Genomic DNA, 139,265 nt, shown 5'->3' with positions numbered 1-139,265 from the left:
TTGTGGCACGGCTTTTTGACCTTCCCCCTACGCACTGTCCGCAGGCTCTCCCTCCCCAGGTGCCGCTTGGCTTTCTTTTCCGTCCCGCTCAGGACCTCCTTCGTGTCCTGAAAATGTTGATGGAAAAAATCTCTTAGATCCTAAAACAAGGAAATCAGTTGCCTGTTAAAAGCAGATTATTATTATTATTATTTATTTGTTCACCGTCGTTCCCTGAATGTCGAACTGAATGTGTTTGTCACAGGCGGTGGAGTCGTCCTGCGGGGGCGACAAGCAGCCGTCGCTGCTCTGGGTTTGCAGCTGGTGCAGCAGAATGTGGTGCAGCTCCTCGGTCTCCGGCAGCGACACCTGCAGCAGGAGGCCCTCCACCATGAGCTCCTCCAGCTCCCCACTCAGACCTGACACGCACGTGAAGAAGAAACTCAAAGTCACTTAACGTCGACACACCAAGCAGGTGTGTGGTTTGGAAGGAATTGGCACTGACCCTCCAGGGGGATGCATCTCTGCTCGGTGTAGAAGAAGGTCTGAGCGTGGCTTGTTCTGTTCCACTCAGGAGTCAAGTACGGAGCCTAAAATCGATACACGACTTTTGTTATCCACGTCACCCATTTTATTTTTAAATTTTATATTTATAATTCTGTCGTTTTGTTTCTAGAGACGTCACCATTATTGCATAATCGCCAGAAGGCAAATAATTAAACTGATGGTGAGCATTTAATAAAACTGTTGGATTGCAAAATCATTCGCTTCCATTACGATTTCAGGGGAATTATGAGCAAATGTTAGAAAATTCCTCAACAAATAAAATGTGAATTGGATGCGCTTCAGTTGGCTTAGTATGTAAATTGATTTTCTAGCTGAATGAATGTTTCGATATCCAAATACAATAAATGGCAGTTTTGTGCAAGGTGGATCTGTATCATTACACTATTATAGGCTTGTACTAGGATAGCAGCATGAAATAAACAAAAAAAGACAATCAAATTTGTTCACTGCCATTATTCCTATGACAAGGAATCACCAAATATTGGTGATTCCTGATAAATGCAACGATTATGGCAGCCCACATAATTTATCAATTTTGGTACAAAAACTGACACAATTGATGTGATGAGCGACCTGTGTGTTATTGTCGGCCGTGGTTCCCCCCGACACCCAGCGGGTTAGAGTGGGTGGGGTTCCGGGTCTTTCCTGCTCCTCTGGAAGGCGGCACGAGTCTGAGATGTGCCGCGCGCGCTGCTGCCATGTGACCGCCCGCTCCACCAGGAAGCACAGCGCGTCGCCCTCGGGGAGGCGGACCTGCGTGCGCTGCAGCGACGCCAGCAGAGACAGGACTTTGTTGAGGGGCGGCTTCTCGGATCGCCGGCAGAGCGGGCAGAGCCAGGGCTGGGCTGTCTGGGCGTCGGACAGGTTCCGGACGCACACGCTGTGGAAGGCTTCCCTGCACAGCTCGCACTGCAGCATCGCGCCCATCGGCGCCTCATGGCAGGTGCACACCTTCAGGTCCACGCAGTCGGCGGTGGGGAGGAGCTTGGACTCATTCACTGCCCTTTGAGTGGAGAGTGCCTCCATCTCCCGAAGACGCAGCTCCTCCAGAAGGGCCATCTGGTGAAGAAGTCGTTGCCGTTTAGCTGATTTTAAATCGGAAGCATTTTCCATTATTGATAAGGACAGAGTGTACTGCGGGAACCGCTTAGGCAGGGGCTAAACTACAGGCCCGGGGGCCACATCTGGCCCACAAGACAATTTAATGCAATTTACTACATATTGACAATAATACATAGTTCTTAAATTTGGCCCGCAAATTCATTTTTAAATCACATTACTTAATCATTGCATGTAAATTTACTGCATGTTTTCAGGATATAAAATGGAATAAGATAAAAAAAAAACACGTTTATACATATAACGTGTTATTGTACTTTGAACAGACGTATTATTATTATTATCATTATTAGGCAATTCACTAATGAGCCACACAAAACAAAGAAGACAACCTGGCCAGTGGCCACCAAGTCATTTTGGTTTGAGAGCCCTGCTCTTAGGTCTGTATGTGCGCTGTGGATGGCAAAGTGAGCAGACTTACAGCAGAGATGGAATCCTCGGCCTCGGAGAGAGCTTTCTCAACGTCACCCAGTGTGTCGAGCTTCACGGCTTTCTTCTTGCTACACTGTGGTGAGTCCTTCACCTTCTTGGACTTCCTCTTCGGAGAACCTACATTTCCAATCTCACATCTGGGACAAAGGACCTGCAGAGAGAAATAAAGCAGATACAGAAGTCCATTAAAGACATCACACGTCAGACATCAGTCAAGTCCTGGGGATGATGTTTTTTTCCATTTACCTCCAGCAGGGTGAAGCTGGAATCTTTCATGAGAAAGGTTCCAGCTGCAGACTCCTTCCATTCCTGCACCTCCGCCAACAGGGTCTCCAGCCGCTCCAAAGGCTCCAGGTGGATCTGGATGGCCTGTCCTCGCAGTACCGTGTCCGACAGGACGTCCACGCCGGGTGTATCACCTCCGCCCTGAAGACCGTTGGGTTAAGAGTTAGAACGCTTTGGCCGCAAATATCCCACGCACAGTGTCTGAGGCCGAAGGTGTGTCCTAACCTGAAGATCCTTGGCTTCCTGGAGCCACTCTCTGGCTTTCCTGATGGAGTCTTTCAGCAGCTGACAGTTGGGGAGGTGGGCAGGGATGGCCGACGCCGTCTCAGCAGCAGCACTCAGAGTCTCTATGGTGTGGGGAGGTCTGTGGGAAAGTAGAATAAGAGTTGAGGACAAAGAAGCATTCCCATCGACACCTAGTCGAGCTTGAACTCAAGAAGCAGACTATGGAGAGAAAAAAAAACGAAAACTATTGTTCTATCACATAAAAACAGTGATTAGGTTTCCTTTGGACCTGTGCAAGAATTCCCGTTTACAAGTGACCATTGCTGCACAAAACCGTTCTCCTCTTTGACAAAATATGGTATGTCTGTTTGACCATGCATGCTTATTTGTCGTTTTAAAAGCCGAACCAGAACCATATTGGGTCGTCACAGCGGAGAGTCATCTGCGGGGCAATCACTAGCGTCAGATATTAAGCTGGTCAAACACACTCAGGTTATTAAATCTATTCAATTATCCTAAAGCTGTTTTTTTCATTCTTTTTTTGTTTTAAATTAGATCTCAATCCAGCTTTTCTGCTGTGAACCAAGCATGGCAAAGAAGGAAGAATGATTTCCGCCATCTAGGAAGAGCCGCGAGATACAGATCTGGCTCAAAATATTAGTTATTATCTGTGACATATGGAGGGCACAAATGCATCAGTCAAGAGAGCCATGCCATTCAGCAGCCTGCGGGAAAGCGCTTGTGACGGTGGTTAATTGGAAGTACTGCGCACCGATGAAATGAGGGCAAAACTAGATATGCATGCTCACTTTTTGTTGATCTTGTCGAATATTCTAGCGGCAGCTTTTTGCATTAGCTGTAATTAAAATGAAGCAAAATCAGGGGCAATGACGTAACACTAGACAAAGCAGTTCAACTCAGAGCAAATATTTGGACAAAAGATATGATACAAACGAATCTCCCACTAAACAACACCGTCTGCATTTGGCTGTTGACACACTGAGACCTGTTAAGCACTTTCACCGAATGTCTGGCGACGCCATGTGTGCTTCCTCACCTGGCCTTGAGGAGGCCGCCGGCCTTGTCCTCCCAGTGCTCGGATATGGTGAGCAGCTCCTGCAGGTGGGCCATGGCCTTCTCCACGGAGGGGTGCGGGGCCAAGCCCACGCCCTGGTCGATGAGCCTCCTCATGGCCTCCAGGGTGAGTGAGGCGGGCTGGCCGCTGGCCTCCCGCACTGCCTCCAGCCAGCGCGCCTGCTCCAGCCGCACGCGCAGCTGAGGCAGCTCCGGCAGCTCCACGTCGAAGTCCGAGCTGACGTCCAGCAGGCTCTGGATCTCCATGACACTGGACACCACCTCACACAGGACCTTCTCGCTGTGCTGCTGGAAGTCCTCAATGCGATTCAGGAGATCCTGACAGGGGACGTTAAAAAGCATTCAACTGACACGAAGGCATACAGAACACCAGATACAGATATTATCTTTCAGTTGACTCTTGGGCAGGGCTATTCAACTACATTATGTTGTAGCCAGATTTTCAACTTTAAACTTGATTTTCAACAGCTCAGGGTTCAGGATTTTTTAAATGAACTGTAACAGTTTAGCTACACTTGCCAATACAATGACAAGAAAATGGAACTAACACCCAACACCTTTGGGTTTAACTCTGTCATATTGTTTTAGGCATGTGTGCCTTTTTACTTTATTACTTTCAGCCATGAGGTATTTCTCACGTTAACCTAAATATGACCAAGTAACATTTTGTAACTTTGCAAATTTATCAATATATGATTTCCAACTTGGTGGTGGGTTTTTTTTTTTTCTAAAATCCATCTTATTCAAATGGCGAGTCTACATTGATGTGCAGGCCACATTTGGCCCAAGGGCCACAAGTTGAATAGCCCCGTTATAAGCCATGTGCCTCAGCCGCAGACTACCTTCAACAGGGGAGCTTGAGTCAGACTGCAGGGAAGGTTATAAAGCTGCCTCACGAATGACCTCAGCTCCTCTACGGTCAGCTGGCACTGCGACTTCCCACCGCCACACATCCTGAACCTGCGAGAGCGAGAAGCGACAGCTTGGTGAAACAAATTGACAAACCGCCCGACAAGGTCTATTATTCTACTATCTTTTTTTTTTTCCCTTTGATACAATGGACACCCGCAGACACATCAAAGGAGACAGCTTGCGTAACACAGTACCTGGTCTGTCGCTTGCCGTTCAATAGCTGCTGTGCCACCGATGAGCACTTCTCTGCGTCCTGGGTGACCAGACGAAGCTGTCGCAGGAGGTCGTTGTCAGGGAAACTTTGGGAGTCCGACTCGTTGATAAGGGAGCGGAAGACTGCCAGGCCTGAGGGGACGACACAGAGCCCGTCACAAGGGGACGTCTGGACCCACTATATCGAACACTCAAATAAGAGAAATCATATCGGTACTGAGCATACAGCGGCACGCTTTGTTTTCTTACATTTCTTCTTCTCCAGTTTAGCTTCGAGTGTTAGTGCCACGCGAGAGGCCCATTGGTCGTACGGCTCAGCACGCTGCTGCACAGCATTGATCATGGGAAAGAGGTCGTCCAGTGTAAATCTGTAACTACACAAGCGGGAGAGAGGCATTTATAAGCACATCTCGGTGATGTCATCACACCAGGAAGACTAACATGGGACACGCTAGCGGTATGTTTTACAACACCAGACACTAGCTACTTTCGGTTTCACCTACTTCAGTGTGTAGTTGGAGATGGGGCAGGAGCAGAGGTCCTTGATGTGGTGCAGACAGACCAGCACCCCGGGGCTGCAGGGACATGTGATGGCCGACAGGTAACAGGTGGTCCTGCACTTGGCACACTGCCGCTCGTCGTCCTGGAGGTGATCGTATTTTGCCTCCTTGCAATCCAACACTCCCTGAGGGAGCAAGACGGCGACAGCAGGATTACCAACACAGGCATTCACCGTAATTTCTCAAAATTAGGGATGGGCCGGTTGTTTCATAATCAAGCGATTGCCAGTCATCGACATACATGCAAAAAAAAAAGACAATTGCCAGTTGTTAATGTTTTTTCTAAAATGTCTACCTTCCATATATATATACACACACACACACACACACACACACACACACACACACACACACACACACACACACACACACACACACACACACACACACACACACACACACACACACACACACACACACACACACACACACACACAATCCCTCTCAAACAAAGCCGAAAATACTTCTCCCTGAAACAATCTGTCTCTGAAATTGACCGTGCTCCTCCCAGATCTGGGAGGGGATTGGGCAACATTGCAAAGCAACCATTGTTTTTAATTTCCCTTTTGCAGTAGACTATGTTATAATAATAATAATAATAATAAAAATAATAATAACAATAATAATTCAAACAACAACTAGGCTACTTCTACTACTACTACTAGTATTAGTAATAATAATGCATTCAAACGGGTTTTTAGCACCACTGGAAACATAGTTACATCCCCCTGCTCGTGCCTCAAACGTAGAAGGTGAACATGCTTGTCTTCTTGGCACGGAAACCTTGACAAAGTCAACTGAAAATCGAACAGGTCACACATTTTCCTTTGTTGATTCCTTGTTTGTTCATTTAACAGGGACAAGTAGAATAAATGGCGACTGTCCCAGAAAAGCGCAAAAATCCCTTCGATTTGATTTCCTTTTATTATTTAACACTACTGTACTTAAATGTTATATTGTTTCACATTCAATATCTGAGAATGTTAAGAAAGGCCATCTAATTTTATTTGACTTAACTCAACCGTCGCAGTCTAAAAGACCTGGACAGGTAATGCAAGTCTGTTTTATTTTGTTTTAACATAGCCCACTTTGTTTAGCACTGTAAAAATATTTTTTTGGATTTATTCCAAAACATGTTAAATCTTTGTTCTGTTTAAAGAACTAAGTGTTGGTAATTATATTAAACTTATAAACGAAAAAGGAAGCATAACCCCACCAAGACGAGATGAAAATGCCAATCGATTTGATTATTGGGTGACGATCGATTTGCAGCAAAAATCTCATGACCAGCCCAACACTACTCAAAATGTATTATTTATTATTATGTATTGTGGAGACACATTACAATTTCACTTTGGCCCAAATAATTTCCAAATCTAAGATCACATTTAATCTACAGGTTAACTCCAGCTTTAGAAGTGTAGTGACAGAAAACATAAGCCCTCCCTTCATTGGTGTAGATGACATTGAGCAGCCTCAAGACTTTTTAAATAATCTAAAATGTTTACCCATTCTAATTTGTCTGATCCCTCTCTAAATACTGTATCTTTTGTGCTTGCATGGCATCAGAAAACACTAACCAGACACAGCCAGACAAAGAAACAAAGCGCCTCCATGTTCCAGGATGACGTCTGGAACATAATTGCCCGTAACCTTTTGTTTTTGTTTGTTTTTCGTTGAAACACTGCGGTTCTTTGAGATTAACACACACACACACACACACACACACACACACACACACACACACACACACACACACACACACACACACACACACACACACACACACACACACACACACACACACACACACACACACACACACACACACACACGATCAGCAATTACGTGGTCGAAAAACTGTTTTAGATACTGGGTTTGATAACGTCAGAAACGTACTAACTAACTCTAATGCAGAATCACTTGTCTGATAATATTTATATCCAACCATTTTTTTGTTCAAAATTAGTCAACATTTTTGGGTTGATATTAAGACTTGTCTTTTTAGGCTTAAAATATATATATATAATATATATCCCTACATCTGGTCTCTACACTGCTGAAATGTGTAGAGACCAGATGTAGGGATGGACTGACACCACAGTTATACAGGTCCAGAATCCAGCATTGGCAAGAGACCACAAGTACCAATCCCATTAATTACTTTTACGTAACAGTCTTAACAGGCTAACTGCCCACCACGTGCCAGAGTCCAAAGGTAAATTTAGAATTGTCAATTTGGAGTTTGCCGAGTTGCATTCAACTTCTGAGCATTTCTGGTGGTCATCCATATCATCCATCAATCTCATGAAACCACCATAAAACATGTCTGAAATGAATTGATACACATATTCAGAGAATTTGAAATTATTCATTTAAATATGAAAGTACATAACACCTACTATATGGCTCACTTAGTTGTTTTTAAGTATTATATTATTTAAATATTTTTTTCTGTGCTTCTCTTCTCAAAAAGTTAATTATTGTAACAATTAAAGATGGCGGTTACAGTATTGAATGCACTTTAGCTTAGCTTAGCGTAAAATGGCGGAACACACTACAGTGCAAAAATGGATACTCCATCACTACATTCCTTCATTACTCTTTCTATTGTCATATTTAAAATTAATTAAAAAAAAATATATATATATATTTTAAAAATATAAGATAGTGCGCTATTACTGCTGTAGGGGTCCATTACTGTAACAATTTGTACTGTAACAATACTGTAATTGGTTCTTTGATTATTTAGTAGGTGTTGCGTATTTTAATATTTTGATGAATTATTTCACATTCTCCGAGAATATGTGTATCAATTCATTTTGGACATGTTATATGGTGGTTCATGAGAATGACCTATTCAGTATCTCTAGTTTATGTGCGGCGGCGAAATGTGACTTGGCTGCTTTAACCACACTCAAAGGACAGAACTGTGTCACGGTATTGCATGAAAACCACTCTCACCATCTTCTTGACTTTCTCCCTCAGCAGCTTCTCCTCCCGGATCATGAGGCCCATGTCTTTGTAGACGGCGGACGCCAGGACCACGTCCAGTGTGGCCGCTTTGGAGGCCATGTTGCAGACCATCTCGTCGTGGGAGAAGACGTTGTATCGATGCAGCAGACGATAGTGGTCCACGCACTGCCTGCCGAGAGGCATCTGGGAAGGTGGAGTGCGGAACATCGGTTTGAAAGTCAAACGCAGATTCAAACTAACACCTACTCAAAAATAAAACAAGGAGGAGGAACGATAACCCACCCAGTCCACAGTGCAGAAGTTGACGGCCTCAGCGAAGTTGAAGCCCTGGTTGAAGCCGCTGTGGTAAGCTCTGGGGAAGGTGACTACAAACTCCCCGGCGCACTGGTTTGTCCTATAAATCTAGGAAGGGTGAGGTGAAAAAACGTTATTTGTCAAGTCACCTTGTGTCAAGAGAGGCGAGAAGAGATGAAGAGTGCAGTTGTGTTGTGTTGTAGCGGCGTACCGGCACTCCGTATGACATGAGTGTGTTGGGGTTCATGATGGTGACCAGCTGGTGGAGGAGGTCGGGCTGGGACTCAAACAGTTCCGGGGCCAGTTTCCTCATCACCTCCTCCAGCTGCTCGGCGGCAAAACCGGGAGCCCCGTACCAGGTTTTGGGCTCTCCCCTTGTAATGACAGAAAAGAGCTTCCGTTTAAACTTAACGCTTCCAACCTGAGGTGACAGGATCATGGGGAAAGTACTTTCTTTCGGCGAGCTTACCAGTGCAGGTAGTTGATGGAGTAGCTCCAGTGGTCCTCGATGTGCCAGCAGAAGGAGGAGAAGCACATGCCCACGTAGAGCCACGGCAGCGTCATCCCACAGATGTCGGCAGTAATGTGAGTGAGCACAGAAGGGTCCATCATAGCCATGTTGTTGAGGTTCCAGCCGCATTTGAGGTATTTCTATCCAACAGATGGAAACTCTTTGTTATAGACAGATTTTTTTTATCAATCCCCAAGGGAGAAAGGCTTGGGGGGGGGGGGGGGGGGGACACAATTAATAAAGTGGTTGAATCTTTCATCAGAATGAAGACTCTGCGTGTATAAATGACCTCGTCCGCCGGGGAGACCTTAAATCTCCCGTTCCGGATGGGGAAGCCGCTCCCGAACTCCTTGGAGGCGATGTCGGCTCCATATTCCACGGTGACGTCCTCCTCGATGGCTCCCACCAGGCGCCAGAACTCCTTCTCCACCAGCTCTGTGGGAACCATCTGTGAGGAATAAAACCAAAAGCATTCAGCAACATAATTCTTGCATTAACAAGAGGCTGAAAAACCTTTGAAGGCTTTCGAACCTTTCCTACTTACATGAACTGGCATGTTGAAGTAATCTGACTTGAATGCGTCAGCCATTTGCCCAAACGCACGCAGAGAGTAGTCTCTGAATGCTTGTTCGAAGCCGAACGCCTCCTGAGGTTTGCTGCATTCCTGCTCGGAATAATAAGCAAAACAAATCAGGATCATTGGTGGGCCAACGGCTGCATCGATCATCACCGCTTCCCCCCTTCGCAACGTCTGTACGTCAACATAATGTTCAAATAGCTTATCATCTATTGCGCTGAGAAAGAGTGAGTGCAGGACAAGTAAACAAGACTTAGCATCAGATTCTAACCTGAGCCAGACATTTGGGACATCTCCAGTCTCCCTTGGGGACGTCTTGGAGTGGGGGGATGAGGCAGAAGGTGTGGTAACTGTCATCGCAACCGTCACACAGCAAGAGGCGCTCTTCGTCCGCCCCGCTGGCGCACACCAGACACACCACCAGGTCCACCTGTGGAGAGGAGAGCATGAGTCAGGAGAGCATGAGTCAGCCGGTCCCTTGGATCCAAATAGAGAAAAAAATCAAAAATAAAAAAAAAATCGCTGTGCATGTTTGAATGTGCTTTACAAAAGGCCAACAGTCAAATGCTATCCAGTCATGCACTGGAGACTTCTCCCAAAGTGTCTCTAAGATGCTTCTACTCACCGGGCTCGGAGGAACTGGAGGAATGGGAGGTTTCTTGTATCGCGACTTGTTTTTCTCAGCTTCAACCACGGGTTCTTTCAGCTCCACTGGTTCTTGTTTGATGGCAATTGGAATCTCTTTCTCTGCAAGGAGCAGCAGGGATTACGAATGGGAAAATGGATATTTCCATTGACACATAGTGAGTGAGAAAATGCAGTCTAAGCATTAGCTTCCTGATACAGGAAGAGATAAAAAACAAACAGAAAAAAAACCTTTTCTTTTAATGATAGGTGGGACTTGCTCACATGGGACTCAAAGTTGTGTAACATGTCTTACCAGGTTCCGCCTTGGCAACAAAAGAACCCATCCTCCTCCTCAGGTTAGGCCTGTTCTCGCACGATTCGCCTGGTTCAAGCTTCACATAGACAGCCTAAAGAGGAGACACACAATCAATGGTGGTGTGGGTTAGACACGAAGTATGAAACCAAAGCATGTGGTAAAAAATAAGCAACTGAATAAAACGACTGTGTACCAAGTTGTCATTTTAAGAAAAGAGTTTGGAAATCGGATCGGTTTCTTTTTGCGTCTGACAGGAGATTTGAACATGGACATGTTTAAAACTAAGGGAAATCATTCGGTGGTTTATGTTCTATCAACCATGTGACAGTTAAAATGAACAAAATATTAAAAACTTAAACTGACTGCATTAAAAGTCACTGTTAGTCTTTATAAAGTCAAGTTCACTTGGAAATGAGATGTCAATAACAGAATAAGGTTATGGAAGGAGTTTATTTGCATTGAAGCATTTTTCTTGCTCTTATTCTTCACTTTTCTTTTTACAATCTCTTGTACCGTTACTGACATGGCAACTTCTACAACATTTTTAAAAATTGCATTTCAAACCTTTGATTAAATAACGTTATTTTTTCAGCATTCTAGATTGGCAGAAAAAGGCTTAAGTTGGGCCGGTAGATGTATTCATGGGGCCAAACACTAACTTACTGGCCCAATCGGGATGGTACAAAAAAATCCTTAGAGGTTGAAGGCAGTACTTACTTATCTCCCTTTTAATCAAAATATTGGTTCGTTTTCTTTTTCAAAGGGTTTCTTTCAATGAATGTGTTGGTTGTCTGCACACCAAATATATGTGTGTTTGTGGTTATCCCTTTGCACTACACTAACCTCGGATTTCATGCGCTTGGCTCTGCGGGCGTTGGGGCAGGCTTCACACTGCTGGGGTGGTCTGTGGACGGGGTCGTGTGGCTCGTGGGGCTTGTGCTCTGTACTGTCAATGCTGTCCACTGGGGGTGGGGTTGGTTTCTGGATCTTCTGTAAGGAGTAGGTTGATTTAAGATGACAAATGACGCAATTATTATTATTATTATATTAGTATTACATTTCACTGCATATATGTATGGAAGTATGTATATGTATGTGACAAATAAAAATCTTGAATCTTGAATCTTGAATTAGACTTTTCTAAAATGCAGAGACCACATTTCACCGGTCACCATCCAAAGCATGTGCATGTGTGTATGCATGTGTTGTAGTGAGGATTGAAGATTCTTCTTCTTCTGTAATGTCTTGACTTAAAATGCTTATGTCCGTCACTCCAGAGGACGGTTCGGAAGTGGAATGTTTTGTTTTTTTTAAAGACTTAAGTATTGGCAGAATCCTAATTTCAGAGTCTCACAAAAGCAACTTCAGTGGGTTTACATGTGCAGTGGAAATGGCTTACATGACCAAAGAAATTATTATGTCTATAAACCAGAAGTAATCACACTCTTACTGGTGATCAATAGCTAAATAAATAAGATGTAACAATTTGTTATTTTACTTGCTGAGGACTGGTGGACATATAGAGCTATGCTATACAGAATTTGCAATAATAAGGTTGGTCAACTAAAGAAGAGGTTTAGTCATGTCATCCCAGAGGAAAGGCAACAAAAACATGCTACATGGGAAAGCATAGACAGCGTGGCATCAGTGTAATACAATGCATTAAATATCTGTTAGAGGGGAAAAAGGGTCTTGCAGTTATTTTAATAGCTACATTTCCTGATATGACTTTAAATGCTTGACAATATATAAAAAGAACAAGTTTGCAATAGATTAATTGTTTAATTCATGTATTGATATTCTCACAGAGATCACTGTATATGCATTTCTGTTTTTTCATATTTAAATGTTGGTTGAATTCTGATTAAACAAGAAACATGATAGATAAGATGCCATTGTTGTTTTGCCAAACAACAATAGGCAAGATAGCCATAGGTGAACCGCAGAATCCTTTGTTGCAAATTAAACCTGAAAGGCCTTGGAAAATACCTTTTCATACCCCAAAAAGACACACTATGGTGGATGAATTGAACAAAAACTGCAATAACAACTGCATGATAGTAAAATGTCTTGCACTCATCCCAAAAGCAAGAAATCTGTCAGACATCAGACTTCGAGGCTTCTTAATCATGACACCAGCATACCTTTTCACGTTCAGGATCTGCCTCCAAGCGCATCGGTTGGGAAACTGCATCCGGTACCTGTGGCAGGAGAGCTGGGGTAGTTAAACGATTTAGAGTGACCTGCTCCCGAGGCCACACGGAACCAATCCATCTCCTTAATCAGATCTCTTCAAAGCTTTTTGTAATGAAGGTGCAAATTTGAATTTCAACTTGACCCGACACCAGATAATAAACTGGCAATCAGTGTTATAGTCAATGAATGACTTATGTGATATGAGAAAACAAAGTAAATAATTACTTCTGGCCATTGCTGTTTATCCACATTCAGGACACTTGGCCATCTAATGTTGACCGGCAGTTGAACCCACGCAGCACTAAATTGCAGGTTGTATATTAAATGCAATGTAAAAAAATGCTTCTGTAAGTAGCTATATGGCCAAGCAGTCTTCAAGCAGCAGTTACAGGTAAGACAATTCCTTGAGGGATGTTTTATCAGCACAAGCCCCAGTGACATGTGGACACACTCACCAGGAGGTTTGTTCCATTCTGAAAGAGATTGTAGGGATAGAGGACTTTCTCGTAATGCGCCCGCAGGTGAGAGCCAATGGCCTTGCCTGGGGCAAAGCCCATATGAATCGCAATCTTGGTCCATCGCCTGTCCCGACACACAATATCAAATCCGCCCTCGTCCGCGACCAGCTGGAAGTAAATGATGGCTCAAGGTCAAGCAAGATTCAAGAGGTTACATTAGTGATGTGTGTTCAATAGTGTGTGTTTTTCAGTGTGTGTTCAGTGATGTTAGTAATAATAATGTTTGTTTGTGTTGAAATTCAATAAACATCCACCTTATATAGCTTGTACAAATCCAAAATCTTCCTCTCCACATGAGGAATTTTCAAAGCACATCCCTGCAAATCCCAAAATTTGGCAATTTGGTCCAAGAAGTTAAGTTTGACTCTGGTCTGTGCCTAGAAAAAGAGACAGACATAGACACATACAGTTAAAATCCACACACACACACACACACACACACACACACACACACACACACACACACACACACACACACACACACACACACACACACACACACACACACACTATTCGAGCAAATCACAAAGGTTACAAGCTAACGTGATTTAAAGAGTTTTTGGAGAAAATCCCCAAAAATGTTTTAATTATGATAAAATTATAAAGATGATACACGTTGGATGTTAACATTCCAGGATATGCATTGGTGTGAATGTGGATATATATATATATATATATATATATATATATAGGATATAAACCTATGGAATCTTGAATCTATTTTAATCTTAAATAATTGTTATTCATTGAAGCCAATAAAGGATAAAACGCATATTTTAAACTGAGGATTGTTTGATGTGGGATAATATTATTTCAGGAAAATACAACCGTAATACTCTTTGTACAAAGATTTTGTCTACTATAACAAATAGAGCCTTTTTGGCAATAATATTAAATGAGATTGAACCTTCACTCCAAAATAGGCTCTAGATCTCGGTCAACATACAATAAAATACAGGCACAACTACAGTGCTTACCTCCAGTTCGTTGAGCCTCTGGATCCGAGGAACAAAGTGAAGTTTGTCGACGTCACATGCAAATGGAGGCTGCCACCCCTTAAAAGCCAAAGAAATAACATTTAAGATGTGGCACCGTGAGGTCAGAATGTCCTGAAACCGCACTGATTTGTAATGGATATTATTATGAGCTCCATATTTGCTGTTATAACAAACACGCGGGGCTGTTTAAGTTTTAATTTTCAGCATAACAACATTGAATGCAACCACACCACAAAGCACAGGGACAGTAAATAGTAACACAGTAAATTATTTTCAGCTCAAATCCAATGTCAAATGATGATTGTGTGCCATTATTACACACGGTCCCCTTTTCATAATGGCAATTCTCAATCATGGAATGAGAATTTCCAAGTTCTTGTTATAAGTCAGGAGGCAACATCCCCCACTGACACACAAAATGGCCAGATGGAAGACTCTCCAGTCCTGCTAGCACAAAGCCAACATGGAGGACAACACCCCGACAGGAATCAGACATCAGGAACATTTCACATGGACCATGCTGAAATTACACATTGTGCCATTTCATAAAAATCCACTTGGATAATAAAAGATTCAACACGACTTCGGGTTTCAACTTGGAAAACAACAGTTGACCCAGACGATGATGGATCACACACACTTCGGAGTGGACTGATCCTTGCAGATCAGTATCTACTTATTGGGTCAAATACATTTATTACGTAAAGGGAAATGTCTCGTGTTAAATGTTGGTGCATTGTTGTTGAGATAATTAGCATTAAAAAGAACGCTTAACAGTGGGGGGTAGGGGGGGGGGGGGGCATGATCAGGTTCAACTAAATTCCGAACGGCAGTTTTTGTTTTGTTCAGAAGAATTATTGATTGTGAGTATTGCCATCGCATTTATTAAGTGTTTACATAACAATCCTCCTCGATCGGGCATCCGAACGCCTTCCGCGGAGACAGCTGTGCGTGGACGCCGCGTGCTCGGTGATGACAGGGACATTTTAGACGTAGACACTTCACATTTTTCAAATCACAACTGCAACTGTGCATTGAAAGCAACGGGGGGGTGGTTTCAAACGCTTGATACCGAGAACTGGCATCGTCGATGTCAAGAATTGGCAATGTTGATATCAACAATGCGATTTCTTCATATCAAGAATGTCCGTTTTTGATATCAACAATGTGTTTTATATATATATATAAAATAGCAGATTTACAACTAGTTCGGTCAGAATTGCAACTGGTTCGAAAAAGTGAATAACTGCTCAGACGGCGTGCCATAATAACAGGGTGGAGAGCTACCTGCTAACGCTACATGCTAACGCTAGCTAGCCGGAGTGGCCAGCATCATCACCCTAACCCGGGCTTTGTTGACACCTTGCGAGCCACAACAACGCCACCGCGGTTCCAACACGCCGCCGTCCCCGTGCCGCCTCCGCCGGGTCACATCTCGGCAAAGCAGCCCTCGGCGCGTTATAACGGGGAGCTAGCAGCACAAAGAAGCAGCAGCGCCTCGGATCCGCCATGTTGAATAGTCCCTTTAAATCCCCCATCGCTGCCCGTGCTTGGTCCATCTTCTGCCGCGGTCTACACAGACGCGCCTCGCTATTCGACACCCGTGCGGCGGCGCTTTCGTCGGTGCGCTCGTACTCACCGGAGGCGGGCGGACTTTGCAGATACCCGTTTTCTCGGCGATCGGACGAATCTTGTTGATGAAAGCGAAGGGATCTCCGAATTCTTCCCAGCCGGGCTCGAACACCGGGCACTCCGGAGGCGGCTGGAACTCGTCCGGCCGAGGCTGGGACATCGTTAACGAACCGAGTCGAGAGCTGCGACGATCAGAGCGGTCGCAAAAAGTGTCCGTTCCGCTGTAATGTGCCCTATTCCTGTTCCTTTTTCCCCAACGTCAATGTCGCTCAGCCAACGTCAATACGAGCAGCTTACACACACATACAGACACACATACACACACACACGCGCGCATACACACACGCGCGCGCGCACACACACACACACACACACACATCCACGGATAGTGGAGCGACTGTTCCAAGGCAGTGAGCACGTCCGCTCGAGAAAATAGTCACCAGGATAGTTTCTTGGGGGGGGGATTCATCGGTTGATTAATATTTGCTATTGAAACCGATTCGTCGAAAATAAGCACAGCGGGAGTTTTTGGTCGAAGATTAAGCACGGCGAATATTTTTTCGCGACGTATAATTCACTCCTGCCAGCACCGGGTAGTTTCTTTTGGGGGTAAGATATTCTTATTCCTATGAACCTATTATTGACAAGTCGGTGCTACTTAAAACACATTAGTTCTGTAAAAATATAACAAGCATAGTGTCAAAGTTAATTAACTCCATGAAACGGTGATACATTATAATCACATTTACCCAACATAACACATTATGTATGATGCAGGTTTTTTTTCATGGGATTTTAAATATTTTTTTATATCGATATTTTGGCTCATCCAACACATCATCATCCAAACAGCCCCCTACATCGGCTGATATGTTTAATTGAAATACAGTTATAGTAAAAACGTTTTTTCGTATGAACTTCAGTAATTCTGAGTAAAGTAGTCTAAATAACCGAATATTTCCCTATTTGCAACCTCCCCATTGTGACATATCTAATGTTTACAATTACGCGGAGGGATCTTTTCAGGTGACCCCGTCACGGCTACCGGGACTACTTTTTTAAATAGTCTGTGGGACCGACATGACTGGTTCGTCCTTAAAGAAGGTTCGTAATAGTTGCTGCTTCGCGGAGTTTTCCACTGCGTCGGACGAAGTAAACGTTCATATTCATATTCATATTAGCTGAGGTCTATAGTGAGATCTTATGGTAACCACAGTCCACAGGGAGTGGACTTTTTCCTCATCGCTTTTACATGATAAGATGAGGTGCTCGCCATACTGTATTTTTATTTACCATTATATATATATATATATATATATATATATAAACTATAATAGTTTCTAGTTTCTTATATAGTGTAAGTCGCTTTGGACAAAAGCCTCTACTAAATGAATGAAAAATGAATTGAACTAGATGAATCCTTAATTAACTCAACCACTATTGACCCCATGTCTAGAGCAAGATTTTATTTTTATTTTAAACGTAATATTTTCCAACAAAACAAATCTATGTGGTTGTTTATCCACACCACGAAAGTTCTCTCAAAAGTTTCACCGAGAAAGAATCAAGTTTTATTTTGAGGCAAGAAAAAATACATTGTAAAAGCATTGTAAAAGCATTGTAAAAGCGTTAACATTGTGATACATTTTGGGGTTTAACAGGTGCCAAAGATAACCGCCACCATAGCATTAATACTCTTGCCCCACTTCATCATCTTCATCATCTGGGGTGAATAGACCCAGCTCCTCATAATCCTTTTCCAGACAGGCCAGGTCTTCTCTGGCCTCGCTGAACTCTCCCTCCTCCATGCCCTCGCCGACATACCAGTGGACAAAAGCACGCTTGGCGTACATGAGGTCAAATTTGTGGTCCAAGCGCGCCCAGGCCTCAGCGATAGCGGTGGTGTTGCTCAGCATGCACACCGCCCTCTGCACCTTGGCCAGGTCTCCACCAGGCACCGCGGTCGGAGGCTGGTAATTAATGCCAACCTGTTGAGAGAATGTTTGAGAGGAAAAATAACAAAACATCAGGAGAGGTCTTTATTGATGGCGATCGAAAGATACAAGATTCAGAGTGTGGCTCACCTTGAAACCAGTAGGGCACCAGTCCACAAACTGGATGGAGCGTCTGGTCTTTATGTTTGCGATGGCAACGTTTACATCCTTGGGAACAACGTCCCCACGGTACAACATGCAGCAGGCCATATACTTGCCGTGACGAGGGTCGCACTTGACCATCTGATTGGTCGGCTCAAAGCAAGCGCTTGTGATCTCAGCGACTGTCAGTTGCTCGTGGTAAGCTTTCTCGGCGGATATGATGGGGGCGTAGGTCACCAGCGGGAAGTGAATCCGGGGAAAGGGGACCAAATTGGTCTGGAACTCCATCAGATCCACGTTGAGGGCGCCGTCGAAGCGAAGCGAGGCCGTGATTGAGGAGACGATTTGGCCGATCAGTCTGTTGAGGTTGTTGTAGCTAGGATAGTCGATAGACATGTTGCGGCGACATATGTCATAGATGGCCTCGTTGTCCACCATGAAGGCACAGTCGGAGTGCTCCAGGGTGGTGTGGGTGGTCAGGATGGAGTTGTAGGGCTCCACCACAGCGGTGGACACATGCGGAGCTGGGTAGATCGCAAACTCCAACTTTGATTTCTTTCCATAGTCGACGGAGAGACGCTCCATCAGCAGAGAGGTGAAGCCCGAGCCTGTCCCTCCTCCAAAGCTGTGGAAGACGAGGAAACCTTGCAGCCCCGTGCACTGATCGGTCTGCAGAAAGAGATTCTCATTTTAGTAGCATTCTACATCAAGCATAAAATCAACGTGTCTTTTGGAGGATAACATGACTAACATGGATAATTACAAGTGCTCCAAGCTGAACATCAACTCTGAATATTTGCTATGGCAACATAATGCACAAACCCTTTTATAAACAAATGTGCAAAATTTATCACATGGAGCCTGATAATGTGTTCTGTGTCCTAGACATGTGTCATATGCTGTATATAGCACATTGGTCTGATTTGCAATAACAAGAGAAAGGAAATGTGTATGAATTGTAATAGTATTATGGTTTGCCAGAACAGTCAATGTCAGGGAATCAGTGTTAATAGAGAACAAATCTCAAATTTTCATTAAGCTTATGGTGACAAGATAAGGCGAGAGCGTAGAAGTATATCATTATTTTAAACCTCATGTGATTATAATGTGAACATTTACAAATCTGAGTCTGGACAACAAGAAAATCCTCACTTAAAGCCCACCTTCAAGCAATTTCACATCCCGCTTTTCACTTAACTGAAAATGGGTTGGTGGTAAGTAATTGAATGTCATGAAACAGAAACACCATGGCAACCAGTGATAAACAAGAAGAATTTTCACCAACTTTGATCTGTACAAAATGGCGTATAAAGATATTATTTAGACTGTGAATGTTGTATTCAAGTTCAAGTTCAAGAGATTATCTATTGTGTCCAAAACCACAATATGCATCAAGTAGTATGTGAAAAATACCGGGATGACACGCTACCTCCGGTGAAATACTGTAGTATGTGAAAGGTTTCCGTCAACGTGCTGAAAGGAAGTGGTGCTGCTCTCTGATGTTGTAGTATGGCCTGAAAACTCACTGTTCTTTACTCAAGTTGAGTAAAAAGAAGCTGGACGATAGTATGCATATGTGGCTGGCATCACCATACAACACAAAAGCATACTTGGTGACTTGTAGTGAAAAAGCCGTAGTCGCTTAGTTGCGAAGAGGCAGAAGGAGTGTGAAGAAATACTTTGATTTCATGGTGAGTGCTCAAAACAGTAGAAGGATCATTGCACTGAATAGGGCGGTAGCGTGGACCAGAGGGACAAAGACAATTCATTAATCAGGTACAATTTTTGTTTAACCTTACTGACCATTTTACGGACACGCTCCAAGACTCTGTCAATGATTTCCTTCCCCACGGTGTAATGTCCGCGAGCATAGTTGTTGGCCGCATCCTCCTTTCCAGAGATGAGCTGTTCAGAGTGGAAGAGCTCCCTGTACTTTCCAACCCTTACCTCATCTGAACAGAGAAATAACTTCAATAAGCGTGTTCAAACTACTACTACTACTTAACACATTGGATACATCCTGGCCACACATACTGTATTTTGTCATCAAAATTATACAGTCATAAGTCACAAGTTCAAACCTGCACATCAGTCGAACATTTACAGCTGGTATCAATATACAAACTGTCAAAGTGACTCAGTCTACTCACTTTCTTTGGAAGAAAGAAGTATTTACTGCTTCCACAGGATGTGTTGCTTAGATACTAATGTACCATTCATTAAATCTTCCACCAAGATTTGTCAATGAAAAATCTTTTGTCGAAACAAAGCATTCACACTAGACAGTCACCCTGTGGACCGCAGGTAATGATCGAAAGTTAAATACACAGAATAAGTAAAAGTCACTCACCGACCACTGTGGGCTCCAGGTCCACGTATATAGCTCTTGGAACGTGACGACCCGAGCTTCCAGTGTTGAAAAAAGTATTGAAGGGATCCTCACGGGAGTTTTGCTCAGTGGGCAGATCCAGGAGAACACCGTCGGGCCCGACGCCGTGCTCCAGGCAGAAGAGCTCCCAGCAGGAGTTCCCTGTCTGGACGCCCGCCTGGCCCACATGGATGGAGATGCACTCTCTCTGAACACACACAAAGTAAGTTTTTTTATTCAAATATAGTATGAAAGCCATCAGACAATGGGAGGCTACAGCATACTTAATCTACTGTGAATGTGAATGTGATGAACTTATGTCGATTTCCGTATTACTACTGTAAGCATAAACCTGCATAATGATAATCTTTGGTGCCAGAAGAGACTCACTATTTTCTATTGGAAATCACTGATCACTGGAAAAGCATAAGTAAAGTTCTACAAGAAAAGTATACTACTACTATGACCGTCTAGTTCTTCAACCAGCTCACAGCATCTGAATGTTCTGTTTTGTGACAAATTTACCTTGCTTTTTTGGATGAGGAATGTTTTTCAATGACCGTGGCGTCATTAACGAACCAATAGGGGTGCTGCTTATGGGGGAAATAACCCATTGTTATATTTCACATAGGCTCCACCCTCTAGCTTCCTGCCTGCGTGCATGAATGCCTTATTTAAAATTTGAATGTAACCATCAGCCTTTCAGCTGTGGTCTGCAACAGAAAAAGGGCCGTCCGTCACTAATCTACTCCCCATTTTCTTCAGCAATCATTCACTGAAGAGTGAAGATATGAAGTACCTAGAGTTCCAAAGATCTGAAGATGAGCAACATTAGTGTCCGACCACAAAGGCCCTTTTCAGGGCCAGGCTCCCTTGGACAGTGGTGTGAGAGATAGCCTGCATATTTGTTGCCAGCTGACCAGTACGTATGCTGCTTCGGATGCCTACCCTCCCCTCCACGCCAAACAGGGAGCCGAAGACCCAGCGCGTCGAAGACCCGTGTGCAGCATGCACAGCCCTGCCGAAGGGTGAGCGAGACCACGGTCTCATTCATTTTTCATTTTAACGGCGGCGTCCCATTGCAGCAAAGCCCTCGACCTGTTTGGAGCAGGGAAGGAGGAACCGGAGCAGGATCTGTTCCCTCTGTCCCCCCCGCACCAGGCGGATCCCCCACCGGGAACATCCATTGTCTCCCTGGTGCCAAAGGTTAGCATGCCCATGGTCCATGTGATGGCCGCAGTCAAACATGGTATTATTTTCCAATTCACACTCTCGCACCTCATTAGTTTGCGACCCACACAGGTTTATTTAATTTTCAGTCAACCTCACCAAACAATTAACTTCACAGTTTGTTTGATTTGGAATCTTTGAATCTAATCTTGCTTTTAACCTTACATTGTTTTATATGAAGTACACACATTTAACACTGTAGGGTTACATCGGAATTCTTCTGTTATATTAATCATTTGTTTCTCTGTCTTTGAGTTGTCTTGCTTAGCTTGCTTTGTATTTTGTTATAGATGGTATCCATTGTGTTTACCCCGTGTTTGTTATTTTGTTTGGCCCAGCCACTATATACAAAATCTTCCCCATTTGTCATTGTGGCAGGTCAGTTTGTTCATTGCACATCTTGTTTAGATGTTATGTTGAGTTGAGTTATATTTTGTTGACCTCTTTATAGGTCTAGTATTTTAATTCTTAGTTTACAGTGGTTTTTCCATTTTGTGTCTCAGTCTTTGGTCCCTGACAGTCATCTGATCCGCGCCAAATTCCCGAGGCTCATTTGCTCAGCGAGGCATCCCCCTCCCCCATCGACGAGGTTCCTGACAAAATGGTGGCGGAGGTCTACAAAACCACATCTGTTACCAGAAGGATATCCTCTGCCCGCAGTTTTCTGCCATCAACCGCTACATTGACTGTGCCGGGCCTGCACCTGGCTCACTCCAGGCACCAGTTTCCACCTACTCCCCCTTTACGGTTGTTGAGGGAAGAGTCAACACCCAGGCGATGGGCATCCCTCGTCTGGAGGCCAGACTGGCAGCGCTTCTCCATGCTGCATGGCAGATGGAAAGGAAACCCACCCTGCCATATAAGTGCTACAAGCTCCTCTCTGGGTTTGCTGAGAAGAACTTTAAATGTGTGGCACAATCAGTGGCAGCGGCCAACAACATTGTCCTTCTCAATGCTTCTCTGGGCACCTTGACAACAGGCAGAGAGACACTGCCTGAGGTCGATGAGGTGGTAAGGACCTCCAGCACCATTGTTTACCTGACCCAAGCCCTAGGGGTATTGGCAGGTAGAGCCACAACTTTGGCCAGACAGACCCAGCATGCGCCGTGGCTGGACCTGCCCTCTCCTGAAGCCAGAAAAGAGGTTGATTAACAGGCAGCTTGCAGTGGACTGGTATTTATATTGAGTGACTAACAAAGGAACGAGCTGAAGGCAGGGGAAACCAAGTAATGGGAAGGGAGGGACAGCAAGGAAAAAGGGAGTGAGCAGATCTGAAATGATATGGAGGTTAGTGACATGGCATGAGGAAATGACCAGATGAAAATAAAACATCAAAACAAATATAAATACTGCGAGATCAGGGAGGATTCATGACCGAACTGCCCCCCCCCCCTCTAGAGACATTCCCTGAGGGTCCACCAGGCTGGTCTGGATGGTCTCAGTGGAAATCCTGGATGAGGAATGGGTCGAGGATGGCACATGTAGGGACCCACGACCTCTCCTCATGGCTGTACCCCTCCCAATCTACCAGATACTGAAGACCCCTTTCTCTGTGACAAGACCTCGGTACGCAACTGACCATGTAAGTGGGAGACCCATCGATAATCTGGGTGGGCAGTCTGGAGGAGGGCTGAAGCAGACTCTCCTTAAGCGGCTTGACTCGAGACGTGGAATGGATACGAAGAGACTGGGGAAGATACAGGCGAACAGCTGCTGGGTTGATGACCTTGGCTATGGGTAATGGCCCTACAAAGCGTGGGGCCAGCTTTCTGGACTCAACCCAGAGAGGAATGTCCCACATAGAGAGCCAGACCTTCTGTCCCAGATTGTAGGCGTGAGCTGGGGTGCGGCTACATTTGGCTGATGTCCGATAGTGGTCAGAGGTGCGTAGTTGTGTAGCACTAGCCAGCTGCCAGGTCAGTGACACTGCCGGATAAAGGCTTGGACAGATGAGACACTGGCCCTGTGTTCCTGCTCGGAAAACAAAGGAGGCTGATAGTCCCGGGAACACTGGAATAAAGAGGTCGGTAGCAGAGTTGGTTAAGATGTTATGGGCATATTCTACCCATAACAGTTGTCTGGACCATGAGGTAGGATTCCGTGAAACCATGCAGTGCGGCGCGGTTTCCATCTCCTGGTTCATCCTCTCCCTCTGGCCATTGGACTGGGGATGGAAACCCGAAGAGAGACTGACTGTGGCCCCCAGCAGACTGCAAAACTCGGTCTAGAAATGAAAAGTGATTTGAGGCCCCCTATCAGAGTCTGTGTCTCTATGGAGGCTGTACACTCTAAACACTCTATCGCATACTCTGCAGCTGAATATTGCGCCCCTGTCTGGTCCAGGTCACCCCACACACACCATGTGGACACCCAGCTAAACACAACCATGAGAACCATAACCGGGACTATCCGCTCAACAACACTCCCCTGGCTCCCTGTCCTATCAAACATTCCCCCTCCGCATATGCGGCAAGTAGAAGCCACTCAAAGGATGCTCCAAAAGGTCAAAGATTCTCCCCAACTACCAATCCATGCAGACATCTACAACCCACCCACTGCTCGACTTCCATCTAGACGACCAATTTGGAAGAACATCTCATCAGCTGACTTCGCCACCCAACTGGCTTGGAAAGCAGAATGGGAGTCCAAGGAGGTCCCAAACAAACATCTGGTGTCAGACCCCAATCAACAGGTCCCTGGCACCAACCTCCCAACGAGACAATGGTCTACGCTCAATCGCTTCAGGACTGGACATGGCCCCTGCTTGGCCAGCCTTCACAAATGGGGCAGTAGCCCCACTCTACTGTATGCTTGTGGAGAGGAGCAAACCATGGAACACATCATAGAAGTTTGCCCTCTTCAAAAACTGAAAGGAGGATTAGTCACCCTCCATACTGCAGACCAGGAGGCAACTGCTTGGCTTAGGGACTTTGCATTCTCTAAATAAAACTCTAAACACTTGCAATTTAGGCAGTGGAATAAAGTGAGCAGCCTTAGAGGACCTGTCTACCACAGTGAGGATAGTGGTGTTACCTTCCTATGTGGGGAGCCCAGTGACAATTCCAGAGAGACATGGGACCATGTACGATGGGAAATGGGCAGAGGCTTGAGGAGACCAGCTGGGGCTTGACCAGAGTTCTTGTTCTGTGACCATACAGGACATGCCTCCACAAACTCCTGAGTGTCCCAATCCATCGATTCCCACTGGAAACGTTTTCGGAGAAGGGAAAGTCCTAGCTACCCCTGGATGGTGAGCTAACTGCCAACTTGAGTGTCACTGCAGAACCTGAGAGCGTAGATCGGCTGGCACAAAAAGGCAGGTATCAGGGCAAGTGCTGGGAGATGGGTGGTTAGAAAGAGAGTCCTTTACCTCCTGCTCCGCCTCCCAGCTAACCACACCTACTATGCAGGATCAGGGCAGAATCTCCCCTGGCTGTGAAGGATAACCCTCAGCTTGGTAAACACGAGAAAGGGTGTCAGGTTTGGTGTTTTTTGTTCCAGGCGGTATGAAAGAGAAAAGTCAAATAGATTAAAAAACAGTACCCACCTGGCCTGTCAAGGACTCTCCGCTTGGCTGACTGGATGTATTTAAGGTTCTTGTGGTCAGTCCAGACAATGAACAGTTGCTCTGCTCCCTCCAACCAGTGTCTCCACTCCTCCAACCTGATCTTGACTGCCAACAGCTCCTGGTTCCCAATTTCATAATTGTGCTCTGAAGGGGATAACTTGGCACAGGGGTGAAGTTTTGGTGGACAGCAGCTTTCTGGGGGAGTAGGGCCAAATCTCAGGCATCCACTTCCACCACAAACTGACGGGAGGGGCAGGCAGGTTGAGAATGGGTGAGCCTCTTTAACTCACCGAAGGCCTTGTCCGCCGCAAGTGACCAGAGGAAAGGAGAAATTGGTGAGGTCAGTGGAGTGAGTGGTGCCGCCACCAGGCTATAGTTCCAGATTAACTTTCTGTAGAAGTTGGCGAACCCCAAGAACTTCTGCAACTTCTTCCTGGAGGCCAGTACTGGCCAGTTGATGCCCACCTGAACCTTGGCTCGGTCCATCTGCACATTCCCTTCAGCAACCAAAAAGCTCAAGAAGGAGACCGTGGGCACATGGAATTTGTACTTCTCTGCCTTTACGAACAACTTGTTCTCCAAAAGCCTCTGGAGAACGAACACACACTTGACATGGCGGACGTGCTCCAGGAAGAAGCTCAATACTGCAGTCGTAGGACGAAGAGGTGGAAGAACGGTGGCCTGAGCTTCAAACACCTCCTTCAGCTCCATAGTACTAAGAGGTAACCCAGAAAGGTCAGGAAATTCTACAGGAGGAGGAGATTAAGGGGCAGGAGACAGAGCGGATCTGAGGAATACTGAGTTGCAATGTGAAGTCCATTTTAGAATGAAATCCGTTCCCCAATTAATCTGTGGATTGTGTGTCAAGAGCCAAGGGAAACCCAAGATCACTGGTAGTTGAGAGGAATCTCAGGTGGAATGTAAGAGTTTCATGATGATTAGCTGATATGCCAGGATGTACAGGAACAGTACAATGGGTGACATAGCAGAGGAGGTGACCATCGAGAGCTCTGGTGTCGATTGGAGTCCAAAAACCTAGCATTAGCTCCAGAGTCAATGAGAACCGACATAGTGTGAGACAGCTCAGCCAATCCCAGCTGAGCTAGGAACAGGAGACGAGAAGGTCTTTCGGAGTGGTTCCACCACTCACCAGCACCCTCTGGTTGACTGATGGGCCCCTCTTTTTACCCGACAGTTGGACACGTAATTGCCCCATTTGCATAGTACAGACAGCAGTTCTCCCTTCGGCAATGCTGTCGTTCCGCTGTCGTTCCACTGACGACAGCCTGGTCCTGATGAGCTGCATGGGCTCCGCTGAGTCACTAGGGCTGCTCGAGGTAGGATCTGGCAATGAAATAGGTGGCGATGCTGGTGGTCGCGGTAGACCTCCGGAATTACTGGTCAGCAGCTTCTCATGCTTCCACTCCAGGAGATGTCCGTTGATGCGGATGGCCGTGGCGATGAGAGTGTTCAGATCTGTCGGTTTCAGAACCGCCAGCTCGTCCTTGATTACACCAGTAAGCCTGTGATAAAAGGCATCGGCCAGCGATGTGGAATTCCAATTGCTCTCGGAGGTGGAAACCAGTTGCAGGTAGAGGAGTGACGGCAATGCAAAATGGAGTAGGCGGATCTGATATGACATGGAGGTTAATGACATGGCATGAGGAAATGACCAGATGAAAATTATACACGAAAAAAAATATAAATACTGGGAGGTCAGGGAGGATTCATGACAGGCCTCTGCGCCAGAGCCAAGCGAGGAGATCGCTTCTGAAAAAATTATCGCCCGCCTTCTCACGAAATTCCCTGGGCCCGGACCGGTCCCCGGCCTAGTGGTTGGGAACCTCTGCTCTACGGAGCCGGCACGGGACACGGGACGCACAGGCCTTCAGTGGAGCCGTTAGGGTTGGGGGTTTTCGGAGCAACGGGCCTTCAGACCAATTGCTGTTTGTTTTTGGAATGGAGGGCTGTCGGACAAATGGGCTTTCAGTCCCATGGGACATTTTTCGGACAATTGCAGTTTCGGAATAATGAGCTGTCGGAACAATGGCATGGGACCTGAGATCCTTGAAAGAAGAAGAAGAAGAAAGAAGAAACAGTCTTTATTCATCACGCAACACACCACACTATAACACATGCTTGCACACACACACACACACACACATGCTTTGATGGTGGCCGGTGAAATGGATTCTCTGCTTTTGACCCATCCTGGGTTGTCCTTCCTCCGGGGGCACAGACAGGAGCAGTGGGCAGCATACGTGGACGCGCCTGGGGACCAGGTGATAAATGTCCATCGCTGGTCAGACGATGATGGGTGCATGTTTTTGGTGGGGGTCCTTACTGACGTGAGGTGGAGGAAACCCCATGTGAGCACGGGGAGAACATGCAAACTCCACACAGAAAGGCTCCTATTTTGGAGATAATCCGCCGGAGCACGGTGCCAACAGCGCCCCAGGCGGGAATCGAACCCAGGACCTTCTTGCTGTGAGGCAGCAGTGCAATGCACTGTGCCACCGTATCCCAATCTGCTCCTTGGGGAGCAGATTGGAGGCCGTGTGGCCCTTTGGTAGTGGCAGGCCACAGCCGTGGGCTGATACTGTAGGTACATTCAAATTTTCAGTAGGGTACCTACGTGCAAAACAACATTCTGTCACCAAAACCTTTGTGACAGGATGAAATAGTGGTCTAAAGTCTTAACTGTGCTGGCAGCCAAATTCCTATCCACCAACAGCTGGAGGAATAAAAGCAAATGAGGCAGGGGACATGTCGTGGGGTCCAGGTTTTTTCCCACACACACCAGTGTTGAAAAGCTTCCCATTTGGCAGAATATGACTGTGGTGTGGGGATGATCTGGTTTGAGCAGCCACACCTGACCTGGATGTAGGTGATTGGGATCAGAGTGCCTGCATACCTGTTGATCCCTACACATACTCAGGAGGAGCCTGCGTCATGACATGTGTCTATCTGCTCCTGGGCTAATTCCAGCTGGCCCACTCTCTACAATAGACTGGTGTTTACAACCACCCGTCTTCTGTGTCTCTGTGCCGGAGGGCCCTGAAAATGCCACTTGGGGGCATGTGGTAGGCGAAACTGCCACAATGTTGTGCGCACTAGATAGTGCGTACAACATTTTGAGAGAGACCCAGCCTCTCTAGGCATTCCCGTTCAGCAGCCAAGCCCATGGGTGCTGGACCATCACCGGGTAATTCCTGATTGCTCCCTCCGCTTGGGAGAGAGCGTCTCCTTGCTACGGGAGTTTCCACGGCCAGCCTGCTAACAGCCGCTGCAGGTGTGGGAACCATGACTGGTGGGAAGGCGTAAAGGAGCATTCTGGGCCACGGCCTATGCGCGAACGCGTCCACTCCCAGTGGAAGATAGTCTCGCGGGGTCATTGAGAACCAGAGAGTGCACCATGCGTTTCCGCTTGCGGCAAACAGATCCACTTCTGCTTTGCCGAACCTGTTCCAAATCCGGGCGACCAATTCTGGATGAAGGGTCCAATCAGCACATGCTGATTCTGCAGCAATGAAGCAACATTCTAGATCACTTTTTCACACTGTGAGAAGTTTCAGTGCGTTTATGTGGAGAGACATGTGGGCTGGGCACTGGCCCCCCACCACCTGTGACAGATGCGTCTGTGAAAACTGAGATGTGTGACGCGGCTCTGCCCAGGGGCACTCCTTCTGACAGGACGTGCAGGTTTTTCCAGTGTTCCAAATCGGGGGGCACTAAAGGCGCAATAGAAATCATGTGTCTCCACTGGTGCACAGAATCGATGCGCAGGTGGATGAACCACCTCCGTAGCTGTCTCATGTGGAGCAGACCCAGGGGGATCACCACGAGAGCTGTCACCACCCTGTGGGGTGTGACACGGCGGAGAAGGGCTGTCAGTCCCTCCACACTCTGTTGTGAGAGCCACGCTCTCATTTGGGCCGAGTTTAATTCCACTCCCAGGTACACAACGAGTTGGTAGTGGAATTAAACTCGGCTGAGGGGAGCTCTTTTTACAGTTTATGGAGAAACCCAGACTCAAAAGGTGCGGCAGTGTCCTAATCTGTAGCGCTGCTTCCTCCCTGGAGCGAGCCAGCAAAAGCAGGTCATCCAAGTAAAAAAGCACTCTTATCCCCATCCTGAGTAACGGCTGCAGAATGGTTTCTACACATCTGGAAAAGGTGCGTGGAGCCAGGGAATAACCGAACTGTAGACCGTTGTACTGGTATTGGATCTCCTGGAGTGAGAAGCGCAGGAATTTCCTGTGCTTCAGGATAATGGAAGTGACGTGAAAATATGCGTCTTTCAGGTCTCTGGAAGTGAACCAGTCTCCCTGTTGAACACATTCCAGTGCCTGTCTTATCGTCAGCATGTGGAATGGCCTTTCCATTACCACTTTGTTAAACAGTGATAAATCGAGGATGGGCAGCATTCCTCCTGTCCTTTTGGGAACCAGGAAATAACAGGAATAAAGCCCTTGATTTCCCTCTCCTTGGGGAAACCTGGAAATCGCATTTTTCAACAGGAGTTCCCGTAACTCTGTTTGAAGAGCAAGACGCTGTTCCTGGGATGACAGTACTGTTTCCAAAATCCCTTCGAACTGGGGAGGGCGGAAGGCACAGTTCGCCTTGTGTGTAACCTCTGCTGATCAGTCTGTCCATCCAGTTGGAGTTATGCTCTGATAAAGGGCGTGCATTTATTTGATGCGCTGCTGTTGTCTGGGAGACGAGCCAAGCCAGCCCCTGCTGCCATTGCCGTGTCGGAGTGTTCTCCAGGGCGACCCATGGGGGGCTTGGACCGAAAGGGCTGAGCAAAGTCTCTGGTGAGCGCATTACGGACAGACCCTCAGCCGGACCCTGCTGGGGAGGGGTTGTGTGATGGGCGGGGACACAGACATCATTAAGTTGCCGTTTAGGAAGGGGGTGCTCATAAACATGATGCTGGGGGGCGCTCATACTCTTACACACAGAAGGGTGAAGAGAGGAGATGCTGGGTGCAGGTAGGAGTGCCTTTTGTGCGCTGTCCATACAAGGCTCAATGGCTCTTGCAGGTTCAGCACTACACATCTCTTTTGCAGTGAAATCGGTGTGTGGGAGATTTGACTGAATGGTGGGAAATGGTGCTGTGAATCCTCGCTGACTATTAGCCGAAGGGTTAATGGCCGCCAGCTCACGCAGTGTGGGGGATGAACATAAAACATCTGCCGCTGAGGAGGCACACTGGTGAGACCAGTCAGAAAATCTGGTTGTCACCTGGTCTCTGCTGGAGGGAGGGGTTGGTCGCTGCCCGCTGAACATGCCAGTTCTCATTACATTACATTACATTTAGCAGACGCTTTTATCCAAAGCGACTTACAATTATTCAAACACCGACAGACGCAGCCATCAGAAGCAATGAGGGGTTAAGTGTCTTGCTCAAGGACACAACAGCATGCTAGCAGGAGGAGCCTGGGATCGAACCAGCAACCTTTAGATTACTAGACCACCAGCTCTACCTCCTGAGCTACCATCCCCACAGTTCTCACCCTGAATACCGACGTCAGGCATGGATCCAATGGAGGGATGGCAGGGAAACTGTGCTCCATAAAGTCGTCCACCTTGGTGATGCAAGCCCAGGTGGAGACTGGAGCTCTCAGCTTCCCGGGCTCAGCCACTGCCCCCGACTGGTAGGCCTTGATGGCAAGGAAACGGGGCCAGACAAGGTCACGTCCGGCCGTCCCGGCTGAGGTAAAGCCGCCTGCCATGTCATCTGGTGGAATTGGGGCTTGCACCAGAGGAACGGTGAGGTTTTCCTACTCAGCTGCTCTCTCTATTATTCCGGGGAGCTCCGGGAGGAGGGCGCCAAAAGCCAGCAGCGATATTGGCGTCGAGATGAGGACCTCAGCGAAAGCTGAGTGTGCATCCAGCAGGTTGTCATCCGGCTCTAGCCCCGCTGATAGGAGGTGATTCGCTTGGAGGTTCCATAGAGGGGGTGGAGTGGCCCAACTCTGGCCTTGCATAGAAGAAGTCGAGCGCTTCATTCAAGGAGTAGTGGTCCTGGGCAGGAACATCTTCCTCCGATTTGGCCACAGCCGCAAAAGCGTCCACCCTGCGCTGCTTCTCCACAAAAGGAAGGAGCTTGCAAAAGGGACACATCGCTTGAGGGGTGAGCGCTCGCATGTTCCGGTCTGAGGCAGGACTCACAACGGAGGGGCAGATCGTACCTCTGGATGTATCCTGTCTCGCACACTGGACACACATGCATCCCGCTCAATGAAGTAATTTCTTCTTCTGTTGAGTGTTGCTTCATATAGCGTGGCAGTGGTGAAGAAAAAAATGGGAGCCGATTGACGGTCGCAACCCATTATTTATACGCGAGATGCGTACATTAGTGGGGCCCACAATAGGTGGGTGTGGACTTATAGAGTACAGTGCTTGAAAGATGCATGAAAGATAAACCCACTAGTGATAGCCTTAAAGGGCGGAGCTTATACAAAATAGAACATAGAACTTGAGTTAGAGTAAGTTAACTATCGTTCCCTCTGACCTAGCTTTTAGGCATTATGAAGAACACACATAACCCTGTTAATTAACTTCAAGTTAATATGACCTTGTATCACATACGAAGCAATATCTATGCACTGTATACTGTGCGCTTATAAGGTCAGAAACAAGTCATCTTTTTGCAGCATGCATGTATGGAAGCAACAGTTTTGCTGCACTAACTGGATCGCACTCTGAAGTTTCTGCCGACTTCTGATTTGACGATGATGATGATGATGAAGTGTGGATTCCTGAACAGGACAATTCTTCCGTCATGACTTAGCTCCCCAATATATTGAACCTTAGGCCACACAGTCTTTAGCTTGTGTTACTGTGATCTTTCGTCTGACTCTTCTAATGCCAAATAACATTCAAAAATATCAATATAAAAACATGAATGTGAATGGTACAGCCTCATGACATGGCCCCACAGGTCCATTGACTAAAAGAACACGGTCATGGTCTCTGTCAGTGCTTGCGTATTAGTGTTAGGGTCAACAAAAGTAATACTTTGAAAGCGCTTCAGTTATATTTCTCAACATGTTTCATCATGTCAAGAATTCAGGCTTGGGCAGGCCAACCCAGACAGAGCTTCTCTCAAGATGATTTTCTGCCGTTGAGTGACATGACTGAGATGTCAACAAAGAAATGTTTAGTTGGGCTACAGGAACAGAATCTTACTCAAACAAAGAAACACAAAAAAGGCAGGATATTAAGAAGCAACTGCTGGATTATCCAACAGTTAAAATCACTTTTGTATGCTTTTGGCCATCTGATATTGAAGATGACACCATGAAACAATAAAAATAATTACAGTGCTGAACAACAATAATAACAGCAGCATCACTTGTTTCTAAAAATGTGTCTGGTGTACAGCTCAATCATCATCATTACATTAGCCATTATAATTATATTAAACACATGACACATTGGGTTCAAAGAGTTTTTCTTCGAAGATGAACAAATTAACATTTTCTTTCTTCCAGAAACCATGCAGAAACAAAATGTATATGCATAAAAACTTACCATTGTAATTTTCATTTTCTTAAAAAGAAAACCACAACTACATGATGATTATCAAATATGAAATCCATTAATTTCAGTAAGTTTTCATTCAGAAACAAAACATCAAAAATATAAAGTGTCTTACCATTTCCCTTCGGGTGGCTATTAAGCAGTAAGTTGTCAAAAAAAATTACAAAGCTTCACCAGGTTCTTCCTCTCCGCAGGGTGTCGGAACGCCTCTCCTCTGCAGCAGAAAGGTGAAACACTGAACAGGCTCGGCGTGGATCTCCCTCCCTGTGCAACAAAACTGGATATTCTACACGTCAGCTCTGCCCACCCACTGTGGCAGAGCATTGCTGCTACTGGTAATATCACCGCTGTTACTCATGGTGTTTTCAGCAAAAGCGCCAGAAGTCCAACATTCACACAGAAGAAGTTACAGGTCTATTACTGAACTAGTTTATTTTTTTATTGTCTTATCTGATCACCATGAGGGTGGGGAACCCAGGCAAAGCATGATTAATGACTACATTGCAGATGAATAGTTTATGAGGTATCGTAAATATATCCAATTTAAAAAAAACAAAACAATCAATAAATTCAACTGTCAGTCCAAACATGGTGCATGGAAATATTTTGCACTTGGTGAGCTTTGTGTTCATGATTTAAAAATTGTAACTGAGTTTTTTTTAAGAATATCCAAGAAGAAATGCATTATATCCCAGCTGTTGAGTTGGGGCCGCTGTGTTTCTTATGCTGCAAGAACTCGAGAGACTCACTCCGTGTAAAATGTAGTCATTTTCATGTTTATTTACTTCCCGAGCAACAGCGAATTCCTGACAATGTGACCTGTACGTACACATTCAGATGAAGTTTAGGACAAACACATGCGCTTCATCCTCAATGGTTTGCCTTTTTGTCTCTCAAGAATATGACAAACACATTAAAAGTTCTATTCAGTCATGTCATAAAACAGTATAAATTTCAAAATATATGTTCTGTCTCGGAACAAATGACGAGTAGCAAATTTTATGTATTAAAGTGATTTGACTGTGAAAGCTCTTCATACAGAAAGGATAAAAAAAAAAAAAAAAAGAAACAAGTCGTAAAATGACTGACCCACTAAAGTCTTTGAAAATGCTCAATTGTACTTGACAAACATGATGTAACAATCACAGTCATACTGGGAGGCAACATGGATCTTTACGGTTAGATGTAGGCCAAGGGCATAAGGCGTGTAGCAGCAGATGGAGTCTCAATCGTCTCCGTCTTTTCACCCCCCCCCCCCCAACATGTAAAAATATATTGCACTTTGAAGACAAATTCAATGAAATAATAATCTCACGGGTCACGACAGCAACAAGTGCACGAAGAGTCATGCAGGTGGTGACGAGTTCCTCGTGACGCGCTCTTCTGAGAGCGAATCCACCAGGATGCGGCAGAATCTCTGTGGCACATTCCACGGCGAGAAGGGTTCACACTTATGAAAAGAATGCCGCTCAGACAGTTGGTTATTTTGTTTGACTGTAACCATTTTCATACTGGCCACCCAGTGACTCCCTTTGTGGCCCTGTCAGTGGCAAATTAACCGAGTCTAGCTGCCTGTCCTCTTCACATACTTTTATTTTTGTAAAAGTTTAATTTAAGTTAATTTCCTTGGCAAAGTTCACTTTTCTCGTAGAACACACACTCCCGCATCGCAGCGTTGCGTGGCCATGGAGGTGACAACTTCCCAGTTGTCAATCACTGGGTCATAACACTCAATGCTACTAAGTAATGAGTTTCCATCATATCTAGAGAGAAAGACAGACACACACACACACACACACACACACACACACACACACACACACACACACACACACACACACACACACACACACACACACACACACACACACACACACACACACACACACACACACACACACACGATTAAGATCATCACAAACAGCAATGCTACATTTCAACATTCCATCCTAAGCACTATAACAATGGACATGATAAAGTGTCCATTAATGGATCCCTCAGTGTTATCGGGTGTGTATTACAGTACTTTTTCTTACCCAGCTATAGCGTAAAGGCGTCCACGAAGTACCGTTGCTCCAACATAACATCGTGGAGTCGTCATACTGGCAACTGTCGTCCAATAGTCTGTTCTGATGTTGTACACCTCCACTGAGTCAAGGTGCGAGGTTCCGTCAAAGCCTCCCACCACGTATATGTGGTCGTTGAGCAAGGCTACACCAGCTCCTGAAACGGCATCGAGGCTATTAGCCAAACTAGGTCTGTTTGACAATCCCACAAGATGAGTGACCTTTGAATATTTCATCATTTATCTTACCCCAGGAAACATACCTGACCGCTTGGTGGCCATAGGGGTAACGCTGGTCCAGTGCCCTGTGTGCGGATCGTACCGTTCCACTGAATTCAGGATATTCAAACCGTCATAACCTCCTGAGAAGAAATAACAGAAAATTTGTAAGAACACGGTAGCTAGATTTGAACCGAGTGGCGAACCGAGAACAGACATACATTTCCATGTCAGGAAAGCGTCCGCACCTAAACAGTAAATGAGTCCACTGGCGACCACCAGCCCTGCTCCCTCTCTCGCTGTTTGCATGTCTCCCAGCATGCTCCACTGGTCGATGTTTGGATCGTAGCGCTCCATGCTTGTGTGTCGACGGCTGCCGTCAAAGCCTCCCGCAACATATATCATGTCTGTCAATGTTCCACATAAAGGAGAAATGTCAAAGGAATTAGCTGGTTGGGTGGGATTTTCAACACGTTTTCATCGAGAAAAGCCAAATATTTGTTGAGTTTTACACACTAAAAGTGGTACAATTTTATTCGGACTGTGTATAGGAGGTGGTCTACCTCCGAGCGTTGTGGCCCCAGCTAGGCCACGGCGGACATTCATGGTGGCCACCGTGTACCAGACGCCGTCCTCATCTGCTGTGTAATCCAGGCACTCCACAGAGCTGAGCCTCGAGCGACCATCATAGCCTCCGATGACGTACACTCTGTCATGGAGGGACACCGTGGCCACGTAGCGTCTCTTTCGTGCTATGTTCTGCAAACGACATGTCTTGGGTCAGACAACTGGGTAAATAATTTTTTTTTTTTAAAACACAACTCTTACAATGTTTCACCATTCAATATTTTGATACTTGCCGGAAGGAAGCTCCATTCTTGGGTTTTGGGATCATATTTTTCAACAATGTCAATCGGAGATTGTTGACTGCCAAAACCACCTATTACCAACAGGACTTCTTTGGCACCTGAAACAGGCAGCGGATTGAGTTTACACTCTTTGCATCTGGACCTAACCGCCCACAAATGAGGCAGGCTACAGGGCGTGAACGTGTACGACAAAGTATACTGCTCTGAAGGACAGGAGCCGTGCCTAGTCTGGCTTGTGTGCGTGGGCCTTGCATTTCACTCCTCAGCTCGGGTCTTAAGTGGAATTTCTTGGCTTCATCCACAAGGTCCCGACACGGAAGACTGCACCGAATAAGTGGCTGAAACAGGTTGAAATGCACTTGATTAATTGTGATAGTCACTGAGGGTAATATCCCCAATGTCATTCCTTGGCTGCAAGCCTGGGGCATTATAATACAGTGGAGAGAATATCCTTTGAACGAGCCATTCGCCTAACCTCAGAGTCTATGACGTCTGTGATGTAGCGGGGGGTCAGCAGTGGCAGTCGGACATATTCAAGCATATCAGGCAAATACGGTTCCCTCTCTTTCCGGTTGTGTTTGACCCAATTTAACACCGCCTCAAATACAGGCTCTTCAGAGTCCACCTGTATCCGAGGAGAAGAATCACAGCATACAAGAAACTTCAATCACAATAATGATGATACTACATAATCAGCTGACAGTGTCATTTGGTAGCCCTGGCAAAAGGGCTTGTAACAGTTAACTTGTCAGCAAAAAAAAGGAAATTGAGCAGTAAAAGAGCATAGTACAGTGTAAGTACTAACACCTGGTGGCATTTATATGAAGTCTAAGGTAAAACTGTACATACTAAATGGTTAACCAAGCATTCAATTCTAGAGTGGGAAAGAGATTTTTCTTGGAGGCGAATGCAATCAACATGTATAGTCTGGCTTCATTTTAAAATACCTAAAATGACAGGAAGAATCTTTTTGAGCGGATTGGTGATCTATAAATCATCATGTGATAATAACCATGTTTTGACAAAACATGACATGCGCTTCGAGACAGGAATTTCCTGTACACAAAGGCAAACTTAAATCAAGTTCTCTTCTCTGCAATTTCATTGTCAGCCAAATCCACCAAATGCAGGTATTGGGGCCCCCTCACTAACTGAGATTACAGCAGGTCAGTACATGCCATATTCTTTTCCCACTCCAGTTTTTCACAATTGAAAGCAGTGAACAGTCTACAATTGTATACCTCGACTATGTTGTTTCATGTATTTCTACAATATTTTTTGTCAATGTCAGTTGCTGCAACTATAGAGATCTGGGAGCAAATGACATGAAGTGCCAATTCCCAATATTCTTGGTATCCCCCCCACCCCACCCCACCCCACCTACCTGGATTTCATCACATTTTACGAGCTTTTCAACTTCTGTCTGGCTGAGCAGCATGAACTCCTCATGTTGAACCACCTCAGGGAAGTGTTTCTGGGAGAAAAGCTCAGCCGCCTGCATCAAGTCGATGCAATTGTGCGTCTCTGCAAAATCCCGAATGCCGAGACAGTTGGAGGGATCGAGTTGACTATCCAGAAAGTCACAACATGCTCTCTTCACCCCTGGGGAACAAAAAAAGGTACATTTCTTCATCGAGAAGCTTTAAGCCGTATTTAGAAATGACTGAGGCGACATATTGAAAAACGCAGACATGGCCGCTATACAGCGACTAAACAGCTATAGAGTGATTAAAAGGAAGTTGGAGCGCAGGTTATTGAGCTCAGGTCTCGGGTCAGACACATATGGTTACCTTTCAGCTGCAACAAGCACGCTGCGGGTAGCAGTTCTTGTACGTTCTCCACAGTGACGAGCACAGTCTCTGTGTAGACAAAGTCTAGAAGGATCTCCATGGTAGATGCCGTGAGCCCCTGAATGTCAACAAAGGACTTCCCCTTCTCTGCAAGCTGAATAACCAAAACGACATAGACACGGCAGGTGAAATGACAAGGCAGAATTATCATGATTTAAAAGAATGGAAATTCTCCACCTGTCCGTCTTTTAAGCATAGCTCATTTACTGTCAACTCTATTTATTGTCAACTCTATTGTCTTTCAATTCTCTGATCTGACAAAATGATGGTGGTAATTCCAACTGATTATTGTGTTCAAATAAACAAGATTTATTTTGGCACTTTAAAGCCTCGATTTCTTAAAAGGCACCTATTATGCTTTTCCTTATAATCTGTCATATACAGTATATAATGTAACAATGTGGGATGTTCATATTTGACGTGGCAAAAGTGTCAAATAACAAGGTAAATGAATGACAAAGTTAATCGCTGTGAACAAAATCCTGAGGCTTCCTACTGCTCTGAACGCTCAGTCTTCAAGGGGTTTTTCTACTAGCCGATCCGCTGTGCATTTCTCCAAACAAAACCAATTTAAAAAAAAATGTGTTTTAATTGTAGATGTATGTATTGACTTTATTTTACGATGTCGAAACAAAAAAATCCCTGCGTGCCAGAGTGCGTCGCTGTGCGGCGTTCGTGTCTCCCACAAGCCTGGAGCACGGCAACCAAAGTCGGAACTAACTTTTAAATTAGGCCTTGTAGATATTAAGAGTGAAGATTCAGCAACTGGATATCTTATTTCTCACCTAAAATGTGTTCAAAAACATATTTTAGTGTACGGATAAGTTGAAATCAGTGATGATTTACAGAGTAAATAAAACTCAGCCCTGCGTAAAGTTCAGACCCAATTGGCTCACAGACCACGGAACTTGTGCTAATACCCCAATGGCTCAGAACTAGGGGCTTGGCTGCTCATTTACAATTAAAGCTCACACACACTGAAACAGCCAGTTTTGAAAAACTGTGTTTTAGAGGCAGGTCACAAAGGCTCAAATGCATAATCGGAGCGGTATTTTCGGCAAAAAATACACCTCAAAAACATGTTTTTAGTACATTGATGACCTATATTAACATGTGTAAAAGGGAGCATAATAGGTTCCCTTTAAGAATCAGAATCATTTTTCTGGCAAGACATTTGGAAGGGTCGTAGAAATCAATAATTATCTTATGGTCTGTATGGCCTTGATCTGTAATACTTTCAATTGTGTGACACTTTCATGAAGGATGTGGTGAAACATCCTTTAGCGGACACTTTCTGATGAGTATGGTATTTTATTATGTTTTTGGATTGTGATTCGATTAAATTAAATGTGGCATTCTATTCACGCGGCAATAATACATCTCAGTATAATCTCCCGTTTAAACAGCCGAAATAAAGTCAAATTTGAATGAGCACTACACTTGGAGCAGCAGCAGAATTTTGAAAGCTACCTCACTGGTGAACATGGCACAAAAGTAGTCACTGCAGGCAGCCAAGACAATGCGGTGGGCTGGAAAGTCTGTGTTCTCCACCCGCAGCGTGATGTCACAGAGTGTGTTGCTCTTGCGAAGTGCATTCATTGCATTAAGGATGGATTTGGCATGGGAGTTTGTCATGATGTCCTTGGGAGCCATGGTGGTTTGAGGATAATCTCATGAAGATCCTGAAACGCAGACAAACCATGTAAACATACACCCACTGAGCACTTTATTAGGAACACCTGTACACCTACATATAAATGCAATTATCTGATCAGTCAATCGTGTGGCAGCAGTGCAATGCATTAAATCATGCAGATACGGGTCAGCAGCTTCAGTGAATGTTTGCATCAACCATCAGAATGGAGGGGGGACCCCAGTGTTTTCAACCGTGGCATGATTGTTGGTGCCAGACGGGTTGATAAGAAAAATGATTTGGTTTGAGTATTTCTGTAACTGCTGATCTCCTGGGACTTTCATGCAAAAGTCTCTGGAGTTTATTCAGAATGGTGCGAGAAACAAAAAAACCTCCAGAGCGGCAATTCTGCAGACAGAAACACCTGGTTGATGAGAGAGGTGAACGGAGAATGGGCAGACTTGTTGGAGCTGAAAGAAAGGCGACTGAACTCAGATAACCGCTCTGTACAAGTGTGGTGAGCAGAAAAACATCTCAGAATGCACAGCACATCGAACCCTGGGACGGATGGGCTACAACAGCCAACAGAAACCGAAAGCTGAGGCTGCAGTGGGCACAGGCTCACCAAAACTGGACCATTGAAGACTGGAATCTGGATTCCTGCTGAGGAACACAGATGGTAGTCTCAGAATTTTGCGCCAACAGCATAAATCCCTGGACCCAACCTGCCTTGTGTCAACAGTCCAGGCTGGTGGTGGTGGTGGTGTAATGGTACGGGGAATTTTTTCTGGGCACAATTTGGGCCCGTTAATACCTGTCAATCATCGCTTGAATGCCACGGCCTATTTGAGTATTGATGGTGACCATGTGCATCCCTTCATGGCCACAATTTACCCATCTTCTAACCACTACTTCCAGCCGGATAATGCACCATGTCACAAAGAAAAAGTTGTCCCAAACTGGTTTCATGAACATAAAAATTAGTTCAATGTTCTTCAGTGGCCTTCCGTCACCGGATCTGATTCCAGTAGAACACCTTTGGGATGTGGTAGAACGGGAGAGTCGTAGCATGAATGCAATCCCATCACATGGACCAGAATCTCAAAGGAATGTTTCCAACCTCTTGTGGAATTCATGCCAAGAGGAATTGAGACTGTTGCTAGCAAAGGGAGGCCCTACCCAGTAGTAGTATTAGTAGTAGTTGTATAGTGTTCTTAATAAAGAGCTCAGTGAGTGTATAGTATAATGAGCAGATAGATACAAGGAGGTACAGTCAAAATGGATCCACACACAAGTGAATCTAATTGTCTCTGAGAAAGCTTCTTACTCCTGTTAACCTGGAAGAAGTACTTGAGACCTTTTACTGAAGTAAAAATACAAATACCCTGACACAAAATTACTCCAAAAGTGCCACATTCCTACTGAAGTGAACGTATACACGTACCTATTCTTAAACGTACATAATGTATTAAAAGTGAAAGTACCCGTCAGATTCCAGATTCAGTGTCAGTGTCCTGGTATAACAAAAAAAGTGTGTGCCCCCCCCCTTCTTTTTTCAGCATGGAAGGATTGTCAAGTGGGGAATCAGTGCAGACTTGTAACTTAAGCGTTCGTTTATTGTCATAAACAATAAAGGCAGGAAATGACAACCCCAGTATAAACCATTCGCGCTGTCATGAACCCCTTTCTTACAACAACAACAACAACAACAAGCTCGCTTATGCTCCCTGTATCAGAGCCGTGGGGGTGGAATGAACTTGACGTCTGCAAGTCAAAACGAAGGCTGCGTTTAACTTCCGAGCAAACCAGAAGGGAGCCTAACGGCGGCCGTCGACGCCGCGGAGAACCGACGAGAGGAACGCGGACGAACTCGCGGCGGGGTCCGTCCTACCTGTCCACGTGTCACTGGTCCTTTCGAACGTTAAGAGCGGCGCGGGTGTCCGACCGTTAGCAACAAATCCAGCCGCACACGTCCCCACGGCTGCGGCTGGCGAACGTCGGGTGGTGGTGGTGGTGGTGGTGGTGGTGGGGGGGGGCACTCGGCTAAAGGTAACCCATGCTCACATCTACCCGGAAGCCAGCTTCCTCAAACGGTACATACGTGACGCGGTGCTATTCCCACAAGATCAGTTCTACAACGAGGTCGTTTTCACATCGTAGGGCTATAGCTAGTTAGCCTAGCGTCAGCAGGTCACCGCGGCTCTCCGGCTCCTACACAAACAGCCAGCGATGGGAATTCCGGACCTTTTCGGGGGGAGCCAGATCGTTTGGCTCAGCTCGGCAATAAGAGCCGGCTCTTTCGGCTCCCACGCGGCTCTAGATTCGGTTCCCCCTTCTGGCGCTTCAGCCAAATTCAGCAATGTTTTTTTTGACTTATGGTCGGGCATGTGTGCACAAACCCTTCCCTCCAACTAATCAGTGCAATTATATTAAACCTTGTAATTTCCAGAATGGCCTCGTTTGACGTTATGATTGGTATAAAACAAAGAAATAACGCAAAATAACATTTTCCCATCACATTGATGGTTAAAGAATAGCGACGACAGTTATTGTTTTGCGCTCCGCGGGGAGGGCGACATCCCGAAGTCTCGCCGTGCGTTCACGTTACCGCCGAAGCGAAACGTTTCCGAATCATATTTGACAGATCCGTTATGGGATCATCCCAGCATTCAAAAAAAACAACAAAAACAAAAAACAAGAAGGGAACATAAATCGTCTCTCGGGCGGGATCCGTCGTTCGTTCTTTTTTTTTTTAAAGGAGTCGGACGGAGCCAGAACCGACTCGTTCGCGACCGACACGTCGCTCCGAGCAGCCCGCTCCCGCCGCGCGGCCCGTGGGTGCGTTTCAATCCGGAGGAGAGCCGCTCTCCACTCGCCCCGTCGTCATGACAATACTTCATATTTAAAGCGTAAAGCGGTAACGTTTTGCATTGCGCAATGGAGCACGCACACACACACACACACATTTATTATTGCGTCTCCTTCTCCTTCTTCTGCCCTCCTCCTCTGTTCCCACTGCGTGTGTGTGTGTGTCTGTCCTGAGACAGGGAACAAAATAAGGAGAAAAAAACCAAACCAAAAAACGTCCCCAAATATCATATCCTTCTATCTATTCCATTTTATTTCGATTTATTTTTTATTGTATTTTATTCTATATATTTTTATCTTACTCTATAAGTATTCCACTTACTGTATTACGTTTTAGGAGTCAGTTAGTCGGTCTATTAGAAAGGAATTTTCTACTTTTTATTTTATTTTATTTTTAATTTTTTCCTAGGACATATTGTGCGCTATCACCGGGTGCGTTGCATTACATTCCACTGCGTATATGTATGGAAGTATGTATATGTATGTGACGAATAAAAATCTTGAATCTTTTACCCTTTCAACTCTTCCCTCTTTTTGTTGAACACAACTATAAAAAAAAACAGCGTCAGTAGGACACCGGCGGCGAACGCAACAGACTCCGGTTCGACCTACAACCCGCTTGTTTGTCCACGTCAAACCGCATCCACGGCTCCCGGGAGCTTGCGCTGCGTTCGCGTCGCGACTTCGCGGGTCGGCGCGGTCGGTCCGTCGGTGGGTGTTCCCGTGGGGTGGGGGGTGGGGGGAACGCGGACGCCCGCGGCCAACGCGCGTTGGAAAGCGTGCGTCCCCGCACAGAAATAAGAATATTAAAAAAATAAAAAAAATAAAAATGACAGAGTAGTTTAGATGTCTGAAGTTAGAAGAAAGACGTGTCCTAAAAACAACAACAACAACAACAACAACAACAACAACAACAACAACAACATGTTCGCCGTTAACGGTGTGCTGTCCGCACTTTCCCCAGACGGGAGGGCCGGTTTTCCCGAGTTCGGACTTCAAGGGAACGCATCATCGTCAAGGACAGTCGTGACGCGGTCGCCTGTGGGAGGGGCCTATTGTGTGTTTCCGGTAAGACCAGACCCAAAGACAACAGTGTAATCTGGAGTGTATCGCGCTAGCAAACATCGCTCCTTTCCAACGGTCGTCGACATCTCGACGCCTGTCGCGATATTCTAACTCCACTTTAAAAAAAAAAAAACAACAAAAAACAAACAAACAGGAAAAAAAAACAACAACAACCGAGTAGCGAGTAACGGGGGCGGCGGCAGTTTGAACTGCGATGGAAGCCGAGTTCCGCGAAATCGATGAACTCGGGAGTTGGAACGCCATTTACCAGGTAGGTGTTTTCGGTGAACCAAGGTGGGCTTTGCCCCCGGGGCGGCGGGCGGGGGGAGGGGGCGACGGGCCGGGGCGTGTTTCGCCGGGAGCGTCACCCGAAGCGGCGAGCTACCGCTGGTGCCTTCCCCCCCCCCCGTTTTTCTTCTGACGTTGTTGTTGGGTGATTGATGTGTCTGCCTGTGTGCGGTGCGGGGTGTGGGTGTACACGCCCGTCCTGGTCCGGCTTGGAACTCTGCAACACGTGTTTTTAAATGCATACAGGTAGAAAATGAGCCCGTACAGCCTGCAGGAACCGACGTGCACGCTTGGGCGGTTTCAGGCAAACGTATGCAAATGTGTCTGTATATTCTGCTGAGTGAAATGTAATATACAAGGAATTTGCCTTTGTAAGGGTTGGTGCATTGTTGTCCAGACAGCACAAAAAAAGCTCGACAGTTTAAAAAAAAAAAAAAGCGAAACAGAATATACAAAATTTGTTATATGCAATGGTTTTACTATAACTAGAATTATTATAACAATGACTATAAAGTAATAACATTTGTGACATTGGTGTTATTGCGAGTTCCCACACGTTAAACCCTCCAAACAAAAATCCTCTTTATTTGTTCCCTCAAAAATCCCCTCCCGCAAAGTGGCCCCATGAGGGACCTTCTGTTGATGAACCTGTCTAAATGTATTATTCTCATTATTTATAAACGATTTATTTCCCCACAAATTCTTTAGAGATAAAAAAAAAAAAAAAGTGCACAGTGTGCATGCAGATGTTTGATTGATATACATATATTTTTGTAACCTGTAACAATAGAGGAACATGCTATACCTTTGATACTGTATGAAATGTAATTGTAATGTTTTCTGTTTTCCTCACAGGAAATCCGACAGCAGTCGAGTGAACTCCCGTGCAAACTTGCCAAATTACTGGAAAACAAAACTCGTAATCGTTACAGAGATGTTAGTCCATGTAAGTAACACTTCCCCGTCAACTGCAATCGACAAAATGAGGAACCGAAATATTCACGTAATATGACATTTAGTCCAAATTCAGCTCTGCACGCTCAACTATTGGATTAGTATGTCTTAAAATATTATTAAGGTATAATGCCATCACACAAAATGCCGGCATTATCTCCATTGCAGATGGAATTGCTTCATGTAGAGATTTGTCTTACAATTTATATTTTTTTCAATCAAGGTTGACCTACAATGTAATGCACATTCTAGAGATTTACTGATTTGTCTGTAGAAGTTGGAATAACCATCCCTAATACCTGATAAATCAGTATTATTTACAAATAGATGAATGCAATGTTTTGGCTCTTCTTTTTTGTCAGCGTCGCAAGCCAGCTGTCTATGAAGCAGTCGTTTCAGATAGGATATGCAAATAGGCACTTTTAAAAGCAGGGTTATTCAAGAAGCCATTAAAGAGGTCAATGGATATGGAGATGGTTGTTGTTTAAATACGTTTTAACCTTTAGAGGAGGAGGAAGGATGCAACTTGACAGTCTGTCATGTGTAGTCACGAAGTCATTCCAACCGGTGCTTTGTAATGATAGATATGTTGTGTGTGCTGTGCAGTCGTGTGATCTTTGGCCCATGAGATGATATAGTTTGTGTACTACCGCATATCAGTTTATTTTAACCGAGTGTGTCGTCCTCTCCCCAGTCGACCACAGCAGAATCCGCCTGCAGCTCGGTACTAATGACTACATCAATGCCAGCTTAATATCTGTGGAGGAGGCACAGAGGAACTACATTCTTACTCAGGTAAGTACTAAATCTGAGATTCCTCGTGAAACAATGCACTATTTATGGGATTCAAGGCTCTCCCCTTGGTTTCAGCATGACACATGAATTCCTGCCCCTCTGTCATATCCCGAAAGATGCAAGCTATATTTAATAGGTTAATCCACCAAAACCGGAATTCACAGGCATTATCCAGCAATCCCTCTCAGCTCGGGAGCTGCTGTTGGTTGCCCTTTAGGCGTTGTCCTTGACAAATGAACACTAGGAAATAGGAAATAAGGAAGGAACTAGGAAATAAGGGATTTCCCTCAGTACCACACTGCAATAGTAGTTCACGTAGTATTTGAAATCACAAACAAAGCGGTGTCAAAATCACATGAGATTAGATTCTACGGTGGCAGGGTTAGGGGAGTGCAGGTGGAGCTGAAGAGGATGCGCGATCCGCAAATGATTTCACTGTGCAGTTCAGTTCTCTTCCCCTCTATTTGGTTGGTGAAGGGAATTGGGTGGTTTGATGGTAGATGGAGCAAAGTGTGGTTTAATGTACTTTGTCCTTCACTTTTAGTGTTAGAGTGGTTCGGGGGGCGGCGGGGATTGACGTAGCTGGAAGCGGAATTCTTAGATAAATGTTCTTATCCTCTGCTCACAAAGTTGGGGTTAGGGTTCAAGGCCTTTCTGACCGGTCTGTGGGTATTCCCGGCCAGGTTCTTATATCCATTTGAGATCCAGCTGAACAACAATGTCATCCATTTTAATTATAAAAAATTAAATACATTTTCATAAAAAAAAAAAACAATAAAAAAAAAATGCTGTGTTGTTCTGTTGACTTCTTGGTTGATTTTCTTCATATTTGTCAAAGTCACAGAGTAGACGAAACCGTCAACCTTCAGTTTGATGCAGACAGTTTTCAGTTTGTTCCGTTCACCTCTGATGGGAATATTAAGTGATGGTTGTAACACTATCGGCCTCTCTGTTCAGGGACCGCTTCCCAACACATGTGGCCACTTCTGGGAGATGGTGTGGGAGCAGAGGAGCCGTGCTGTAGTGATGCTGAACCGAGTCATCGAGAAGGGATCTGTAAGCCGCCTTCTCCTCGCCTCCGGTTTTAACATTTTCAGCGATGCCTTTTACCTCTCATGGCTAATTTTTGTTTCTGCATCTAAACCGTGGTACTGGTATATATATTTTTTGTTTTGTTTTCAGATAAAATGCGCTCAATATTGGCCACACAGAGAGGAGAGAGATGCCATATTTGAGGACACCGATTTCAGGCTCACCTTTATTTCAGAGGACGTTAAGTCCTACTACACAGTCCGTCAATTGGAGCTGGAAAATCTGTCTGTAAGTTTCAACCGTCTTGTTATTTCTCCTACTTGATGCCTATTTTCCGTCCTGGGCTAATTGCCCAAATCTGTCAAAAATAATGATAAAAAGGCCTCCCGTTGTTCGTACACAGCCTGTTGGCAGAATTGTAAAGCCTTACTTGTTTGGTGAACTGCACAGCCATCAATGATTTTTGTGTAAATGCAGAAGCCCACATCACTTCTGCATTTAAACATACCTTGTATTGCAGACACCCCGGCTTTGCTTGCTATGCAAGTTCAAGAGATTATTTGTCACATACATATATAGAATATCTATTCCTGATTTTTTTTTTTAAGTAGTTTTATGAAAGTCAACTTAGATATGTTATAAATAAAGACTGTGTTTGACAAATTTGACTTAGATATATTCAATGGCAGACGGTAACCGTAGCAGTGCATGCTGCCATTTATGAAACATGGATATACAGTATGTACTAAAACAATGTGTGGATTTAAGTGTGAGGCAAAGTACATGGAGTGCTGCGGTGAGTTTTACTTGCTATGCAAGGTTTCCTGTACCACATTGTAAAGTTGGAAATGCATGTACTGTATATTAAAATTAAAAAAAAAAAAAAAAAAAAAAAAAAAAAACCATCCCACAAAAAAAAACCCCAAATTACTTTATACAAGCATGGACCAACAAATATCACTTAAATGGAAAGTGACCACTAAAGAATGGTATTGAAAGCATTTACCATCTGATTCTACATTATCACCAAATCTGTAGTAGTGAAGTAAGTAATTTTGCCTGGGAAGTTTCATTTACACATATCTCGTGTCCTCCCAAATTTTCGAACTAAAGCCATGGCTGAGTTTTTGTTTTTTATTCCTCAGACACAGGAGACTCGGGAAATCTTACATTTTCACTACACTACCTGGCCTGACTTCGGGGTGCCAGAGTCTCCAGCCTCCTTCCTCAACTTCCTGTTTAAGGTCAGAGAGTCCGGGTGTCTGGGCTCCGACCACGGCCCGGTGGTGGTGCACTGCAGCGCGGGCATCGGACGCTCCGGCACTTTCTGTCTCGTAGACACCTGCCTCGTACTGGTCTGTACACCGCTCTGGCACTAATACCTTAAATAAGCGACTCTCCTTTCAATTCTGTCCATCGTATTTGATATTTGGCTTCCAGGAATTCCACAGCTATGCGCCTCATGTGTTTTCCGTGCTATTTAGATGTCCATTCGCAAGGATCCGTTGTCCGTGCGGATTCGTGACGTGCTGCTCGAGATGCGACGCTATCGTATGGGGCTGATTCAGACAGCCGATCAGCTGCGCTTTTCCTACCTGGCCGTTATTGAAGGCGCCAAGTGCATCATGGGGGACCCAACTCTGCAGGCAGGTCTATTCTTGTACATCGTTTTGAGGCATTCGGTGTCTGAGACGTGTTTTCACACGATACATTACACAAAAAGAATGTTTCTAATGTTTCTAATTCTAATGCATGTATTTTAGAAGTACTTGGAGGGATTTCTCATGCTCAAGTTTCATATTTAGGAGTCATGGAAAGAGCTGTCAAATGAGGAAGATATTCCCCCGGAATTTACACCCCCTCCGGCTCCTCCGCGGCCCGAAATAGATCCTCACAACGGCAATGTCGCGCTACCCTTCTTTCCTGAAAACAATGAGATCATTAGACAGAAAATACACACTCTTGGGTAAATACCATTGACCTGACACCAACGTCAGCTTTTTTCAGTCAAATCTACTTCCTATTTTTACGTTTTATGTTCTGTGTCTTTTCTCAGTGGATCCTGATCCTCTCTCTCTTTCTCTCTCCCCTCGTTTCCTCGTGCAGGACCCTGCCGGACCCCGAGCTGAGGAGGAGGAATATCGACGACCCGCAGGCTCCCACGGTGTCGGGCGATCAGGCCGCGGGTCATTCAGAACCCCAGGAAGATGTCTCCAAAACGGCGGCCAACTCCCAGGAGCCACACGAGACAGGACAGAGCGAGCTTATCCTGGCGGCCAAGCAGCAAGAGAAGAACTCTCCTGTGCCGGGGTCCTGGCCCCCGCCCCTCGTCAATGTGTGCCTTTGCACAGCATTTGCATTCGGTGCTTACGTCTGCTTTCGAGCCTGCTACCACTGATACCTCCGGCTTCTCCCGCTCACTTTCCCCCTCAACTGTTTCCTTGCAGAGTGGACATGGCCGGCTTGCTGGTCGTCTTTGCTTCTGGGTTTCACTCTGTGAGCAAATGGATTGCTTAGACCTCGGTGGATTGAGGTTCATTTGTTTTTAATTTACTAATGCCGTGCAAAGGGGGGGCGCGTGATGTCAGAGGGTCGGTCCTTCCCCTGTGTCGACCAAATCCTCCCCACCCTTAAAATTGTCAGTTTAGAAGCTCAGGGCCTCAATTTTCAGGTGTCACATCCCAAATGCGCGTGTTGACTTAAACATAATAATGGAGTCCACATATTCTTACCCCCTTTAAAGCAGTGAGTAGAGAACGTTTTTGGTTTTTTTTGTTTGTTTTTTAGCTGTTATGCTTCGTGAGCCATGGGGTCGTTCAGGCCACCTTACACAGACATACACCCTCTCTCCATTTACCAAAAGGCGCTCAAAGTGTTCTTCTACTTGAGCCGTCGCTCATGTGTCTATTAGGCTATTACTTTCCTCCACACGTCTGCTGTCTTTCGAGAGAGAGAGAGAGAGAGAGAGAGAGAGAGAGACATTTTGGAGCGGCTGTTCTACAGACCATACAAAGACGGAAGATACTAAAACGTGTTCTTTGTTCCTCTAGACTGGGTCGGTATTAAAACCCCCAAAGGAAAGTGAAGTTTAACATGTGGAGCGTACAGAAAGCCACCCCGCGCCCTCTAGATGAGGACGGGGCGACGGACATTGTGACTTGTCTTTAGCTGTGGCCCTCGTAGGGCCGCGCAGGGCATGCTGTGTCGAGTGCATGTGTGGATGTAGACTTGTGCGAGTGGTAGTTAATTGTTGGAGCTTCCTACTGATGTTGGGTTACATCTACTCAGTGAGAAATATTCTAGGCGAATATTAATATTTAAGTCAAATGAGATGTGATCCCAGGGCGCCTCCCGGTATGGCGTGTCCCTGTGCTAATATGTTCATGTTGCGGGGGCATTCCGGCAGAGGGAGAGAACCTTCTAAAGCGGAGTAGTGCGCTCCCCTTCACAAGCCCTGCACATCTTGAGCCGTTCTGTCCGACTTCGTTTGTTATTTCTTGTTCTCTTTTTGCCTGGCTTTTTCGACACTCAGCGTTAGGGGGGGGGGGGGGGTTGGGGGGGCGGGGTACACGACTACATTCTTATACGATGAAGTTGTCAAGGCAGCGCTTGATAACCATTACCTTTGCTGAGAGAACAGGATATGTAGCATACGTGAGTGTACATCAATGTACAGTGTAAAATGAGGTATTATGTTTCAATCGTGAGGTTTTTTTTTGGGTTTTTTTCCCCCTTCTCCAAACACAAGAAGCCGCATTTACGCACATGACTGCCGGAGTAAAGAAAAATGGAAAAGTAAAAGTATCTCATTGTTGTCTTCATCTTACCAGGGATTTAAATGTCAAGCTTTAAAGCCCCTACGAGGAGTCGATCACTATTAACCTCCCGGTCTCAATTTCAACTTTGATGAATCTACTTCACACAAGTGAATGAGAACATCTGTATGAAGATGCTGATTTCTATATCAGGATTCCAAATGCTAGATACCGGGTCGGAGTCCCCCGGTAAATTGAGGGTACAATTCCCGGCATGTCTGGATAAGCCACATTTACATATTATTTGAAATTGCGACACATCTTGCAGCTGTTTTTTCCAAACCATTGTTGATTTTTCTTTTTAAAAAAATGCGTACCATCCGAGAGTCGACATCAACTCTTTGTCACAAGAGGCTCATGGGAAATGCAGGCTTTATTCTGGGGTGAAAAAAGCATTTCCAAAACTCCACGTATGTGCTTTAAACGACCAACTTTAAAATGCACATGCCGCCTTCTTGTTAGTTCTTGTTAGAACAGGGAACCAGGGATTTTAACTAAACCAAAAAAGAAACACCAGCACAGAGTCAATAACAAAACACTGTAGTTATGACCTATTTTGTCGCGGCACAGCCCTGAGCTGGCAATATTGTTTTGTATAGTTACTTTGGACTTTTACGCATCCAGCATTTGCTATTCAACAGGTTCGTCCTGAGAAGAGATTAGTTCAGCTCTGCGGTCAGTTAACCTGAGGGACGCAGACAAATGACAGTACATTTACTGAGACCAGTAGCTGTACCTCTCACTCGAATGTATCAATGTCCAATTCATGGACAAACACACATGCGTATATATTTCAAATCAGGTTTGACTGTGCTAAGATATATTGTTTTGCTTTAGAGAGGAATTAAATCAAAGCCCTTGGGCAGGCATGCATTGCTCCAGGTTTTTTTTTTTATATACTCATCTTCTGCTGCAAAGCATTTTTTATTTACATCCATTGTTTTACTTTTTTTTTTTTTTTTTTTAATAAATAAGTCTACTGCTGATCTTTTTTGTTTGTTTTTCTTTTCACAACTGATTCATTTTCAGTTTTTGTTCTGAACAACAGCCATAACAATAAATTGTTCCAGATCAACGTGTGTATTTGTATGATTGTTGGGATTGGGGTCTGATAATATTAAGTATGGTTGGACTATTATTCGAAGATTCAAGTGACTTTCTTCACATCAAACAGATGTGTTGCGCTGGCTATTGAGTAGATATCAAAAAAATGTAGGATCCAAGCGGCTTTAAAAATCTGTGATTACAGCTCAAACTTGAATTTGTTACCTGTTATCATCCATTTAAGATGAGTAAAACAGAATCCATTATTTTTATTGACGTGGTTTTTGAGAGGATCCTCCACTTCTTCAGGGCATTCAGTTTCTTCCATACTAGGCGAGGGCCTAATCTTGTAAACTATCACTTATGACAAATGACATCACTAAGCCATCTTGATAGGAAAAGCAAGGCAATATACCAGTGTTTTTTATAACACTGCTATGTTAGTACGAATAAATGAAACACCAGCATAATACTGCCAATATGAATCATTTATTGAATTGGTAAAATATTACATGACTAGATTATGGCCTTATTAGACTATCCTTTCTTATGACTATTAGTCGTTAGTTGCATAATTGTGTACTTGCTGTGGGTAAGATGACTTTCTGTCCAGTACCACAAGGTGGCTCTGCTACTCTTCATAAAACTGACTAGGTTGGTGACTGTAGTACTTGGCCTTTTTTGCAGCCCACACCTTCCTGTTTTCTGCACTGTACATGGCCTTTTTCATTAATCAATCTATTCAATGTTGACTTTGAAAGGAAAACATCTGATGGGAAACAGCTTTTAAGAACTTCAAGTGTTTCCCTCTCTTTTCCAGCGGAATTGTACCTAATGGCAAAGATAGTGTTTGGTCTTTTCCCATTGGTTACAATCACAACGTTTTGAACCAGATGTAATGACTCCTATAAATGACAAAGGGATATTTCTCATCAATATCTCTCGTCACTTTGAAGAGCTGCACACCAATACACTTCTGGTAAAGGAGATTATTATTTCCCTAACAGAACTGCTAGGAACAAACCTTGCATAAAACCAGTGCAGTTATACTTAATGAGTACACACTGACAAATTAATTTGAGAATAATTGTCCAGAGAATCAGACAAGTGTCCATTTCCAATGCCTGTAAAGGGCCCTCACAATATTAAGTGATTTATTTGGAAATGGTCTGAGCACGAACTTCCTGTTTGGGAAATATGAGGGAGGCACTGGTACACGCTGCACAGGAATGCAACCTAAACAGTGACTAATAGCACTCCCAACCACGAAAATCTGCTGACGTCAAACAGCCGGCAAGCTGGAACAAGCTGCTCTGAATCTTCATGGATCTTTCAGGGAAAACTACTATCAAGGTGTGGTACCGGAAGGCATCTTAGAGGCCTCATCATGCTGAAACTCAACATGATCGGACATTCTTTTCTCTGTTCATCTATGATGAATAATGTGGTTAAATAAAGTGAAACAGATTTAGTTTATAATGGATTGTTAAAGTAATTACACGTTCTATTTGTGACTATATTTCCTTTATGAGCAATTTTCAACATGAAATAAAATGATGACTTTGAATGAAACAGAAAGATTGATTTTCTTCTATTGGTTTGTTTGCAGTGTTCCAGAGACTTTCTTGGCCTCTGGTTGAGGTCCTGACTCCACAATAGGAATGAATCCAAAGGGTCATCGGCTCTGCTCTGCTGACTCCTGCATGTGTGTCCTCAGTTTAGCTATTAACCTGGAACTTCCCAATAGTGAGACTGACGGTTGGGAGGGTCTTGGGGAGGGCCAGAAGTCTTAGTGGTGCAAATTACAGACACAGGGAAACAAATGGGGATCAGGAAATTCCTGAATGTGAAACCTTATGAGTGAGCAATGTTTCCAAAGGTATGACTGTACAGTACTATCTGTACTGTTTCAGGCCTGACTCACCACTCACTCAAGACCTGAAGTGGAAAAACTAAAGTGCATTGTCATTCATGACCTGAACATAAAGGACAATGCATGACCCTCTTCATGGGTTGGTGACAGACAGACAGACAGACCGACAGATAGATAGATAGATAGATAGATAGATAGATAGATAGATAGATAGATAGAGAGGCGTAACAGCAGTATACATCGGAACAAATGGGCAATAATAATAAAAGTAGAAAATGGCAAAATGGACAATATACAAAAAAACGTCAGTATTAACAATTAAAAAGTAAAAATTTTAAAAGAGAATCATGTACAATTTCTATAATAGAATAATGTTATAATACGTGCACATAATAGAGAATTACCTTTATTACCTTTTTTTTTTTTACTTGACCTTACCTTATCAGCTTTATCTATCTTCATACACACACACCCACACACACACACCCTGTACAGTTGTACATATAGTACAACAGACGTAAATAAATATATATTGTATATATTTTTTAAGTTTCTATTTTGAATTTCATTGAGAATAACTCCACTGTATATTTGTTGAACTCTGCGTGTGTATTATGTTATGATGATGTAAACAGCTCTCGTTGACCTGGGCCAGATCCCCTTATTCTTCATTGGCATGGAGAGGCCATGTTGTTGTTGCTGCTCTCCTACGTGTGAAAAGCCACCGTCACTTTGAAGAGCTGTTGTCGGGTGACGGTTGCCATAACACCGCACACCCATGACCATGATACCGTTGCATCCACCATAGGCCCACCGCAGCGCGACGTGCGAGGCGCTCGCACGGCGCAAGTAGGTCACGACGCCGCCGCCACTGACGCGGGCGCACGCCGCTCCCGCATCCTTCCGCTCGTCGGACGGCGGGAGGACGGATGACGCGCACATGTAAACAAACAGCCCCCTGCCGCGCGGCCCGTCACGGGTGGTGGCGCCGCCGCCGTTGCGTGTGTGCGGGAGCAAACGTAAAGGGCGCTCGAAATGTGTTCCGCAGCGGGTATTCTGAAGCACACTCTCGCATCTAACTACAGGTACTATCGACTTGCTCCACGGTAACTGGCGGCCACCTTAGGAGGACGGAACACCGAACGTGCGATATGTCATTAATAGGGATATGGAAACGCTCATCATCAGCGAAAACCCTACTTTCGCTGATGGGCGCGATGAGCGTTTCCACGTTCGCCGATCTGCTGAACCGAGGCGAACACGCCCTGCTTCCGCTTGCGTAATGTTCTACGTGCCTCGCCCCACGAGGCGCTTCCAACCTCCATTCAAGACTCCAGGCTGGTGTTTGAAATTTTTGTTTTTGTATTTCGGGTTATTATCTCCCTGGGCATAATTAGCACACACGCAGCTGGATCAATGGCAGTTGCGAGCTGAGTTCTGTAACGCTATTAGAGTCAATGATGTTCAGGAAATGAAAGGTTTTTTATTTTATTTTATTTAATATGCACACATAGACCTCCAACCACGGTTTTACAACAAGTAATCTGCCCCACATAATACAATTATTTATTTATATATAAGCAGGTTTCTCTAATTTATCCGGCTGGCCCATCAACTCAGCTCATATGCTTTGGAATGTCACCTCTCAAATAGCCTTCATTTCCATTATCATCACAATTTATGGAGAAAAACAAAGCGAAAAGAAAGGAAAAACAGGATAGGCAACTTTGCTCTAATTAGGTACAGTATGTATATTACAAAAATAAATAAATGAATAAATAGGGCGTCAGTGTGATGAACCAAAGGGAAGAAAGTGATAATGTTTAAGGTCAAGAGTTACGCTTGTACACTGTTGGCTGTCCAGGTCAATGGCTATGGACATCCACGAATTGATGGGTCATATTGAGTGAAGACTATCGAACCGCATCCTTTTACCTATCTAAACCACCTGACTTCTATCTAAGAATACATCGCTCTCGACGTATACAACACTACAAACGCATTGTTGTAGCACCAAAAGACTTCCCCGGGAGTTGTAAAATTCTTAGTACAATCTAGGCAATCTTCCGCACGGAACTAAAAAAGTCAGATTTATGATAACTTTCTACATGAATCTGTTGAGTGTTTATTTACGATACAATGGCAAAGGCTCTGGTCGTGGTGGCAATATTAAAAGGAGAACTTAGAACATTGCATGGCCGACCATGAAGGCCGATTTGCACCGAACGGCAACATACATGCGTAAGACCTTGGGTGGCCTAATGTTACACAAGAGCTGGGCAGTGATACTCGCAATGCAGTGACCGCAAGTCACTTCAGCACGTCAACCAAGCTTTTTTCACAGTCATCCACAGAAAAATAGGAGAAGTGCACAGACATGTCGAAATCTGGGTTCCGTCCCAGTCATGCCCTCTCCCCTTTACCGTAGCTCAGGCGGTCTATGTTCCCGTTCTGGAAATCTGTTCCTTTAATGGTGTGCCTTTCACTGTCAAGTAACTTTGGTTGTGGGTTATGATCGCACGCTGGTTGAGAACAAAATGGGGTTCGGTCAGATTGCTACCATTAGGGTGACGCCTGCCATAACTGCTATATTTTGCATTAAAAAAAAAATACACATAGTGTTCGTTTTGATGACAGCGTTGTTGTTTGCCAAAGGAATATAAGTGCTTGTAGTTGTTAAAAAAAATAAAATACATATATTCAAAACCTTTGCCTAATGGAATAGTCAGTTCTATTTGATAAGAGTGGTTCTACAGGTTGTTCCTGTAGTAGCTGTTTTTACTAACTATTGCTCCAACCCATCAAAAGACATGAAGTAGACAGGGAAACAAAATGAAAGTTTCATGAACAAAATCTAAAAACTGATTCCACTGTTAAAAAACGCCTTTCTAGGATAAAGGGTGGACAAAAAAATAGTCTGTGAGTGTGTGTTTGTGTGTGTGTGTGTGTGTGTGTGTTTATGTTTGTGTGTGTGTGTGTGTGTGTCCCTGCGGGCGTGTGTGAGTGTGGGGGGTGGGGGGAGGTGGGGTGTAGAAAGACAGAGAGAGAACATGGAGCTCTGTTTGTATTGCTTTATCGCAAGGAGATTTTTAGAAAGGCAACTGACCTATGCGAGGGGGCCATGGGGGGGCGGGGGTGGGGTGGGGGGTGGGTGTGATGCAACGTGTAAGGTTTACGGACAGACACTGCCCATTGACGGTAAAATCTCTACAAGGGGCTGGGCTAAACTTTCCAGAAAAATAGGTCATATTGTGTGGGAAATTCCCTCTGTCCTGTAGCCGCATTAGCCAGGAGAAAAAGGGAAAATGGGGCTCCAACAGGGATTGCAGGGTCATCTAAAGAATGTGTAGAATGTTAGAATTTGTGTATGCCAAATGACAGCTACAGAAAGTAGTAGGAAACTTCTGTGTGCGTGGCTATGATATTGACATAACAATAATAAGAAATCAACATGTGGGTTTTCTGCAAGATCAGGTACGGTAGGCCTACGGGCAAATACGATGTGGTTTCTTTTTACAAACTGTTTTTGTCTGAAAAACTGTCAGTTTTTTGTTTGTTTTTTTATTATTAGTATCATCTAACTCCCAATCTATTGTCAAATACAAAGAGCACAATAATGTGTTATTTCGTAGTCGGTGCAGAGATGTGTTGGAACAGGAGGATGTTGCTCAATATCTCAAGCTAAGCAGTTCATCATGGGAAGTGTTGAGAAATCCACTGTATTCAAAATGTCAACTGTCTCTACACGGTACAGGAATAAAAGTGTTGACACTTTGCTCTGTTAGGGGTCCTACAAACCGCTTCAACCCAAGTAAACCAAGTGAATGTGCCCCCTATGAAAAAATAGGTAGAATGCCTATGTTTTGCCTTTCCTCTCTTTTGGCATGTCTTTTGTGACAGCGGCGAAGGCTTCTGCCTGCAGGGTTCATGTGGATCACCTCCAGGTCTTGCAGTTCGTTCCTGACAAGTGCATGTTTCTCTTGTGATTTTCATAGAGCTCCTCTTGACTTTTGACATTTCACTGCATATATGTATGAAAGTATGTATATGTATGTGACGAATAAACCTCTTGAATCTTGATGAGGTGCCAGCTAAGTGCCCAGCACTGAACATAAGGGCTGCGCGGTGATCTTATTTGACGCTATAAAGGGTTGTCAGCTATGCGAGCTACTCTGTTTGGTGCTTTTTCGAAGTCCATCTATTCTCTCATTTGACTAGATTGGGCTGTGCTTCAAAGTTTTTGTGAACAAAGCCCCTTCAGTTTGTAGTTTTGTGCAATTTCTGGGGAAAGCGTTGAGAAATGCCTTTGGATGAAATCGGCGACATACTGTAGATGTCTAGGTTCCAGTCGAAAGACAATATCCTGCAGGTTGTAGGTTGAAGCTGGTTATTGATTAATTTCTGCAGAACCTTGAACCCCTTTCTGGGCCAGTGGACCCATCAGACTGTTGACAGAGCTGTGTGCTAAAGATAAAGCTTACAATTCTGTGCCACATGCAGCTCGACACGAGTCTTCTGTCTTCGGTAAATCATTCTTCATTATAAATGTGTACTAGTGTCCCTGTAGGAAACAAAACTGAAGTTTACTGCTTAGGCTCAGCTTAATGCAACGTAAGCATTTAAGAACTTCCTCAGTGATGGTAGATCTCATAAAGGAGTGTGCTGCTTGATTTCTTCTTCATATTTTGGTCTATCAGTCTGATAATGTGGATAATGAGGCTAGTGCAAACCATCATGAACAGCCTGTTTTTAAATGATTGTCTGGACCATTGACCGCATTATAAGGCAATAATAAACCATTTAGCTGATCTCAAACCATATCATTCCAGTTTTATTTGAGGTCTTGCTGAGTAAATATAAGGGGAACGGTCACCATTTTGCTGAACCTGTTTGGTATTCTACTCTAAATGCAGGTTCATCTTTTGTTAACATCTGAGCTAAAATGACACCTCCATAAGACACAGAACTTACATTGCCCAAGTGAATCCATTCCTGACTGAAAAGAATGCTGAGGTTGTGAGAGGATTTTTCCTCCGAGGCAAGTGGGATTGTGTATATATATATAATTCTTGGCCTGCACCACAATGAAAATGACAGAAAATGAGAAAATGCAACACAAATGGATAAAAACACAATACAAATCTGTTTTAATTCATAAAATATCATGTACAATTAAAGCGTTTCACCTTTAATATTAAATAATTAGACTTATTTCATTCATTGCCAATACTGTTACAAAGAGTTGCATCATTTCACTGCAGTGCAACTCTTCCCTTGACAACCATTGCTCCAGATAACGAAAATGTATAAATCCACTGTTATGCATGTAAACCCTTCACATAAACATTGCTTACACAAAATACCGTATGTCCAAGAATGATTCCTAAGTGACATATCAAGAATTGTGATTGCGCAACCCATGCACAGCCGGTTCTCCACTATCAGTCAGTGTCCTTGTAAACTGGTGGAATGGATTTTCACCTGCACGCGTACCATTTTGGACGTATTCTTCCCAGTGTCTCACCCTCGGTAACAATCAAGTCCATCAGTGATTAGACAGCCATCCGAGGCACCCATGCCGGGCTCCAGCAGAGAGGTATACAGACCACCGGCGGTCACTACTGCTGTCCCGTGGCAGAGAGCAGGTTTCGGAGGGTGGACAGCTCTCTGGTCAGCTGCTCCACGCGTTTCTGCAGACGGTCGTTCTCCGCGGCCAGTTCCAGCACCTTGTGCTGCGTCTCCATGTTGCGCATTTTGGCTTTGTCCCTGCTTTTCCTCACGGCGAGGTTGTTCCTCTCCCGCCGTTGCTTGTACTCCTCGCTGTCCTTGTCAAGCCGTTTCTTGGATTTGCTGCCGGGCATCTTGCCGACGTGGGACGGGGATCGGTTCCTCCCTGACGGGGCAGGTGTGCCCGGGGGGCTGGAGCAGGTCGAGGACGCGGTGGAGATGTTCCCGAGGCTGCCGCTCGGCGTGGACTGGTAATGGAGGTAGGACCTCACGTCGAACCCGCTGTCCATATTGGCGTCCTCTTTACTCTCCAGCCTCTCGACGCCGACTTTAAAGCGGCTGGCCAGAAGTTCCGAGGCGTAGCCGGCGTGGACGCGCGCTTCGTGCGCCTCGGAGTAGCCCGGCGCGTACGGCTCCCTGGGGTGCCTGATGTTGCCGCACTGGCTGGACTCCGGCTCCTTCACGAACGGGTACTCCTTGTAGTTGTGGAACGCCGCCCTCTGTAGTTTGGTGTCCGCGAGGAAATCGGAAAAGGCTTCCCCCTGGTGCTGGGCTTCGCAGGCGGACAGCTGCGAGCAGTGCAGCGGGTCCAGGTACACGCAGAAGTCTACCGCTTTCTCGTTCCCGTCGATGGCGTGCAGCTCCGTCATCGAAGAGTCGTCGAGCCTCCGGTACGAGCTGTTGCTGATGGGACTCACGACGTTGTTCCTGGCATGGAAAGCAAAGCTGTCCTCGTCGTACAAGCCGGCCACTTCCATGGATGTTAACACCGGCCGGATTGCGGGTACCCGGAGTAGCTGGGTCCAGGTGGCTCCCGAAGCGAGGGCGAGGGCTGGGGCGGGCGAGGTGGCTGTTCACCTGTCACCTTTCGCGGTGAGTATGCACGGACGCAGAGTTTTGACAAAGTTGCTCTCGCAGCGTGGTGGTGTGTATTGACAGCTCTTCCTGTCTGAGTGAGTTTTTATAGCCGGAGATTGGGTGGGGTGGGGGGGGTCTCACTGTGGGAAGGTGACGCGCACAGTGATCCGGGACAACTCTCACACTGGAATACTTCCATAGAGTGATGGCTCGCTGAATGCTGAGTGTGTGTATCGCACAGAAAATAGCATGGCATGAATAACGTCAAATAATTAGATTTGTGTGTAGGGTGTGTGTGTGTGTGTGCGTGTGTGTGTGTGTGTGTGCGCGCGCGCGCCAAATAATCCAGAATGTTTTGTCGCGCTATTCCGCATCGATCGATAGCAAATCATCTGCAAATAAGAAAATCAGTGCAACGCTTGAACAGTCGTTTGTAACAGCTACGTGTTTGGTGTACACGGGATCACGTTATTCTGAATGCGGGCGTCGGTACAAGCTGCGCGTTTTAGATCAGGGGTTCCCAAACTGGGGTCCGCGGCCCCTCTAGTGGTCCGTGGAGTAATGGCAATGGGCGGGGGGCTCAGCAAAATGATTTCTTCGTATTTTATTCTATATTATTTTGCATAAATATGTATATATATTTAAAATAGATATTTTATGCACTCACAAATGCGAATGTTTTTGTTGCTGTGAGATTTGCAATTTTATCAGCAATATTTAAGATGAATGAATGAATGAAAGACTAAGTAAACCACACGTTACTTTATCATAAACACATAACAATTGTACTTGTTCTTTTTCGTGGAGGGTGTGCCAAGCGGGCCTTGCCATAGAAAAGTTTGGGAACCCCTAGAGAATGAATTCATTTAATGGTGTTACTGCCATCTGGTGGCTGTTAAATATTAAAGCTCAACAAAGCTCTACTTTTCTCCACATTGAAAGACAATCGGTTTATTGTAAGTCAACGAAGTTCTATGATAGACTATTAACCTAAAGCTAGATGTTTCTAGTGTGTGATGTGAATATATTTTATTTTAAACTTTTGTACACCATAAAACTCAAAACTCTAAATGAATGCACTGTATTTTTAAAGGCTTGAGCCCCATTTATTTGTTTTGCTGTTTTTGCTCAAATATAAATAGTCCTTTTAGTGTGTGTGTGTGTGTGTGTGTGTGTGTGTGTGTGTGTGTCTGTGTGTGTGTGTGTGTGTGTGTGTGAGAAGAGGGAGGAAAGAGAGCATTGTGTTCTATCTATGTGTGTCTCTGTTTTTTGTGTGTTGTGTGGGTGTATGGGTGGAGGGGTGAGTTATGGCCTAGAATGTTGTTTTCAGACTGCTGTGCTGCACCGCTTGAAAAAATGCAGGTGATGTTTACTTCTAAGTGCTTGAGACTGCTCTCTGCCTCTCTACTCACATTAATGTGAATGAAGGAGTGTTCTCGGCCTAGCTTTTCCTCGGGGGCCATCTTGCCATCAGCTGTGATCAGACCCAGTGGTGCCCTATAGGGGGGGAAAGGTTAGAACGATTATAAGGGCCTGTGACTGAGTTTGGCCCTAAAAAGATAGAACATTAGGGAAATCAGCATTAGGTTTTAGGTATGAGGCATTAGGTAAAATCTCGGGGCCCAATGTGATATATTTTCAAAATCCCAAATCCCCGGCGACGCCCCTGATGAGACCAGGCGCTGTGGCATTGGTTGTTGTCTGCAAACTTACTGATGGAGTTCGAGCTGTGCATGACCGTGCTGTTACAGGTACACAGGGAGAGCAACGGAGGGCAGCAGACATGGCCCTGATGGGTTACGGTGCCAAGAGTCCGTGCGGAGGATGCGTCGGTCTCTCTACGTTTGGGGCCTTCTCGTCAGGAGGTTGGGGATTGAGTTGCGTGGCGTAACGTCAAGCGCCCGTATCTCTACGTTTGGTGACGAGCCAGCAAGGCACCATGGAGCTGAATGCTGTTGTCGGTAAACAGCATCATCATGTACAGGTCTTCTTGCGCAAGTGTGACAGGGCTGTGGGAAGGGAGATAGCGATGACAGTGTCTGTTGAACTGTTTGGCTTGGAAGAAGGAACTACAGGGGGTCTAATCTGTCAGGAAGTGATGAGGGTGATTTGACCTTTTTTTTTTTTTTTTTTTTTGATGGTCCACTCAAAGGTGTGCCACTTTCCTTGAGTCTTCTGGACGTGTTTAGATTCTTCGCACGTAGCCTGAAAAGGAGAAATCGATTTTGAACATTTTTCTTGGTAGACTTGTTGCTGATGGACAGCTAAGCATACCGAGGCAGAGTGAGTCTCAGCTAGGCTGCGCGTACTACATTCACCCCGAGAATGGCCAACAGCACCACCACCTGCCACCAGCGGTGAAGAAAGGTTACAAAAGCAATGATGAGCTGTTTTAATCAGGAAGCACTTAAAACTTTTGCAAAGTGCTGGATAAATAATACGATACATAATAATAATAATAACAATAATAATAATAATAATAATAATAATAATAATAATAATAATTATTATTATTATTATTATTATTATTATTATTATTGTGGTTGTTATTATTATTATTATTATTATTATTATTATTATTATTATTATTATTATTATTGCCAGTCAACTTCTGAAGAACTACGTTTCTCCAACACGGGTGGGGTCAGGAGGTGTGCCTGTCAAAAATGAACGAACGAATCGTTTTGAACGAATCCGTCTCGGAAGGCGAAAAGTACAATGACGCGTTCTGCTTCAATCCAGCCCACTCCGAGGCCCGACCACCTTCCCGCCCAGCCGCGTCCCCGTCCCGCCACTCCATCACAAGCCAAGCAAAACGTGACCAATTCGGAATCAATGCAATTCGACAGAAACAAACAAACAAAAGACAAAACGTGAAACGGGTGACTGTAGATGAATTGACTCGCAATGAACGACACACCCAAACGAGTCGGTCTGCCCGGGACTAGTCGCTAGGAAACAGGAAGCAGCCTTTTCTCCAACAACCTCATTGGTCAAACGAATGATGACGGGCTTCTTTGAAGCTCAGCGATTGGCTGCTGCTCTGCGCGAGCTAATTGTGATTGGCCCCAACGGCTGCGCTCTCGTGTGGCTGAGGACTCCGTGAATCCGCTGCGCCCTCCCCTTACTATGTGCAGATGGAAGTGGCTGGGCCCGACGGTAGAACATGGCGAGAACGGGAAACCAAGATGGGCGTGGACAGGAACCACGGAGCCCACAGCCCGCACCGGGACCGGCACCGGGCCGGCCCGAGGCTAGATGGGGTCCCCAGCACGCAGGCGCCCGGGAGCTGGCCACTCTATACTCGCCAGGTGAGTGGGTTTCTCCACTACGTCGCCATCGTGTCGCGGTCCGGCTCCACCGGCAGAGCCGACATGGCGGTGTTGATGTGATCCAGTAGCACGGTTTACTGCGTGGGCGACGGGTTTAAAACCCGGTTTGGTTAAAAGACAAACCTTACCCGGAAGTGGTCACGGCCCGTGTTGTTGTCACGCAACTAAACAATGGGCTGTCCAGGCGGCATTGTCCGCTTGTGGCTGGACGTTGCACAATGTGGATCATGTGAGAACGGCCGTTTGCCCAAATCTTGACCTTTTTATTCCGCAAAGGCCTCCCCGCCGGGGTTCGGACTCTCTGCTGCCCGCTTGTGTGCACGAAGTCCCGGGTTGGCAAGAGTGCGTGGCCTTTAAGAACAATGTTGCTGTGTTTGGTGGGTCCGGTGTCAGTGTTTGATTTGAGTCACTCCTCGGGTGACTCAAATCACCACAGTAGGAACCACAGTAGGAACAGATTTCTATTTGGTTTCTGTATCAGTTACCCATCTATTACCATGTACACACTCAGTGCATGAGTGAACTTCACCCACTGAATCCCGCCTTCCGGTTGTGGATGTCAAGCTGTCTAAAGAGCAGTTCTGACATTATGGGGTTTCCTTCAAACAATGTACTTATCTATCCTTATACAAACCCCAAAATGTGTGGCGCAATTATGAAGCGCAAAATACGACAACGGAGTGATGACTGTTGAGCAACTGAAGTCGCACATCAAGCAAGAATGGGAAAGAATTCCACCTACAAAGCTTCAGCAATTGGTGTCCTCAGTTGCCAAACGCTTATTGAGTGTTGTTAAAAGGAAAGGTGCTGTAACACAGTGGGAAACATGCCCCTGTCCCAGCTATTTTGGAAGGTGTTGCAGGCATCAAGAGTGAATATTTACAAAAAGACAAAGTTTATCAGTTTGAACATTAAATATCTTGTCTTTGGCGTGTATTCAATTGGATATAGGTTGAAAAGGATTTGCAAGTCATTGTATTCTGTTTTCATTTACGTTTTACACAACGTCCCAACTTAACTGGAATTGGGGTTTGTATATAACAATATCCAATATCCTTCGTTAAAAACAACATCCTTATATATCCTTATATATAACAATATCCTTCTTTGTAACTATATCCTTATATGTAACAATATCCAATATCCAATGTTCAATATATATTGAACTGTTACTGCATGGACATGTTTGAACTCCACTGCTGATTCCAGCACAGCTGCTCCTACCACTCATTGCAAAAATGCATTGCAGGCGCATTGCACATTCCAAGCATTACTCAGAAGAATGCGGCATCGCAGTGTTTAGTATAGTGTGTCTGTTGTAGTGAGACACTGTTGTATTACGGGATTCAAGTTGTTGAATGTGGGATGTTTTCCATCTAGTCTAACCAACAATATATAACTATAAAGGAGGGAATCCCTGTCTTGATGTCCTTCGCTTATCTCGACAACCTCTCATCCGATCTTCTTCCCACTTGGTGGGTGTGTCGTTGGGGACCCAAGGACGTGCAGTGTCGAATTTAGTGCAATTTGGACACGCGACACGTGTAATATTAATAAACAACATGCGCCCGCTTAGCTCTGTGCAGCAGGGGGTGGGCGGGTCTTCAGGGCTCTGCAACTGAATCATAAAGAATGTCTTTCCACCTTCTATGGTCTAGAATTTCCACTGAAAGCATTTGATTGGACGGGTTCTCTGTATGAGCTCATTACAATTTTAGACTCTTAGAATTGGTAATAGTAATGAAAAGGTGGTATTCATCCAACATACATTTTGATCACTAAATCAAATTTGCAAATCAGCCAATAGGGAAAATGGTGCCTCTGACTATCCGATTGCTAATATTTCTGCTTCTGTATTTTGTGTCTCCCAGGCAAAAGATGTCAAGAATGGATAAGTGTCATTTTATGTTTCTCTCTAATGGCCTTCAACTTTATTCACCTCCTTGCCAATTTCCACCTGGGCCATGTGTGGTACATCCTGTTGGCCATTGGTATGTACTGAAGGAACGGCTATTTTTCGGTAATTTTCCATGTGCAGATTGCAAGAAAGTTGTCTAATCACTTTTCTCTGTTTCATTCTCTCCTTCTCCATAATCCCGACTTCAGTGGGAGGGATACTTACTGCAGACTTTGCATCCGGCTTTGTCCATTGGGCGGCAGATACATGGGGATCAGTGGAACTTCCCATCTTCGGAAAGGTAGATGTATATCGATTGCTTTTTCTCTTTTGTTTGAACGAGCACAGTCTGCATCCATCGGGTTAGTTGAGTGCAAGGCGGCAGAAGGAAACAAGCTCCTGTGGACTTCCAGTGTAGCCAAGCTCCTGTGGAATTGGGGACATACTGCTGTTACTATAAATTCAGCCCTCACAACACAAATGTGGACACACCCATTTATCTGTCCTCTGTGTGTGCATTAATTATTGTTTGCGAAGTGGCACTTATTTTCCAGGTACGAGCTGCAATGCCTCATGTCAGAACATTATCATCGACAAAACTCAACTGACTGAACTGGCAACTCTAGCACAGATGAAAATCACTGCTACCAGCGGATGGATAAATGGTTCTGGGTCAAAAACGTTCAAAATGCAGCATTATTTAAAACTGCTATGGAATCTTTTTGTTTTTATCTTGACATAAAGATCAAAAATAACTCAATGACAAGTAAAGATGACCACCTTAATAAGTCGCCTTTTGAGATGCTGGAAGGTGTATATATATCACTAATTTCACAGGAGCTTGCTTTCCTCTGGAGTCTTGAATTGCACTAACACAGTTAGCATGCAGCACGTCACTATCTCTGTGCTGGACACACAGGGATGAAATTGCTATTGACTTTCATGTCTGAAAGATAGAAAGAAAGGTAAGATAGACACATTTTCCAAAAAACCTTGAGTATCCTTTTTACATCGGGACTATATGAAAAGGAGAACTGCCCACTTTTTTGGATATTTCTGAATTGCCTTTACTGTTGTAATCTCTCTCTCAGGCTTTTATAAGACCATTTAGGGAGCATCATATTGATCCCACAGCCATCACTCGACATGACTTCATTGAGACCAATGGTGATAATTGTATGCTGACCATTGTCCCTCTAGCCAGCATGGCCTTCAACTTCCTCACGCTCTCTCCTGGTGAGCTACTTATAGTAAATGAGTATGTTAGAGTCATGCATGATATTGTTGTAGTCTGAATTTTGTGACAGAATTCAGTGCAAAAATGTAGCCAAACACATGTGATTAATTCATCATTGTGTTGTGTGTTTTTTTGTTTTTTTTCCTCCTCAATTGCAGCGGAGATTTACCGTAACTACCCCTGGTACTGCTACCTGTTTGCACTCGGCATCTTTGTGACTCTCACCAACCAGATTCACAAGTGGTCGCACACGTACTTTGGCCTGCCTTGTTGGGTTGTATTCCTACAGGACTGCCACATCATCCTTCCTCGGAAGCACCACCGCATCCATCACGTTTCTCCGCATGAGACCTACTTCTGCATCACAACAGGTTTGTCATTAATCCGACTCAGAAAGGGGCTGAGAGGAACTGACGTGCATTTCCCAAGACGTGCGTGTACCTGCAGTCCCAGTTCATCAAACACACACTGAGCGGTTGCGCAGGGAAGGATATGCGATCGCATTTTTGGTTGGTTGACGTGTCAAAAAAGCACATGGAGCAATTTGTGATGATGTTAGAAAAAGAACTAGAGTTCTTCTACTTTTCCTGTATTTCTGGTTTGGTATATGTCTTAATTACCCAGACTACGCCACCATGTAAGTGTATTCGAAAAGCTAACAGGCAGTGCACTTAATCCACACCTTATGCGTTATTACCCTAATACCGCCTCCGAGCACTTGGCAGACCTACAGTAAATGTATCTCTCAAGTCCATGACGTAAGTGTTGCCGAAAATGGTGAGGGGAGAGTTGTCAAGATATCGGTAAATTCTTAAAGCTATGCAAATCCTTTCATGTCGTTGCCCAGGTTACAATGATAAAATCAAATATGGCTGAAGTATCTTATCTAGGATACATTAACACGCCCTTTGTCCTCACCCTTTTTGAACAAAATTTGATTATGGACTTGACCACTTAACTGAACGTGCCAACTGGTTATATACTGTACATATGATGTTCCCACAAGGAAGACTGAAGAGGCTTTCAACTTGATAAAACTTTGGGCTCAAGGACAGGATTTGGAAGCACAGTCCTAGTGCACCTATTAACATGTGTATGTTTATATACACAATATAAATCTCCCAAATGGAAAACAACAAAAAGGAATCATATGTTTGGGTGGCGCAGACACACCTGTGTGAAAACTGGCACGATGCCTGCGCATGTATATAGACTTGCATACACACAAGCGTGTTTCAGTCTTAAAAAACAACTTTCACACTGTGGTTCTCTAATCCTAAATGTACACAAAGCTAACAATTTGAAGGATAAGCAAATAGGCCATTTTGAGTTGAAACTGAGCTTTGAGTTTTTTTTTTTGTTTTTTTTTTTCAGGCTGGCTGAACTATCCTCTAGAGAAGCTGGGCTTTTGGAGTAGCCTTGAGGATCTTATCCAGGGTGTGACGGGTGAGAAGCCCCGGGCGGACGACCTGAAATGGGCTCACAAAGTCAAGTAACGCCGCAGGCCAACTGCATTCTACCTCAGAAGATCTGACCCATCTTCTCATCCTTCTTTGCCTAACTTTAACAGCAATCTATAGAAGGAAAGCTTCACCACAGTTTCTGATGCCATAGCTTTAAGTCTTGCACATTTTGTCCATTTTTTTTTTTTTTTTATTAAGAGAAGTGCTTTGTTTATGAAATTTCTCCATACGAAGAGTGAAGATCACGGGAAGAAAATTTGTGCATCTCCTCAGCAACTCAGAAAACTCAATCTTCTATGTCTAACTGACTCGCTGCCTTTTCCAGTGATCAAAGTAGACCATTCATCTTTGCCATATAATTTTAATGCATTTACTTAGGAGAATGTGAGATTTTTTTTATTTTATTATTTCTTTTTTTTTTCAAAATTAAATACTTGAGTTGGGGAAATGAAGTTGGTGTATGGGGCATGTGTATGCTACACATTCGGGGAAAAAAGGTAAAATCTCACTCGCACGCCTACTGCTTTTTCATTAATGTTTTTCTTGCTAGTAAGGGCTTGCTTAATTATTGGGTCTCATCTTGGGTTGGCTTGAAGGGCACTGAAAGAGTTTCTGAACAACAAGTTGGACTGGGCAGTAAAATTTTGGGATGAAATCCAAATATTCATCGTAAAAGCAAACTATTTTAAAGTCACTCATGTTGATGCAGAGCTTCATGTGATAGAATGCCATTTTTTATACTTAGATTTGATTTAGAGAGAAAGAAATTACATTTGATAACTATTTCTTCACAATCAAACTATACGGTAAATGCCTTTGTTTTAACTTGAATATTATGGTTGTATCCTAGATTGATTTAGGTATATTTATATATATCTGTCTGGCCATACTAAATAGCTTATAGAGGACTATGTGTCGTGCGTTAAAAGCAATTTCTGAAATCGATTATATTCCTGGTGATGCTTTGGAGAGGGAGACACATGTCGTTTTCTTATGCAGCCTTAAGCATCAAAGATGCAGTAAATGTGTGTCGTTTCCATGGAGATTCGATAACAACAATCTCCTCTCCTCCAAAAACCTTAGATATCAATCTTGGCTTAGGATATTAGATGCTTTGGTTGATATGACTCCAATATTTAACTCATATTTGCAAATGCACAAATAATGGAGCTGACAAACATATACTGTATATTGTGGTTAAAACTGCATTTCTAATCTCAGTTGCAATTTAATATGAAAACAGCACTTAACAGATGCTTGACAATACATGCACGCTTATGACATGTTTATTCTTATGCAAGCAGTGTGTTGGGTCACTAGATTTCCATCAAACAGCCCATGGCCATAGAGGGGTCTGCTGCATTTGAACTTCCTCATTCTCATTTAAAGTACTATTCTGGAATGAGAACTTTTCTTTACCAAACCGTCCAAGGAGTCGGAAACCAAACTGTCATTTTCATTCCAAGGGAAGCTCCTCTGAACTGTTGCTGAATGTGATGATGTTTAGTGGGGGCGATCAGATTAAATATTGAATTTGCGGAGCTTTTTGGGTGTGTCGCTCAAACAACGTTAATTTATAATAGAAACTGTTTAGTAACTAAGATATCTTTTTTTTTTTTTTAATCTGACAATACCGCTTTTGAATCTTCAATACTTGATCTTTTTTTCTTTTCGACACACCATAGGTAAAGCAAAGCTAGACTGATTTTTTGTAAAGTTTGTGTGTTTGTGTTATGTGGTATGTGCTTGTTTAGGGGTTGACATTTTTTGCCACAGCATTGGGGTTGTAATCTTGCAACGATGTTGGCGCTCATTTGAATATGATAACTACATAACAATGGTAACTGCTACATTTCTCATTTATTTCAAAACACATTTTCTGAATATTTTTGACATTGACTTGATAAGGCTTAAGCCACATCCTGCCCCATTAAAGTAAACATCTCTGTGGTCAAGAAAGTGGCATGAATTGGCAACTTCTCTTGGGGGGCTGATAAAAATACTATAATAGTGTGTTTTAGTAATTGCTAAATACAGTGTAAGTAATTGTTTTTACATGATGGTAGGTCACCTAGCATAAATAGGTTGAAAGGTTAACAAGACTGACAGCCTTATTTATTTTATATATATATAAATAAATAAAATAAATGAACTCTGAGGGATCCATTTAATATTTTGTTACTGATTGTCCTGATGTATCTACCATCTACTAATGGTTGTGTCACAGTCTTTATTAGTCATTGTTGGTGGATATGACGTGTATTGGTTTCATAGACGTCTGATCTTGGTCAGAAACTTCCCTTTTTAGCGTCCATTTGGGAGGTCACACAAATGGAGCGTGGTTGGTTTATGAACATGCGTTTATGTCTTATTGCGACTACGTTCGTACCATAATTTAGACCAAATTTCTTTCGGGCCCTTACGGTTTTCCTGCCTCAACACCTTTTTGATTTTCATGAGTTTATCAAAAGCCTTGTGATCATGTATGAACGACTCCATGAAGAAAAAGTCAATTCAAATGTTTTACGTCAACAAGCCAAGTCTGTTCGTGAACAGGAAATATGTGTTTGTGTGTTTTGAAATGCTTTTTGAAATCAGTTTTGTGACCCTTGGACTTTTTATTCTATTGCCTTATCATCTTCCAGATTGATTGCAAATTTTTGCTCGCAATGTGGGAAGCCCTTATTCTTGACTTTTTAAATTGTCCTCTCACTTGCCTCTTTTTTTTTCTGTGAGGCAGGAAACGTGGATGTCTCGTTTTGTTGGGTGGTAACGGTGATTTGTATAGATTTCAGAAAAAAATAATGCCTTGATGCCTTTTTGTTGTCTTCCATTTGGGAGATTTATATATTGTACATAAAACTGTATTTATAAAGGAGCTAAATAAAGAGTTAAGAGGAACGATAACATTGCTTTTCACCCTTATTGGTCAGATTGTGTGTTGCAGTGAAATATGGGGCAAGCGAATCATTTGGAAATAATAAAAGAGAGGGGATTGCACTTTTATTACAATAATAATACATTTATGTGACTTCATCAGAGTGTTGGAAGAAAAGTCAAATGAGGGCAAAACATTTTAAAAGTAAAATTACGTTAAATGGCCAGATCATTTCATTTTTATCCCGGACTACGAGGTGAAGGAAAAAAAAAACGCATTAATAATTTCCTAAATAATAGCTAGTATCTTATTTAAGTGGTTGGTTATATGACGTGAAATATGATTTATATGATCATTACATATAACGCTTGGAGGAAGTTTCGCAGCGCGCCGCGTCCTTCCGCCTGCCGCTCTGTTGTCAAGCTACGTGCGCGCTCACGCCACTGAGCGACAAGATGGCGGTCGCCGCCGGATCAGGTAAAACACCGAGACAAATAAATGATCTTCACACAACTCTGTCGGTGAAATACACAATTGAAAAAAATGCCGCAGCGTGTACATAAGTTACACGTGCACGCTGGTCAAATGCCAGTTCTCCAATTGTAATGCAGGTTAGCTCCTGGTGTGGCATTGTAGCCGATGAATAGGGAGCTAGCGTAGGTTGGCTTGGTTATGTCGACTAGCTTCCCTAGCTAATGTGGTAACGGCGACGCTATTTGATAGGAGCTTAGCCGACAGTTATTTGAATTCAGCGCGCTGAATCTAACAACGCCGCCGAACGCAAACCCAATAATATGTGCAACGCACGGTACATTGAAGTTGTTTAGCGAGATAGAAACGCCGCGAATGCGCTAGCCGTGCGCGGTCACGTATGGAGCAAGTCCTAGCCCCCCCGTTAGCTGCCGTTATGTCAGAGTAGTCGTCTAGTAATATTCAATGGTTGTCACATATTGAACGGTGTAGCCTGCGTATACAGTCCGCTCTGGAGCGGCGAGTGAACCAGAACGGGAACAAGCTAGTGGTGTGTTTTTGCATTTCTAAATCAGGCTTCCCTGCAACACTGATCCAACATGTTAAGTGAGAAGGGATGCGGGGAGCCAATGTGTGTGTTAACTTCTGTGTGGAGACAAAATGCAGGATCTGTTAAAAATAACTACATCAATATTTTATTTTGGCCTTCATCACACTATTGCACTTAAAGCTGTCTATCTTTGCAACAGCCTCCAAAGATTCATAGGAGCTCGCTAGCAGGAGATAAGTATCATTGTATACATTTCAACGCATTTTATGATAAAGATGATATAATCTGTACCCAATTAAATTTTAGACTGACCACAGTACATACACGAAAGAAAAAAATTGACTGTACATTAGCCTCAGCATTAATATTTGACAAAACTTAATTTGAAAAACATTTGAGGATAAAGACTCTCCGGGTTAAAACGGTCCATCAGCAGATTTCAAAACCAATACAGATTAGGAATGCAGGGATACCAGTATGGTGCACTAAATAATGTGCTCATGTAGGGGGTAATGGTGCATCCCTAATACAGCCAGGCCAGACTAAAATTAACCTCTTGTTGTAATGACAATAAGCCAAGAACTCCTAAAATGGATACGGATACGTTCTCACTCTGCCCAAAATGTGTATTACTGCACAGGTGTACTAGTACAAGTTACTAGTTACTAGTAGTAGTAGCAGCATAAAAAGACAAATTTTCTTTCTATTCTTTTTGTGACACTTGATCATCAACCAGAATTTCATGATTGAGCTTTGAGTCGTGGCAGCGCCATCTGTGTTTCTTATTTTCAGTAATTGAGTTATTCTCTGTCTTGTAAACCACAACCAGACATAAAAATGAAATCTATACAACTACATCATGTTAACGTTGGTATTTGCTTTGCGTCTCACGTTTGTGATACAAGTACAAGTTGAACACGGTACTGGACACTGGTGTCTACCTGCATCCTGATGGCTTAGTTAACATCACGACTGAAAATTGAAGACTGAAGACTGCTATAAGTTTGTGATCCTCCCACCAAAATTTACAAAAAATTCTGTATGGAAAAAAGCATGTACTGCACCCGAAGGAGACTAGATTTAAACGATGTATTAACCACAAAATGTTCGAGTGGGCTGTATTTGTAGACTTCACAAGCTACTGGTTATAACCATATTAACAAAGCATGTTGAAAGTAATTTAAGGACCCAGGAGCATGCTGTCAAACCTGCTTTGACTGGAGCACCTGGCCAATGGTCCAATGGGGCGAGGGCACATCTTCCGGGACTACACGCAACGTTTGCTGAGAGCGATTGTCCTGTTGTGTTTTTCTGTGACTTCTTTTTATGTGACCTTTAAGTCTACATGTCCTTTAGGGTACGATTGCAGTTCGTGATCAGTTCCCAAGAAATGAAGGACTGCATGTTTTAGAACCCCACGTTTCGTGATTGTACAGTGGTAAACAGGGACGTTGATATGAAAGCACAGTGAGTTGAGAAGTTGGAACACAGGCACAACCCGGCATGCTTTATGGGCGTCGCCAGCGGCAGCCTCTGCTAGTCTTTTTTTGTTTTTCCTTAAGAACCACGCTGTGGCTCAGATACGTCTGTTGAATGTTACTCTCCAAGTCATCCATAATGACATTCTGAAACGGCATCTTCAAGTACAATAGAATGCTGAATAGGGAAGTATAGAAATAGAACGGGTTGTTTTTTTTTCAGTTTAGACGTGGTCAGGGATACGTCTGTGCGGGAGCAGAAGTAAGCTAGGTTGCTACAGCACAGTGGCAATACAGACAACAGTGTCCTGTACTGTGGATGTTCTAGACCTGCAACTTCTGCTCCTGTGAGAGAAGCAGAGACAGTGAGGTCAGTGTCAGTGCTGCAGGATTATAGGGATGAGTTGTCGTCAAGTTTCGTTGCGGGGAAACCTATTTACATAAACACTTAATCATCTGTATACTAATAAAAGTGGTGGGGGGGGGATGCTTTTGTTTGTGTCACTCTCATTAAAGGCGTTACAGTTCCACGCAATTTCCGGCTCCTCGAAGAGCTGGAAGAAGGCCAGAAGGGAGTGGGGGATGGAACAGTTAGCTGGGGTCTGGAGGATGACGAGGACATGACCTTAACAAGATGGAGAGGAATGATAATCGGCCCTCCGAGGGTGAGTGCTTGCATTTTTCAACAACCCAAGGGGCGTCTGTGTAACTTATTTATCAATCCATGTGGATACAGTATGAAAGAGATTCCCCCAGGGCTGCATATTGATTTCTTCCACCACCGTAATAAAAATGGGAATGGATTTGAAAAGGTGACGGACACGTATAAGAAAGGGAAAATGTTTCAATTGAATGACATATTTAATATGATGTGTGACATGGAAGGTTAAAATCACTTCAGTGGTTCTTTTTTTTTTTTTTTTTTTTTCTGCGATCCACAGACAATCTATGAAAATAGGATGTACAGTCTCAAGGTTGAATGTGGGCCCAGATACCCAGAGACTCCTCCATTTGTCAGATTTGTGACAAAGATAAACTTGAATGGTGTGCACAGCTCCAATGGTGTGGTGAGTTCATCCATCGCTCTGTACGACTGAACATGCAAGAGATGTCCTGATGCATGTTTCCCCATGTTTTGTATTTTGTTTTGGTAGAGAATAGCCGAGGGAACATTTAGTGTTAGACAGTTGGAGATGGGCCCGTCCACATTCCTTTGCTTGTCCCTGAGAAGAGCAATACGACTTTATATCGTTTCCCTGCAAAGCCAGCCAGTTCATTTTTAAAAGATTTCATTGGTATTATATCTTTTGATTGTGATTACAATTCTATGGATTAAGGTAAATGGCAATATACAGTATGTATTTGTAGCAATAAATGGACTTCTATTGGGGTATAAAACATGTGCTGTCAAATGTTATTATGCAGAACATTTTGGAGGCTAAATGGAAGATATTTTTAGTTTAGAAACATGTGATGTTATCTGGGGGGGGGGGGCAATTATTTAAAATTCTTAGAGCATGTGAAATGATATATTCATAAGAAGAACGCGGGGCGGGAAAAACTTCAAGCAACAGAAGGCGTCACGTCATTCACACATCGTGGACGTTTCAGACACTTATTGAGGAGCGCTAATCCGTATCCGTAAGATTCCTAAAATACAGTCCCCACATCCAGTATCTTTTTCTTATTCATGTCCAACGAGACGAGTGAGTATTTCTCCTGTGACGTTGTTGAAGAGTAATCACGCCCTGATCCAGCAGATAAACACCGTGCTGACAGTATTTAAAGTGAAGTTATTTCTGACCTTGACAAGCAGGCTCTGCTTTTCTCTTTTTTTTCAATTTAATTTAATTTTATTTTAATTTTGTACATTTTAGTTGTGTGTAACAGTTTGGATTATCGTTATGACCGTGTCCATTGTGCCACCTTCTTTTTCCCCTCGTTCTTTTTGTCTTGCAGGTTGACACGCGAGCGGTGTCGGCTCTAACCAAATGGCAGAACTCCTACAGTATCCGGATGGTGCTGCAGGAGCTCAGACGGCTTATGATGTGCAAGGAAAACATGAAGCTCCCTCAGCCCCCTGAGGGCCAAATCTACACCAACTGAGCCCGAGCTACTTTCGCTTCCTCATTTTCCTTTCTCTCTCCCCCCCAACCCCCCACCCCTGCTCTCCGGTTTGCATTCATCCATACGTCCTCTCCACCACCGCGTGACATTCAGTTGCCTGCCAACACCTGTGCACGCACATACATGGCAGCAAACTTGCATATATAATGAGAACTACACATAAGCTTAGGTACAAACAACATGAAAACACAAAGAAACACTCTCCCAGACACACACTCACTGAGCGTTCATGAAGCCATCCTCCCTCTCCCATCTCTGGAGTTCTGGTTGGAGCCGATTCAACGAGGCCGGCAGAGTCCTCAGTTCACACCAGATGTGATCATTTGAATACTGTACATCTTACTAATCTTTTTTTTATTGTTATTTGTTATAAATTCAGATTGTACAATAACATAAATAATATTATTGAGTGTATATCTCGTGTGTTGCCTTTTTGTAACCCTAATTGTCAACACAGTTGCGCCTAGTCCACTTTCCGAGTATTTAGGGTTACTTCTAAGTATCTTTGCCCATAGAAATATGTATTCAAAAGACACATTTAGCCTGCCAGTTAACCTGTTCATTAGGCCACACATGAAACACAGTGTGTATTTGTTCAGGCTCTCGCCATGTATACCTGTTGCATTTTGTTGACCAATTTTATGGTACATGCATGTGTGCTTGATGCTAGGTGCCTATAGTGAAAAGCTAATCAAGGGGTCAACTTAGTAAACTGTCTTTTTTTTTTTTTTTGTCAAGGTAATCACGTATATTTAAAATTAGTTCATTTAAGGAAAAAAAAAAAAAGTTCATGTTGTCATTTTTCCATTCGAACCAAAGTGTAAATTGTGTGTATCTAAACTAGTATGTCTATCAGCATACCATCACCAATTATATGTAGACTACAAAGAGGTCTGCCAACATCCCACTTAATTGCTTCTAAAGAAAACTTAAACCAGCTACCTCTTTTGGTCCTGTGTGCTGTCAGAAAGCATATCTGATTAGAAAAAAAATTATCTTGATTACATCATGTTTACTTTTTTCCTCTGCGTCATGCTGATTGTCTAGTGTGGTGGTTCTAGACCACTAAATGTGTTGATGGGTTCAAAGTCAGCTGGTAAGATACTCCCGCCACACAGACGAAAGCAGATATTTCACATTTTCACACAACTTGCCTTATATACAGTGTTTACATATCTTCTGCCCTTGAGTGATCTTACCAAACACCGTTTAAAACAAAAAAAAAAAAAAAAAAGCAATGTAAGCACTCGTCTTTGCAGCCAAGGCATGTCAAATACTCTTCAAACCTACTTAAGTTTATTCGCTCCATCACATTTTATACTTTGTTGGCTAAGGCATCTGTGTTTGTGAAATGCATTTGTGATTAGATTTGTTTATACACAGTGGTGTTGTTTTTTTTTCTCCCCATTTTCTCCCTAAAATTAGAATGTAAACCTATCATGGAGGTACCATCACAACATGAGATTTTCGTGTTTAACGTCCGTATCACTGAATTGGTAATAAAGGCTGCTCAGACTACTTCAGCTACACTGGTAATCCTGTTCCAGTTTAACTTACCCACGACTCCAAAGGGGGTGTAGATCAAAAACACTGGGTAAGAGAACACTCACTGAGGGACACATTCAACTTTGACCTAAAAATTGTTTTCTATTAAATCTCCCTAGAAGGCAACTGCTTTTGTTGCTTGACCTTTTTAGTCACCACATATTCCGATGGATCATAATTAATTATGGTGTTACACCTCTATTTACAGCATAATGCCGTACCTTTGACCACTGTTCCACTAGGATGTTCCTTATGGATGTTTTCTAATCCCAAGTATTTGTTTAGTATTTGCTGCACTTGGAAGCATCTAATACTAAACAAAATGTAGCGTAATCCCTAATACTTTTCTTTAAAGCAAATGAAATGGTCTCAGGTGGCCTAATGGGAGGGACCTCCAGGGCCTTCAATATGTAGGTGCTGCAATGAGGGACGGCTGAAATGCAGTAGTCAATGTAAAGGTTTCAAAGTATTTCCAAAGACTATTTCACTGTTATTAAAGTTTTGGTAGTTTAGGCGATGTTTAAAATGTAATTTATAAGGTCAAAGTGGGCTGTGCTATACAAAGTGTATATCAGGTGACTGCTCTCATTTGGCTGTGAAGTGGACCTTCAGCTGGACTTTGTCCTCCCATCAGGTCTGAGTGCAGCTTTAGTATTCAATCACGGTAAACAAGGCACAGCTTTCACACTTAGGGATTCCAGACCCGGGACTAGCCTGTCAGCTGTAAGTTACCCACATTCTCTCAAAACACAATTACTTTTTGGCACAATGACTTGTTGGCTGTTTGCGAAACATTGCATGCGTCTTTTGCAATAGTGAGGCCATTATCTCACCTTGTGATTACTGAGGCAAATATGAATACAGCCCACAGGTGAAGGCTGCCTGATCCAGCTACAAGGTGGCTCAGGTGTGGGGAGATGGCTTACGAATTAAGTTTTAAACGAGCAATTCTGGTGATGAAAGACAAAAGGAATTTGAAATCAACCAGTAAACATTACGTTTTACAAGTTATTATTGTATTATGTATAAACTTTCACTCATTTTGTTTTTACATTTTTGTCCTTTGGTATGTTCTGGTGTGTCAGTCTTAACTCCAAAAGCACTTCACTCATTCATTTATACTGTACACTATATGCGATGACGATGATCTTGATACTTCATTCGTATTAAGAAATGAGAGTACTAGCAGCGAGTTCGACTTTTTCCTCCTCAAGGTTTGACAAATAACAGAAGTTTAATTACTTGACAGATTGTTTCTCCACTCATATCCTGCTTCCGCCCGCCTCAGACAGACTGACGCGGCACCATGGCGCTGCTCATCCACATCTTGGCCTGTGCCTTTGGCCTGGGCTCCTGGGTGGCTGTGAACGGCTTGTGGGTGGAGCTGCCTCTCATTGTCACCACGCTTCCAGAGGGCTGGGATGTTCCGTCCTACCTGACCGTCATCATCCAACTGGCCAACCTGGGGCCTGTGCTGGTCACGCTCATGCACAAATGGTGGCCGGGCCGTCTGAAAGAGACCGCCGTCATCTACTCGATCCTGTCCGTCGGCATTGTGTCGTGCTTCCTGCTCGCCTTCTTTTGGGATGAGATGACGGTGGTGGCCGGGGCATCGCACAGCACTGCCTTCTTCATCATCACCTTCTTCCTCTCTCTGGTGGACTGCACTTCCTCTGTCACGTTTCTGCCTTTCATGATGAAGCTTCCCGCCAAGTACGTCACCACCTACTTTATTGGGGAAGGACTGAGCGGATTCATCCCTGGGATGGTGGCTCTGATGCAGGGTGTTGGCATGGCCAAGTGTGTGAACACATCTCAGGCCCATGTCAACCTCACCGACGGTGAAGACTCATGGGTGCTACAGACGCAGTACCTCCCTTCCAACTTCTCCACTGAGATATTTTTCTTCTTCCTGGCGGCAATGATGTGCGTAAGTCTGGCTGCTTTTTGCGCTCTCGACCGACTACCTCAGACCTGTAGGCTGTCCACCGAGAGCCTTGTGCCAGGCACCGTGTCACCTGTCTGCTCTGGCCTGGATAACCCCGGAGCAGAGACGGATGGCAAGGGTGTCCAACATGAGAGCAATGTGACTAGTGAGAGCAGGTCACTAGCGGCCAAACCAAAACACTCTCTATGCCAGCTGACCTTCATCTATTCTCTGGTACTCTGGGTTAATGCTGTGAGCAATGGCCTGCTGCCCTCTGTGCAGACATACTCCTGCATGCCGTATGGAAACCTGGCATATCACCTCTCTGCTGCTCTAGCGTCTGTGGCCAATCCAGTGGCCTGTCTCTTCGCCATGTTTTTTCCAAACAGGTAAATGTACTATCTGTCTAACACGATATGAATAATCCCACTGAATGCAGGCTTCCTGAGTGTATGTATGTCACCGGCACAGGGAATCTCTAACCTTACCTGTATTGGAGTTTCCTTACAGGGAAGGTCACACATGATAAGCACGCCTGTTCTATATGGTTTCCAGGTCACTGGTCTTCCTTGGCATGCTGGGCTTGCTGGGGACAGGATTTGGCAGCTACAACATGGCTATGGCAACTTTGAGCCCATGTCCACTGCTCCAGAATTCTGAAGCTGGGGTGGCCATTATTGTGAGTGACAGACAGCGTGTTGAGATACACAACTGGGGGTACTCGGGGGTTTCAAGCATTCAGCCTGTGCCCCAAATATTTTTGAGTGGATGCTCGAAACGCCAATCCGGCCCACGCAAAGTTGTACTTAGTCCAATCTGTGACCTGAAATGACTTTGGAAGTAGAAACGTGCACAGTAATCTTATCAGGGAGACGCTGGTGGCAAAGGTCAACTTCGTAGAGCATCAAGTAACATTGCTGTGAGCTTACAGAGCTGATGGTTTTATGATATGATCTGTATTTACGGCAGAACACAAATCACAATGTTTAATAATAACTGGATTAACTTTTTAAGACATATTTTATATATATATATATATATATATATATATATATATATATATATATATATACACACACACACACACACACACACACACACACACACACACACACACACACACACACACTCACCATGAATTTAGATTTATAATTTTTTTTTTTTCCTCCGATGACCTGAGCCGACCTTTCTCTCTCTCCAGGTGCTGTCATGGGTTTTCTTTACTGGAACTATGACTTTTGTGAAAGTGATGGTGGGCGTCATCCTGAGGGACAGGAGCCACAGTGCCTTGGTGTGGTGTGGAGCTGCATCACAGATGGGCTCCCTGTTGGGATCAGTCACCATGTTCCCACTGGTCTCTGTCTACAAGCTGTTCAAGTCCGGAGACTTCTGCAACACCAAATGTCCTATATGACGGTCACTTGTGAAGACTGGGGAATGTTGAATACACACCACTACAGTGTACCCACAGGAGGGAATAGTGGTGAACACTATAAAGCCTAGGATATAGTTCAATTAATATAAGTCCTAATTATACAACAATTAGAATGCAGTTCTTTCGCCCTTTGTTTATTGGAAGGTGCACAATCATTGCTCATTGTTTACTGTGAATGCTATGTATTTGAATGGTGTGAAACTAATTTAATACATTTGGTAAGAAATGTTATCCATGTTAAATTTAATTCAATTGATACATCATTAAAAAAAAGAACATGAAGCATTCCAAATTTTAGTGGGATGGGATTATATATATTATCCATGTCCACGTCAATGTCAATTTAAACAAATTTTGGTTCTATTGCTTTTGCGGCTATTTTATGAATTTTCTATCTCCACTAGATGGCAGAAGCATGCTTTTGTAGAACACACCTTTCCCTGCATTCCCCATGCAGCTAGTGGTCAATACCCAGCATCGGGCATTTATTTACTCTTTACATTCATAAATGAAATAAATATTTGTTTTTCTTAGCCCTTCTGTAATGATCCTCTTATTATTATGATTATTATAATAATCATAATAATTATGATTATTATGGGCATATGCATTTAAGTTTGAATGAATAAATCAGAAATTAAAATCAAGATGTTACCAAAATGTACCATTGTGAATACGATGATATAAGCAACAAACTATGTATTCTAGCTGTTGCACATTCCCCACTAGCGAAGGCAACAAGGACTTGTTGGAAATGTCAGGGGTAGGTAGGATAGATATCAAGTGTGAATCTTAGTTATGTAGTTCAATACCAATTGCGTTTTGTAATTGTATTTATTTTATTGCTGACTTTAAAATAGTGACTGAAATGCACACATCAACGAACTACAAAGAAAGACGAAGGGCAAGCAACAAAGAAAGGAGAAAAGAAAGAGCAGGGGAGGAGGAAAAAACTGGAGAACAAGCCCAGTGGAACTAGAGGGTGCGACACATAATCCTATGGCTGGTCCAACCCCTGAAATCCTTATCAGGGATGCTGTTGCACATCCCCTAAAGAGGCCAAAAGGACGCTAGACATCCATGGGAACTAGAGAGTGGTTTCCCATCAGCAGCTGTTCCCCCTCCCTAACCTCTCGCACGGAGAGCAAGAGGTCCCCAGGCCGGGGTCTGGAGGGAAGCACAGGGAGGGGGGCTCTAATTACCAACACTCAAAGGGCTGCGTTTGCTGCTGCTCATGTCGCTGGTCACTTGGGAGCTTTTCCTGACCCCAAACTGAGTTAAAAAAAAAAAAAAAAAGGAAATAAAATTGGCCCACAATTAGCCCCTAGCTGCCTCTGAGGCTGAGGGTCACATGAGTACAAGCACAGATGCAACTTTCTCACTTGGATTTGCTGAATCTACATCCCGGGTGCGCATATATGAACATGCAGCAATAACAAATCAAGAAAATCAGAGAAGATTGGAGGGTTGCCATAGCATTCTCATCAACATTAGGGTAAAGAATACAATATTTAGGCCTTTCCATTTCTTATTCCACCAGTCCTCGATTCTTTACCCAGAACATGTGTAGCATTTGACAAGCCGAAGAGAAGCTTCACCTGCATCTTGCATGTAAATGCAGCACCCCTTTTGTCAAATGACCTTGAATATGTGTGCGCAACCAGTGAGGGCTTCCTCCCCAGCTTCATTAGCTAAATTCTGTGATTGGCTCAGGGCTTTTGTGTGAAGGCAATGACAGACAAAGAAAGTGTATCATTTGCGGTACGGTGTCAGATGGTCCCATCGCTCTTCCAGCTGGTCAGGAGGGGTTGCGGCCACCTGGATGCTGAGGCCCCGGTCCTGTGAGATCCTGCAGTCTCTTTTGCCATGTGAAGCCTCCACTTACTACGCCACTGAGTGATCCATCTGCTCGGGACGACACCTCCTAGAGAGCGCACCCGCAGCCCTCCCATCCCCCCTTCCTCTCCGTCCCCACGCCAGCCGCTGCACCTCTCAGCTAAATGAGCAGTGTGTCAAACGGAAGGAGGGTTTAACCTTCCTTTAACAGCAAAAGAGTATAAAAATCCAAAGGACCATGACGCAATAACCGAATGAAGTCATGGCTGCCAAAGCGACAGATATGTCACCTGCGTCTCTGTTCCTCAATGACATTCCCTGGGAACGCTCTGGCGGCGCGCGCGCGTGGGGCACGGGCCACTCAAGGTTCACGGAGCGAGCGTGTAAACACTGAGGACACGGTGTACAACCACCGCCGCCGAACGCACTTTGAGAGGTGGTGTACAAAGGGCTGCCCTCAAAATATTCCCACGGAACGTTCCGGTTGTGTGTAGAAGTGCGGAAGTTAACTTGCTCGGGTAAATCTGCCGAGGGAAACGGATTTAGGCGCCATGATTTAGGCGGACCGCTTGGGGGGGGGGGCGTGCGCACGGTTCCGCCCGACGGACGTGGACGGCGCCATCGTGGTTTTCTCTCCCGTCAATTTCCACACAAACTCCATTTAATGAGTTCTGTCCATTTATATCAAATATAACTTGACAGCCCTGTGCAATTTCGCCGCAGCGGCGTCTAACAGACAGCGATGCACGCGGGCCCGCTCCTGGTTTTCTATCAGCAGGTATTGATGTTGCTTTAATGAAGTGCCCGGCGCTCCGCCCCGGGAGGAGACAAGTCTGTCAGCATATGTAAATGCTCTCTGGCTGTCATTGTTGTGGTATAGTTCAGCATGGGTCAGCATGGATTACCCCTCTGGGAACCCTTTGTTCTGGGGCCCAAATGTGCGACATGAGGGGACCAATTACAGCGCTGCACAGCGGGGAAGGGGGTGCAAACTTGTTACACTGCTGTAGTGAGCTAATTATTACCCCAAGATCAGCAGCGCCGAGCTCGGTTCGCCCGTGAATTCGTTTGGGTGAGGGCTTAATGGCCCCTGCTTTCAGTTAATAATATGCAGTGACATTACCTGTATGTATGTGTATTTGTTTGCTCTAAAGGGGATTCTTTCTGCAATTTGGGATAAAGGTCAGCCTTATATTCCACTATGACCAGCCAATGAAATAATAAATCCCAGCTGCTTTCCTTTAAAATGTCAATGCAAAGGTGGTTTACAGGCTACTGAGTGCCAAGCACAATAACCTTGATGCGGTGTCAAAGCATGATTTATGAAAATGCATACTGCCGTCTCCGTACCAAATAGCGGGCGGACAGGGCCGGGTGTGTTGATACAAAGCCCATATGGCCAGACAACCAGCCACGCATCGGCACATTATCATTCACATAATACCTCAATGGAGCATTTTGCTTTAGCATTGTGTTCTTTGTAAATGAGTGCGAGGGATTGCAATTTTGCCAGGTTTTCACCTAGACAGGCATTTTGGTAAATATGCAAAGCCCTGTCCTCCAGCCATTGGAAGCACGGGTAACAATTATATTCTTGAGCTTGGACCCCAAATCTGTGAAGAGTAATGTCACCGAATCAAAATGCAGGAGGCAAAGACGTGTGTCTGTTTTTTTTTTTTTTGTGGCACATAATGGCGTGATAAGTCTCAATTTGGGCAAAGTATGGGACCCGTTTACGACCGGTCAACCCCTTAATGGCCGCTGCGAATAACGCCGCTCCTGCTTTGCCTGTCCCGTATCCCGAAGGCGTCCGTCCCCTGCGTCCGCCCCCACTGACCACCCTAGCACAGCTGCTAGGGGCTACCCGTCCCCTTTGTGTGTGAGGCCAGTCAAGTGGAAAATGGCTGCTACCAAGAGAGCCCACTTCAGAGAGCCATCACGCTTTGAAGGAGCATGATGGCCTTTGACAGCCACAGTGTTAACATGGAGCCCACACCGACACAGCGCTGCTATTATCTTGTTTACCAAAGCAAGGGGAGACGGTATCAAGGAGAGACCCGTTTGGCTGATGTTTTGCAGCCAGTGGTGGCGGGGTCCTTGTGAGGGTCGTGCCGGAGTGGTGTTGTAGGGAAGCATCGCTAGAGATTACTCACGGCTCCATACCCTGGGAGTTCATTTCTGCATGATGCCTCTTAAACTTGCCGCAAACAAGTTGGCCGCTGCAGGTGAGATGACGTGAAGCGGAAAGATGCGGAAGATGCTGAGTCTGCGCAGTCTGTCGCAGGCCTCATATGCATGTTTGTTTTTTATTCAACCGCAATTATTGATTTTATTGTCCCTCACACCAGGCATGGGCACGAGACTCCCAACAGTTTCCCCCTGTCGTGCCCTTTAGTAGCAGCACTCGGACAACGAAACCGCTGTGGATCCGTGCCTTTAACCCTCCCTTCACACCTCCGGCACGTGTTGCTATGCGGCACATGTGGAGCTCCGAATGAGCAACACTGATTTTAACTGCAACAAATGGTTGAGGTATGTCGTTATCTTGATTTTCAGCAAAGGGGTCATTACCTGCCACAGATGCCACTGTTGTTTTGTGTCTCCATTTGACCAGAGGCTAGGCGATGCTGGAAATGAGCAGGAGGTGCCATTGTGCAGCAGCACACCTGATCTTAGCAATCGGTTGGCACTTCCACCCCCACACATGTCTCTCAGGCACCGCCTTCAGGCAGTCCATCTGTTGCTATGAAGGATGCGTGGCTATGGGCGCATTGGTCCCGTATACCTGAGTGAGTGAGTGAGTGAGTGAGTGAGTGAGGAGGTGGTATTTGAGAGGTGGAGGAGGGGAGAATTATTTAGATCTGCGTTCCAACAAAACAAGTGTATTGCACCTCGTCTGCACAAGTCTGACTGCGGAATGTAGGCAAAGCCAATCTGTGCATCTTATCTTCTTTTCAAAAGTCTTTTGCTGGTGCTCTATAGAATTGACGACCAGGAGTCATTTCTGTGTGTGTGTGTGTGTGTGTGTGTGTGTGTGTGTGTGTGTGTGTGTGTGTGTGTGTATTTGTGCTCATGTGTGATTCTTAAGACATACAGGCCCGTTTTGAAATATTTCACTCAATCTCATTGCCGCGAGACCCTACGAGAGCCTTTTGACACAGCGGAGCTAATCACGGCGAAAAGATGAAATGCCCTTGCATCCCCGGAGGGAAAATGAAAGATATTCTGTCTCATCTACAATACAATCACTCAATCCAGCATTAGGGGCGCGACACGGGGACAACGGGAGCGCGGCAGAGAGGTGGCGGGGCACATAGATGTGCACAGGTTATGATTTACAGGATCTGGGCACACGTGGCAGAGGACATGATGTCGTGCATTAAAAGCCCGTGCGGCGAATAGATTGTCGGGCAGAAAACAGTTTGAGGGATTATAACACGTAACACTTTTGACCTTGGAGATGTTCATCACCGGATGGCTCTGAAAGATTGGAGCCTTCTGATGGATGTCTTCTGCCGATGCGCGCAAACAGTTTCACGATTGTCATGTGGCTGTGGCCTGCCTGAGTCGTTGCGCGGAAACATTGTGGACGTTTTTGAGCAATTGATTCATAAAATAATAAGCGCGTCTCCCCACATTCATTTCCGATTTCTGTGCCGTCTGATGCTTGATGTATGTCATGTATTTAAGGCTTGAAAGCCACTATGACGCTTTTATTTATTTGTATTTGTTTCCAAAAAAGGTTTATGGAACCAAACCTCTCTAATGCCTGCGCGGGTGTTTAGTGACTAGAAGAAAAAAAAAAAACTAGAACAATTATTTGTTGCATTCCTGACCCTCCGCCGGTCCTGCTCTACCTCCCCGCGCACTTTCACTTCAACATGATTTAGTTCATGCAAGGTGCTGGGGAGAATGTTATATGCTAAGTTGACCTACCCATGCCTCGGTGGCTCCATGCCAGGATGGAAGGACAAGAACACAGACACACTCTCTTTGATGACGACAATTGGCAAAGTCCCCAACCCTTAAAGTGACCCGAGCTGCTGCCGGACGTATCCAATGGGAAGAGTGCACTCAATAAATCTGCAGGGCTGGGATTCAGACCCACTCACGCTCATTGCCCTTGAAAGTGGCCATGTGGAGGAGATAATAACCCATCAATTTACGGACCGCTGGACTTCGTCATATTTTCCTCCAAAAGGATCACTGGGAGCATTCCGAAAAGGATGCGCAAAGTCGGTGCGCGTTTTCCAACAGCCAGTCGCGGGGAATCTCACACTGACTCTGAGCGCCGGCGTGTAAGCATTTCCATTGGATGGCCGACTGCGAGGACAGCCAGCTATCCCATTGAGAAATTAACAGGGTCCCCCGTGCTTTTTACCTCCTTTAATGAATAATTTGGCTGTCAGGGTGGTAGCTGGCCGTGGCGACCTTGTGACCGGCGACTGACTCAGCACCGCGGGGCCTCAGGGTGACACTGTAAACCTCGGAGTTGTGTCCTCTCTCCTGGGTCGAAGTGCTTCCCCTGTCTCCCGCGTCGAGGGGGAGGACGCTCTGCTCAATGTCATTGGATGTATAGACCCACTTGTCATCGGGCTCCCACTGACTCACCAGGCCAACACAGCTTCTTGTTTTTTTTTTTTTTGCGGCAGCAGCACCAGATGGTACAAATATCCACCAGGATTATTAAAAATTATGACCATGGCTTTTTTTTTTACATGTTACCACATCGTCACATATAATCATTAGTTCACACTCTGATTATCCCCCTCTCCCTCCTTTAGTAACACCAGTCTCCCTTTCTGAGTTTTGTTTGCTTGCTGTTTGTTCTTTTTGTTACAGAGCTCTACTGGCTGCACGGCGCCTGCGGCGCCCTCCTGCTTTCACGGCCTATGTTGGAGGAAGGCACTTTAGGACACTTACAAAAGAGAAGTCACATCCAGGACGGACAGGCCCCCTGGGCTCCACACTGTTCTTCCTATGGTCCGCGGAGCTCTGAGCAAACATCTGTTTGTCTCCGGAAAGAACCTTGGAAGTCAGAATGGAACACTTGCTGTCAAATTAAAGAGAACGTTCCACGTCACAAACTCGCCGGAAAAGGGGCGTCTGTCCGGATGTCATGTCATGTTTCCGGTGTGCTTAGGGGGAAAAAACAACATATTTTTTCTATTTTTCTGTTTTTAGAGGTCTACCCTGAACTGGGCGCCAGGCCATCACCAGGGTCACTGAGCACACGCCCTCACACACCATCCACACCTACGGGCAAATGAAGAGTTTCCAGTCATCCCAAAACGCCTGTGGAGGTGGAAGGAAAGAAGAGAACCCAGAAGAAACCTGTGCTGACATGGGGAAAAGATGCAAACTCAGAGACAAACAGACCTGACACTGTCCTCCTGCCCATGACTATCTGCTCTGGAGACAACTCAATGCCACGCATTTGTCGTTGAAACCCGGTAGCTATGTGGGAACTGTGCAAGCCGCACAATTTGATACTCGCTATAATATCTTACCAATTTAGTCAAAAGGTTGAAAATTAACGACATAAAACATTCCCGTCTATGCTAAGATTATTATTCAATAATAAAGGAGGAGTGGTGACCGCAACGCAGATTATTTGCAGAACTACAAGACCCACACATCTACAGGCGCCACGTGACGAATCGCCGTACTGACAATGTTTCGCACACACCTATAGCGCAACTTCAAAATCAATATTTGGACGACCGCTTGCGCTGTAAGCCCTGGCGAATGCATCTGTATGGTCATTATGTTTCGCTCCGTATCAAAGCGGTTGTCCCTGATAACTGAGGTCGGGCACGACGAGGCCCGGGCCGAGAGAATAAAACCGCACACGGGCTGCGAGAAGACACAGCACCAGCAACATTTAACGTGTGTGTGTGTGTGTGTGTTGGCGTCAAAAAGACGTGCCCTGCAGTGAGGGGCAGTGGTTGGTTCGTTTTCTTTGCTTTTCAAATGGTCTCGGGAATTAATACATAATAAATAATAAACAAGCCTATTGGCCCGATTGAAACCAACACAACACATCGTGATTCACTGCTCATCACCTTTAAAGAGTTGATAATGATGATGATGACGATGACAACTGGTTTTAAGTTGTTATTTTGACATAATGCACTAATAACATATGAGTGCTTGCAGTATCCTGTTCCACATATGAACATACCAAAATAATATTAATAATTATTTAATAATAACAACTTTATTCCAACTCCTTACAGCTATCTTGGACTTGAATTTGGTTGAATTTAGAAACTCTTGCTTTGATTGTTTCCAGCCTTCCAAAAAGAGAAAAGAATAAAAAATAAAGTGTTGTGTTGCTGAGAGCATTTAATAGCTGGGTTATCGTTGCCGACTCAAGTCGCACGTAAAAACAAATGTGTTTGTTTTTTTTTTTATGTGCGAAACACAGCGCCAACCGTTATCCAGGTAGAGGGACAGCTTAAGCGACGAGAGCTTTTTTTTCTTCTCCGCGGCGCAGAAGAAGCCTCGGATTGAGAATTCAAACAGGTGTCACCTCGGTTCCTGGGAGACGCAAAATGAGTGACAGGCTATTGGGCTGTAAATAGCGGCACAGACGTGGAGGATTGGCCATATGCACACTGTGTGTGTGTGTGTGTGTGTGTGTGTGTGTGTGTGAGCGCCAGCGAGCCCACCACACCGGCTCCGTCTGAGATAAGATTCTTTTGGGAGGATCCCAGTAAAAAAGATCCTGAGGGACGGCGATAGATTAGACCAAAGCGTTGATTCACACGGCTCCTGGATGTTTACAAGTGCACTGTCGCTGTTTTGACGGCGCATGGGTCCCCTCTGAGCTTTGGTCAAATTTTACATCTGTGTTTTGGCGTGTCCTGTCCGCCAATATGTGGGGAAATTGCAAATAAAATAGCGCGCTCGGACCGACGTCAAATACAGTAAGAAATTATTAAAGGTAAAAAAATTGCTGTGGCAGCAGAGTTATCATTTAAACTCCATGTTCCTGTACCTCATTAGCCCTCTTCATATCCCCTCAATACCTATTCAAGACCAAGAGAGTGCTGAGCCTCCAGACTCCAGTGTGTGTGTATGTGTGTGTGTGTGTGTGTGTGTGTGTGTATGTGTGAATGTTGGGCAAGTATAGGGGGCTCTCCAAGGAGCACACAGCTCCATCTGGGCCAAAGTAATTGGTCTGCTATTCATATTCGGCAATGTAATAGCCTGGAGCTATTCATACAGTCACACATGAACTAGTTACACCGAGGACAACCAAAAGATGGGTTGACCCTAATGTCACTATTTTTCAAAAGGACCCCGCGTCCAGGACATGGTGAAAGCACGCCGCCAGGTTTGATTTACCCGGCGACCGAAATAGTTTTTTTTTTGTGTGTTTTTCCTCCGTTTAACGATAAATCCACTTCAGGTGTCAACTAATCCCTTCGTCTTTTGCCTCCCGTCCTGCATCGAGCGAGCCGACCGCCGGTTTTCGCTTTCCCGCCTGTTTACGCGCCGGGACTTGAAATCGGGCGAGGTGAAACTCCCTGTTGGAACGGCGTGTAACAGGTCGGTGAAAACACGCTTTACGATGAGGCGCCGTTAATAGAGTCAGCCCGCGCTAAGAATCTGCCTTTATTTCCCCGAAAAAGGCCCCCCACTCACCTGCTCCCCCAAATGTGTGCGAGGTGTGATCCATCAATTACAGCAGCGGCAGCTTATGTTGAGTTATTATCCTCTTAGAAATAATTACGGTAAAGTACTGATGGGTTTGTGAGTGAAATGACACACAATCAGCATCCATAATATTTTCACCTACGCATTTACTTTGGCGCCCACGGAACACAACGTGAATAAATCTTAAAGCCTCTTCCTCATCGACATACAAAATGTTATTCCTCACTGTGGTGGATGTAATGTCACCTGCGGTAAACTGCGGCGCTGTAAAAAAGGCGAGCTGCCGTCGGGACTCCCGCACTCATTAAAGGGGCGATCATTTCCTGCGTAACATAAGAAAGCTCCCTCTATCATCTGATCATTCCTCAACAAGACGGGCGCGGCAGTGGGCGAGACGAGCGCCTTCCCCCCGGTCGCGAAGGTTTTGGAGTGGTTTATTTAACAGGGTTTGAAGTGGTGTCCGAGTCGAATCCGCCGGGCTGATTATTCGGAGTGAAGAGGAGCCGCCGCCGGCCCATTCCCTCCTGGAAAATAACAACGTGGACGCCCGCCTCCGCGGCCCTTTTTTTCAATGGGGTCTGTCGGAGCTCGTCAGCTGCGGCGCCGTTCATTCAATCTCGACCGGCGCTCCTTCTCCGTCCCTGTACCATCCCCGTCCTCTCTCGCCCCCTCCCCTCTCTCGCTAGGTTTCACTCTCCCCTACACTGCTTTGCATTAGTTCCCGGTGTCTTCTGTGTTACCCCCACCCGCACGCCCTCCCTCCTTCTGTCCCCCCCCCCCCGCCCCCCCCATTCCACAAGCCTCCGTCGCTCCACCCCTCCACCCTGCTTGGTCCTGATGAGCCATTGTGAGATTCAAGCAGATGGATGGGGAACAAAGGGGGTGAGAAGCTGGCCCCTCTGCCTGTCCCCCCTTGTATCACTGCCAAGCAGGCTCTGGGTAATCTTCTCAAGCTTTCACGGCGGAGCAATGAATAACCTTAGCCTCCTCTAGGAGACCCCGGCTCCAACATAGCTGCCCCTTCTTATCTCACCCTCTGCAGGCTCGCCAGGGCCGGCTGCTCCCTGGATAGCATCTCTCTCACCCGCGCTCTCCGCACACCGTCTCTGTCCTCCACACCCAATCAGTGTTTTTTTTTTTTGTTTTGTTTCTTGGGGCGTGTTACAAGGCCCGGAGATTAATTGGGGCTGTGGCTGGATGACATCTGGTCCCGGCTTCATAAAAGCCCGGGTCCTTGAGGTCTGCAAGGTTTATAATGAAGTGTATATAAGTTAATTTTCTCATCAACAGAGCATTCATCCGAGCTCGGCTAAAAAAGAAAAAAAAACACTCAACCTGGGATAGTTGCTGAAATCATCCTGATTACCAACACTTTCCAGAGCCACGGAGATGGCGGCACAAAAACAACTCCAATCAGGAAGCACAACCTTTTGTTCCCACGTCGAACCCATTTCTCACTTTTGTTTTTGCAGCATCTATCGCCTTCGGAAGCAAACCGGCTCGAGCTTGGACCGTTTCCTTCCAAATGCGTGACTATGACATTCCTGAGTGCGTGTGTGTTTGGGCACTGGCTCTTTCTTTAAATGACGCGTGTTTGTGGTGCGAGTGTGCCCACCCCGCACGGCCCACCTGCAGTACTTTGCACAAACAGTTATCCATTCCACAGCTTCCTCGCCTGGCCCTGCTAAAATATTGAGGATGTACTTAAGTGCTATTTGGCCAAGTGTCATTTAGGCTGGAGAGCCCTCCATCTACAAAAGATGTCTTCAAGTGACTTGATCAGAGCTACTCGCGAACCTCAGAGGAATACACAGGTGATGAATAATTTACTGGGAATTAAATATTAATGCTTTTGTCCCAAAAACTACAAACTTAAACTAGAAAGTAAGGCAACATGTGAATTGATTTATATCGTGTAAAATGACCCTCGACGCTATCATGAAACTTTCTCGGTTCTTATTTCCCATCATTACAATGCTTTGTGTAGATGGAGGAAATTGAAATGACTGTCATCTAAGTGACTTGCATTGGTTTTAATTTGTGTATTAAAACAGGAGAAAAAGGGGATTCAATTAAATTGTAATTCACACATTTATTTATAGGCAACAAACTGCTTAAATTAATTAAAAAAACTCCTTTGCAGAAGCAGAGCTCCTCAGCATCTAATAAGATTTTACAACTGATGCTGCCTTTCATTTTCACTTTCAAATAAGCCTGTATCACTGAATCCCCTCCAGCCCACCCCACAGACAGGAATCAGGAGAAGAATTATTTCTTGTTGCTCGTTTCCCTCGAGAACCCAAATATTATCTTTGTATTGCCCCTTATTTACTTAATGTCAAACATATTCATGTTCATAAAGTATTGTCAAGTCATGATGGAATAAAGAGCAGACACCTTCACATGCTTAGTTATTTCCCCATCTCAGCAAATCAATTATTATCAATTAAACGACAGGTGGACTGAAATAAAACAGTGAAGAAAATTTTGTTTTTTTCTATTTGTCATGTTTAAGATATATATACACATAGTTTGCCAATCTAAACAGAGGGAGAAATTCTCTGAAAATGCATATGCATTATTATGATTACTAATATATAATTACTATATAATAATTCCATAAGGGATTACAGGAATAATACAGGAAATAGTCTAATCAATAGGATTTACTTATGTGTTGTTCATACCCAAATATTTTCTATACACTATAGAAAATTGAACTTTTCAAAGAAGTGTCTTTCCCTGAAATCATATTTTGCTTAATCCAACCCTCTATCCAGTAAGGATACAGGATGTATTACATAGAATAACTGTAATAAAATATTGTTTTTCTTTGCTGGGGGTATCTCTGTGGCAGTGCGGCAAGATTATCAGCCAATTAGGACACTAAATAAAGATCAAGTATAAAAGGAAACCTTGATTTTTTTAAATTGTTTCCTTCTCCAATTTATTGTCTTGCATTAAAATAGCCATTGATATATACAGTGAACACTGATCAAAACGCTTGGGATAGAATCATTCCCACAGTATACAAATGCTGTATAAATAATTTGTTTGTAGTAATCAAGTAGTCCACTTACAGTGTTCATTTTGGATCTTTTCATACATGACAACATATGGAAAAAAAATGAAAACTACGCTAATTCTATTTTTTTAACTTTACTCCAATGATATTTTACTTCACCGTAAGTCAGAGGTGGTGGCGCTACGCCAGGGCTTGCTGGTGCTATAGCCCCATCAGGATTTTGCACCGGCCCATTATTATTTTATTCAGGAATTCTATTTATTTAGGACTGATAATTCCCAAAACAGATATGTATATATATATGTATGTGTATAGCAGTGGTGTAAATGCGTAGTGGAGAGTGAGCGATCTCCGCTCCTCTGCGCGTCACCGTTTCTCCAAAATAAATGTATAAATATAAACAGTGTCTTTCTGTTTTAGATGTATTAATTTTCCTCCGTTTCCTAATTGAATGAAACAAAGAAAAAGCCCCGTGTGTCCCGTGTCAGGCTCCGCAGAGCTACCGATACCATTAGATGGTAATCTGCATGAACAATAAAGAAAAATTTAAATAAATGTGGTAATAATAATCATCCGCCCACAGTGATCTCTTTGACCCGGAGAGACGTGATCACCACAGCAGGTTTCCGCTGTACTTTGTTTTAACAAGTGATACTCTGGAAATCATGTAACAGGAATGTTAGAGAAATGTGAAATAAGAATCAATATTTATTTTTATCAATATGCTATTTTTGTTAGCCATTATATTACCTGCCAGAAGAGAATGCATTCATGTGTCACATAAAGAGAGCAGCCATCAGAGGATTATTGATATTTGAAAGCGGTGAAGAACTTAGTAACGCTGTCTATTTTAGTCTGAAAGGTTTTTTTTTTTGCTGGAGTATCGGGCGTCTTTGGGCGGCGTGGTAGTCACAGATGGAGCGGTTGTTTATACATCACTCCTTTGTTGTTCTGCGGTTGATCATATTCTCTGCTGTCTCTGCTGAGAAGCTGACCTGTTGTGAAGAGATGTGCATGTTTACTCTATTCATAGGTTCCACCCCCCCCCCCCCCCCCCCCACACACACACACACGCTACAGGCACTTATTCATTACCGAGTAGCCTCTGGCGACTGTCAAGTGCAGACAATAGCGAGCGACAAGAACTGTATATCTAACACACAAGGGAACCTTCCACACTTGTAGCCACGCTCAAGCGATAGCGCTCCCAAATAGTTGACAAAAAAAAAAAAAAAAAAAAGATATTCGCATATGTTCAAGAGTGAGAGTTGTGTTTGGCATCGCGGATAAGCCTCCTTATGTCGCTTCCATATTACTGCAAATGAGCATGTCTGAGAAATGAAACACCTTGCGCAGACTCTTGCATTTTAATTTCTGTGGCATCTGTGACCAGTCCGTCATGTTCCTCAACCCCCCCCCGGGACCCCCAACCTATCTGCGGCAGACCCCAAAAACCCTTTAGGGGAGGTGGAGGGGGGTAGGGGTGGGCACATTTGATTGATGATGGTGTGAATTAAACAGAAAGAGATGGAGAGAATCCTTTTATCAGGCCAGAAACACGAGTGGATTAAAATGTAGTTGTACAACCCCTCTGTATAATGCAGCAGCCTGGCCGCATATCACCGGGTACCAGAAGCCAAGATGAGCACCACCCTCATTACCGCCCCCCGCCCCCAAACTCTCCAAACCCCAACCTTGTTGTAGCACAGAAACAGGAGAGGAACATGAAGTAGACGCATGAAACCAATCTAGATCATTGTCGTAATATTAAAAATAAACCGCTCAAAGACCGGGAAGGACAGTACACGGGACGAGGACAAAACAGGCTCATTTGAATTGAAAATGCGAAGAGACTGAACAAGGAAACACATTCGTTGAAAGATTTTATATCACAAGAAGTCCTGAAGGACGCCACGAGCCGCCAGTTACAGCGAAGCCCTTAATATGAAACCGGGGGGGAAAAAAAAGTTAAATAACAAGAAAGCCGCATTTCCATTTGGAGACAGTGCGCTGATTTATCTGCACCACACGCTGCGACACAAGTGCCTGGCTCCCTCCAGCGGAGCGGGAGCCGCTGGTCGTCCTTACCGGCGCCATTGGGACGGGCCCCTCTACGGCCATGTGTGAAGCTTTAATGGACCTGGGGCACGCCTCCCTCTGGCAGCACCCTCTGTGCCCGGCGCCGCGGCCGCTCTGCTGATGTCGGGCGTTGATGCGCTGCATAATTTATTGCCCCCTTTTGCAGGACTGTTCCCTGCACATCCTCCGCTCGTGGTGCAGGTGAGAGTTCAGCTGTTTAGTTTAACACATCACTGAGAAGAGCCCCGGACCTGGCTTCACAGTGACAGACCCCACATGTGAGAAATGCAATTAGCGGGAAATATGCAATTACTGCGATCCCCCTTCTCTCATGCGGCCAGACAAGGACAATTTGTCAACGAGGCCCCAGTGGTATCTCCCCGGCTTGGATAGGGAGCCGCAGATACCATTGTTCCTGCCTCCTCTTGCAATAGCTGTCCTGCGGTGCTGCACCATGGCCCTTGGCCCCCGAGGAGATTTGGCAGAGGGAGATGTACGGCCGGAACAGGATCCAGGGCTCAATAATCACAAACAGACCCCTCACCTCGGACTGTTTCTGCGGCGTGCACCAAACAAGAGACGCGGGGCCGCGATACACACATGCCACAGGAGGACGGTAAGAAGTGTAACAAGACACACAGGTTTGTTTGTCAGTTGTGACTAAGAAGTTTGGTTAAAAAAAAAAAAAAAAAAAAAAAAAAAAAAAAAAAAGAGGAATTGCAGAGATCATATTTTTTATCTCTCATGTAAATGACAATAAAAAAGGGCGTTGTGGCGTGGTGTGGCGCTCTCCTTCCAGATTTTGACTCCGGACAATGAAAGTTGTCCGAACTGTTCAATAGTGGCTGACATCACAAGTACAAGATCTGCTGCAGGCCTTTGTCCCCTGTCTGAATGGACATGATAGATAGAACTGGAGCAACGGGGGCAAAGACCATGACGATCCGAGTACTGACCTGGTTTTCTCTGTAGTCATCATAAAACACGGAGCCCGGCTCCCGGGGACACGTAATAACATCAGGCCTTTGGTGTAATTCACAATCTCAGCGTGTGGCAATAGAGCAGAAGCCATTACATTTGCCTTATAATTTGCTCCGGCCCCAGCGAGGGATTCAGGTGACTGCGGTCGGTGTTAATGGAGTTCCAGTGATAAGAACGGGTCTGTTTATGAGCCACGTGCGGTCAAGCGTCGCAGGAACAGCTGAGCGCAGGCAGGTGTCGGGCCCCGCGAGCGCCCGGGCACCGCTGGCGGCCCACGCCGTTCATTTCACGCACGTTACCGTCACGTGAGCAGCGTCGGGGAAAAAAGGAGGTCGCCGAGTGCGCGGCAATAGCGACGGCTGAGTGATGAGGTTTCCTCGGCGTCACAGTGGCATGTACCATTACCGGCAATTTGGTTTGTTTGTGAAAATCAATGAGTCACCAGTGTTTTTGTTTTCAGGCGAAGTAAAGTGAGGGGGGGGACACGCGGGGAAAAAAATGGGTTAATGATGTTTTTTTTTGTTATGTTTTTTTTTTTTTTTTTTTTTTTAACCCTGCTCTCGTAACACGTCTATCAAAATGGAATCAGCAGCACCATAACATTTTATTGGGATGAGAAAAGGAGAGATTGTGCACAGCGGTATAAAGAAAGGTCTATCTTCTCCAGCGCGGCTGCTATAGCAGACATTTACAGAGCCTTGAGGAGAAAATGAACTTCAAATTAAAATGTCTATTTGATGCATTACCATGATAGAGAACGATAGGGGAAGGAGAAGTCCACGGCGTTCGCGTGCCTCAGCCCGAGGGGACAGACTTGGGGAGTTGTCATCACCAACTTAGTCTATCAAGAGGGGCCTACTGGGAGGAGAATCCACATGGACTGGCTGCTGTTTTGACAGGTGTCTTTACTAGTTAATTTATCGGGCAATTAAAGAATAAATGGAAATATCCCCCACCCGAGCACGGCACCCGCGCAAAATCACCTGGCAGACCTCCCGTTCAGATCGAGCATTGAGAATTGATTCTGAGTATTGAAATTAGGTTTTTAAAAAAAGGGCTGATTCGGTATTCCAACCTCTAAAGCGTCAGAGCGTGTGCCGAATAAACGATGAGCACTCGATGATGAGTCGGACGTTTACTTCAGCGCGCGCACGTACGCTGCCCGTTTTAACCACCTGTTAAAAAAAAAAAAAAAAAAAACTCAACTGGTTCTACATCACAAATGTACAAAAACACGAATTGCCTCGCATTGACGATGCATCGTCAGTGCGGGGAGGAGTAAAAAAACCCCAAAAAGAACCAATATCTGACGTAGAAATAACGGGACGATTGATGGTGATTGACAGCTTGGTATTGTCTGTGCAGTGTTCAGTCTGTTGGCCGGGTCCAGACAGCAGCCAGCCAGGCAGCCTTTATGCACCCTATATAAAGTGTGACCCAGGAGCCAAGGCTTTTCTGTAAGTGTGCCAATTTGGACATGCTTCCAGCAATAGTCAGACCTTTGCCAGCTGCATCGTCTGGGCCCGCGCACAAAAAAGTATGCCCTTTGAAAAGAGCTCAACACACACAAACGCACTGATGCATGACACACATGCATCACTGTGCAAACGTGCCTTTGCACACTGTTCCTGCTTATCCCAAACGAGACAAAAACTTAATTCCATAACAGGTCTCTTCCAAGCTGGCGTTTTACGTTATATATATATATATATATATATATATATATATATATATATATATATATATATTTGTTGTTGGTTTTTTCTCTCCTTATGCTGGCTTTGTTATCCTTTGTTAAAAAGACAATTTGAAAAAAATGTCCGCCTTCGATGCCAAACCTTAATAGAGTTAAACTTGAAGCGGGACAAAAATCTCAATATGCAGTGCTAGATTTAGTAAAAGGCAACCACACTCATCTGTCCTCTAGCAGTACACTCACCATGACTCACAGCGAGCGCACACTCTGCTGTGGAGACACTCAATTATGATTCAAATCCACATAAAGGGGCAATAAAGCTATTGTCATGTGACCATCTGCAGTGCATCTCCGTTGAATCTCCCTCATCATTCTTCCCCGTCGCTCCTTCCATCTTGTGAAATAACAATATGGATATACACTTTCCGGCCCCGAATGTTAATCACAACCCTTTTAACCCCCCCCCCCAAAAAAAAATGTAATCATTATTTAGCATTTTCTGTGAATAAAATGTCAATGTCATCCGGAAGTTGGGAGACGGGGGTAGCTCCTGCAGAGTTATTGTTTTTCCTCGAGGTGATTTTAAAAATACGGCTGAAGGGACGGAGTAGCGCCAGTTTAGTTCCGGCGCCGTAATTATCACCTGCTCTTGTCTCTCAGGGATGTTCATGGACAAGGGCCTCATAACAGGTGACAGAATGTCTGCCAGACACCCCCGGTTCCCCGCCCCCCACCCCAGATTGGTGACTATTATAAACCAAAAACGTATGCTCTCAATATATATGCAAATGACGCCTGGTCCCAAGGTGAAGTTCGCGAGGCAGCAACGCCGCTCGCCTCTGTTTTGCTCATTTGCAAAAATGTTGAGAGTAACAAAGACCACAGGAAATTGAAAAATTGTTACTAAGTATTAGAAAAAGCAATCATTTTCTTCAGGCAGCCTAATCCCATGGAAATTGATCTCACCTCTCTGCCTGACATGCTTTGGTAGGAAAAAAAAAAAACCACACGTGGGGGGGGGGGGGATGGAAGAAAAAGCCTGCTTCAATGTCGCCTGATGGAGATTTTGTTTGGTTGTAGTTTTCTTCATTTTCTGCATAAATTCACATTTGTTTGTCCCCCTTGGCTGCAAACAGGTGCACTGAATACACTAATAGAAACACGGGAGCTGCCATGTAATTGTTTCCTAGATTTGCTGCGCCGCGGAAAGAAAAACCAGCTACCTGAACAATGACTGTGGCAATACACTCCACTCTATTCAAGCTGCGTGTACGTATGCAAATCTGCCCATTTGTTGTCTAATATTAAACAGACTGATAGCATCTCACTAATGCATTCGCTCTTCCTTTTCACGGAAGTACAAATTGGAAACGACAGTCTATTACCCCATGCTCTGACCTTCTTCATGAAACATGATATAAAAAGACCTGCACTGCCTTTAAACCGGGGAGCGATGGGGAGGGCGCCAATGATTAATTAACCCAATTAATTTAGGAATAGGATCATTTGAACAATTATTTGGCTATAAATTAGAGCTAGGTGGAATGATGATTTCTAATTAAGCTTTAAGTACTACACTAGAAATTAATAATGTTTGACTATGAAGACTCTTTTTTTTCCGCCCCACAGAAGACGATAAAGTAAAAACACATCCGCCTCCGGAACAGATTCATCGAACGTTCAGAGCAGATTTATTTATTTATTTATTTTCCCTCCCTTCCTCTCTCCCAAAGCCGGAGAACGGCGCTTCCACTCGTCGTCCGGTGGTGTTGGGAAGAGAACAGCTTACCCTTGGTGGCTGACACATTTTGCTCTCGCTGGCTGACAACAGGGCTTCTCGCTGGGCGTCGTGGGCAGCCCGCTCCCATCTGCTAGAGCTTTCATATGGTTTATTGCCCCTACTTTCACCACTGTTATTTATTGAACTGCCACCATGACCGCTGCTCCTCACAAGCACCGAATCCCTCCGTGCCCCCCGCCGCACGCCGGAGTAATTCACGCCATGCGCGGCATACTGAGCAACACTTTAAGTGTTATTAAGAAGCATCGCTCATGCATGGGCTACTATTTACTGAAATACATTCAGGCATGCTGCGACTTCCTGATGAAGACTCTTGAGGGAGGAATTATGATGGATTTGTGCAGCGGTGCTGGGCAAGGAGAGGGAGAAAAGAAAATGGGAGGAGGGGGGGGGGGGGGGGGGTGGAACTAGGGTTTCAAGTATTTGACAGCCTAAATGAACAAACGGGCACCATACAAGACAGTGAAGGAGGACAGATTATCATTTGGAGATGAAAGGGAGAGAGAGAGAGAGATGGCAAAAAAAAAAGAAAGAGGGAGAGGGAGAGAGAGAGTGAGGGAGAGATGCTCATTCACTGCCACACAGCTGTCTTATTTGCAAGGTGTTGAGAAACCACTTTTTTCAAGAGGATGAAAAGATTTTTTTTTTTTTTTTCTTCTTCTCCCAGAAGCCAAAAGGGTCTGCTATCATTTTTGGGCAGCTTGAGCGGTGGAGATGTTATTAGCATAAATTATCTCCCCCCACCAAAGAGATAGGAACATGTTAGCTCCTTTCTGCTTTTCACACTTAATTGCCCTATTTACTGAACAGTTGCCCATGGACAACAAACGCACACGCTCAGAGATGCATACAGGACAACAGGCAGACACAAGCCAAATAGGGCATGAGTGATATAGTGAACTATTTGCCAAGCGGCATTTGATACAGCACTGCAGTTAAGGCCATTTAGTCTTTAAGTTGTGCTCATACTCCACAACACAATATTGTCTGTCTGACCTTCTTCTCCACACTGATTCTGATTTGCATCTTCGTAAAAATGTAACAAAACGGCGTTTGTTTGTTTTTTCCGTTTTTTGTTTTTTTGGGGTTTTTTTTCTGCCGAGAAGAGAATAAAAGACGAATTGACGCGTCGAAATGGCCGAAACAAATGCATTTTTACATCATACTTAAACCATGAACAAATACTTGTTGAATGCAGAAGGATCATTAATATAAACGGTGGCAATGTATCAGGCCCACTGTGGTGTCTGCAAAATAACCATCGGCTCTTATCTTTCTAAAGAGCGCTCTAAAGATGTTTTCAAGTCCTCAATGAAGTGACCTAGTAAGCAAAGCGAGGTGAATTATAGATGGCTGTGCCTAATGGACATAGTCTCTTCACCTACACACCCCATTCCCACTATCATATTGTATAAGTGGTGCAAGAGGCTGGAATATTTTTTTCCTATATGCTTTCAAAATCTTCACGCAAATGCATTGAAGCTTAATTTTTTATTTTATTTTTTTCAATTTGCTAGGCGGCTGAATTAGCTGGAGAATTAAGTCAAGTGATTAAACACGCTTCATGTCTGTAAATAGAGATAATAAGTGTTCCTTTAGTCGGCGTAATTGCCAGCGGTGTCTCTTGTGGAACTGTCGGAGGGAGGAACGAATCAAGTAGATTGACTTCATTCATTGGGCCGGCCAGGTCATCGCCATAACCCTGGAGGACCATACAGGATGTTAATGAGGTCAAGATTGGATCTCAGCCTCCCCCCACATCCGATCGGGGTGTGGACCCGTCCCGACCCCCAACCCCCCCCCCCCCCCCCCCACCCCCCCCGCCGCCCCAGCCCCCTCTGCAACGTGGGAGGGTAAAGACCATTACTTTAGCCCAAGGGGGTCAGTCACTATGGTAACGTCCCGAGGCAGTGACCACATGTCAGAGCCAGTCTCTGGGGGCAGCGAGTGAACTGGAAGTCAGGCGAGGGGAAGGGGAGGGGGGCGGATGGACCCTGTAACCTGAAATGCAAACCTGCGAGATGTGCAGTTTAAATCCCAGCATGCTTCACACCACCGGCAACCCTTATCCGAGAAGAAAAACACAGTAGAAACCTGTAGCTACAGTTTAAGATGATGAACATATATGAAAGGAGACCATGGCTAACACTGATGCTTGGATTCATGGACTAAATTGGCCTCTGAGTCATCTGATGGTTAAAAAAAAAATCCAGACGCAAACCACCATAAGATTAGAATGAGCTGAATAACAGAAGGGTCTTATCTTATTCACAGTGAAAACTGTCCAACATGCATTCGTTGTGGTGGATGTGACCGCAGCTGGAAGGTCAAACCTCCCTTGCAGCTCCTGTCTTCAGCATTCACTGTTACGAACAGTGAAAAGTTTCACAATTCAAAAGGTGGAAGTAGAACTTGAAGACATCCCATCTGTCCACGTCAGCAATAGTCTGCTTGCATCCTGGGTTCAGAATCTAAGACCTGCCTTTTAACTTGTTGATCCAATTTATCATATCAACAAAAGTACTTACGGAAGGGGATCCAAATAAATTAGCAAATTGTGTCTGGGCTTCTGAAAAAGGATGCAATCACAGACAAACAATGCCAAGCGCTGGGATTTAATATGCGAGTGAGGACGGCGCCACATTCAACAAGCGCACCGCAGGGGGAAGCTTTCTTAATTTATGGCTGTTTTTCATCCATTAGGTTGAGTTGCTATCAGAGGCTAAATGTTTCCTCAGACCGTCCTGAAATATTGATGTCTGCGTGCCATGTGTATACTTCAGAACAGCGCTGCGGCGCACAAAGGGCAGAGTAACGAGGACGGCTTCTGCCAGAGATGAAGAGCCGTTCAGAGTGGAGTCAAAGCAGAGGCTGCTAGAGGTGCTGGGAAAGTGCAGTATCAGATCAAGAGGGGGGTTGTTGTCTACTTTAACCACCATGCACTGTATGGTGGACGTTGAAATATTATTATTATTATTATTATTGGTATTATTCATATTATTACGATCACATCCAATAATGATGTTTGCCTCAACATTTAAGTCAATGGTGAAAAACTCTAATAAGATCCAACTAACGACACATTTCCAATTAGATATTGAATTAATTTATATAAAACCTGTCATATTATAGCATGTATATTATGTATACATATTATGTGTTATGTTATGTGTTGTGTTGACATTCTTTAAATTCCCTTTTAGCCAAAGCACCCAGTGTCATTTCCGTGTCACATTTTTCCATTAATTCCTCACCTCAAACCCCAAAAGAGGTTAATTTCATCCCAGATGTGCCATGACATGTGTGATAAATCCTATTTGTGTTGATTTGTCACTCTTGAAAAATAACATGCCGAGAGCCGCAATGTTTCCAGGGATTTCTCTACATTGAACCTGCATACGGTATAGTTTGTGTCAATCAAAAGATAAACTTATCATTTAAAGTGAAGCTTATACGCCTAATAAGATTGACCTTATTCTGGGATTTAGACAGAATGATCATTCTGGTGTAGGAATCTGCATATCATTGCATCTTATGGTGATAATTACTTATAATTATTATAAGAATTAATTATGTTATAATTTGTTATGGTTATCTTTCAAAAACCAAAGCAAAGAACCATATTAAGATGCATTGCATTTTCAGTCCAACCAATTACTTTGCTATAGGTTCAACAATTACAGCATACAAACAGCTTATTATATACATACAACACGTTCGCAATGAATCTTATTATCATCAGAATAAGACCATTTTCTTCGGCTGACATTACCAGTGAAAACTTCACATTGAGCACAATATTGTGAAACAGGTGAACAGTGATAGATAGATAGATAGATAGATAGATAGATAGATAGATAGATAGATAGATAGATAGATAGATAGATAGATAGAGCACCTCTAAGAAATCAAACAGGTGTATATGCATGATTCATTTCAATTGGGTTGAGATGGAAGGAATGGAAAATGAGCAACACTAAATACTTGTTGTTACAAAATACAATATAATTTGTCATAGGAAACAGGTCACAGTGGAGAAACTGGCCCTGAAATATCTGGCCAATTTATTAACCACGAGTGTTATTCTAGATTTCACTCTAATCAAAAAGGATGTAATTAATTAATCAGATAATTCACTGCAACGCATGGCAGGATACACATCTGTGCGGCGGCGACAGGGGAGGCGAGCCGACACTGTGGGAATCTACAGACATTAAAACAGACCCATTACTCCCAGGTAGCCTCCGGTATGTAAGCGCTGTGTTTTTTTGTGCCATTTTCTGTATACAAGTCCAGGGACAGTGTGCTAATGGGAGGAAGCGGTGTGAGGGGAGAGAGAGAGAGAGAGAGAGAGAGAGAGAGAGAGAGAGAGAGAGAGAGAGAGAAAGAGAGAGGGAGAGGGAGAAAGGGTGTCTAAGGTAATGGAGAGGACATGAGGGCAGCGGCGCCTGTGCAAGGCAAACATAAACTGTGCCACTTCATCTGAAAACAATGGGGGACAGGACACTGAATGTGCTCTCATCCACGTCTACATTGTCTGCCCTCCTCTTTTACTCCTCCTCTGAGCGGCGAGCATAAGCAGAGTGTGAGAGGGAGGGAGGGCGGATGGGTGGGAGGGAGAGGGGAAAGAGGGGAGCAGCAGTGGGGGTCTGGCTGTGTTCTTTCTCCTCTGTCTGTGTGCGAATGCACAGACGGTTCAGTAGTAATTTGATGTGTGTCCCTGGGGACATTTGATGGATTAAAGCTAAGCAGCTCCATTTCGCAGCACCACCTGATCTTCCGCTGCCTGTGCCCCATATAAAGGCTGGCGTGATTGCTGATCTCAGCTAGTCTGACAGTCTCTCTCTCTCTCTCTTTCCCTCCCTCTCTCTCTCTCTCTCTCTCCCTCTCTCTCTCTCTCTCTCTCCCTCTCTCTGTCTCCATCTCTTCTCTTTCTCGCTGGTCCCTTAAGCCTGCTGCATCACAGGAGCTATCCAGTGCTGAACAGGATCTTTTTTTTTTATTATTTTTTTTGGGGGGGGGAGCCGAGGGAGCCGTAGAGTATCGCACAGCATCGCCGACAGCCTTGCTCTCCGCCGGTTTCCATTTTCCTCCTCATCTTATGTTTTTTGGCTCTTTCCGTTAGACACCAGGATTACCGCTCATCCGGCTCTGTTCGCGCGCTTCCTTAGAGGGTTTTTCCTCTTTTTTGCCCATGCTTTTTTCTCGGCTCTGTGTTTTTATCCATTGAAACATGCCCCGCTCATTTTTGGTGAAGAAAATCAAGCTTGATGATTTCTCTTCGTCCAATGTGGCCACCTCCAATCACCATCACCACCTGGACGACTCCTTCACTTTTGCCCGCTCCATCACAGACTCTGTAACCAGCTTGGGGGTTCGTCTCAGCGAGAATGGTGAGTTTGCACGCCTTGGGACGGCTCCGGTCCTCCTCTTGTTGTCTGAGCTGTGTGAGCACCATTTCCCCCGTGTTCTCTTCTTTATCTACATTTTGCTTCTATTTTAGCCGGTTGCAAAAGTGCTGGTTATCAAATCGTGGCCACAGTTAAGAAAAGCCTTTCCTTCATTTTCCTGAACATTTAGTGAAATTCCAGCGCATGCGACGTGCCCATGGTGTGTGCAGTAAATGTTACTCACAGCCGGTGGTTTTTCTGCATCGCAAATAATCCTCTCCAGAATAACCCCACCCCCACCCACCATGCGCCCCTACTTTTGTTTTTTGACTCCGGTGAAGGGCAGACGAAATTCAGGTCACAGCCACGGATTAGCTTATGTAAATTGGGGACAAAACGTGTCTCTAATCGGGAGAAGCATCGGTTACGTATTTGTGCGACTGCACCAAACGCGGCGGTGACTTAACAGGCGAGCCGCCTCTCTCCGCCACCCCCGCCGGCTAAACAATTCATAAATATGAGAGATGAGTATTGGATGATGCGTTTGTCCTTAGCTGTTATTGTCCTTGAGTTCCCATCACAGTCTGAGCCTCCCTTGCCCCCCTCTCCCCCGTCCAACTGGAGCATGCACGGTCTCCCCACCCCCATCCCTCCGCTACATCTTTCTCCTCCTTCCGGGCATTTGAAAACTAGCAGGGGTTAGAGTTTCAGCCATGCAGGCCTATCAGCGCCACAAGAGACATCCGCACGCTGTACAGTAGAGCCAGGAGGGAGGTGGGGGAGCTGGAGGGGGGAGGTAGTGAGAGGAAGGATAAAAAGGAGACAAAAAATGCTTGGAGCAGCATTGATGGTAATCACGTGACAATGTGTGTGTGTGTGTGTGTGTGTGTGTGTGTGTGTGTGTGTGTGTGTGTGTGTGTGTGTGTGTGGGTACTGTAAACACCAAGAAAGGACACATAGCTGTACAGTGGTCAACATGCTGCCTGAGCACGCTAAGCTGCAGTCAGCGCCGAGAGGCTGGCCCTCGATTCCACAGGCAGGTTTAAGCTCGCTGCTTCCATTTTGAAGCCATATTTAGGGTGCCAGATGTCCATCCGTCTTTGTTGTGATTTGTTATGATCTCGTCACAATAAGATGAGCTCCGGGGTCTGGAGCAATTCCGATCATTCCCACCTGTTATGGTACTGCCTGAAACGCCACAGTCCATTTTGGATCAAAACAACGTGCGTGCGTGCATGGTCATGTGTGGTGAAAAGATGCCTGTCATGCGCAGAAATCTAGATGTCACATTACATCTTTGCTATGGCATATTATGACATTAATAATTGACAAGGGTTCATTTCACCACAATTCACAATTTAAATACATTTAATTCCAATGTACTATACAATATACAAGTATATTAATTTATATATATAATCCTGGCCAATGTTATTTTTTGGTCTATTGCAATGTTAACCATTTTCAAAAGCATTTGGCAATAGGTAGATAAAGAGCATCCTCACACTTCACTGCACTTGACAAAAGCCATTTCAATCACACAATAGAGTCTATATTTTCATGCTGAGTCCAGAGGAAAAGGAAACAAACTAAATAAAAAGAAAAAATCTCAACATGGCTGGAATACCTAGCATCAGCACTTCTGCTGTGCCGAGAGAATTCCTTTCCCCCCATTGTGGAGACATTTGACTTGAGTGTCTGTCGAACAACAAAGAGGGGTGGCTGAGAGGGTCCATTAATTACATGCTTGCTTTGCATTAGAGAAATGAGTCTGCGAGCTGTAAAGGCTGATACGGCGCTGGCCCTAAATGATGAACTCCTTGTCTGACCTTGGGTAATTGAAACACATTACATAATGCACATACCCTTCTTTTCCCTTTCCCTTTTATTTCAGATTCCTAACAGAACAAGGACCAAACAATCCCATACTATATAGATCGACTCTTTTCTCAGAGCAACAGTGATTGTTGTCAAATTGACAACAAAGTCTATTTGGGAGGCTTGTTTTTCTGATCTTTAGTATCATGTCTTTTAGAATATGGGCTGTGAGCGCCTAAACCCTTTGGGAATGGAACCGGCGTGGTAAGAGACCACTTCAATTGATTTTCTAATGACCTGTTTCTTGAAGGCACTTCAGCACACGTGCTTTGGTAGACAGGTGACCCTCTTCACGAAACAACAGAAGGATGAAGGATTTAGCTCCTCGCTGACGCCGTGTATCAGACGGCAGCTCGACTCCGTCCTGCTCAATAAACTATTATTGTGGGCAACGGACACTTTATCCTTTTCTTACCCTATTCCCATCTTCTTCTCTTTCTGTTCACGGCTGTTCTAACAGCTGTACTATTTTACAGATGATGGCCTATTGATCAGCGCAAAACTTTGAATTTCATTAAAAAACAGTCAATATCTCATTTCCACTACTTGCTGTGCAGGGTGCTTAGGAATGGCTTATTTCTTGGCAGTTTTTCCCTCTCGAGGCAAGAATTCCACGGCATTTTCCTGCACTCATATTTTCACCCGAGACAATAGTAACCGGTGAGGTAAGAAATGTTCAGAAGGGATTCAGGCCTCACTGTTCACTTGACAAGAAATGGTTTCCTTCTGTTGAGTTTCCATTCAGCTGCCAGAAAGTCTTTTAGCCTCCCTGGCAATGGGCTGCACAGGGAAGTGGCGAAGGACAGGAATAATGCCAGCCAGAATATATCATGTCGCCACACACTGCACAGTTGTAGACATTTAAATCACCGACGGCGTCGGCATTGTGTGCTCTGCAGTGCAATGCCTTCTCTTTTAAACAAGCGGCGTCCAGACCCGCGACCGATTCTCCAATCGGAGGGTCGGCCGCAAAAACCCATCCCATTTATTTTCTTGTCGAATAGATCAAATGAAAAACAGAATCCAGATGGGACCATGTGATCCCGTCCAGGGGGTGCAACCTATCCAGAGACATGTTTTCCTCCAACACAACAAACCCCTTTTTTTTTTTTTACATATTAGACATCGGCAAGTATAGAAGGCTTTGCCTGTTCTCAAATCTACCTTTGTTACCTTTTTTGGGCATTTTTCAAAGTTCTGAGTTTGGAGTGTTGTGCTGAACGGAGCGTGGCGCCTCTATTCATAAAGCGCTGGCAGAGCCTTAATTGAGCAAGTGTGTGTGTGTGTGGGGGGGGGGGGGGGGGGGAGCCACAGTCACAGAGGGACTGACACATCGTAGATGAAGAATTCTTACCTAGAAAAAGAGGTCTAATCAATGAGACTACTTTATGTAAGAGGGCCTTCAACGTGAGCCTTTTCTACCGGGGAATTTCTTTGATGAACCATTATGGGTGGCTCACAGCCAGTTTGCATCCGCAATGTGAGAACACACCTTCATAAACGCTGCTGAGTGCGTTTATGTTTTCCCTTATCAATGCTATTGTGGACGCAACCCATGAGGTCTGGGGGGGGAAAAAAAAAAAAAAAAAAAAAAAAAGCAATTTGCTCTGCGCTGCCATCATTTCATCATTTCACAAAGGGCAATCATCCAACATGATAATCATGCAATCACAGCCATGTAAATGCGTGCTTACCCACCACAACCTCTGGCTGACTGTAATTGTGTGTACCTCTTCCCTAGGCTACATCCAGGATTACATCACGCCATCTGTATACCAAGGGGAGAAGAAGATGGAGCACAAGCTGGCATCACCCGTGTCGGACCCGCTCTACACCCCGGTGAGCAGCGGAGGGGAGGAGTACTGCGACCCCGACCTGGAGCACCCCGACAGCCCCCAGTCCGGCATGACGGCGAGCGGCTTCTACAGCGGCGAGTCGGACGCCCTGACCGAGGGTTACACCATGGATGCCTTCTTCATCTCCGACGGGCGCTCGAGGCGGAAGGGGGACGGTGAGAGTCGCGGCAGCGGCTCGAGGAACAGCCTGGCCAGCGCCGTGGCCCAGGAGAAAGGCTCCGGCACGTCGCGCCACACCTGCAACGAGTGCGGCAAGACGTACGCCACCTCCTCCAACCTTAGCAGACACAAGCAGACGCACCGAAGCCTGGATAGCAAGATGGCGCGCAAGTGTCCCACGTGCGACAAGGTGTACGTGTCCATGCCTGCATTAGCCATGCACATCCTCACCCACGACCTCAAGCACAAGTGCGACGTGTGCAGCAAGGCCTTCAGCCGACCCTGGCTCCTTCAAGGTCACATGCGCTCACACACGGGGGAGAAGCCCTTCGCCTGCGCCCACTGTGGCAAGGCCTTTGCTGACCGCTCAAACCTCCGCGCCCACATGCAAACACACTCTGCCTTCAAGCACTACAGATGCAAGCGCTGCAATAAGACCTTTGCTCTCAAGTCCTACCTGAACAAGCACTATGAGTCAGCTTGCTTCAAGGGCTCCGCGGACGAAGACGAATCCGGATCAGAGAACTAGCCACGTGATAAGAGCCGGAATTTTGGAAAAAAAAAAAACCCCGCTGTAGGTTCTCAACCAATAACCCTGTTCACTCGCCCTCCATGCCTTTTTTTCCTTCCCTTTTTTTAGAAAGCAATATTTTCACTGAGATTACCTGAAGCAACTATTATGATTATGGCAAGAGACAATTTCAAAAGATGCTGGATTTTTTTCCCTGCACAGTAGCTAATCGTCCACAGAAACATACAATCAAACAACCTATCCCCAAATAAAAACTGTAGAAGTTAGTTTTACACAAATGACGAACATGTACACACACAAACACAGATACATGAAACACATGAGCACACACACACACACACACACACACACACACACACACACACAAACACACCCACACACACGTACATGGACTTATACCAACACACAATTATATATGAGGCCTGGCATGTGAATTTTTATCAATGACTATAATAATATTGATATCAATAGTAATAATATTTAGATTCCTGATATTTTATAGCAAATAGTACACAAAAATGAAAAAAAAAAAAACATAAAAAGGACTGTAACAGTGTTCTTTTGTTTTTTAGAGACAAAATGACCTCTTGTATTTTTATGCTGCTTTTTATTTGCTAAGAATTGAATTCTTTTGCAACTGCCAACATGAACTTTTTATGAAAATGTGAACTATGACAGTATTTGCAAAAAAGGGAGATCATTTTAAAAGGTTTAAAAAAAAAGAAAAGAAAAAAAAAAAAGAAAGACAAACCCCTTTTTTGCCACACCAGTGTTTCAATTTAACGGATGTTATTTTTCTATTTGATTTTTTTAAGACTTATTTTTTGTGCTAAGTATCCCTTGTTGATCAAAAGTATCTTTGTAACTGTGGGTATTCCGACTAATTTTAAGCCAAACTCATAGTGAACAACATGAGCTAAAGGTTAACGACACCGTGGGCCACAGGTCATTCAAAAAAAAAAAAACAATTTTGGAACGAGCAGTTATTGTCGAAGCGCCGGGCCAAACCTGTTGAGCAGGTTGTGGTGCGATCAACACACACACACACACACACACACACACACACACACAGACACACACACACAAACACACAGACACAGACACACACACACACACACACACACACACACACACACAGATCCAGTCCATCACGCTGACATATTGACGACTAGAAAAATAAACACTGGGAAGCCAAACCAAATGACGTATTGTAGTAAGTGCCATGTGCAGTGACCTGTCTATAGCAATGAAATCTCACGCTGTTCTTCCTCCGCCACGCTGGCTAGCACAAACTCTGCTGCCTTCCTGGTGCACCATCACCCAGTCTTAAACAAGCAATCTCCACCACTTCCCCACCTCCAACCCCCCCCCCCCCCCCCACCCCCTTTACTGTTACCTCAGAACGATAGATAAGGTACGGACTCAAACGCACCCTCAGTTACAAAGTGACGGTCAAAGCGATTCTGTTGGTCTGTTTGTACGTCGCTCAAAGCTCGGCCCCATTGTTTTAGACGCGCACCATTGATTAATCATGTAAATATTTGACAGTATTTATTTATTCATCTATTTATTTATTTTTTTGGGTGATTCTATGTATTTATTGAAGAATTGTTTATTTATTACCATGCATTTATTTAATTATTTATTTACTTAATCGATTATTGGTCACTTTTTAATTTATTTGATTATTTATTTATTTGTTCTTTTGATTTCATTCCTTTTTTTTTTAATTAACATCCATCGACCTTGTAAGATGCTGCTGATCTTCAAAGAAAATGTTTATATGCATGAAACTGTAGAGAGTCCTTGGGACTTAGTTTTTTAAAGAGGAACAATGTATCATACCAGTAATAGAGTACTTCCAACAACCGAATGCAGATTATTTTTGTTTCAAGGCAATAACGTACAGCAATTGGCAGGAATAACAGTCATAGCCGTCCTGTTTTCAGTCGATTTAGGGCAATAAAATGTGACACTGGAAATTAAACACCAAAACATTAATAATTCTTCTGTTACCGAAAGTGTAGTCCGATGCTGACTCATGACTGATAATATTGTGGCCTATTCGACGAATGCCAGGCAATAATTCCCTACAATGACTGACCTCAATGTGTTTCGCCAATTGTCATATTGTCCATTTGTATCCCTGCAGCCTGAATGAAACTGAATGAAAAGCAGAATGTCCATGTACATTGGGTTTCCAACAAAAGATGAGCAATAATAATAGTGATGCAGTAATCGTGAGTGAGCCTCAATTCTTCACACAATGTGTCGCGTTTCCCAAGAAACGCCCGGGAAGGCTGGTGAGACCTAATTTGACCGGGGAAGGAAGATATTGTCCTCAAATATTTGTATTTATTTCTTTATTTTTGTTTGGTTCATTTATTTCGGATGGAAACAGGCGAAGGAATTTCTATCTTGTCCACAAATGAATTGCCAGAACGTAACACGGGACCGGGCATTAAAATCAAGTTACATGTATAAATGAAGTCACAAACGCTCTTAGTTGAATGCTTTGGGGCTCTCCATATAGTAAATAATGTGAGGATTTGCTAAAAAAAAAAAGGAAAAAAATGGAGGAAAACACCACCGAAATAACAGAGTCAGAAGCCTGGCCGCCAGACGGAGTAAAATGCAACCAGAAAGCTTAGTTTGATGATTACTGCTTTGGCAAACAGAAGAAAACCTTGTTGTGATTGTTGTGATAGAATCAGGCTCCGTAATGCACTTCCACCTTCCCTATCATTTTCCCAACACTCCACATCCATCAGTGAGCGTGCTCAGCGCGCTCAGGTGGTCTCCGGCTGGACGTCTGAAGTACAAAATGTACCGAGGTGGGATTGGTGGAGGGTGGCAGAGTGTAGGAGGATAACAGGTGTTTGCAGACAGACTGCAGATAGGGAGCGTAATTGAGTCGGTGAGCGACCTCCAAGGGGAAGGTCAAGCACCAGCAGGCAAATGCACTGTCAGCTATTTGCATATTCTAAATGGATGACACAATCACAGCAATTGTGCGCTTGTCTTTAAAAAGGGACAAAAAAAAACAAACTGGCTTCCCGTCTATCCGTCCGCCCCTCGCTTTCCTTCTCGTCACGTTCTCCCGCCAACCTGCCGACGCGGGTCTCTTTATTAACGTTGAGGCCGGTTGGTAATGTTGCTTTCTATCGACGCCGGCGCAATAATATTATTTTACTCATTGAAATGGATGAGCCGAATATATTCCTAAAACAAATGTGAGCTCTATTGACGGAGAAATGTAAAAAATAAAGGACAAAATCAAATTCATTCTAAAACACCCTGACGTTGTCGGTCGAGCGAGCTTTGTATCCAAATCATTGACATTGAGCATAGATTATCCAAAACAACGTGGGCTGATGTAAAAAAAAAAAGAAAAGGAGGCACAACTGAACTGATTCTGAATTTCAATGTAGGGAAACATTGTTCCTCTTTGATAATTTTGTAAATATGTTTGTAAATATATCACAGCAATAATATGACAATGCATGTAGACATTTAATTGCTCTTTTCTATTCATGTCTTTTTTTAAGAAGAAAAGACGAATACAGGTACCAATTGCAGACTGGGTGGCAATGTGAATCAGGGAGTGTCTTGATTAAAAGCTATCTGTTGTAAGTTACCGACAAAACTTCAAACTTTGTGTATTCTGAGAGATTTGATCTTGTTCCGTAGACTCTTCTTTTCCCTGTTTTCTTTTTATTTATGTGCCCGGCTTGGCTGCGCAATGAAAAGTGCCAAAAAGTATGATTTCCATGACAAAAGCCTTCAACATATGGTTGGCTGCTTGAAACCTTCCATATGGTCCTCAAAAGGAGAGAAATTTTTTTTTATTTTTTTTTTTGATTTTTCTCCCCAAAAGGAGAGGAAAAGAAAATTTAGATTTTTCCATTTTCTTTCTCATTATCTATCTTGTGTTATCCGTCCACCTCTCTGTTGCAGCTGAGTATGAAGAAACCTAAGCCATGATTGATGACGGGGTGTTTTGGTTAATCTTGTTCTGCTACAGTTAATCATGATGACAACAATAACGATGATGATAAAATTAATAAAAACAATAGCACAAGTAATCCACAAGTCAGTTTTTTCCTGATTTCCTCTGAATTTGTCACCATTTATTTTGTCAAGCTAGGATTTTTTTCCGGGGGGTGGGGGGACGTCACTAATTGTTAACCTCTTAATCTAAACCTTATAAAACGTAATTACAAATACCTTCAAACACAACAAACATCTCTGACTGTGTTAAATGTGGAACCGATTGAGGAAAACACCGTTTATAGATTTATTTATTTAAATCGCTCCACTTTGCATTTTACTTATGAGATAATCAACTAGTGGTATACTGCAAGTCTTTCGATGTTCCCATGTCAACCTTTAATGTTTTTTGAGAGTTTTTTTTTCATTTTCAAATCCTTTTACTTCGAATGTGTGTATTGCTGTTAAAAATGCATCGTTCTCATAATGCCTGTCTTCAGCGAAGTCGAAAAAGCTAAAAACCGGAGACGCCGACAATTCCACTGTAGAGCTGGGAAAGAGTTTCTTAGATGTAGGGCAATGTACAAAGCGCGGGCATCTGTTCCAGCGGTATTAAGCCCTTCCTGGCCATTAAAATTTAATGGGACATTGATTTTTTTTTGCTGGAGCCACACTTTCTGAATGACTCAAAAGCTGGGGAAAAAAAAAATATGGAGCAAAATAAAAATGAATCATGGCAGTGGGCAGGGATGATTATTCCGGGGCTATTCTTGATTGGTTTCATGGGAATATACAACACTTGAATTCAATTGCCGGCGTCCTTCGGTGTCCTCCAGCAGCGAAGAAGCGGCGCAATTACAAGAAAGCGGGCTGAGATGAAACCGAGGAACCAAAGTAGAAAGGAGCTCTGCCGCTCGTGAAGTCTCTGTAACGAACGTTGGAGTCCAGCTCCGCCGGCTCTGAGTTTTAAACACGGAGCGGTTGTTTTTCTGCACCACTCAGCGACGACAAACGTCTCATCTGTTGTTAGACGTCCGTCCAGATGTAACTCGCAGCGTGACGTCTCTTAGCTTCCTGTTCTCTGCGTGGCCAATCTTGTTGTTTTTTTTTATTCAAATTTGCGATGAAAAAAAAAAAAAAAAAAAAAAAAAAAAATGGAGAACGGGCTTGATTACATATCAATGCGAAATGGGAGCCTGTGGCATTTCCATTACATCACCCGCTGGGTCTGCTGTGTGTGTGTGTGTAACAAGGAGGGATTATGAGTGATCATGGCTTTGCTGACAGGTAGAAAGGCCTGAGCCCCGCGCACGTACCTCAGCATCGCCGCGCTGCGTGACAAGTGGGGGCCCTGTCGCCGCCACACCCATTCCCAGGAATATTAAAACCCAAGCAAAAGTGTGCGTCGCTTTACTTTAAACGCAAAAATCAACGCCGTTTTAAAGCTAATGTCAGGGAGCCAAAACACGAGACGCCTTCCGATGGCGCGTCATGCACCAGAGATATGGAAAGAGTGCGCTCGTGCTATTTAAAAGAAGGTTAATTCTCCCCCTCCGCTTCTTTAAATGATGGACACATCAGACCAAACAGGTCGAAGGACACTCAGCGTGATCCTCGACGCGGCGATCGTGCGCGGCGGTCGAATTAGGAATCGGAATTAGAAGAATTTCTGTCGGCTGTGATTTCGCCGCTCGCGGTCGGTGAAATTACACGAGACGTCCCAATTTCCTTCAAGTCCTGAGCTTGTGTCCTCCCTTTGCTCAGAACCTGCCCATGCGGCGCGTCTGGCGCCATCTGTTGGCCCCGTCTCAGCCTGCTGGACGACGAGGAGAGCGGGGGAGGTCGCCAAATGCGCTGTCTTCTCTTTGCCGGCGGACGACGACGACGTCCTCGCCCAAAGTGGAGGTCTGAGGCGGGGCGGAGTAAATTCAACTTATACGAACCCCCGTCAAAACCAATCACCTCCCGGGTCGCAGGGCACAATGATATATGATATAAATATAACGACCGGGGGCCGGGAACATCGGCCGGTTCGGCACTCGGGCGAGGGGCAAAAACCAACTGTAACTGCCCCTTTAAGAGCTAACAGTTTGTCTTCTTGCATTCTACATCACAGGAGAGAGATGCTCATTAAAGTGCCTCCGCTCCTCGCTGCTTCATCAAGTGAGACTGCCAAGCTCTTTAACTCACTGTTCTTGATGTTTGCGCTGTTTGTGTGAAACCCATCTGCTTCCTCCCCTCTCGCCTGGCAGAGGGTCCACCTCGTCCGTATGCCTCCCTTTTTGAAGCCGCGTCAAAAATCCGACTCCCGTTGCATCCGAGATATTCAACTTGTCGTTAATGCGCCGGCAAAAGTCGGGAAGGGCCACTCCCTAAATAGCTGCCTCCCCCCCCCCCCCACATACAATAAATGCAGATGAGCCGACGCCGGATAAAATAAATGCATGAAGTGATTTTTGCGGAAAACACACGCGACTTTCATCTCTCCGGGAAACACTGCCCGTTGTTCCGTCTGAGCCCAAGCTAAATATACAGTGGGAAGACGTCAGTCATATTTTGCATGTTACTGTTAATGGAAAAAATAAAAAATAAATAATAAGCACTGCAAGCTTTAGAACCTCCAGCACTCTTTGTTGGTGTGTTTGGATGAGCCTTTTCATTTCAGGGCCGGGTGGGATCGTTAAATTGAAATCCAATAGTAAGAAGTCTGTACTGGAAGCAGCTCGCAAACGGAAGTCGTTTGAGTAGTTGGGGGCACGGGAGCCGGCGGTGAATAATCAACAACGGTTAACCATTTAATCTGATATTGGGCACGCACGGCAACAAACCGCTCTCGCCAAAAACCGTGTTGGGATATTCAACATGCATTCATCTGTCACTAAGCCCGTCTGAGATCCTGAAAATCCTTACAGTAATTATCACTTGAAAAGCATGTCAATGTGTTAAAAAAAAAAAAAAAAACGACGGTATGAATAAATATAGCCCACCTCCCTGTCGGAGAGCTGGCAGGTAATTTTCTGTCACTGCTCTAAGTGTGACGATCCCGTGGGGACTGAAATCTAATATTAACAGCAAATCATTATGTGGGAACCGTTCGTCCGTGACCTGCTGTCGTACCTGTGTGACTAACTCAATCTGAGTAATTGAGATATGTTGTCAACTAGTTACAGCCCTGCTGCGATAGTGAAGGGTCGCGCCGAGTGGAGTGGGACTTGAAACACACCCCGGCAATGGAGATCATTCCCGTGTCTATATTGTTTGATTGACAGCGCCTGTTTTCTTCACGTTTCCCCACTTTGGGGGTTTGGTGATTAAGTGGCTGTTGATTGACAGCTTGAATGATTGATGCAGGTCCAGGAACTGAATTCACAGAAGAACAGAAAGACACAATGTCGACTATAGGTATTGATATGGATACAATGAAGTGAGGTATTTACAATAAACAGTATGTACAACATACACTAGTACAGTATGTACAATATACAGTATGTACAATATATAGTATGTACAATGTACAGTATGTACAATGTACAGAATGTTCAATATACAGTGTGTACAATGTACAGTATGTAGAATAAACAGTGTGTACAATACACAGTATGTACAGTATGTACAACATACAGTATGTATGATATACGGTATGTAAAATGTACAGACTGTACAATATACAGTATGTACAATGTACAGTATGTAGAATGTACAGTGTGTACAATATACAGTATGTACAATGTACCAAATGTTCAATATACAGTATGTACAATATACAGTATGTACAATGTAAAGTATATACAGTATGTATGATATACAGTATGTAAAATTTACAGAATGTACAATATACCGTTTGTACAATGTGCAGTATGTAGAATGTACAGTGTGTACAATATATGGTATGTACAATGTACAGAATGTTCAATATAAAGTATGTACAGTGTACATAATGTTCAATATACAGTACATACAATATACAGTATTTATATATATAGTATATTCATGATGAAAAATCATTTTTATACAGTATATTGTTTTTTATTTATGTATGGAGCAACCAAGTTATATATATATATATCGTAGTTATATCTACTCCTGTAGACATAACTGTTCTATACAACAGCTCTATACATCAATTAAAAATAATCCTAAATTGTCCTTTACTGTGAACGCATTTCAAATAACTATTATAGCTGTTGGTGCTTCTACAGTGCACTTACCATTAAAAATATTATTACATGTACTGCAGCATTTCAAATTAGGGGAGTTGTGTTCAAGTTTACTCAGCAAAGCTATTGCACTGTTACCAGTACGTGCCCTATAAATAGACAGCATATTGCAACTGATCCCAATGTGACCAATTAATCAACAAAAAGGCCGTGCCATTGTAGTTCAAAGTCTTTGTAATAATTCAAAATAATAGCGTGTCTCTCCTGTCCAAGAAATCTTTTTTAATTGTCCAATTAGAGGATGCTGCAGCCGCGGGTTGGAGAAAACAACAATAGTTCTGTCTCCGCTCTCTACGGATCTTTGAAGCTCGTCCACTTACCTGCACAAAGCAGCGGGCCCAGACGTTTCCTTTTTGTAACCACAGCAACCTGGCTCCGCTCTTTTGAAACTCCTGCAAAAATAGAATATAACCAAGTTCTCTTTGATTAAACCAGCAACACGTTATGCGGCAGAACACATAACATCCCACTCATTAAAATGTTTCTGCCAAAACAGTCGGCGCAATTCTTTTCAACTGTTTGACGAGTGTTGCGGGGATGCTTTGACTCATTTCGCAATTTGTGCTAAATGACTTTTAATGGGAGACAGTTCCTCCTGGAGGAGAGGGTTCCAACTAAAATGGCAGGTGATTGACTGAACTTGGCCTGTTTACAAGTCTAGATTAATGTAAGAATTGGGACTGTTGGTAAATGGTAACAAAGTGAATGGTGTAGACAAAAAAAAAAAAAAAAAAAAACCTCGATCACTTACAGAGTGGTCACATAGACTGTGGAGAAATTGCATTCTGTTACGTCATCCATTGGCTTCTGAACACAGCTTGGCTCGCTGCCATCTTGGCCGGAAACGGAAGTTCCAAATTTGGCGCGTGGGCGGAGTCTTGGGCGTGCGTGGGGGGGGGAGACACGCCCCCCTTGCGCTCACGTCAACGAGACCTGCCATCCCAGTGTAACCACGTACACAACCTTAAGCATAAGCGTCGTCTTCGTCGAATGACAGTTGTCTAAACCGCAACGCAGACACCGATTAGAAGACGTAAACTTCGACATCGAGAAAAAAAATAAAATAAAAGTCTGGACCGAGCGTCTAGTGGCCGTTATCTGAAATTGCAGTTAAGAGCACTTCCGCATTGGTGTCAGAATTCGGATCGTGGAGGATGATTGGCAGCGTGAAGGACCAATGGGAAACTTCCCTGGGCGGGGTTAACCTAGGTCACACTTCCGCATTCTGACTGGCGGATGGGAGATACCTGTCGGTGAAGAATCCCGGCATCTGCAAATGTATGGCGTGCTCCGGGGCGAAGTGCGGCGTGTGAGCCGCTCGCTGTGCTTCCCCGGGCGTCCCTCCAGCTCCGCGCAGTCTGAGATGGACGACAAAAGCGCCGACACCCGGTCAATTCACTCCTACAACGTTAAAGAAGTTCACAACGTCCCTACGCATGTGATAATGAGACCCATTCCCTCTGTGCTCGATGAGCAGAAGGTCCACAGCTTAATGAACACCATTAAGGTAAATATACAGCAGGTGTTTGTTTGTGTTATCTTCAGATCTAAAACGTCGTGTCGTGTATTCTTATATCACTTAAAAAACAACGAAATAAATGGCCCATGAGGTCTTACTTTTACTATTTTTGTTCGTGTGAATTGTTGAGACAGAGTTGTATTGTTTATTGATAATATTGTTTATCGTACATTGCCATGTTTTTCTTCTATCTGTTTATCTGTCTGTCTGCCCTACTATCTATCTATCTATCTATCTATTTATCTATCTATCTATCTATTTATCCGTCTGTCTGTCTGTCTATCTATTATCTGTCTATCAATCTATTATCTATCTACTATCTATGTATTATCTGTCTATCTATCTATCTATCTATCTATCTATCTATCTATCTATCTATCTATCTGTCTGTCTGTCTGTCTGTCTGTTATCTATCTACTATTTATCTATATGTCCGTCCATCCATTGAAGGAGACTACAGACATGAACATCGTCCCTCCCATTGATGTCCTGTGGGTCAAAGGTAGAGAAGGGGGGGATTACTACTACTCCTTTGGAGGCTGTCACCGGTTTGCAGCATACCAGCGGCTAAACATGGAAACAATTCCAGCAAAGATCTTCAAATCAAACGTCTCAGACCTGAGGATATACTTGGGGTCTTCGACGCCGGACCTGTTGTGAAGCCTGGATTGCCACGTCTTTTATTTCAGTGTAGATTGCGTTTGTGTTTCTTTTTCCCCACATGTGATCACAATATTTATTTCCGTAAACGATTATTACCTGCAGAACATAATATTACCACCAGGGGGAATTGTACCTCTTTAGTTATACACTGCATAATTTCGAACTATCTGCACTGTCTGTCCGTCTGTCTATGCATATATTATACATTTTTTTAATGAGCATTTTATTTTCTGCACTCAGGGTTGTTTCTCTCCAAAATATGTGTTTGTTGTGTATATATATATATTGTATACGGCGGAAATGTAATTCTATACCACAGTCGAATAGCCAACAATTACCTTCGTCAAACAGCTGACAAATACACAGATTCACCAGATGGAGAGAAGAAAGGCGTCATGTACCATGAGAACACACATCCTCCTTGGCTGTGATCTTAATGACTGGCATATGAGAATTCAAATAAAACACTTATAGCTGTGGATGTACTTGATTATTGTACATTGTAATTGTACTAAAATAAAAATGGACTTTAACATTCCATTATCATGGCAATCATCCCTTAGTTTTTCTTGGTATAGAGAGTCCTAATAAGTATCAGAGAATCAGGGTGAAATGCTTCATATGATACTTTGTCCTTATTCATTCAATAACATAGAGTACTTGATATGATGGATTTATTTAACCCTCATTGTCAGCGCTGCTTAGTGATTTGCACAGAGCATTTCGAGTCGCACGCTGCTATGTAAGGAATTAAGTTTAGAGGAAGAAGCTGAACCCAATTATATTATGCAACCCATACATTGCAGATCACACCAATATAACACCTTTTCTAAATCAATATCTGCTTTCTGCACACGTAGATCTGATTGATGATCTCCTCCTCAGTGCCTATCCAGCAAGTAAGAGCTGCCCGTTGGCTGCTTTTGTCCGCTTGTTTCAAAGAATTGTCGCGTGTAAGAATATTTCCTTTGGCTGCCACACCCTCTAGAAGGAACCATATCCTCAAAGGGTTTTATGACACATAAAACCGGTATTAGGGGGGGAAAAACACTGCACCTGTTATTTTTGGGCAGTTCTTTCCATGGGTGGTTCTTTATGCTTCATCTGTAAGGATTTAAAAAACATCAAGAAGATTTTCTGGGGATAAGGAGAGGAAGTGTTTCATGTCTTTTTGACAAATGGTGTTATAGCCAATCACAAGAATGGTTTGGTTTGCTCATTTGTGGGTGGGAAATTCGATTTTTTATTTTATTTTTTTTAATCATTTTATAATCTAACAAACACTGGATACTTCAACTCTGTATTAAATAAATAACATTTCCCTAAACCCTCTTCATCAGCAGTGGTGGGTCTGTAACATGATTCAGTACAGTGGCGGAAAAAATCCTTGAGGACCTTAACCTGCTCCACTTTGCAGACTCACAGTGTACCCTTGATCCTTGCTTCCCTGTGGAGTTACTCAGAGCTTTAAAACAAAAACGGAAAAATGATCTGAGGTTGGTGGGTTGTTCAATTTGTTCCAGTTGGGGTTCGTAATAGCGCACAGTATTTTGGAGGAAGGGTTGGTATTGATGATGACTATCCACAGCGCTCTGTCCGGAATCTCACCAGACCACTGGCTACCGCAGGCGTGTAATTTGTGCCAGATTTGCAATGTGCTCCTCACTGTCTGAGCTCTGAACAGAGAGGCATTTTGGATCGATTGAGATCGTAGGAGAACTCAATCTATTGAGATTTTCCCCCATTATAGTTGTACAAATTATTTAATTTTTTATCCTAGTTATTGTAGGCCTTATTATCACAGATAACAGTTAGTCTTCTATTAATGTGAATCGTTTTTAACGGCGTTGCTGATTAATATTCCAAGAGAGAAAGAATTATCCATGCAATGCCGTTTTTTGGATTTCACGGAGGTTCTCCCTGAACCATTTTCAGGAGTGCTCAGTAGAATTCAATATTATGTTTGCCCCACCTCTCTATATGCAGCACACAGAGCTGACAGCTTTCCCGTGTATGCTCTATGGCACAGACAGGCTGAAGCACTCTGAAGCCTCTGCAGGTGTCAAAGCCAACAGGCTGCTCCCTCATTACCGTAGACAAATGGCAGCGCTTCTTCCCTATGAGTACGGGAGCCCCGGAAAATACCTTGAAATGTTGGGCTTGCTCAGCGGTTTAAAAAATGGATGGATGGATTGATGTTGGGCTTGCTCTGAGGAAAACATGGCACTGCCTTCCCCGACTCACTTACAACTCATCATACTTGAGGACACAATCACAAGAAAAACAACAATTTTCTTACACCTCTTTATATGCATGGTTCGCACACACTGTGTATATGCCCCAGTGGAAAAACCTGGACCAAGCCTCTATATGTCATCATATGAGAGCTTGTAAGATTTTACATTTCAGCAGAGATATAACTGAGAACATTATGTTCGAGAGCTTCTATAAAACTGTGGAAATAGAAGATGAAATGTTAACTATTTCGTGTCCTTTTTAAAATTCTTTATTTTAGGGTGAGACTAGTTATCGTCCATAACCTTGTGATATAGTTAAATATTGTCTTTAAGGCGGGTATGCAATTAAATGATACAGTAGATAATGCTATTGAAGCTGTCCTAATCAATGCCTCTACTTTCTTGGTTATGATATCAACACTACTAATGTCCGTTGCATGAATGAAAGCACAAATAGTCACCCCCCAAAAATGATCAAATTATCAATATTGAGGTGCTGTTTCTCAAAATAATATTGTGATATTTGATTTGTCAATGCAGACCAGTTCTAATTCATTTTCTCATTTTATCTCCAAATAGCTGAGGGGACTGGGACCTGGTTCAGTGGTGGAATTGCCTGTTGGAGCAGTAGAGCTTCTAAATCAGCCATTTGTTTTCTCACTTTGTTTTTCCAAATACAGACCAACAAGAAAATAAATCCTCACCACCCCAGATCACCTCTGGACATCTGCTCATTGTTTGCTCTCTCTCTCTCTCTCTCTTTCTCTCTCTCTCTTGTGACATGACTTACTGCAAATAAAGGAATCTTAAAAGTAAAAAAAAAAATCTCTCTCTGAGAGATAAGTTAAGACAAGATAAGTTTAGATTTTGTCAGCAATCAGAAAAAAAAAGGTTTTGGGTCATTCCAAAAACCTTATTTTGAGTAAGTGTGATGATTCACTGTGACCCACTAAAGCCCCAGGCGCAGGTATGGGGCCACAAGCTCAAGGGCCCCTGCTATTTGGCTGACTGTTCTCCAGAGTCTCCTGCTCTCAAAAAATCAACAACAAAAGAAAAAAAAAACAAAGCATACAACCGTCATACAACCATAACAAACTCTCAAAATCTGAAATGAAAAAGATTCCATTGGCCGAAGACAAACCTCACCATTCCCACATTTCTTATGATTATGGTACTTCAAACTGTTCTGCCGGTTTATGAAATGCACTTAAAATCCCCCTGGATTATATCATTTCTTGCTTGCTTATATCAGAATCAAAGGACTGTACAGTTGCAGTTAAGTAGCAACAGGTAAACAAATCAGAGCAGGTCGTGGCACCATAAACACCTCCCTTAAAACCAGTTTATCTCTGTAAATTAAACAGGAGTATCCAGGTACTGTTCGTATCATTTTGAGGTGTTTCTAATTGAGGATACTTAGATCTTCCACTTCATGTATTTGGATCCCATGCACGTGCCATTTTAATAATGTTTTTTTTTCTCAAAAGCAATCCCATCAGTTTAATAAAAAAGATTTTAAAGCACTTGTAAATGTGAGACTGCAAATAATAACATAACACTGGATCATCAACGCTTTTAGCTCTATCACTGCAACATGGAATGCGTAATTTGTGCCAATATAAATAAATAACAATAATAATTATTATAATCATGAAGTCAATGTATTATCCAGTAGTTTAGCGATGACTTGAGTGGAATGTTGAAGGGACTTTCATATTATCATTTTATAATATTTAAGGAAAACTGTGTGTACTGAACGTGGAAAATTGAAAGTTTGGAGCAGTGTCTCCTCCCATCCAGCTATAAGAGCCCAGCAGCAGGTAGGCAGGCCCATTCATTCAATGGACCGGAGCCAGTGTACACATGGCTTGTCAGAAGTAAGAATCCACCCAAAATCTGATTCCGATTCCTCCTGGTGCAGAGGGGAGATGGCCCCGCAGGAGTAGACCTCCAGGAGCGACGTTGGGGACCGTTCAGCTGCTCCACCGGGGACCGCAGCAAACCTTTTGGATGATGACCTTCGCCTTGCTGCGGCCCATGGCAGCCCACTTGCTCTACCCGGACCTCGGCATGATGTCCGAGGACGACGAGAACCGCAGCGAGAGCGACGGCAGTTCGGACCGGAGCTACGGGGTGTGCGCCGCGGCGGAGAAGCGGCGGCGGACCACCAGGAAGTCGGACGCGGGGGACGTGGTGGTGGTGAAGCAGAGGAACGTGGCCAACGCCCGGGAGCGGGACCGGACCCAGAGCGTGAACACCGCCTTCACGGCCCTGCGGACCCTCATACCCACGGAGCCCGTGGACCGAAAGCTCTCCAAGATAGAGACCCTCCGCCTGGCGTCTAGCTACATCGCCCACCTGGCCAACGTGCTGCTGGTAGAGGATGGAGGTGGAGACGGAGGCGGGCAGCCGTGTCTGGGGGAGAGTGGAGCTAAGCCCCGCACCATCTGCACCTTCTGTCTGAGCAACCAGAGGAAAGGGGTGCGTGCCTTTCATTATGTTGACATTTATCCCCCTCTTCTACCACTAATACTACTATGACTACTACTACTACTTTCTCTTCTTCTTCTACTAACACTACTACTACTAATTCTTATTCTTCTTCTACTACTACAACAACTACTACTACTACTACTACTACTACTACTACTTCTCCTTCTCCTCCTCCTTCTTCTTATTGTTATGGGTCCAGCGCTAAGTGCGGGAAATCCTATTGTTTTTAGGCAGATTATTATTATTAGTAGTAGTAGTATTACAATTAGTATTATTAGTTTTATTATCATTATTATCATCATTATTATCATCATTATTATTATTATTATTATTATTATTATTATTATTATTATTATCATCACTAATTAAACATAAATATTAAAGTTTATGATATTCATTATTAATTCAACAATTTCGTACACAATTGAACACAACAAAATAGATAATGACTAAATGATGCTTCCCTTTTACATTTGAAGTTTAATTGCAAATTGAATTGGTAAGTTGTAAACGTGTCAATATTTGAACAATAGGTTTATGGACGCCCCGAATGACAACAAAAAAACAACAACAAACAATGCATTTGCAAGTTTGAACTCTTACTTTTGACTCACTAACACGTGAAAATGTTAACGTTTCATTCAAAAACAGATTAAAAAAAAGACAACGGATGATATATTTTGCATAAAGCATTTGTTGTGTTTTGGGTCAAAAATGTCGTTCTTATTTTGACTACTTTTTGATGACTATTTTGTTGCCTTTCAGGGCTTCCATAGATCTCTAGTGGTATCTCATTTATAGAGACAATGTTTGGATAAGATGTCATAACGAGGTGGTTATAACGAAGAGTGTCCATTAGTTATAAGGTTATATAATGGGGTGGTTTTTTTTGTATAATTTTTTTTTTTGCTTCTATATTTCTATCATTTCAGATCAAGGAGAGTAAAGACTGCTTAAAAATGCGAGGGCTGGCTTCCCTGCGAATGAGGCCATAACTGAAGATGAAGAGAAGGCAAAATCCTGGAACTTCTCAAAGACATTCTCAGGGAAGAATATAATCATCAGATTTAACAGAGCACACAATCTCTCTCACACACACACACACAAACACACACACACACAGACGCACACACACACACACACACACACACACACACACACACACACACACACACACACACACACATGCTGGATAAAATTATGGAACGAAAGGGACTATTTATACTTGGGCAAAAAAAAAAAAAAAAAAATAGGGTTTAAGCCTTTCAAAATGCAGTGCATTTGTTTAGAGTTTATGAGTTTTGTGGTGTACAAAAGTTTAAAATAAAATATATTTTTATGAAAACAAAATGTTGCTGACTCAGCTTTGTGATATTCTTGGACCAGACATAAATGAATGATGTTGTTGTATGAAAATGAAACTAAAAAATTTGTCTCGGCAAGGAAATGTGTACAAATAGTGAGGAAAACCCTTCGGTTTATTATAGAAATTTATATTGTTACTGAAAAGAGTAACAAATGATGCACATGGTTGTATTTCATATATAGAAGCAAGGGCCCGATTGGGACTTCATTTGAGATCTTTGAAGATCAATTTGAGGCATCTTGAGCCAAATAAAATGACATGTAAAAACAATATAAATAAAAAATAAATAACATAAAAAATATATTATTGCTTTTTTTATAATTAAGCTGTTTGGTCTCGGATGTATAACGAGTAGAAGGATACTTCAGTTCTTGTGATTAACCTACTTAAAATGCTAAATTGTTAACGACATCTTATATCTGTTGACTATATCTTAATTTTCTCCAGATTGCTAATTTGAACTAGCGCATGAATTGAATATGTTCAAGAAAGGACGGCTAATACACACAAACACGCAGACATTCCACCACTTTATTTCCGATAGCATTGCCAAGAAGTTGTTTATGAAGCCCGCAAAGCCACAGCAAAAGGTCAGGGTTTCTGGTGTCGTTGACTGGCGTTTTCTCGCAAATCTCACGGTTACTGTTTTTTGAAGTCTGGTATCGATTAGTCACGGCAAATAATAGCCCCCACTTTGCTGGGCGCCCCGCACACAGCTGTTGGTATGCAAAAAAGAATAAATCACCGCCGCGGGACGAGGAGACGGGGAGTGATGGGTCGAGAGGTTGGAGGTCTCGGTTGAGCACAGACAGCGAGGTTAAAGAAGTGAAACCCCGTTGACGTCTTATCACGGTGCGCCGCGGTCGATGCAATCCTTGTTTTGACTGTAGACGTCGTTTTTTTTTCCTCCATCTTTTTGAGATATAATAATGGACACATTAATACTTGTCCAGCCCCGACAGTCACTATTATGACACATAAGGGTTATAATTGCATGTGTACTGTTGATATCTAATACCTCTGGTGGAAATATCTTCGTGGTAGGAGTCGTTGATGACGACATTTAGTGACGTGAGCGTTTCATTGGGTGAGGACGGATGTTCTGAAACTCTAACGTGAAATTCGGATACTTTGCAGTGTGTCCTTGAAGAGGCGACTCAGTCACAACGGAAAACATTTCTCGGAAGTGAGACCGCGAAGCTGAAGCGATGCACTCTCTACATGTCTCTTTGGAGCCAGTGATTGGTTTAGCAGACAGACTGTCGCTCAGACACACAGACAGTCCAGTCTGGGGCTCCCGCTACTTCCTGTCTGGGATCCCTTTGAATCAAGGATACAGACTTAGTGTAGTCCGGAAAAACGACACGCTAAAGCTCCCCGATGATAAAAGGGGCCGTATGGAAAGTAAATTTCAAGGCAGTTAAATTGTGTGCTGGGGGTCCGGGCCGTCCTCTCTCCCACCACCTGCCCTGTCAGGCTAATTAGGATTTGCGGCACTCGGCGCTGCATGCGCGGGGCCGAGGCCCCCTCGAATGGCTCCCAGAGGCATCCCGCGGCAGGAAGATGTCACGGAGGCACAGGAAGGGAAAACACGCCGGGGCCGACCCCTCCGAGGAACTCCGTGCGGCAGGCTTTGGGTCAGTGCCAGTCTTGACATCATCCGGTGTTGGACCCCAGATGTACTCTGCTGGTACGCTCCGAGCAGACGTGCAAAAGTGTCGACACCGTTTCCATGGCGATAGGTGGAGATTCACGTCGGAGACCGTCGGGAGACAAAGATCGAGGGAGGAGGCAAAGGCGGCAATTAGGGTTGCGTTGGATCTGTTTAATGTGTCTGACAGGCAATGAATGATATGCATCCACCTGGGGGACCCCTGCGGAGGTTTATACTTTACTGCTTTGCTGAAGTGAGGGTTGTTGTTTTTTTTTTTTTTCTTTCTTCTTCTTCCACGGAAGCTCGCGGGTCCCTACTGCCCAAAAAGATTTCCTGCAGGAAGAACTTTCAGTGGGAGTGAAGCTGAGCGAGGCAACACTTCCGCCTCCTCCAGCCAACTCTTTGACCCGAGATGAAGAATGAACCACACGTGTGCTCCATTGTTTGTTAAAGATGGGGAAATGAAAACAAATGGAGAGAAATCTCCAATCGCTTTGCTCACAATCTTTTCTTTCTATTTTTGCCATGTTGTTTGATTAACCTCTTTTTGGGGGCACACCTGTCACCCATATCTCCACTTTAGATAAGCAAACATAACATACTTGGAGAAATAAGGGGACTTGTTTATTGGTGCTTAAATGTACCCATTTTCTCTTGGTATAGGGACATCACCTGCTTTATAAATTGCAGCACTATCATAAAATAAAGGCAACTTTATTGTTAAAGCTATTGAAAATGACTTTTATGTTCAGAAATGTAATAGAAATATATGATGTGCACAAACAGTAAAATTGAACTCAAAATGTTTCCATAATCATTGTTCCTTTCGCTCCAAATGTACCCACACTGAAACCAAGAGAATGAGGAAGGCGATCCATAAAAGAGAGGGAAGTTAAAGCAGTTTTTCCTCACCAAGTGGTGTGGTGGTGCCTGGAGAGGTGGGTCCACTCTTCAAATTTGCCCCAGAATTTTCTTTTTACGCGGCCCGTCCAGCAAAGGATAAATGCCCTGTTTCGCATTATTTAGCTCACCCCCCAAAAAAATGGAGCGAGTGGTATTTTAAAAAACTATCGCTTAACTTCTGCTGCTTGACTTCAGGGAGGGAGGGTCATTATGGATTTAACATTAGCAGCAGAAGAGCAATCAATCTCTACCGGCTCACAGACTCTTGGGTAAGACAACAAAATAATTAGCCACTGTTTACGTGAACATAGATCTCTTCAGTGAGTGTTTAAGGGAACGTGTGCTCGGGCTGTTTGTCATGATTTGGTTATCGCAGGACACTACTGAGTGATGTGCATCAGAGGGGGTTTAGAAGTGGGTACACGCAATGCCAACTGAAAAAGAGGTAGGTAGAGTATACGTTGTGTACCTGCGTACACCACGCACTACCCCACTGTACATATCCCCTATTCCCCCATGGGTTCTTCCCCTGGAACGCTTTCAGTCTTGCTAAAGAGCTCTTGTTCGACAGATCAAATGATGAGGAGGGTAATATTTTAATAGCATCCGCTCTGCGCTGTCAGCTTGGAGCAAAGAGCATCTCAAAAGGCTTCGAACACGCTCATTGACTGAGATGAGAGGGGCCCCCTGTTCACCCTGCATGTCAAGGATATTAATGGCCCTGAGACGCATGTTGTGGCTCTCCAGCCTCCTGCCATGAGGTTTGGACTCCCCGCTTCCGATCTAGCGTGAGCACTTTTCCAGAGGAGGAAGAAGCCCACTGCTGGACTGCCGGCCGGGGGCTCTGTAGGGAGCGGGGTCTGTCTGAGGAGCAAGATCTGTCTGCGCTCTTCTCCCGTCGCACACGGCAACAACCGCTTTCGGTCGCCAAAACGTTCACGCAGGAGGAGGATGGAGACAGGGACAGTAAACAGAAGGGCTCTGGAGAAAAGAGGATCTCCCGGAGATCCGGCGTCCGGGAGCGAAACAAAACTGCCCCATAGTGGTCCCGCTTCGGTTCGGACCGGCACCAGGGAGAGGTGGAAAAAACTCTGGGTTCAGAAAGTGAAAAGTCCCGCCATGTTTTTAGCTCCAGCACATGCACTGGTCCAGTTGATGCCACTCATTAGTTGGACCTCTGGGTTGACGCTAATTAGAAAATCCACATGGCTGACTCAAAATCCCGGCATGGAATTTTGCTTTCCGAATCCGGATTTTTCCACCACAGCCCACAGGACTCCGCAGGCTTCCTTAACTCACCCGCGGCGGTGACGATCCAGTAATAGTGACTCTGAGGCTTCGCTTCCTTGCACAAACAATTGAACAATGTGATGCATTCACGTTGGCACAAATACCTCATAATATCCGGTGCCATCCCGACCTACTTCCGTCGCCAACAAAGGGAAAACAAACTTAATATGAGAAGTAACCATCTCTTGAAGTGAAGACTGTGTGTTACTGGTTGGGTTGGTGTTTTACGTGTGCGCATGTGCTTTCGTGTAGATATACACACATGTCTAATTTTCATGGGAAACTCTCCCTGCCCAGGGCCTATGGGAGAGGCGAGAGGAACTATTGGGACATTTGATTTTCGGCACAAAGCAAACAGTCAGAGGATATCCTCAATCAGAGGCCGCCGAGTGTGCAATGAACAGCCTTGTTGACAGAAACATGGAGACCTACGCTCGCAGCTGGGCGTGCTAACAAGCTCTGGGATTACTGTTGTGTGCAACACCCTGTGTCCTGCAGAAAGGTGAACCAGAATCACACGCGCACACACACACACACGCACGCACGAACGCCATACGCACGCACGCACGCACACACGCACGCACGCACACACACACACACACACACACACACACCAACAGAATCAACCGAGGATTGAAAGCTCGATGGCTGAGGATTGTTTCACGATAATGATGTACAAGTCAAAATAACCTTTTCTCACTCACATATTTGTCCAGTCGTTGACCTTTAACAGTGAACGTTCACCTTCATATTTTTTTCCTGAGTGTAACACAACCTGACATAATGTGAATTAACTGTAAATTCCCATGGACTTAAATAAGGTTATACAGCCATTTACCCCAGATTTAGAAACACCTGCACATTAGTGCGGCTTAAAAAGTCAGAGAACATGCACCGCCATCACCGCAGATCTAGCCGGGACGATGTGGACTACGCAACATGGAGTTTCGGAATTGACTATTTTCAGTTTAAACGATTGTTATATGGGCAAAACTCACAGCTGCGGCCGCCAGCTTCTGACAGGAAGCCGTTCGGCGTCCCTGTCTCCATCCATGTTGTCGGGTCCTTACAACGCCGTGTGCCCTGCCACTCATTGTCTTAGCTGCTGCCGAACAAGGCATTGTTTAATCCAGATGGTGGGATCCAGAGACCCCTCACTCTTTCCTTTTCCATAAACCAGTCGGCTGCCGCCAACCATAAATCTAAAGCCCTTTGTCAACAAGAGCGACACATTCAAATCATACAGCTAAGAAGAGACAATGGGAAAGATGGAAACAACAGGATGAACGGACATGGTGTGCGTGTGTGTGTGTGTATATGTGTGTGTGTGTGTGTGTGTGTGTGTGTGTGTGTGTGTGTGTGTGTGTGTGTGTGTGTGTGTGTCTGCTTTCTGCACTGCATACTATGAATAGAGAGTCCCTTGGAAAGGCAGATGCACAGGTCCACGGTTGGGTGGATCGATACGCCACTTCAAACGCATTATTGCCGTATCTGGATAAAGGCCAAACGACATTAATAACTTCAGACTCACAAATCAGCTCCGCAGCTCATGAAGGCTTTCACCACGTGGTGGCACGTGTTTACATCAGTAACGATTCTGGATGAGTCACAATGGGCTGTGGGGTCAACTGGGTCGTACCATCTTCCCCTAAGGACACAAAGTCTGAGCCGAGCCAAACCCACTTTCGTAGCCTCTACAAGTGTGCTGGATAAAAATAAGAATGATGTTGACATTAAAGTTAATAGTAACTGGTTTCCCACCTTGATCTGTTTTACTCACGGTTTCATATTTTGTCTTTAGCCAAAGGGATTCTGAGAGCGGGGTCAGTGTTCATGCATTCTGGATTAAACTGTAATTAAACTGTAAAAATCAGGTGGGAAATGGATTCATCTAAAGCGGCCAAGCAATGTTTTGATGGCGTGCCAGAGGCCCTAAATAATACGTCCTGTACTCACAATGAAGAGGTCCACCTTTGATGTAAAGTGATCCACCCCTTGTGGTTCTTTGGCTCTGGCTTCAGGCATGCGATGCACTATAACTCAATGTAAAAAAAAATTAAAAAAAAATGACACACACACACACACACACACACACACACACAGGAAACCCCTACCCTGTTAAAGGAAATGAAAGGCTGACATAGATTTTTCAGACACTGATGAACCATAAAAGATGCCCTACATTGTGATATTAGTTGAGGTGAGTGGACTACAAAGCACTTACCATTCAAGCTTCATCGCTTCCCTGTTTAATTGTCATAACACAATTCAATTCTTCCTTTTGTTTTGTTTTTTTGTGGAACTTTGGCATAACAATTTTTTTTTTCTTTTTCTCAGCCGCTGTTGATCAGTTTAACGACCCAAAATCGGAGGGAAATTCAAGCGGACTGCGATGGAAATGTATCTCGGCCGTGTTGCGGAATCAAAGGCGCAAGCTTCAACTTTGTAATATGGTTTAAGGTCAGTGCTGTCGTGGTAATACACATCATGCAGAGAGATAGCGCTGAACTTCTACCATTACATCCAAATGTTTTACATTTGAAGCGTAGATAAACGCTAAGCGATTTCGAATTTGCGTCAGGCGTGTAGAAGATTCCACCACACTTGTTGATTGTTATCTGTGCTCCTAATCTGAGCAGTACATCGACCAGAAGAAAGTTGTCATTCTTAGAGGAAGTGCCAGAGCGCCGCAACTCTTCTGGGACGCGCCAGTTTGGGGAAGAGCGCAGTCTACCCCTTCACGGCATAAAACCCGGGGATTCGGGCACCTTCGAGTGTTATATCGTTCAAAAAGCTGGGCATAAAGTCATTAACCCGCAGCCAGTGACCCTCATCGTTCCAGGTACCTGTCAGCATCCTCACACCTTTCTCAGCACCTTTCTACTTTGTTTGTTGCAGCAGGTGGTCAAAGCCACTGACACTATGTTGAAATCTACCCATTGACTGTAATGTAATATATTATTTTTTTTATTTGCCATTTTATAGACTCTCATTAAGGCAGCAGTCAAATGCTTTTGTTGTTATATTTTTATAACATTCGTACGGAAGAGGGTTAGGGCCAAGAATTTCCCCTTCTGTGATTAATCTTATAATTCTCAGTTTTCTTTATGATATGTCCCTATTCCTCCTCGATAGAGAAGATTTCGATGACGTAAAAAAAACAAGATAGGCCTCATACATTTTTCCTTCCTGATGACATCGTCGCAAGCCGGAATGGAAACAATTCACATTTTTATTGTTGCGTGACATTCTTTTTTCAGAGTGCGTGACCCCACCGCCGTCAGGAAATGCTACTCACACCACTCCACACCCCGCTGTGGTCCCCGCGCGTGGTGGAGCTGCCCGCCCTGTGGACGGTTGTTGGCTGCTTGGCGATAGGTCTGCTCAAACTTGTGCTCTCGCTCCTTGCAATTTGGGTAAATCGCTTAAACATACACTCTAGATGATGTTGTTAATGATTACATGGTTATTACAATATTTATCTCATGCCTTGGCAGGATGTGCAATATCTGTGAGGACTGATACCAGTCATTACTTGAGGTTGGTCATTTTCCAAGTAAAAAATGTGCTTGTTGTTGTAATGTTTGTCTTTTTTCCCTTCATAATCCTACAGGTCATTTCCCTTCATAATCCTACAGGTCATTTGTGCTCGTTGAAGCAAGAAGTGAAAGAGATAAACAATGTAGGTGGAAAAGACGATCGTAAGAAGCTCTGTGGAAAATGATCCCGGGAAAACAGCAAAAAAACAACTGAAAAAATAGAAATGACAGAACAAATGTTTTTCTGTCACTAACATGCATTTATTTTCTTTAACTGGTAATTCACTCAAAGTAACACATTGGTACTTTGAGATTCTAAAATAATTTAAAATAATCTGATTTTGGGGGGAGAATTCTCAATAGCAATAAATAAAGTGACCATATTGTTGTGACTAGCTCTTTAATTTCAATGCATATACCATATTATAGCATCAATTTTAAATTCTAAATTATTCAGAATAAAAAGAAAGATTCTAAAATGTATCATAATGTATTTTTATTTGTTTAATTATTGACTTTCGCTTATCTTGACACAATCGTTTTTTACATTAAATCATAGAAGCTCCTATTGAAATTGCCAATGTATTGTTATGTCTAAATTGGGCCTGCTCTGCCAAAATTCAACTGGTTTGTAGTATCCCTACTGATTCTTTAACAAATGCGCTACTTCCTATTTAATCGAATTTACTTTCCCTCTAATAGATGAGACACAAATATGGTTATATGAGCATAGATAAGGGGCATTGGTTATTTCTCTCTAAATTATTTGTTCAATAAAAACCAATTGGAACAAACAAGAGCCAATTCAGAATACATGGGTATATTGGGGTTCCACTAGGTTCCACTCTCGGTCCTCTTTGATTCCTTATTCATATACAGTGATTTACATTTTGAACGTAATGCCGAATTTTTTTTGTCAAAGTCTGTTCTAAAATTATATTTTATTTATTTTTTGTTGTTTATTGCTGCACTGATGTTTCGGGCAAGATGCCTGTCTCTATTGTGCTATGTGGCAAACAGACGTCAATACAGGCACATTAAATAATATCTATAACTGAGCTGGTGCAGCAATCCACATTTTCCAAATAATTAATCAGGAGAATTGGAATCTCTTGGGGGTCCAGCCAAAGGGCCCAGCCCTGCCCCAGTGTGCCCACTGACCATATCCTCTTCTGGAGTGAGAACCCAGTGCCAGGAGGGTACAGGCCAGGTACCTTGTAGAGCAATTCATCCCTGATGTCGTCGGTGTCTGCACACTGCGTACTCTGTTGCCACAGTATGCCCCCCAGAAAATTAACATCTCCAATGCTGCGTGTGTTTGAAATAGGAGACAACTATAAGCTTTCAACTATAAAGGCTGAGACCATTTGGCCTCTTTTGGCCCTGAGCCCCTGCCCCTCTAGATTTCTGTGAACAGCCCTGCACATGCTTTTGTGACAATTTTGTGACCGATGTACCTTTCGGACACAGACTTTTCCCTGTTTGTTAGCTCATGTTGGTTAAAAAAACTCACATATATAAGGGTTAAAATCCAAACCTCTTGTTATCACTGACACATACTGTATTACTAATTGTTAATCAACCAATGACTCACACCCATTGCCCCTGCATTTTAATTGTGATTTTATTGTTTTAATTGTCAGTTACTTTAAGTTACTTCAACTACTTTTTCATGTGGTGGTTGCTTTGGTCTATCATAGTCTCAACATATATATGATTGTGAATAAATGAACCTAGGAATGAGTAAAAAAAAAGAGAAACTTTTCTGAAGTTTTAAGTTAAATATATTTATTTGAAATACATCTTACTAACCGTACACTCACTCCAGAAGGGACACACAGCGACAAAGTGGCCAGAAGTCATTCATTTCCAGTAGGAGGACTTGCCGACAGGAGAGAGTTGAAAAATGTTATGTTCATCAGCTGTGGCACGGGGCAGCTATAATGCATTTTTGCTGGTCCATTCCGCTTATGAACTGTCAACTTGACATTGGTTCTTACAAAACTTTCATTCCCAAAATGGAGGAAGAACTCATTGTTGCAGTAGCCGGTTTCCCCTACTTTGTGATGTAAAGCTACGCTATTCTTTTACAGAGACGTAATTTACAAAATGATGCATGGAAGAAGATATGGGAGGTAGTTGGGATCCCTGGTGAGGTTTATTACATGCACTGAAGTAAACATGTCTGAGTCCAACTTTAAAACATTTCCAATGTACAGTATTACCTGGTTTCATACAGCACACTACAACTCCACTTCCAGACGTAACTCTGTCCTAGGTGAAATGGCATACAAATACTCTATGTTGTATGCCCAGCATGCTGACAGCACAGGTTGAAAAATAAAAAATAAACACAAATCACATGTGGTCAGAACACATGTGAATATTTAAATGCAAAAAATAAACATGTCACATAAAAAATAAATTTATTTTCAAACAATACTAAATAAATGAATGCATCAATCAATTTACAGTATACGTTGCTATGGCAACTACTAGCATAGGAACAGGCGACAGCGACTGCTTGTGGTGTGAGCGTATGGCGACCATACTCCCCTGTTCACACGTGCGTCAACAAAAACGCTTGCTGTCGCTGACGCTAGCCCTTCACTGTCGAAGAAAAAGGCCATGCAGAAGCTGAATATTGATTAATTTCTCATTTATATATTATTATATTCTGCTTCTGCGTGGCCTATTTATTCCCTCAAATATTGGTAGAAACATATTGTTGGACAGTTTAGGAGAAATAAGCGATTGTGCATCTAACACTCCGCCATTGCTATTCTAGAGTTCGTGCCAGGCGGACCGTCTGATTGGTTTGTCTGTCTCAAGTTGAACCAGGCTCAACTTTTTTTTGAGGCTATGCTCACCCTGAGATTTTTTGGGTTGTGCTACAACCCCGGTTTTATGAATGAAGAACGCAAGTTCTTGCTATTCCTTAAGCTGTCTCCAGACAGCTCCACTGAATAAAGCTGAAAGCCCCTTTAAATCAACCAAGTCTCAACTTGGCCTTGACAGGCCGTGATTGGGCCACTCCCCTCACCCGCAGAGCGAAGTGAAACAGGGCCAAATGGACTGCCTCCAGCTCCAACACATTGATGTGTCTCATGGCCCCCCCAGCGCTTGCTGACCATCCAGTCCTCGCAAACAGCGCCCCACCCGTACAGGGAGGCATCGGTTTTTATAACCACATGCAGTGTGGGAGTGTCAGAAGTTGCTATGAGTTTCATAGCCACTAGAGCGGACAGCATTGTTCCCACAATGAAAGTGAGGATATTTCCCAACCAGAAACCGTGGGTCGATAAATCCATTGCGCTCTGAATACAACACCGCAAGCTTGCCTGCTAATTTGAGTTACACCGCTGGAGAGGAACGCATGCTTTCAGTGTCTGAGCATGACGTCAGGAGGGCTCTGATGCGTGTAACACCAGGAAAGCTGCGGGTCCAGATGGCATATCTTGGCGAGAATTAAGGACCTGTGTTAACCAGCTAGCCCCGGTGCTCACTAGGATATTCAACGCCTCCCTGGCCAAGTCAGTGGTCCCATCCTGCTTCAAGAGGTCCACCATCACCCTTGTGCTGAAGAAGGCCTCTCCAGCCTGCTTGAATGACTACCATCCGGTGGCCCTCACCTCGGTGGTCATGAAGTGCTTTGAGAGGCTGATTAAGGATTAGATCTGCGCCTCCCACCCTTGCACCATTGACCTGCTGTAGTCCGCATACCAGCCGAATAGATCCGTGGACATCGCTGCACACCACGCTCACGCACATGGATGGTCAGAAGGGGAGCTATGTGAGATTGCTGTTTATTGAATACAATTCAGCTTTCAACACCATAGTCAACTCCATAGAGCCTGATCACTAACGACGATGAGAAGGCCTACCGCGAGTAGGTGGCTGATCTGTCACTGTGGTGAGAGGACAACAGCCTCCTCCTGAACGTCAGCAAAACTAAGGAGCTGATTGTGGACTTTAGGAGAGGATTACAACCGAGGACGCACGCATCGATGATGATTAATGGGACTTCTGTCAACAGGGTGAGCAGTTTCAAGTACCTGGGAAACCACATCACGGAGGACTTAGCATTGACTATACATACAGACACGCTGGTGAGAAATGCGAAGCAGCAGCTTTACCACCTCAGGCAGCTGAAGAAATTCAGGGTCTTGGTGAGGCTCCTTCTACTCTGGAGCAGTGGAGAGAATCCTGACAGGCAACATCACTGCCTGGTTTGGGAACTATACTTCTCAGGACAGGCGGGAACATGCAGAGGGTGTTCAGCCGAATGTACCACTGGAACTACCCTCCCCTCCCTGCAGGACCTATACACCAGAAGGTGTAGTAGCAGAGCCCCCAGGATCATGAAGGATCCTCACCACCCCAACAAGGGACTGTTCCAGCTGCTGCGGTCGGGCAAGCGCCTCCGCAGTCATACAGTGAGAACAGAGAGACTGAGACAGAATTTCTTCCCGCAAGCCATAAGGACTGTCAATGCTGAACTCACCAGGGGCCCCCACTGAGACATACACATTGGCCCCACTGCCTTACTGTACTGTATGCTGCATACTGTATCACTGTACAGGTTTATAGCATACTGTGCTGCATTGCTGTTCTGTTCGGTTGCTGTGGGTCAGCCAAAACCTCAGTTCATCTCGACACTCCTGCGTAATGGTCAGTACCCGGTAGAGGTCTCTGGATGGACGCACCTGCTGTTTTATAAACCAGCGTTGCAGGGGTCTCATCCTGAACAGGCCCAGTGGGACTGCGGCTGAGGCAGGCGCCATCAAGCCCAGCAGGACCATAACCCGACGTGCCCTGGTGAACTTGCAGCATGCGAGCTGCAGTGACCACAGCCAACCTCCTTGTCGAAGTCAGCATTGCAACGCCAGATCAAGACCCAAGTACATAGTGGGCTGGGCTGGAACCAGGGCTCTCTTTTTCCAATTCACCAGAAAACCCAGGCTGCAGAGATGTTCAGCCCCCCCCCCCCCCCCCACCTATGGGAGTGTGCCGTCTCCTTGGACCCCAAGAGCACAAAGAACACAAAATTTGTATTCTGTCCTGAAAGGCAAACTGTGTATTTCCCACAATTGATATATGACAGTAAGTATCTTTCAAATCCACTGACATGAACCAGTCTCCCCTTCGGATCGATGTGACAGTGTGTTAACATTCAAAGCAGGGGCTTTTGAAATGTTTTGTTTAAAATTCTCAGATACAGAATTGAATTTTTTGGAAAGTGGAAATAACTGCTGTAAATGGCTCATGTCTCTGAGTGGACAGGGGGCCCTAATAATCACACTGGGGAAACACACTGAAGGGAGGGAGCATAAAGACTGTGCGTGGTGTGTATTTTTTTACATTAACCACACGGGAATTGGGACAGCAGAATGTCTTTTTGTGGTAAAACCCGAGGTCCAGCAGACAGTCCAGCAGCACGAATCCCTTCCTGTAGTGGCTCAGGTCTTCCGCACCTTCCTGCCCCTCACCGCAGAAGCCTGCTGCTGCTGGGGACGACAGGAAGGATTCCTGTTCAAGCCCTTCATCCCATCAGCAGGGGGAGGCTGGGACGTCTCCTAGGATCGGAGCCGGCCTGCTCTGTGCCCTTGACAATCTTGGAGGCCGTTTGGATCCTAACTGCTCCAGCAATGAGTCCGGGATCTGCCAGGCCTTGCAACATGACCACCGGGTCCATTAGGGCATAAAGATCCTAAATGCCACCAACTAATTCTGCTGCCGCTAAAACTTGTGGGTCGTGGAGCCCAATATGAACCGGAATTGGCTCTCACCTCACCGGAGCATCCAGAAGCCTGGTCTTCTCCTTTTCAGAAATCTAAGATAGGTTCAGCCATAGGTGGCGCTGCGTCACCACCAAAAAACCCATCACACGACCTCCGTCCCCCCTGTACCCTTGGTCATCGTGAGTCAGAAGTCGTTGGCCTTGCAGTTCCACATACTTTTCTGGGGTGGCCTTCCCCTGAAGCTCACGTAGGACCCTGGTCTGCTGCAGCAGGTAGACATTATTAAGCAGTACCGCAGCCTGCTCCGCGACCTTGTAGGATTTCTCTGCCAGATTAAGCGTCTGCCTACATGCCTTGGACAGGAGCTGAGACGCTTGGGTAAAGGAAGGGCACAGGTGGGCAGCTACCAATTCCTCTGGGGGGCATCGCCAGGTATCCCAAGTCCAGCTCGGTGTTAAGGGTCGACTACTGGCTGAACGCCTGGATAGGGGAGGACATCTTTTGAGGAGCACCCCATGACGTCCTCATCTCCATAGAGAAATCCTCTAGCACCCAGGGGGGATGCCGGCGGGGAGGCCGATCCCCAGCCTCCTTAAAATGTGCCCCGGACACCATG

The 139,265-nt window shown here is 44.4% G+C and overlaps 12 protein-coding genes across 12 annotated transcripts in view; 7 read left to right on the top strand and 5 right to left on the bottom strand.

The window, feature by feature from the left end:
- The window catches only part of kdm5bb (lysine demethylase 5Bb), a gene marked incomplete at its 5' end in the record, with an annotated part of 17,901 nt that extends 1,709 nt beyond the window's left edge, over nt 1-16,192 (bottom strand). The window contains 27 exons of the mRNA XM_080014853.1: nt 1-107; nt 205-398; nt 485-569; nt 1,120-1,605; nt 2,087-2,248; nt 2,344-2,523; nt 2,608-2,746; nt 3,665-4,020; nt 4,545-4,662; nt 4,809-4,959; nt 5,077-5,201; nt 5,331-5,512; nt 8,352-8,546; nt 8,646-8,765; nt 8,869-9,031; nt 9,127-9,308; nt 9,458-9,616; nt 9,713-9,832; nt 10,017-10,175; nt 10,371-10,492; nt 10,686-10,779; nt 11,532-11,678; nt 12,833-12,889; nt 13,340-13,510; nt 13,657-13,779; nt 14,380-14,457; nt 16,040-16,192. The exon at nt 1-107 is cut by the window's left edge and continues 151 nt beyond it. Of these exons, the coding sequence (XP_079870979.1) occupies nt 1-107; nt 205-398; nt 485-569; nt 1,120-1,605; nt 2,087-2,248; nt 2,344-2,523; nt 2,608-2,746; nt 3,665-4,020; nt 4,545-4,662; nt 4,809-4,959; nt 5,077-5,201; nt 5,331-5,512; nt 8,352-8,546; nt 8,646-8,765; nt 8,869-9,031; nt 9,127-9,308; nt 9,458-9,616; nt 9,713-9,832; nt 10,017-10,175; nt 10,371-10,492; nt 10,686-10,779; nt 11,532-11,678; nt 12,833-12,889; nt 13,340-13,510; nt 13,657-13,779; nt 14,380-14,457; nt 16,040-16,192 (4,328 nt within the window). The remainder of the gene's footprint in view (nt 108-204; nt 399-484; nt 570-1,119; nt 1,606-2,086; nt 2,249-2,343; nt 2,524-2,607; nt 2,747-3,664; nt 4,021-4,544; nt 4,663-4,808; nt 4,960-5,076; nt 5,202-5,330; nt 5,513-8,351; nt 8,547-8,645; nt 8,766-8,868; nt 9,032-9,126; nt 9,309-9,457; nt 9,617-9,712; nt 9,833-10,016; nt 10,176-10,370; nt 10,493-10,685; nt 10,780-11,531; nt 11,679-12,832; nt 12,890-13,339; nt 13,511-13,656; nt 13,780-14,379; nt 14,458-16,039) is intronic.
- A 1,473-nt stretch (nt 16,193-17,665) lies between these two features.
- tuba5 (tubulin alpha 5) lies at nt 17,666-33,072 on the bottom strand. The gene is made up of 5 exons (XM_080015552.1): nt 32,960-33,072; nt 20,479-20,704; nt 19,932-20,080; nt 18,117-18,797; nt 17,666-18,020 (listed from the first exon to the last, which is right to left on the bottom strand). Exons 1-5 carry the CDS (start codon nt 32,960-32,962, stop codon nt 17,721-17,723), a joined length of 1,359 nt encoding a protein of 452 aa, XP_079871678.1. The 5' UTR covers nt 32,963-33,072; the 3' UTR covers nt 17,666-17,720.
- A 542-nt stretch (nt 33,073-33,614) lies between these two features.
- klhl12 (kelch-like family member 12) lies at nt 33,615-41,493 on the bottom strand. Its single transcript, XM_080015920.1, has 12 exons — nt 41,372-41,493; nt 39,318-39,529; nt 37,788-37,941; nt 37,382-37,599; nt 36,473-36,622; nt 36,221-36,335; nt 35,989-36,095; nt 35,692-35,887; nt 35,377-35,535; nt 35,173-35,271; nt 34,881-35,067; nt 33,615-34,607 (listed from the first exon to the last, which is right to left on the bottom strand). Exons 2-12 carry the CDS (start codon nt 39,498-39,500, stop codon nt 34,481-34,483), a joined length of 1,695 nt encoding a protein of 564 aa, XP_079872046.1. The 5' UTR covers nt 39,501-39,529; nt 41,372-41,493; the 3' UTR covers nt 33,615-34,480.
- A 1,927-nt stretch (nt 41,494-43,420) lies between these two features.
- ptpn1 (protein tyrosine phosphatase non-receptor type 1) lies at nt 43,421-50,013 on the top strand. Its single transcript, XM_080015785.1, has 9 exons — nt 43,421-43,684; nt 44,557-44,647; nt 45,350-45,450; nt 46,408-46,506; nt 46,633-46,770; nt 47,628-47,837; nt 47,967-48,128; nt 48,288-48,448; nt 48,589-50,013. The coding sequence occupies exons 1-9, from the start codon at nt 43,628-43,630 to the stop codon at nt 48,878-48,880; spliced, it is 1,311 nt and encodes a 436-aa protein (XP_079871911.1). The 5' UTR covers nt 43,421-43,627; the 3' UTR covers nt 48,881-50,013.
- An 8,327-nt stretch (nt 50,014-58,340) lies between these two features.
- cebpb (CCAAT enhancer binding protein beta) lies at nt 58,341-59,860 on the bottom strand. Its single transcript, XM_080014770.1, has one exon. It carries the CDS (start codon nt 59,697-59,699, stop codon nt 58,833-58,835), a length of 867 nt encoding a protein of 288 aa, XP_079870896.1. The 5' UTR covers nt 59,700-59,860; the 3' UTR covers nt 58,341-58,832.
- Nucleotides 59,861-62,962: 3,102 nt separating this feature from the next.
- Nucleotides 62,963-70,618, top strand: peds1 (plasmanylethanolamine desaturase 1). Its single transcript, XM_080015193.1, has 6 exons — nt 62,963-63,110; nt 65,003-65,122; nt 65,238-65,329; nt 66,120-66,264; nt 66,424-66,636; nt 67,640-70,618. The coding sequence occupies exons 1-6, from the start codon at nt 62,966-62,968 to the stop codon at nt 67,759-67,761; spliced, it is 837 nt and encodes a 278-aa protein (XP_079871319.1). The 5' UTR covers nt 62,963-62,965; the 3' UTR covers nt 67,762-70,618.
- A 420-nt stretch (nt 70,619-71,038) lies between these two features.
- On the top strand, nt 71,039-76,750 carry LOC307241159 (ubiquitin-conjugating enzyme E2 variant 1). The gene is made up of 4 exons (XM_080015194.1): nt 71,039-71,083; nt 73,622-73,770; nt 74,047-74,172; nt 75,065-76,750. The coding sequence occupies exons 1-4, from the start codon at nt 71,062-71,064 to the stop codon at nt 75,209-75,211; spliced, it is 444 nt and encodes a 147-aa protein (XP_079871320.1). The 5' UTR covers nt 71,039-71,061; the 3' UTR covers nt 75,212-76,750.
- A 1,333-nt stretch (nt 76,751-78,083) lies between these two features.
- slc52a3-1 (solute carrier family 52 member 3-1) lies at nt 78,084-80,118 on the top strand (the record flags this gene model as incomplete). The annotated part of the gene is made up of 3 exons (XM_080016014.1): nt 78,084-79,093; nt 79,260-79,383; nt 79,906-80,118. The coding sequence occupies 3 exons, from the start codon at nt 78,084-78,086 to the stop codon at nt 80,116-80,118; spliced, it is 1,347 nt and encodes a 448-aa protein (XP_079872140.1).
- Nucleotides 80,119-104,455: 24,337 nt separating this feature from the next.
- Nucleotides 104,456-109,034, top strand: scrt2 (scratch family zinc finger 2; the record flags this gene model as incomplete). The annotated part of the gene is made up of 2 exons (XM_080015977.1): nt 104,456-104,615; nt 108,232-109,034. 2 exons carry the CDS (start codon nt 104,456-104,458, stop codon nt 109,032-109,034), a joined length of 963 nt encoding a protein of 320 aa, XP_079872103.1.
- A 9,274-nt stretch (nt 109,035-118,308) lies between these two features.
- srxn1 (sulfiredoxin 1 homolog) lies at nt 118,309-119,423 on the top strand (the record flags this gene model as incomplete). Its single annotated transcript, XM_080014847.1, has 2 exons — nt 118,309-118,751; nt 119,214-119,423. The coding sequence occupies exons 1-2, from the start codon at nt 118,521-118,523 to the stop codon at nt 119,421-119,423; spliced, it is 441 nt and encodes a 146-aa protein (XP_079870973.1). The 5' UTR covers nt 118,309-118,520.
- Nucleotides 119,424-123,614: 4,191 nt separating this feature from the next.
- On the top strand, nt 123,615-125,263 carry tcf15 (transcription factor 15). The gene is made up of 2 exons (XM_080014749.1): nt 123,615-124,144; nt 125,089-125,263. Exons 1-2 carry the CDS (start codon nt 123,674-123,676, stop codon nt 125,149-125,151), a joined length of 534 nt encoding a protein of 177 aa, XP_079870875.1. The 5' UTR covers nt 123,615-123,673; the 3' UTR covers nt 125,152-125,263.
- A 13,187-nt stretch (nt 125,264-138,450) lies between these two features.
- mc3r (melanocortin 3 receptor) overlaps nt 138,451-139,265 on the bottom strand; it is a gene marked incomplete at both ends in the record, with an annotated part of 4,191 nt that continues 3,376 nt past the window's right edge. Inside the window, 2 exon segments of the mRNA XM_080015262.1 lie at nt 138,451-138,578; nt 138,897-139,022. Of these exon segments, the coding sequence (XP_079871388.1) occupies nt 138,451-138,578; nt 138,897-139,022 (254 nt within the window).

The sequence above is a fragment of the Zeus faber genome (assembly GCF_960531495.2).
Source record: "Zeus faber genome assembly, chromosome: 15".
Taxonomy (NCBI): Eukaryota; Metazoa; Chordata; class Actinopteri; order Zeiformes; family Zeidae; genus Zeus; species Zeus faber.
Note: the sequence above shows the minus strand (reverse complement) of the source record. Positions and strands in the feature narration are given on the sequence as shown.

Bases quoted from the DNA above. Each gene is read 5' to 3' on its own strand.
- tuba5 (XM_080015552.1), bottom strand. The intron at 20,081-20,478 runs GTGAGTGACTTT...TTCTCTGTTCAG, and splicing joins CCTGGAGCCCACAGTGGTCG to ATGAGGTAAGGGTTGGAAAG. The intron at 18,798-19,931 runs GTCAGTAAGGTT...CTCTTTCTGCAG, and splicing joins TGGAGCGTGTCCGTAAAATG to ACCGATCAGTGCACGGGGCT.
- klhl12 (XM_080015920.1), bottom strand. From the start codon at position 39,500: ATGGCTCCCAAGGACATCATGACAAACTCCCATGCCAAATCCATCCTT. The intron at 36,096-36,220 runs GCACGGCTCCTG...TGCCTGTTTCAG, and splicing joins ACGCACACAAGCCAGACTAG to GTGCCAAAGAAGTCCTGTTG. The intron at 35,888-35,988 runs GCAAGTATCAAA...TGTCGTTTGCAG, and splicing joins AAGAATGGAGCTTCCTTCCG to AACATAGCACGAAAGAGACG.
- ptpn1 (XM_080015785.1), top strand. From the start codon at position 43,628: ATGGAAGCCGAGTTCCGCGAAATCGATGAACTCGGGAGTTGGAACGCC. The intron at 44,648-45,349 runs GTAAGTAACACT...TCCTCTCCCCAG, and splicing joins TTACAGAGATGTTAGTCCAT to TCGACCACAGCAGAATCCGC. The intron at 48,129-48,287 runs GCAGGTCTATTC...TTTCATATTTAG, and splicing joins TGGGGGACCCAACTCTGCAG to GAGTCATGGAAAGAGCTGTC.
- cebpb (XM_080014770.1), bottom strand. From the start codon at position 59,699: ATGGAAGTGGCCGGCTTGTACGACGAGGACAGCTTTGCTTTCCATGCC.
- peds1 (XM_080015193.1), top strand. From the start codon at position 62,966: ATGGCGAGAACGGGAAACCAAGATGGGCGTGGACAGGAACCACGGAGC. The intron at 63,111-65,002 runs GTGAGTGGGTTT...TGTGTCTCCCAG, and splicing joins GGCCACTCTATACTCGCCAG to GCAAAAGATGTCAAGAATGG. The intron at 66,265-66,423 runs GTGAGCTACTTA...CCTCAATTGCAG, and splicing joins CTTCCTCACGCTCTCTCCTG to CGGAGATTTACCGTAACTAC.
- LOC307241159 (XM_080015194.1), top strand. From the start codon at position 71,062: ATGGCGGTCGCCGCCGGATCAG. The intron at 71,084-73,621 runs GTAAAACACCGA...CTCTCATTAAAG, and splicing joins GGCGGTCGCCGCCGGATCAG to GCGTTACAGTTCCACGCAAT. The intron at 73,771-74,046 runs GTGAGTGCTTGC...TGCGATCCACAG, and splicing joins TGATAATCGGCCCTCCGAGG to ACAATCTATGAAAATAGGAT.
- tcf15 (XM_080014749.1), top strand. From the start codon at position 123,674: ATGATGACCTTCGCCTTGCTGCGGCCCATGGCAGCCCACTTGCTCTAC. The intron at 124,145-125,088 runs GTGCGTGCCTTT...CTATCATTTCAG, and splicing joins TGAGCAACCAGAGGAAAGGG to ATCAAGGAGAGTAAAGACTG.